The sequence below is a fragment of the Phoenix dactylifera genome, chromosome 1 (genome assembly GCF_051530095.1).
Source record: "Phoenix dactylifera cultivar Ajwa chromosome 1, Ajwa_hap1_PhDact_Kaust_v1.1, whole genome shotgun sequence".
In the NCBI taxonomy this organism is placed as follows: Eukaryota; Viridiplantae; Streptophyta; class Magnoliopsida; order Arecales; family Arecaceae; genus Phoenix; species Phoenix dactylifera.
The window spans coordinates 32,740,398-32,884,576 of NC_143190.1; the positions used below are offsets into that span (position 1 = coordinate 32,740,398).

A 144,179-nucleotide genomic window follows, 5' to 3' on the forward strand; every position below is an offset into this window, starting at 1 on the left:
ATGAATGGGTGTTACAAAAGAAAGTTCTTAACTTTCGCTTCATGCCTCCTCCACATAATGGCATATCTTTATGTGAAATAATTTATAGTTTGTTGATTGATTGGGGGATTGAAAAGAAATTGTATTGCATGACTTTAGATAATGCATCAGTAAATGATGTTTTTGTTGACATGCTAAAGATCCAACTTAATTTGAATAATGCACTTTACTCAGATGGTGATTTCTTTCATGTCCAATGTTGTGCTCATATTCTTAACTTAATTGTACAAGAGGGATTAAAGGAGATAGATGAACCCACCTCTAAAGTTCGTGAAAGTATTAAATATGTGAGAGGTTCACAAGTTCGGAAACAAAAATTTTTGGAATGCGTTAGACAAGTTTCTTTGGACAGTAAAAAAGGCTTAAGGCAAGATGTTCCTACAAGATGGAATTCAACTTTTTTGATGTTAGATAGTGCTCTCTTTTATCGTCGTGCCTTTCTTCATTTGAAATTAAGTGACTCTAATTACAAGCATTGTCCATCTGAAGAGGAGTGGGGTAAAGTTGAGAAGATTAGCAAGTTGTTGAGTGTATTCTATGATGCTACTTTAGTATTCTCCGGAGCTAAATATCCTACATCAAACTTATATTTTCCTCAAGTTTTCTTGATTGAGCTTACTTTAAGGCAAAAGATTCAGAGTGTAGATGCTTTCATACAAAGAATGACACGGCAGATGTATCAAAAATTTGAAAAGTATTGGTCGGATCATAGCTTAATCTTGGCCATGGCAGTTATTTTGGATCCTCGGTACAAATTTCAGTTTGTGGATTACTATTATAAGAAGTTGAATGGGTATGGTTCTACTGAGAGCATGTACATCCGTGATTGTATGTTTTCTCTCTTTAATCAGTATATGCTTGCTTCTTCTAAAACTCCAACTGCTAGCACATCAACTCAAGGAGGTGTAGAGACCGGTACTTCTTCTGAAACTTTCGAAGCATTTAGAAAAGCAGATGCTTTTAAGGTAATATAATTTTTTTTAATCTAAAATAAATGTATTGTACTTGTATATGGTATTGTTTCTTATAAATAACTCATTCCATTTTTTCAATAATGTAGGATTTTGATACATTTGAAATTTGATTTTGTGACTACTGCACAGAAATCTCAATTGGAATTATATTTGGATGAGCCTAGAGTTGATAGGATGTCCAATTTGGATATCCTTGATTTTTGGAAAACCAAACAGTCTCATTATCCTCAACTTTCTCTTATGGCACGTGATATTCTAACTATTCCAATATCTACGGTCGCCTCTGAATCTGCTTTTAGTATTGGTGGGCGAGTACTTGATAAGTATCGTAGTGCTCTTAAACCGGATATTGCTGAGGCCTTGATTTGTACTCGAGATTGGGTGTTTGAAAAGAAAGGTATATGTTTTATCAATTACATTTCTATTATTTTTTGAATGAATTTATTATTAATTATTGCAATATTTCAATGTAGATGTTGAGGAGGCCGAGTTAGATGAGATTGTAGAAGATGTCATAAACTCAAGTTCCTACAATGAAACTCAATCAACTCAATGCTCGGCCAATGTTGAATCCAATTCATAGTGAGATGAATCATGATCATGGATACTACTTTTTGGTTTTGGTTTAAATATGGATGTTGTTATAGTTTGGGACTTTTTTTAGTTTTGCTTTGACTATGGATACTCCTTTTTTGATTTTTTTGTTGTCATTGGACTTATGGAGTTATGGACCTTATGGCCAATGTGGTTTCCTTTGATATTTATAGCTATTTGGTAGTTTATTTTGCTAGATTCTATGCAATGCTGTTTTTATTTTTATTCAATAATAGTCTAACTCTTCTTGGGGTAAGTTTTCTGAATTCCTTGAAAGTAGAAGATCTGACCTGTACCAAACCAGAAGTGAAGAGATTGTAAGTTTTTCAGACATTGCAGTGTGGTGAGTTAGTAACTCTCTTGTATGATTGTATGCTCAGCATGTTGTGGAGGTAAAAAATGTTGATGCTTGTATGCATGAGTTTCAGAAATATATAGTACTTATCAAAACCAATTTTCTGGTAGATGCCTGCAGCAGCATTTGCCAAAGGCCTTCTTGATTTGGAGGGTCAGTTAACTCCAATTCTGGTTCGTTTTCAGTTTTTTTTGTATTTTTCATTGTAAATTATTGATAATAGTTTATTAGTTTTACTTTTATCTATCTTTTTCTGTCCTTTAGGATTCACTGGTTAGTAAAGACTCTTCTATGCTGGATGGACTAGAAGATGCTAGCACTGAGATGGATGAAGCAAAAGTTTGTTTTCTAATATAGATATGCTGATTAGTTGGACCAACATGTTTATCAAAGATGAAAAATCACTGATATTTGGACCATCATGTTTATCAAAGATGAAAAGTCACCTATTGATATTATCTTGCACGGTTGTTTTGCGCTGTTGCCCTGAGAGTATTGTCTTCACTGCCATCTAATGATATTAACCATTGAATTGTTGGCACGTGCAACTGCAAAAGTGCAAATCATCCAAACTCAGAATTGTGCTGGAATCTGAAAATTGACATAGTATCTCATTTCCTATTATCTCTTTTACTTTTTGGTGTTGGCCTAGTCTAATGAATTTGAATTCAGGGCCTGGTTGTTCTTGGCTTTGGAGAGGCAGAGGAACTTGGACCTTGCTTACTTTAACAGGGGACTTGCAAAAAGGTATGCAAAAAGGAACTTGGACCCTGCTTAATGAACAGGGGAGATGCAATTTGCAACAACAAAATATTATACTAATGCTTGATTATGTCTTCTGCAGGCAGAGAAAATAGGGCTTGACTATATGAATGTTGAGCACTAAAAAAATGAACAAAAATAGGAAGCTGGTCAAAAAGCTTGCTAAAACGTACCATGCTTTCCTAGCATCAGAAGCGATTATGTATATTGACATTTGTTCTATGTCAAGCAGATAGTATTTTCAGGCTATCCCATATGTAAATTTGGATGATTTGACTTGTATTCCTTGTCTTTGTAAAGATTAAATGCTTTTTGAATATTGCTGGTATTAGATGAATGAACAAATAACTTGTATTCCTTATGTTTAGCTTTTTGTAAAGATTGAATCCTTTTTTAATGTCGATGATGTTGGGACAAGATTTTTGTAATATTTTCTATATTTATCTTCTTTTTTTCTTGTGCTGCTTAAATGCTTAAATCTTAATGTATAAAACAGGTTGGGTCAGGTTGGGTCGGGCTAAGGCCTAAGGCTAAGAACCTAAGAGGTGACCTATTTATTAAACAGGTTAAACAGGTTTGGTTGGGCAGGTTAAACGGGTCGGGTTGGGTAGGTTAAACGGGTCGAGTTGGGCAGGTTAAATAGGTCTAAACAGGTTAAACGGGTCAGGTTAGGCAAATAGGTTAAACAGGTCGAGTCGGGTTGGGTAAACAGGTTACCTGTTTATTAAACAGGTTAAACGGGTCGGGTCGGGTTACCTGTTTAATAAACAGGTCGGGTTCAGATTAATGATTTTCTGACCCGACAACCATGTGACCCGACCCGTTTATGAGCCGACCCGACCTGATTGCCACCCCAACTTCACCCCCCCCGATTGCCACCCCAACTTCACCCCCCCCCCCCCCCCCCCCCCCCCGCATTTAGGAGTTATTAGGGCATAATCCGGAGGGCGATAGTGGAGGCAGTCTAGTTGCTCTTCAGTACGACATCGATAGCCGATGACTGGAAGGCAACCTATGTCACCCTCATTTCGAAGTGCTTGGACGCGGCGAAGCCTAGTCACTATAGGCCTAGCAGCCTTTGCACTACCTTTTACAAGGTAGTGGCAAAGATCATGGTGGGCAGGATGAAGATCTTGTTGCCCAAGCGAAGATCCGAAGGGCGATCGTGGAGAGTCGGAGCATTACTAACAACATCTTGATTGCCTGAGAGATAATATGCGAACTGCAGCGTGCCCCGAGGCAATGGAGCTACATAGTAGTGAAGCTGGATATGAAGAGGGCCTACAATAGAGTCCGCTAGTGCTTCCTCAGGTTTGCGTTGGAAAGCTTTAGTTTCCATGAGACCTAGATAGACTGGTACTTGGCTGTGTGTAGAGGCTCTCCTTTTCCATCCTCATCAACAGGTCCTCGTCGCATTTCTTCCGCTCTACCATTGGGTTTCACCAAGGTTGTCCCTTGTCCCCTTACTTGTTCATCATATGTGCTGATGTGTTATCTCGCACCCTACGAGTTGTTTGTCGGGAGCGAGAGTTAGGCACCTATGTGCCAACCCCTATTGTCCGACCAATCCCCTATCTTTTGTTTGCAGACGACTGCCTCCTTCTTGTTAGGGCGAGGACGAGGGATGCACTGGCCCTTAGAAGTGTCCTAGAGAACTACTGCGAGATATCATGGCAAAGGGTGAACCTTCACAAGTCTACCATTCATTTCAGTCTGAAGACAGAGTTGCAGGTGAAGCAGGAGATCAGGGGACTCATTGACATGAGGGAGCAGGAGGGGCCAAGGAGCTATTTAGGCGTCCCCATTATGGAGAGGAGACTGCAGGTGTTGGAGTGCCTTAGCATGGTGCAGTGCGTCCAGGAGCAGCTGGAGGGCTGGAGAGCGGCCTCATTATCTATGATGGGTAGGCTGATGCTGATAAGGTCAGTCCTGAGCTCCATACCAGTATATCTCATATCCAACATAGTTGTCCCGAAGACTATGTTGATGAGGATTGAGCGGCTTCTTCGAAACATCCTTTGGGCTCTTATGGCAGCGGACATGAGGTGCATCTGCTGGCATGGGAGACGGTTTGCCAGCCGACTCACGAGGGAGGGCTGAGTGTCCAGTCGCTTCTTATAAGGAGGGACGCTGATTGCTCGGCACGCAGGGGACTTGTACTTGAGCTGTAGTGCTTCTGGACTCAGGTGATGACTGCCCGCTATGGATCGGTGATTGCGAGTGGGGCAGCTCGGAGTGGCCAGAGGTGCTCCTTCTTCCGGCGGAAGATTTGCAAGTATGTGCCCACTGTCTTGGATAACATCAGGTGGAAGATAGGTGATGGGTGTAATGTGGATGTGGTGGAGGACCCTTAGGTGGACACTCTCTTGGTGAGGCTTTGGTCGACCAGGGTCAACGTTGAGGCCGTGGGCGGACTTCGAGTTTGTGATCTTCTACGCCCTAAGAGGGTTAGGTGGGACACTAGCCGGATCGGCTATCTATTTTGGGAGCACCTCATAGAGAGAGTATGGTCGTTGTCTGTTCTGGAGAGTGCTATCTCAGATGTGAGGGTTTGGCGTACATCTTGCAGCCCTAGAGTCAGAGTGAGAGATATCTATGGCCTCCTTCAGAGTGAGCAGCACCCGAGGCAGGAATGCGCTTGGGTCTGAAGATTCTGTCTTCACTCGAGGGTTGCTCTATTTCTCTGAAAGGTGGCTTAGGGACTGTTGCCAATGAGATTGGTGCTGAGTGGGTGGGGACTGGGCATCCACCTTAGTGCCCTGATTGCCAGGTGGATGAGACTATGGGCCATGCTCTGTTTCAGTGCGAGCAAGCTATGAGGGTCTCAAAGCTCATTGATATCCCGCCGGATGCTCGGTGCCATTCGGGCTCCTTCACTCAAGTGCGTAGATGGTGGGCCACTGCTCCTCAGATCCAGTATGTGCCCGTTGTGGCGACTTATACGGCTTACCATATTTGGCTGGCCAAAAATGTCTAGATTTTGTTGAGAGCAACTCTACACCCAGGTTCATCATTGAGTGGGCCCGAGCATCGGTAGCGGAGATCACCCATGCAAATCCAGCGGACGGGCCTTTGCTAGCGCATTTGGGGCTCTACATCTGCTCTTGTAGTGCCATGGCCAGTGTTCTTCACCAGGGAGCCTCCATCCCCAAGCTTCCTCAAGGTCAATTTCGACGGATGCGTACTAAACGATGACAGGAGGGGTGATGCAGGCTTCGTCATCAAAGATCCGAACTCTAGGATGGTTGTTGCTGGTGGATGCCAGATCTTTGACATCTTTGTGCTGAAGGCAGAGCTGAGAGCAGCTTGGGTTGATCTGTGTCAAGCCCGATGTATTCTGCAGGCCAGCGCAATTCTACTCGAGGGTGACTCGGCGACAATGATTGGCTAGATCTAGGGAACACCGACGATGTGGTTGGGTACCACCCCTTGCTCTGGGATATTCGAGTCATGGTTGGTGGAGACGTTGCTTTCTAGGTCAAGCATGTTTATGGAGAGACCAATGGAGTTGCGGATTGGATGGTCTCATATGTGGCTGACCACTTTGGAAGGCCCTATGTGTTAGCGAGGGGGAGTTGCCTAGAGTGCTCCATGACTTGTTATCTTTTGACTTTTTTAATATATTCACATTAGAAATGTATGAACTATCTGTTGTAGTAAAAAGAAAGAAAGAAAGAAAGAGAAATCGCACAGCCGTTTCAAATGAGCGCTCTTCTTAGTTTTTAGTTTTTCGTAAACCGCCCTCGCGAGGCCTCGTGCCCTCAAGAGTGCCCATTTGTCTTGAGCCCAAAAAGAAATGGGCATTCTAGAATAATTGTTGATTTATTATTAGTTAAATATTCTTGACCCATCCTTCAATTTGACAGAGAACACCTATATTAGATGATGCGTCATTCTTCTATTGGTGCAAAAATTTCGTTACATAATTTTTTAATTAAATAAATGTATACATTTACAAATAAAACTATAACTCTATTACATGGAAGTGTTTTGATAAATTCTTCCATATGAAGTTTTCTAGCCTCATATTTTGTCATGCATGACATAGATCCAATCCGTAGAGCATATGAACCGACCCCATATAAATATGATACACCTTGGTTGATGACCCAAAGATTGATTTAAAGATTGATTTTGATGATCACAAAACCTTGAAGTATAAATACTAATGTTTGTGTTGCAAGGAGAAAGATATTTATTTTGCAAGGAACATAGCAAGTTGGAAGAACACAAGAAGGCCTCCAAAGCTCTCAAGAAAAGTTGGAAGAAAGCTACAATTTATTGGCCCAAGTCTCAAGTTCAAAGGATTCAATTTAGAAGAGCAAGTTTTAAGAAAAATTCAAAGGAAAGGCACTCGAGTTGACTCCTATAGTTCCGAGTCGACTCCAAGGAGCAACAGACAGACGGACAGAAAGATTCATCTCAGAACCTGTCAACGAGTCGACTCCTGAAGAGCGCGAGTCGACTCCGATGTTCACCGAGTCGACTCCAGGGTAGTATGAGTCGACTCCTAGGAGTCACAGGCAGAAAAGTCAGAGAGCAGTTTTTGGGTCTGAGATTCGAGTCGACTCCAGTGGAACGCGAGTCGACTCCGATGGTTGGCAAGTCGACTCCAAAGAAAGTGAGAGTCGACTCTCAGAGGAACACAAGGAAAAAGACAGAAGACCAATTTACTGACTCTGAGATTCGAGTCGACTCCCGCAATACGCGAGTCGACTCCTAGACACCGCAATCCAAAGACAGAAGACGGTATTTTCGTCTCTGAGAGGCGAGTCGACTCCAAGACAGTTCGAGTCGACTCCAAGGCAGCGCGACCCCAAAAATGCAGAGGATCAGTTTTCGGGCTCTGAGAGCCGAGTCGACTCCAAGAGAATCCGAGTCGACTCGAGGAAGAAAATCAGAAAGTATGTCCTCTGGATTCATGGGATGAGCCGACTCCGAAGATGCCAAGTCAGCTCCAGATATTGGCGAGTCGACTCCGGGTTAAGTCGAGTCGACTCCCAGTCAAGGCATGCACTTTAATTCAAATTTAGAATAGTAGCCGAGTCGTCTCCAGTAAAGCACGAGCCGACTCCTGCAACAGGCGAGTCGACTTCTGATCGCGCGAGTCGACTCCGATCCCAACGGTAATATTGTCAGGAAGTGCAGACTGTGTCCAACGGCTCTATTTTTGTCTCTAACGGCTATATTCTTGTTTCCACGCCATCTAAAGCTATAAAAACAAGAAGAGAGCTAGGGGAGAACTTATGGAAGTGGGAGAGAACATTTAGGAAAAAGATTCCAAAGAGATTACACGGAAAATCTCCCATAAGCACAAAAGGGCCATTCAAAGGAAAATAGAGAGAAGAAGAGCATCCAAGTAAATCCCAAAGCTTCCTCTCCATCCGTGTGCTGCCTCGGTGATCTTCTATTTTGGGCAAAATCAGAAGAGGGTCAAGTAAAGAAGAAGCCGAGTTCCTCCATCTACAAATCTGTTTGAGGGCTTCTTCCCTTTACTTTACTTGTTTATATTTGCTATATTCGCTTATTTGAGAAGCTTGTACTTGATTTAAACTCTTGCTCTAAATATCTTGTAACTTGATTCAATCAAGAGATTGAATCAAGGGGTTAAGGTTTGTTGGTGAGCCAAAGGAAAAAACCAACGTTGTAAGGTTGTGGTTGGGGAGCCTTTGGGAAAACCAACTGGGTTGATTGTGAACCCAGAAAACAATCGTTGTAAGGTTGTGGTTGGTGAGCCTCTGGAAAAACCAACTGGGTTGGATTGTGAGCCCGTGAAAACAATCGGGTGGTTCTAGTCGGTGAGCCTGGGAAAACCGACCGAGTTCGTTGTGACCTCGTAAAACAACAAGTTGGGTTGTGAGCTTGTAAAACAACCGGCTGTAATCTGTAGGATTATAGTGAAATTCCCAAGAGGTCTTGGGGAGTGGATGTAGGTGCTGGGGTGCACCGAACCACTATATGTTTGTTGTGTTTGTGATGCTTTTTGTCATTGTCTATCTTGCTCACTTACTTACCTAGATAAATTGCATGCTTAACTCTTATCCGCGCATCCTTTAGTTGCAAGCATATTAAATTTACTTAATCAAGTCTCATTCGATAAATCAACCTATTGCTAAGTTTAAATTCCACTGTGCAACTATACAACTTAGCATAATTAATTGAAAAGTGTTAGAAGTAGCTTAAAAGTTTTATAAGACCCAATTCACCCCCCCCCCCTCTTGGGTTGTATCTACTGGGCAACAAGTGGTATCAGAGCAGGTGCTCAAATATTATTTGTAGTCTTAACCAACTAGAGCCAAAGATCATGACAACCCCACATAACGTATTACCTGCTAAGGGACTGTCCACAAACAGACCTCCACTGTTTGATGGATCTAACTATATTCAATGGAAAGCTAGAATAAAAATCTTTACTCAATCACAAAACTATGAGCTATGGAATGTCATAACAAATGGCCTACACACACCCACGAAATTAATTGAAAGTATGTTTGATAAAAATTTGGCTGAACTGAATGCTAAGGCTATGAACCTATTATATTGTGCATTAGATAGGAATGAGTTTAATTACATATCTTCTTGCATAACTGCTAAAGATATATGGAATATGCTTGAAGTTAAATATGAATGCCCTAACAAATCTGAAACATCATGTGTAGAAGAAGAGCAGTATCATATTGCAAATTCATGTTTCATGGCACATGAGGTACATGCTGAAACTGAAAGCAATTTTACATTTGATGAATTTCACGATGCCTTTTCTGATTTGTATTTAGAATATAAGAAACTTGTTTGTAAGAACAAGAACTTGAGGAAAGAAAATCAAGAACTAAATCAGAAAAACCAACTTCTCACTGAAAGCCATGATAAACTTAAGAAAAATAATGAATTGCTTTCAGAAGATAACAAAAGATTAACTAAAGAAGTTGACACATTAAAACCCGTTGTTGAAAGATTTACTTTGAGCTCTGAAAAGTTGAATCTAATGATAAATAATCAAAGAGCTGAATTTGATAATATTGGGTTGGGATGTCAACCTTGGTACACCCAAAAATCTTTCAAGAATATGTTTGTTAAAACAGTTTCTAATCATTTTAAAATAGATTCTTATAATGCTGATAAACAGGAACAAAGGTTATGCAAAATCTCTTCTGTTCCTAAATCTGTACATTACAAATTTGATAAACCTAAAAGGCAAAAATAGAAAACTGAAGGGTTATCTACCACTCATGTTAAATCCATGTTTGTTAAATTTAATAAGAAGATGCAGAAATACACTTCTTGTAGCCCTAAAATCTGCAAGCCGATGGACAAAATAGCTATTAAGAAAATATGGGTTCCAAAAGGAACAATAATAGCTAACCTGCACGGACCCAAAAGAGCTTGGGTTCCTAAGTTGAAAATCTAAATATTTTCTGCAGGTGTGTCTAGCACTCAAGGCTCCAACAAAAGATGTTAAATTGGACATTGGGTGCTCTAGACATATATTAAAGAATGAAACTTAAAATATACTTAAGAAAAGTGACTAAAATGGAAGAAATAATGAAATTAGTAATTCTTGCATCCTCTCATACTGAAATTGTTTTATTAGTTGATTAAAACACATCTTGCAAGTATTAATCATTCTTTTCTTGTGATATAAGTGATATTTCTGATATGAAAAGAAAATATATCCAAATCACTCCATCTTTCTAGATTATGCTTTACTTATAGATGGATAATTTGGTAAATCAATTCTCCTAAGAATAACTCTATGAATTCTCTATATGCTTGACTGAGAGTTTTTATCCATGGCATTATTGTTCATTGATCATAGATATGAAAATGTGTACTTGGTATATCTTTGAATATATGCATTATAAATACTATGATCAAAGAATTCTTTTTGGCATATAAAATTAACTTATGCTAGTATGGACCTAATCTCAAAAGATCTTGTCATTGGTTTACTTAGAATATCTTCTGCAAGGTCAAAGTTTACTATGCATGTTAACTAAGGAAACAAACAAGAATCAAGTTCTAAATCTAAAGATGTTGTTTCCATCACTAAGTTTTCACAAGCTTACATTGGATTTGTTTTTGGCAAGTAAAATTAAAATATTTTCTGCATTGGCACAAACTCACAAAAAGGGTTCAAATGAAAAAGGTTTGCAAAAGTATCATGGGATAGTCTTGAAAACCAATTTTTTATCAAGTTGTGCATAGAAAATAATATTGAATACAATTGTTTCAGCACCAAGGACACCATAAGTAAAATAGGATTAATAGATTTCTTGAAGAAATGAAAAAGACAATTGTGTATGTTAGTCATTTTTAAAAGCTATCATCACTGCTTGTCATACATATGATTTCTATTAAATCTATTTTTTTTTTGATGAAAACTCTTTTTGATCTTCTGAAAAATAGAAAATGAACTATTGCATATCTTTCATATTTATCAGTAGTATATGTTATACTTGATATGGTTTCTTGAAAGTAATGCCAAATCTGATAGAGATATGTCTATCCTTGGATATCATTCATCAAGCAATGCATATAGAATATTCAATGAAAAGATTTTAGTTGCAGAAATATCAATTCATTTTATTCTTTATGAGACTAATGATTTATTATCAAGATACTAAAATCAAATTATATATGTATATGGTTAATCTTTTACATATAACAATCTGAAAACATGTTAATAATTAGAACCAAATTGAGCTTTTCAGAAATGCACTTAATGAAGAAAAATTGATGACTACTAAAAGACTAAATCAAGAAAAGATGTAATAGATCTTGATTCTTGCATGATTAAAAGTAAAGATCACCACATCATTTGCTTGCCTCATGAGCTTTATATTCTGTCAAATGAATGTGTAGAATTCACTCCTATGTGGTTATTTCATTAAAAAGGAGATCTAAATAAAATAACCACCATATTTAAAGATTACACATTACATATATGATAAAGCAATATGTGATTTGGAACAAGCATCAAAAGCATGATAGCTTAAGTAACCTTTTTGATAGAAAGTAATCGTGATAAATCTATGCATCAAAAAGAAGAACTTGTGATGTCTTATTTGCTCAAAGTATACATAATTTTTGGTTCTACTAATGAAAAGTTATATGAAGATTTTACTTAGCTCATGTTAAGTGAGTTTGAAATATATATGATGAATGAATTAACATCTTCTCTCAAACTCCAAATTAAGACAAACAAGAAAGGGGATCTTCATTGACCAACATTAGTCCACAAGAAAACTCTGATAGAAGATTGGCATGAAGAAGGTATGTCTATGACCCCATCTTGTAGAATTTGTAAAGGATGAGCAAAGTAGATCTATTGTTTAAAGCTGTATTGAAGCATGATAGAATAATTATTTTATCATACAGCTAGTAGACCAGATTGTATGCTCATTATGTGACCTTGTGCAAGACTTCAATCTAACTTTAATTAATCATATTTTATTGATAACAAATACGTCATAATCTGAATTTTGATAGAAACAAACGTTTAAGATAAGTTGATTAAAACTTAGTTAACACATCTTATTGATAATTATCTTAAGCAAATAGAATCTAAACTAAATTGATTTGACCTTGATAAATCTGTCTATTGCCTCACATGCTTGTCCTTGAACTATCTTGGTTAATGAATTTATCTCTTTAGTTCAAGTGATATGTGCTTGCTTATATTTAGGCAATCTCTTGAGTAAAGTGACTCAACATGCAACTATTGTCATATCTCATATTGAGTCATCTAATTAAAAAATATATATATATGTTGGATGAATGCTTTGTATCTTAAAGAAACTAATGACCTTCCTTCAAGAAAGAAAAATGAGAAATTTCAACTTGAAGGATATCTTCATGTAAGATACACTAAGCATTCACATGCAAACAAGAGAGAGGATCTTTTTCAGCCAAAAGTTCACACATAAGAAATCTAGTTTGGCTTGAAGAACATATAATGAATAGGTAATTTTAGATACCTTTCTCACAAATTAATTGAGCAAAGTCAATAACTTAAATCCTATTATGGCATGATTAAATTCTTTAATTATTAATTTTTGATATCATGTCTATATGTGTATTGACTGACTTATACTTTTAGAAATTGTTTCATGGTTTGCCCAAACTAAAATATATCTTTGCCTATGTTATAACCATGAAATACACAAGTATATGCTTAAAATTTTGATGTAAAATAACTTGTGAGAAGTTATGAATCCTTGAGCACAGTGAAAATGTTGTTTGCATGATATACATCTATATGACACATAAGATTATTTCTTTATTCTGCTCTTTCATGTAAATTACTTGAGAATAACAAAAAGAGAGAGATAAAGAAAAGAAAATAGATATTATTCAAGAGAAGTAAAATCTAAGTAAAGGCAAATACTTCAATCTTGAGGAAAAGCAAAACAAGCATAATATATTTGGGACATTTGTGAGCATTCTTTTGGAAGGGATAAAATCCATAATTAATTACACTTAAACAGGGAGAGTTTAAAGTAAATAGTTTAACCTTTCTATATTGCTCATCATAGGGATGGTGCCAATGGGGAGGCTAGTGGTAGTACCCGGCACTATTTGACCCAACTATTCGGTGTAGGGCATATTAGGGACGGCACAAGAGGGAGGCTAGTGGTAGTACCCGTGCCCCTTTCCAACTCCACCGGATAGGGAGCAAGTAGAGTATAGAACATAGGAAAGTTAAAAATGAAAGACAAAGTAAATGAAAGTATATAAGAAGAATCAAGTCAAATTTTTAATCACTTGAAAACACACTTTAAGGATGAAATCAGTGCAAAATTATATTTAAATAGGGGGAGTTTATTTGAAAAGAATTGATTTTGATCCTTGATATGCTTGTTCTTATTATTTTAATGCATGACTTAACACATAATATATCTTGCATGTGGCATGATGTCTTGAATTATGGGTTCTCAATATTTTGTAATGCTTCATACTTGGACAATTTGATTGAATGTTTGAAATGCTACATAACATCTTTTGTTTGGTATTATTGAAAAGAAATTTTCAGATTTGTCGTTAACAATCATCGTTAAAACCTGAAAGTTGAATAAATTTGTAAAAAGGAGAAGAGAAGGATATCTCTATTTAGGCAAAATGAATTGAGTTGTTTTTATCCTTCATCTTGATTAACTTTGGTATATAATGTTCTAACTCATACCAAAACTCAACATAAATACAAATACTCTGAATATGCTCTTACATGTTTGAAATATGTGTTTTCAAACGTAATGATTTAAGATGAGCTACAATCTGGAAGATACATATCTCAAATTAGGTTTTTAAAAGCCTCAATTGAAAATCCTATGTAATTCAGAATCTGATTTTGTATAAAAGCTTGAACTCCATATGATTTCTAAATAAAATCTTAATAAAAGAAAAACAGAATTAATTTTGATGCCTTTGGTTGATTGCTCCGATACGCATCCGAAACATATCATTTCTTATCTTCAAAGTATACTAATATTGGCCTAAATGATGTGGCTTTCAATGATCTTGATTGCAAGTAAATATTTTTAAATATATGATTTTATTTTGATATTAAAAAAAAACTATTGGACTTCATGTATACATTGCTGAAAAACTGTGATTAAGAAATTGAGTTCTATAAATATATATATTTCAATGATCATCTATATGTTTTTCTCTCCTACATTATTAAAGACAGAATAGAGTGAATGATCTTAAAGCAAGAAATATTTCAGCTCACTCGAATGATTCTAAAAGAAAGAAAATGTAAATGCCTTTGAAAGAAACTGAGCTTCAAATGAATCATTTTCTGATTAATATTTCTATACATTTTTCTCTAAGATTAGGAGAAAGCATAACTTGTTTTTAAAGGATTAGAAAGAGTGATTACTATAAATTTTGAATAATTCTAGATCACTCTACATTCTTGATATCATAAAGTTTCAGGTTTATTCACGTTTAACATTAAAATCTGAAATTCAACAAAAGAAAAGAATGATTAAAGAAGTATGCATCTTTTGAGGGGGAGCTTTAGATATCTTATCCTAAAGTTACTTCAATTTGAAGCATACCTTGATTTTTATGGATTGATTTTGATGAACCTCCTTATAATGCAATACTTGTTTTAATTATAAGTTTATGCCTTGAGAAGAGTTCTATAAAGGTTGTCTTATCTCATACCTTGAGTCTTATGAAAATAAGCTGAAACTTATGGAAAACATATTTTTGAGATTGACAATTTTATTGAACATTATCTTCAAACTCTAAACTGTTAAATGGAATAATCAATTGAGGGGGAGAAAGAAAATTTCAGAAGGAGAGGTATTATGGAACTTAACCGCAAAAATCTTTATGATACATCTTGAGGATTGTTATTTGGTTAATATTTCTTATGCATACATCATGAACCAAATTGCAAGTCAAACAGTTGATCTTAAGAGCCTCTAACTTAATGAAAAAGGGGGAGAATAACGTGTTGAATTTTTTTTTTAGTATCTCTTAGAAAATCTATTTTGAAATTTACTAATGAGTCCAAATTGGCTTGCTCTTTAGAACTTAAATTGTGTGCCAATTCCTATTTTTATGTATCAAATTGTGCTTATTTTCTAAAGGAATAAAAGAAAGTCTTTAAGAGAGCTCTAAGATATATCAAAAATTGCATGAATCCATATTTTGGTATTTGTGCCCCAATGCTCTTATTATCATTAAAGAACTTTAAAGTCATTAAGAATTAATGATCCAACGTGATGATATGTTTTTCAAGTATATGAGTTTTGATCTTATACTCTGAAAATTAATTAAATTGCTCTCATGTTGATAAAATACTTAATATTTTGGGCAAAAGTTCTTAAATGAACAAGCTTTCATACTTATTATTGAAGAGAGGTTAGATTTCCATTCGTGTTTTCCTTGAATATCATTTGTGGGACTTCTTGAATTAACTTAAGAAAGATTCCACCTACACTTGATTAGAAAACTATCTGTGGTATCAAATTAGAAAACTTCTTGAAATCACATTCGATGTGTTCTGCTCTGAAATTATCTTAATTGTCTCTGATCTATGCTCATTAATCTGATTCTAATATTATTGCCTTGAGTTAGATGATTCATATCCTTGCAATAATTTGACATGCAAATCAGAGTACAATAAGAAAAAGAAATATTTGAGTATTCTTATCTTTGTGCTTAATGTTTCACTATCTTTTTGATGATTTCAAAAAGGGGAAGAAATATCTAAGTATATGCTCAATGATGCTTTCTGTTTTGAATTGAATACAAATTAGCTTAAATTGAAATATGTTGATTGTGTTAAGCTGATTAAATCTAAAGCATTATCATGAAGTATGTTCTTAAATATATATGTTTTTACTTCATGCAACTTAGCTATGCATTACTTCTAGAACACAATATATCTTATATTGCATATACTCCAAGTTTTGTCATCATCAAAAAGGGGGAGACTGATGACCCAAAGATTGATTTAAAGATTGATTTTGATGATCACAAAACCTTGAAGTATAAATACTAATGTTTGTGTTGCAAGGAGAAAGATATTTATTTTGCAAGGAACATAGCAAGTTGGAAGAACACAAGAAGGCCTCCAAAGCTCTCAAGAAAAGTTGGAAGAAAGCTACAATTTATTGGCCCAAGTCTCAAGTTCAAAGGATTCAATTTAGAAGAGCAAGTTTTAAGAAAAATTCAAAGGAAAGGCACTCGAGTTGACTCCTACAGTTCCGAGTCGACTCCAAGGAGCAACAGACAGACGGACAGAAAGATTCATCTCAGAACCTGTCAACGAGTCGACTCCTGAAGAGCGCGAGTCGACTCCGATGTTCACCGAGTCGACTCCAGGGTAGTATGAGTCGACTCCTAGGAGTCACAGGCAGAAAAGTCAGAGAGCAGTTTTTGGGTCTGAGATTCGAGTCGACTCCAGTGGAACGCGAGTCGACTCCGATGGTTGGCAAGTCGACTCCAAAGAAAGTGAGAGTCGACTCTCAGAGGAACACAAGGAAAAAGACAGAAGACCAATTTACTGATTCTGAGATTCGAGTCGACTCCCGCAATACGCGAGTCGACTCCTAGACACCGCAACCCAAAGACAGAAGACGGTATTTTCGTCTCTGAGAGGCGAGTCGACTCCAAGACAGTTCGAGTCGACTCCAAGGCAGCGCGACCCCAAAAATGCAGAGGATCAGTTTTCGGGCTCTGAGAGCCGAGTCGACTCCAAGAGAATCCGAGTCGACTCGAGGAAGAAAATCAGAAAGTATGTCCTCTGGATTCATGGGATGAGCCGACTCCGAAGATGCCAAGTCAGCTCCAGATGTTGGCGAGTCGACTCCGGGTTAAGTCGAGTCGACTCCCAGTCAAGGCATGCACTTTAATTCAAATTTAGAACAGTAGCCGAGTCGTCTCCAGTAAAGCACGAGCCGACTCCTGCAACAGGCGAGTCGACTCCTGATCGTGCGAGTCGACTCCGATCCCAACGGTAATATTGTGAGGAAGTGCAGACTGTGTCCAACGGCTCTATTTTTGTCTCTAACGGCTATATTCTTGTTTCCACGCCATCTAAAGCTATAAAAACAAGAAGAGAGCTAGGGGAGAACTTATGGAAGTGGGAGAGAACATTTAGGAAAAAGATTCCAAAGAGATTACACGGAAAATCTCCCATAAGCACAAAAGGGCCATTCAAAGGAAAATAGAGAGAAGAAGAGCATCCAAGTGAATCCCAAAGCTTCCTCTCCATCCGTGTGCTGCCTCGGTGATCTTCTACTTTGGGCAAAATCAGAAGAGGGTCAAGTAAAGAAGAAGCCGAGTTCCTCCATCTACAAATCTGTTTGAGGGCTTCTTCCCTTTACTTTACTTGTTTATATTTGCTATATTCGCTTATTTGAGAAGCTTGTACTTGATTTAAACTCTTGCTCTAAATATCTTGTAACTTGATTCAATCAAGGGATTGAATCAAGGGGTTAAGGTTTGTTGGTGAGCCAAAGGGAAAAACCAACGTTGTAAGGTTGTGGTTGGTGAGCCTTTGGGAAAACCAACTGGGTTGATTGTGAACCCGGAAAACAATCGTTGTAAGGTTGTGGTTGGTGAGCCTCTGGGAAAACCAACTGGGTTGGATTGTGAGCCCGTGAAAACAATCGGGTGGTTCTAGTCGGTGAGCCTGGGAAAACCGACCGAGTTCGTTGTGACCTCGTAAAACAACAAGTTGGGTTGTGAGCTTGTAAAACAACCGGCTGTAATCTGTAGGATTATAGTGAAATTCCCAAGAGGTCTTGGGGAGTGGATGTAGGTGCTGGGGTGCACCGAACCACTATATGTTTGTTGTGTTTGTGATGCTTTTTGTCATTGTCTATCTTGCTCACTTACTTACCTAGATAAATTGCATGCTTAACTCTTATCCGCGCATCCTTTAGTTGCAAGCATATTAAATTTACTTAATCAAGTCTCATTCGATAAATCAACCTATTGCTAAGTTTAAATTCCACTGTGCAACTATACAACTTAGCATAATTAATTGAAAAGTGTTAGAAGTAGCTTAAAAGTTTTATAAGACCCAATTCACCCCCCGCTCTTGGGTTGTATCTACTGGGCAACATTGGTCATCTTGCATGGGTCTCAATTTTACACAGCATGAAATCATGTAATGACCTTTAGGACTGCCTTTGCATGTTAGCTCAAATTATTCAAATTTTTCCTAAATTTCTTAGCAAAGATTATGATTGATGTTGACTTACTTTTGCCATGCCATATCAAATTTAATGTTTGGTTTAGTCAGCATCGTCAAATTTATAGATATAGACCTATCATCTCCTATGTTCATGTATGTAGCACTGTCGCATTTTTGGTAAAAATGACGCAGCGGGATAAGATAGGCGGCATTTATTCAAATGGATCCTCAAAAAAATTTAGATGTTATAAAAATATTGTTGGAATGGTGGCTAAAACAAAAGTTTAAATAACGTAGTAGGAGATTCAATCTCTTGGCACAAGAAACGTTTAACAAACTTTTTTGTGCCTCCCACTACTGTTTTAGCCGGTAGTAGCAATCTGCTGCGTCCAAAATGTTGGTGTTTTTTTTCATTTGGTTGTTGGATAGACAAGAAATGATGGGTGACAAAGACAACTTGTCGGTGACAAAAAAGATCATGAGAGGGTTTTGCATAGATTGGAGATTAGATTGTTAATTAATATATAGATGCAAAGAGTGTTAATTTGCAGTAAAAAAGTATAACATTGAGAACAAAAGGTATGGAAATGTAAGGGCCACAAGATGGTACATTCATTCATAATTTACAGGAGGAAGGAAAAAGGTCTGCAAGATGGTCAATGAAGGTAAAATTGGAGATCATCAAGTCTCTAACACAACCATTTAGGGGCCTTCCCAATAAAAGTTAGCTAGCTATCACTTGCTAGAAGAAATGGGTATACCAACACTTCATGGGTTTTTTTTTTATACCAATAAAATTTGTCTTAAGGACCTAACTTGTATAGAACAGGCATGGCCTGACCAAAACCAATTTACAATATTAAACCCAACCCAAGATATCACATCTAATCTAATTCTCGAATTCGATGCTAATCAAACTTACATTAGAACATTTTAAATTGATTGTATTAGTGTGCATCCAAATTTTAGACACAATGTTAATTAATTGGACGGAATCAGACTATTAGCTTTGGACTTAAAAATATTTTAAAAATATTTGCAACCACTCTCCCATATTATCATTTTGTCCTTTTTACAAGAAAATCCACCTCAATCTACAACTACGGAGTATTAAGAGAGATGTAAAGTAGAAAGTCTTATGTTGGTAGTCAAGGATCAAATAATAGTAATTTTATTGCAAAGGCAACAAGATAGCAAGTATTTATTATTTAAATGCATGTTGCACGCACAATATATTGTACTAAAGTGTGAGTTGCGTCCGTCTTTCAATTTATCTGCTTTATCTTTTTTTTTTTTTTAGGATAGTCAACAATAGCATTCAAAGAAAAGTCTATTCAAAGAAAAATATTTTATTTTCTTAGTTTGAATGTTGGTAAAATCATGTTCGACTATTTAATTGTCTCTTTTGTGACTATCTATAAACGATCTTATCTTTTTCTAAACTCTAGCCCATTGATTTGATTCTAGCATTAGTTTTCAAGTAAGAGTTCACTCCAACAAAAATATGCTAATGATATATCAATGTTAAAATCATATCATATTGATTATACTCAACAATCTCTTCCATTCTAATGTGCAATCTATCTTATCTCGTCAAATTTATTCAGATTGCCGATTCTGAATGTTCTTTTGCACATTCCTAATTAATAGTAATTGCATGTAACAAACAAAAAAATACAAGTTCTTACAACAATACTTGCAAACAAAGTGGTTTGGGGTGCCAATTTATGGGACATTCTTTAGATCTGCTAAAGTATTTCTCACAATATAGCATTCAAGTTTGCAAAATTCTTGGTGTATGACATCAATTAGAATGAGTTGCACTAATCCTCTTGCATCACGTAACGAAGGGAAGTCTTCCTATTGACAAATGGTTTGCTCTAAAACCTTGGACACAAGTATGATGAACGGCAAAAGTGCAATAACCAAGAACTTTGACAAAAGCAAATATATAGCCTTTTTTTAAGTAAAAAATGAATATAAAACTCACTTCTAGTTGGTGAGAGGAGAACATATTCCAACGCTATAAAGAATCATGTCTTTCGACACCAAATGACGTAAATTGAACTTTTTTATTCTCCTCACGATGTTTTATATTATTATTGTCAACTCATCTCTTTTCCAAGAGAATCTTGCCTCTCTCTGGTATCTTTTAGTACTTGACTTGCTTATGCCAGTCATCTACCAGGCAACGTAGTTGGTATAAAATTGCAAGCTTGGATGGGTACGGAGGAGACAATAAATAATCTAGACGTGTTCAAAGGAAAAATAAATGAGATAAAAAAAGTGGGGCACAAGAAAGAGGAGGGGCGGTGGATCGCAAGAGATTTAAATAGCTAAGATCTATGAGCTAATAATGCAATGGTAATACTATATTTTGTTAGTAAAATAATTTTTCATACAATAAAGTCCTAAAACAACAAGCAGGTAATACTATCTTATATTTGACCAAATACTAAACTCATATAAATTAAAATAAAATTATATTCTTCAATTTGGATGGTTAGATAGGATTTTTCATTTAGATTTTTAATGCTAGTAGTTGAAGCCGCACAATCAAGTTCAAATTTTTTACTTAAAATGAGTAAAAGAAATAGGAAATCATCCTGCCACAACCCAAGAATGGCATCAATCAACCTCCTTTTTGGCAGAGGGGATAAAAATATTTGTCATTCTTTCACTCCTGCAACTTTATTTAATTTCTTGTGCCTCAAAAAATGAGTTCAATATTTTAATGATATGTGTCCATCATGCCTACGCAGCTTAACACATTTGTCAAGCGATTTATAACATTACTTTAATTTTTAGACTACTTTTAATCATTTTAAGTCTATATATCAAGATAGACTCTCTCTCTCTCTCTCTCATGTATGACAAAATTAGCCAGTTAAGAATTAATATGTAGCAACCAGCTTTGATTTCCATGCACATTGCTAATCTAGATAAACTTTGCAAAGCAAGATGTATATGTGAGATATCTCTCTTTGTTTGGTGTCTAATACACCTGATTATAGATTAAGATTCACCGTAATAGAAGAACAATAATACCGCTCTGATACTAAAATTGATTTTTTTATAGATCGGATAGATCATATACTTTTAATATAAATATATTCAATAAAAATAGAAAATAAACTTTGCAAAGCAAGATGTATATGTGAGATATCTCTCTTTGTTTGGTGTCTAATACACCTGATTATAGATTAAGATTCACCGTAATAGAAGAACAATAATACCGCTCTGATACTAAAATTGATTTTTTTATAGATCGGATAGATCATATACTTTTAATATAAATATATTCAATAAAAATAGAAAATAAAAAATGATTTAAGGTGAGGCGACATGAGCTATAGTCTCTTGTCAGTGTGAGAATATCTGGTAATAACGAATGCTTATGGTTAACCTGCACTGACTCTGGATCTACCCAGAATTGGTTTCAAGGCAGACAACCGAAAACAACAATAAATAATATAAAGAATGGAGGAGGAGGGGATCCATGGAGCCCCTGCCCTCCGAAACCCCACTGAAGGGTGGGGGGTTTCGGACGATGGAAGCTGATTCGTCCACGTTTCAGCTTCCCATTTGAACAGGTGTGGTAGTCCTTCCCTCCCTCCCTCCCTCCCTCCCCTCTCTCTTAAGCAAGCTCGGGAGAGAGAGAGAGAGACAAATAAAGAAAAAGATTGCTTCTAAACTTATACAATCTAAACCCTCCACCCCGTTCTCTCTCTCTCTCTCTCTCTGAGTCCTGCCGCTATAAATAGTAAGTAGTCGGTGTCTGGGGTTATAAACTTGCTTTGGCGACATAAGTGAGAGGATTTTGGAGTTCCGAAATTTTCTAAGAGAAAGACAGAGAGAGAGAGAGAGAGAGAGAGAGGGAGGAGCGTGGGGTGAGTTCGAGGCGTCTTCTTTTCTCCTCCGATCTTTCTTTCTTTTTTCGTTAGAAAATTTGGTGTTCGTTTCTTAGGCGATCTAGTTTTCTTTTCTTTGCTTTTGTTTTGGCGGAATTCTGGATGGTTTTCTGTTGTCTTTGAAATTCTTAGGTTACGAGACATTGTGCTTTGTTTTCATGATGGATTGATGGATTTTGAGGACAATGGCCGGACTCGGGCGCTGGTTTTCTTTTCTTTACTCTCTACGGTGGAGTTGCTGCTTCTTGGATGGAAAACTTTATTTCGAGACTGATAGCTGGTTTCCGTCGGCGATCTGTGTTTCCATGGAGTGACTCTTTTTTGGTTTTTTGTTTGACTGGTTTGGTTCTTTAGCTGAATGGTTTGGAGTCTTTTTGTTCCTTCTGTTTTGGTTGAATTGGAGATATGTTTCTGATCCTTTTGATTTTCCTCTATAAGAGGCTCTGTTTCGAGGTTCTTTGTATGGGAGCGTTGGTCTTTGTGTCAGTTTTGCTTCAGTTCGAAGTTATTTTTGTGATGGATTCTTGATTCCTTTTGAAAGGGTTTCTTTAATGATTTTAGCTTTTAATGAGTTGTGGATGGGAGAAGTTGCGGAATCGTTTTATATATTAAAATAATCTTGGAGTTTCTTGGGGATTCTTTAGCTAACAGGTATGGAATCTTTAGGAACTCTCTGCGGTGAAATGATGGCTGTTTGGTCTTTTCCTGACATGCCTTCTTTATAATATATACTCTTTCAGGAATCTTAAGCTTTTGTGATACAATTGGTTTAGTTTTTGTCTTTAAATTTCCGCTCCCTGTCTCGCCATTTCCTGACATGGGGAATTCTCTACAGCTCATATGGTTTTGGAATTGCTCTGTTTAATTGGATAGTATCAATTTGATATGGCTTTTTTAACTGAAAGATTTTATGATAATGTTCTAAGATGCTTACCTTTTTTATTTTGTAATTGGTTTAGTGCAAAGTTGAAATAAAATGTGCGTGTTTTATGTGCTGAGAATAGAGTAATTTAGCTCGAGCTTTTCTTTTGTTATTTGTAACTTTCTATTGGAAACTTTAGTTGCTATTTCTACCATTGTATTCTTCTATGCTGGTTGTTGCAGTGTTTATGAAAGTTTAAGTTGGGTTGAACTTTGTTCATCATCTTCTTGCGATAAAAGCTACATTGGATCAGAATGCTTTTGGATTGTTCTGGCGTTCATCATTTGTCTGCATCTTTTCCTGTAAAAGATCATAGTGTTGGAATATGTTACCAGTCAGATTTCCTGTAAAAGATTTCATTTCTTTTCTTTTTTCGGTAATATAATCTTAGAACCTACGCTTCTCTTTGAGCCCTTTTACTTCTATCAATAATTTGTCTCAACTAATAGATATAATCCTCCTTTTAGTCTAGATTATTGCTTGTCTGAAAAGTGAAGAATGACTTTTCTAGAGTTCCTTTCTCGCTGATCTTGTTACATAACCTATATCAGCGACGGAGTTGGTCTTTTTGTTTCTTGTTGTCTGCTTCTAGGAGGATTTTGATCTTTGATAGTTTTGGGATTACAATTTGTGTCATTACCTTTGAAGTGGAAGTTGATCAAAGATGAGTCACAAGAAATTTTTGAAAAGGCCTTCTATAAACTCAAGATGGTTTACTTATCTGTTTATTATACTTGTTCTGAAAAATGCAGTTGATTTAACTGATTAACCGGCCTTCCTTTTTCCTCTGCAATTAAGCAGAAACTTGCATTCCTTTTTCGTGATGGGAAGGCCACAAGATGAAAAGCCTCAGATTTTGTTCATACGACATGCTGTAATTTGTTTATAAATAATACATTGAACTCATCATTTACAGTTGACTCATGAACCTGTTAAAGATGGCAGTCTCTTGCTATTTCTGCTCTTCTTACTATTCGTTAGTGTCTCAATATAACACATCGTAGATCTGTTTCTCTTATTTTTGGTTTATTTTGTCAAGATTTTTGGTTTACTTTGTCAAGATTTTTGGTTCCAACCCTTGACTGTAGATGATATGTTCGTGCATGGTCAATGCTTTGAGGTATAACCAATTTGAAGTTTCATTGGCCAAAAGATGTATCTCCTTTATACACGCCCATACTGAAGTTTGTATATGGAATGTCAGCTCCTAGAGAGTTTTGTAATCCACATTTTTTATTATTTTTTGATATCTAATTTATGTCATTCTGAAGGGGATGGATTTGCTTTAGTTTTCTGTTCTGTGTCATTTTAACTAAGACTTCACCTGTTCTCTTTGTACAGGACTCTTTCTGTTTGTGAAACAGCAATCTGAGAGAAAAATGGCTGCTTCTTCCAACCATCCTAAAATGAAACGTGAATTAAGAATAAGTGACAGTGTGGACGAACTTACCACTGATTTGGTGGAGTACATTGCTCAGTTATCTGAAAATTCAGTAAAGGAGAAGGGACGCTTCACTATTGCTCTGTCTGGAAGGTCCCTCATCGACTTAATAGGGTATAAACACTTTTTGCTCATAGACTTTTGTATATTGGCATCTGCTTTCAGTAATAATAAGGATTAATGGTGTATGGGTTGGGTGTAGGAAACTCTGTGAAGCTCCTTATATCAGGACTGTTGATTGGAGAAACTGGTATTTCTTCTGGGCTGACGAGCGTGGAGTGGCAAAGGATCATGTTGATAGCAATTACAAGCTAACAAAGGATGGGTTTCTTTCCAGGGTATATGATTAAGACCATCTTTCCTTTTGCTACAAGTTCTACTAATACTTAATGTCGGAGTCAAGTTATATGCTCTTAGGCAGAAATCTACTTCCAGTCATTGGGAGTAGAAGAAAATATAGCCTGCGATCATTGGATTGAGTTCACCATATGTTTGCATTTCTTCAAGTTTCTGGTTAAAACATTTCAACTGTAGATAATTCCCTCCGGCCATATGCTTTTAGTGTTTATCCATTTGCCATGGCAGATGTAGAGGATGTGCTCCTAGATGCTACAATCTGAGCATCAGTTTCAACACCTTGGATCTTGAAGTTTTTTTAGAAACTCTAAATGACTTATAAATGTACTTTGTACAAGAATTTTACTTACTGTTGCCTAGATATCTTGTAGCTTGCGCAAAGTGCTGAAAACCTCAGTTCAAGTGCTTTTTGAGTCTATATCTGTAGAATCATAAAGAAATGGGGTCCTAATTTTGTGTTAGGTTTGATGAGAACATCTGACATGTGTTTTCTTTTCTTTTGCCTTCTCAATAAGGATAGTTAGGGGAGTTTGGATTGTCATGGGTACACATTGGTGAATCTTGACGGAGAGACTGTGCTACTATTGATTTGGGACCGAACTAGTGCTGAATATGGGATTATCTTTAGGAAACAATAGGAGGATCTTTGAGGGAAGATAATGATTTACTGATTTAATTGAAAGAATCAGGGTGACTGTTACTGCATGGGCTGGCCGAGTATCATTTTGGTTCTCACCTGGTCTTCATTTTTACGTGCACTAAATTTTAAGTTTCTCAGTGCTTTAGTAATCATATTTACCTCCATTTTGTAACTAATTAAAATATGCTTTAGTTATATGAAGTCTGTAGTGTCAGTAATTTTGAACAGTTAAGTACATGACATGGCTTTTACTTCAGCTTCAGGAATGCTGAAATGTTGTTCATAGCTTAAATTTTGTAGATAAATTGATCATGATTTTTTTATGTGTGCAGTAACATGATAGAAATTATAAAGCTTAGATTATATGCATCTATAAAGTATCGATAGACGTATGCTGGTCTTTGTTTTTGGGGGACAATTTGTTCCAAACAATTATTATGATATTCTGCACTACTCCAGATATCTGACATAACCAAATGTAACATTTGCATTTGAATGTACCCTGTTTCTTTGTTTTTTCCTTTTCGAGTTAAAAATATTGCAACACTTGAAACACTTACACACTCTTTCTAGGTGCTTAATACACATCCATTCTAGCACCATGTTAATGTGAGGAACTGTTCTTTGCTCTTTTAATTTAACAATGCTGTTACGATATCATACATATCCAGATTTCTGTCCAGAAGCAGAATCAACAGAACCAGGACCACATTATCTCTAAAGGGATAAGAGCAAAGATAATGGTCATTGGAAATATGATGGTCGATAGCATTGCTGGCCAAACATAATGCATCAAGTTGCATGAGATAGGTGGTGACATTAGTGCTCACTTGTGTGCATGTCGCTGTGCATCTCATGCATCTTCATGTGTGATGTGAAGCTGGAATTGCATGACATAATCAAATGGTCTGATGAGAGTTGAACCTAGCTTGGTACCTTCACTAAATTCCCTCCACACTAATTTCTGTTGACTTCTAGCTTCAACACATGTTTGTGTGCTTCAGGGCCTGAATACTTCAAGTCTTGAGAAAAGATGGATTTTCAAAACTAAATACCTAAAAACCAACACTTTGATGGGTGCTCAGTGGTAGCTAGAATAAAATGTGTTAATGTATAATAATATATACATATATCCTGCAAGAAAACACATATGGGCTGCATTATTGTGCTTGCAAACTTTTTGCTGAATCCTACCAGATCTAAGTCCAAGCCATATATACCAGGCTTGAGGTCAACCTGTCTTTCAATTCCTTGACCCAGCTACCTAAGAGGTTGACAGAGGCAGATGGACCATGAGCTGGCCCAGCCCTGTGTGTCATTTTATGTATGTAACTATGATGTGTACGTAGTACAGATCATTTGCATATCTCTATCTCCTTCTTGTGGTTGCATTTTTTTTTTTTTTTTTATTGATACACATTGCTAGCAAATGCTGCTGATTGCTGAACTTGATAACAAGTTATACAAAATATAGAAGATGGAATATTAAATTTTGTCTATAATATCAACTGTATGTTTAAGACTCAACTATGAGAATGCTTTCCCATGAACTCTAAGCAGTAGGACTGCTCAAGAGCATGGACAAATAGATTTGGTGCATTCCCATCTCAGGCTACAGAGTAGCATTTCAAAGGTCAGAATTATCTCAATTCTCAATCCTTCAATCTTGGGAGTTTGGAATCACTGACTTGTTACACTTTCACGAAGAAGTAAACTATCCTTTATAGGCCAGTCATTCCTTGCTTTAATTTACTATCCAGCTTCGGAAGATTCCTTTCTGCAAATGTTTATAAGTTTCACATCGATGCCACCGGTGTTGAATATAGCAAAACAAGACATCTTCCTCTTCAATTTTGATCTCCAAAGCTTCTCTAAATCATTGTCAAGAAATATGCATTCGTACTCTGATCAGGCAACCTAGTTTTTGTGTACAGGAAAACCTTATTTTGGAAAACTGGGCTACAGTGTAACAGTAACCCTCTTTTCCACTCGCAAGAGGTTCTGTTTTCAAACGTTAAGACATTTAGCATTCAAACATTGGAAGGTTCCGTATAAGGGAATGGTAATCAATGTGGTTTGGTGGTGCTGCCTCCATTATTCTAACTAAAAACAAAGAGATATTTAAGTCCATTAATAGATTACGAGTAGCTTGCTGTGAGTTGTTTTAACAATTGATTTTATGCTAGTTATCAGAAAGTGGTTTGGTGTTTACACAACTTCTTTTACATTTGAATGTAACTTTAGCATATGCTTGAACTAACATGTATTGCAGGACAGTTGTCATAAATGGATTTTGGCAGCAAGGTGATATTTTGTCATTTTCGGTAGGGTAATATGTGGAGATATGAGATGATTGACATTAGATTCTCAGACTATTTACTCAGTGAAACTTTTGGTATTAAATTGTTGCTGCAGACTAGCAAAAAGGATACACACGCATACATATAATTTATTAGATACATTTATATTCATCCAGTGTGGAGGGGCGTTACGATGGACGTGATGAAAACTAATCCTGGTCCTTCTGAAGTCATTTAGTGCTACCATTACATACTGTTTGTTATCTTCCATCAGCAAAACTATGTTCTTGACCCCATTGGCCATCAAAAGCTATAGGAGGTCTGTCATAACCTCACATAAGAGCCTTTGAAGGCACTAGGCTTCTTATAGCAAAATAACATTTTGTAAGCCCTACGCTCCTGTGGCTTTTGTAAATCTGTAGTCATAAATGAATTATAGGATAAGAAGGTTAATGACTCTTGCCAGTTTTTGCATTTGGTCCAGTCTTCTCTATATTCTGCCATGTTAGAAGAGTCCTGGTTGGTGCACTAGGGGTGCAGTTTCTGTTATATAAAGAACTCATCACCATTTGCCTGACAAGTGTAAACATGACATCTGTGACCAATGTATACAACCAACTCTGCAAATTGCCATTATTGAAGCAAAATCTGTATTTTCGGAATTCTTTAATTTTCCTTATCATTCTGGTCTTTTATTTTATTCTCGACCTTTACATTTTTTCCCTAGATTTTCAAACTTGTTTTTGATATTACACAGCTTAATCCAAGTGAATGAGATCACATGAATGAGCTATGACACAAGAATCAGAAAGTCACATTATCACATACATATGTGGCTCTTTTTATCTATATTTGTAGATAAAAACAGAGACCAGTTGTGTGGTGGATTTTGGTTATGTGGATTTGCCTTGGCATAGTACTTCATTGTGGCCTTTTGTTTTATCTGTTTGTTTATTTCCTTTTCATTTTGCTTCTTTAGGGCTTAGGTGATGGGGACATCAGAGCCCTTCATCCAGATGATCCTGAGCCCCCGGATTGAGTCAGACCCGGATTGGATCCATTTGAGTCCGAGTCATTTTCTTTTATTGCATTATTTGTTTTTGTTTTAGTCAAGTCAATTTGGTCCGTTATTTTGTTATTAGACTGGTCAATTGGGTTTATGTAATTGGGTCAATCTGTAAGGTCTATATAAAGACCACCCCTCTCATGTATGGGGGATTGATGATTGAATGAAAAAACTCTAGCCTCCTTCTTGTTCTTCTTCTTCTTCCTCCTCCCCTTCTTTTCTTCCTGCGTCTCTATAACCTCTTCTTCCTTCTCCCTCCCTTGTTCTTCCTCCTTCTCCTCTTCCCTTGCAGTTGTGCTACATCATTAGGCCTTGTGGATCACCAGATTAAAGTTTGGTTTCAAACCGTGCTTTTAATTTATTGGTTGATGCTTCGGGTCTATTAGTTGTTGACTTGGATAGATGTGAAGATAGGTTCTTCAAAGTAACTACGATCAGTTATGAGGGCTATGATTTTCAGAAGGCCTTTGCTTGACCTGTGGCAGTGTATGTGCTAAAGTAACAGTTTGTCTTAAATTTTTTAGTTGTTTGTTGAATAGTATCTCTTTATTAATTTGAATTTTACCTTAAAATTCAAGTTTGATTTATGTTCATCATTGCGGCCCTTTTTATAAAACCTAAGATGCAGGTTCATTTCCAAATAGGAATCATATAGCAATTATGTCAAATTATAATTTCAGTATCGTTCTTGTTAATTTACTGAGAAATCCCTGCTATCTGACTTGGCTGGATCGATCTTATTCCATAATCGAGAATACCTGTTCTTGGTACAGGATATAGTCTCAGGTTTAATCAAGTGAAATGCCTTTGTCTAGTTCTACCACATGCAGAAAATCCAAGCATCTATACCTTTTATCTATTTTCTTTTATTTTATTTTGACAATTGTGTGATTTAAATGTCACAATAATGCAGCCATTGTTCTATGGATACTCCATAGCAGTTCAGACCACTGTCAACACCATTCTTAAATTGAGAAAGTAACGCATCTTAGATCTAGTTCAATGTTTCAGGGCTGTCTATTTTACTGAGCAGTTATCTTTATCACCAACAGCAGCTTCTGTATTGCTAATTTATCATGGTTTTCCTATCCTGAAACAAGCATCTGCATGCAAATGAACTTGTCAGGTGCCTGTGCCCAGCAAGCATATCACCTCCATCAACGACAGCATCTCGATTGGGGAGGCTGCATTGCGCTACGAATTTGACATTCGCCAGCTGGTAAAGGCTCATAAGATCGATGTTGATGTGGATGCTGACTGTCCCAAATTTGATCTCGTCCTCCTTGAGATGGGTGCAGATGGGCATGTGGCCTCACTGTTCCCTAACAAGGAGGCCCTTCAGGAGAAGACTAATTGGGTTGTTTACCTCATCGATTCCCCCGAGCACCCACCTGAGAGGATCACTCTTACACTTCCCGTGATCAACTCAGCATACAATGTGCTCATTGTAGCGACAGGTGAAGATAAGGCTGATGCGGTGCACCAGGCAGTTGCTGTCGGTGAGGATGGGGGTGATGGCTTCGATGTCACTTCATCACCTGCTCATATGGTTAATCCATCTGACGGCAAGTTGGTGTGGTTCTTGGATGCTACGGCTGCCTCAAAGCTTTGTCCTCGGGTATGATGGTCCAGACTCCAGAGAGTGTCTGACCAAATGCAGTTGCTGATCTTCTTTTGCAATGTTTTGAGTATCTCTATGTAAAACATACGGGATTTCACGGATGTTCTTTCACCGCCTGTCCCTTGACTCTTTTTCCTCTTCTGTGGTCGGTGGGGGAATTTTGATTTGTGTGGCCTGAAAGATAGGGCATTAATGTAGGAGAATACTAGCATGGGGCTTTTAAAGCCCTTCTTGGTTCTAAGAAACTGACAGGAATATGATGTAGAGAGAGAGAGAGAGAGCAGATTTTGTGGTAGAACTCTGAGTGACCAATTTCTTTCTAACATGCTGCTACCTAGAGGAGAGAATCTTGAGAGAGAACAAATTTTGGACTTTTGCTCATCTCTGCCCGGTTGTGAATTTTTGGGATACGTCATTGCCTGCATTTTTTGGTTTTTCCACTGTGGGATTGATGGTTGGTTTGGTTTGGAACAGATAAACTGCTGCAGTTCTTACTGGTTGCCTTCTGTTATGCAACAGATAAATCTTGATCTACATGGTGTTGCGCATTCGCATATTAATTGTATAGCACCTTAAGAACATGTACACATACTGAGAATAATGTTGCAGGATTAGATTTTCGTGTCAGAATCTTTCTTGCAAGGGCATCAATGAAGGGTCATGTATGGTTTATGTGAGCTCTGGATCAAGAGCTCGTGGCTTGCTGCAGAAATTGGAAGCATATGTTCTGGTCCTTGTATGGAATACATTTTAAAGAGCTGGCGTACATCACAGTATACATTTTATTGTTTCGGTCAGCATTTGCATCACGACATGAATTCCGAACACTTCTGGTACCTACATGCTGTTAGTGTAACTCCCTTGAGTTTCTGCCACCATTACCATCAACTCAGGAATTTCAGAATACCTGTGAAGCCTCTCATAAATGTCCATGATAAGCCGGACCCGGAGATGTTGACCCAGGGGGGAAAAGAAGCACAAAAAGGTGCCGACATGTTCGAATCAGGCAGCAGGTTCTTCCACCGTACGATATTCCCTCTCTGTAATGGACCTGACACTGAAATCCATCCCTTCTTTCGCAGGGAAACCACAAACTCGTGCATGCAACCACTGGTCGATGACACCACAATTTATTGCATACTTGATCATGTGCTCCAAGTACCCCTTGTCGGTAGCCAGATGTGGTTGAACCGTCAACATTCTTATGAGAGCTGAAACACCAAAAAAAAAAAAAAAAAAACAAAGTATTTCATCACCATTCAAGGTAAAATAATTACTACATGTAATATTTCTAATAAGATTCATGTTTCATGAACTTATGAAAGTTCCTTGACATTATAAATTGAACCCAAGAGGATCCTTCAGTTCTATCTATTGCTGCCTGTGGCAGACATGTTCTTTCTCCCATGCTCGTTAAATTTTACTTGAAAACAGAAATGCCTATGACACCTAGTAAGGTCATGTGACCGAAATTTCGTACCTGCAACGATGGCATCGCCTGATATTGACATGTCACCAGTAAATGGAGTAATAGGTGGGTCTTCCATTCCATGAACGCATCCATCATCCTTCTTTGTGTAATAGTGTATTTTAGACGTTCCATTTGTCACAAACAGGACCTTGAGATTTTCATGCCATAGCTGCATGACCACTTCGGGTTTGTGATGGATGAATTTTGATTTATCATTATCTTTGGTATCAAATTTCTCTGAAGGTTCGATGCCACATAGAAACTCAAGTTCCTGTTTGGTCACTTCAATGATGTTGGCGATATTCCATGCTTCCTGAATGAATGTCTTGGTTTCCTCACTGGACTTCCACAGTGGCAGTGGGAGGTTCAGATCAAAAAATATGACCCCTCCGAATTTCTTGGAAATCTTGATCGCTTGCATTGCTGTCGATCTCAGATTTTGATTGAGAAGGGATGAGGAATTAAAATAAAACATCTTTGCCTGCAAACAGGATCAGATTAGACAGGTGAAGGACCATGCTTTTTTACCTTGCAAGAACTTAAGAACAATAATTTGATAGTGAGACAGCTTACTAAACTTAATCTGTTGGTAGAAGTGAAAGTTTACTATGCTTGTCACTAGTTGCTGAAGTCCACTAACTTTATTCCCAAATATGACAATACAAACATACTAACTTTTGGAACATACACATCCTACTCAACCTCCTGCAAGTTAGTTCACTAAATGTTTGCCTCCTGTTCGCTTACCAGAATAGGCCTTTCCCCTCCAAGATAACCATTCAGCTGCATCATAGCTGCTACATAGAGTTTCAAAGCTTGGCTCCATCTCAGATTGATCTGAATAAACCCTACTATGAATACCAAAAATGTTCTGGCATAAGAAAAGAGAATGCTTTGGTTCCTTTTTTGTATCAGAACTTATATTATCAAGATAAGTTTAGTCTAGAAGATATCTTCACTAATTGGAGAGAAAAGAAAGAATCTTATATGATAAGATGTGACTGACCGGTGGTGCACTTAATTAAGTTCAGGAGCATTAATTGGTGGGCTTTGAAGAATAGGAGTTTCAAAAAGTTGCTTCCATGTTCACTTCAAGAAGTAACATAAGATTAATTCTTAATATTTCTAGCCTAGGGAATATGATAATAGATATCATAACCTATTTCTTTTTAAAAAAAAGAATTATAGGGACACCCCTTCAACTTAGGGCCTGTTCTAGATACATCCCCCCGACTTTAAACAGTTTCTAAAGTGTTCCAAACGGGTCTTGGCGTTCATCTCCATTAACAAAATGGTATCATGTGACTATCATATAGTAGCATAAGATTATATTATGACCAAAATGCCCCTCGTATTAGTTGTTTGTGGAGTGAAGTCTTGGAACAGATCTCAATGAACTCTTAGCATATGATTGGGAGTGCAAATAAGCCGAGCAGCTCGCAAGCTGCTCAAGCTTGACTTGGGTCCAAACCCGACTCAATTTGAATGCTACCAAGCTTAAGTAGCTCGAATAATTTTTCGAGTCGAGCTCGAGTAGCAAAATATTCAACTCAAAGGCTCGCAAACCTAATCGAGTATATAAAATTTTAATAATATTATATTTATTTATAACATATATTATTAATTGAATATTAAAAATATAATATTTTATTTTATTTTAATCATATTTTTTAAATATAACCAAATCTCAAATTCGAGCTCGAGTATGGCTCGGTTGATATTCAAGTCGAGTCCATCTCGAATATTACTTTCTTTGATTGAGCCGAGCTCGAGCTTGGATATTAAGACTCGATTGATCTGGAGTCACGTTTCAAGCCCAAGTATTTTGAATCGAGTCGATCTCGGGCCTCTAGCTACTCGATTTCACTCGGCTGGATTGCACCTTTATATATGAACCGTAGTTAAGGATCACTCGCCGTATAAATCTCAAAGCACTCCGACCCTCTTCATTCATCCACCTACACAAATCTCAAAGCACCCTTAGTATAGTAAAGAATCATCTAATGCACAAAATCTCAAAGAACACCAAACATCTTCATCTACCTACACAAATCTCAAACCACCATTAGTATATGGGCCTATAGTTAAGGATCACCGTTGCATAGATCTCAAAGCACTCCGAATACCTTCATTCATCCTTCTGCATAGATCTCAAAACACCCTTAGTATATGACCCATAGTTAAAAATCACCCACCGCGTAGATCTCAAAGCACATTGAACCTTTTTATTTGTCCACCTGCATATATCTCAAAGCACTCCGAACTCCATCCACAATCTAAGGAGGGTGAGGGGATTTTGGTCATATATAATGGCAAACTAATGTCGTCTGCTAGTTGGGGAGTCGGAGGATCAGTTTGAAACAATTTGAAAACTTGAAGGACCTATTTGGAACTTTTTACAGTTGAGAAGGTGTCTCTAGGTTAGACCCTAAGTTGAGGGGGTGTCCCTATAATTCCTCCCCCCTCCCCCCCCCCCCCCCACCCAAAAAAAAAAAAAAAAAAAAAAAAAAAAAAAAGATAACATAACCATTAAAATGGCTAACCTTAGGAAAAGACTTTATTTTTAATACTTAGCTTAGATGGCAATCCTATTAAATGATCACCTGCTAGCATGACAGAGGTAATCTCTATTCACTTGCCGTTAGCTATCCGGGATTTCCTTACTGTTTAAGCCTTAAAAAAAACAATGGAGCTGAGGGTGTCGACTGGCCAAGTTGGTAATGTCTCTTCTTCTATTACAAGAAGCCAGAGTTCAATTCCACCATCAATTTGGTATTTGGTCAAAAGGAACAAAATAAATAAAAAGGTGAAGTCAGCATCTGCTCTCTATCTCTATTATCTAATGTTTCCAAACATGAACATACTTGAAGAGTTGAGGTCCTATTTCACTGTAGGATGGGGATGAAGCATGATTCCAAGAAAGCCTCTTCAAAGGATGCTTTCTTTTAACAAAAAAAGAAAAACTTATCTAGATCAAATGCTGGTTTTTGCTCTTTACCATTGCACCACCTTTTTATATAACAAATATCAAGACACAAAGCCATCACCATCTAGGTAAGCTAAAACTCCCAGCTGCATGCTTTAACTATCCTATTATGCAGAAATTAAAGCTTAAACACTAGCCAACCTCTCCTACTACCAAGTTGGATTTCAAATAGGAGACAGGAGTCACTACATGACATCTATTGCTTTGGAAATCACTCCAGAATAGGACTCTAATACCTGCATTGAAATAAAACAAAAAACCCAACCAAAAAAAATGCTACTCACTATGAGAAAATCCATGTCCTCCAATTAAATGACATGATCTTTTGCTTTCCATGAGTCACAAACATGTGCTGCTGACACTAACAGTCTTCCATCTATTCGCTGATGCATGTAGGCATGATCATCATTACTACTCTAACCATGCCCCAAGAGCAGAACAAGGAACAGAATGCATGCTAAGATTGTCTTTTTGGGAAGGATTCACATAAAGCAAGATGTGGTTTCATGAAATAATTTTCTTTTAATCATGTTTTCATATGTTTAGCACATGTATGGACTCTTTCATTTTGTGCTTCTTATATTAAAGCTTTAGTTCCAATGCCAGTCTTTTAACAATCTAGGCAAGTTGAATTAAATACTAGAATCTTGTCTAGCAGCTTTTTTAACAATTGCAGATTTCTGTATGATCAAAAGCAGCTAAGGAGCTCTTTTTTTATGTCTTCCATTTTATACAAGCGAATTCTCTCTTTCTCCACAAATTTTTTGTCTCCTATCCGTCCCTGGCTTCAGCACAACTAGAGGCAACAGATATGTTGTTAGCTCTCCCAGAACAGAGCTAACCTTGTGATGCAATAAAACATTTCAGAAAAGAGGACGATGTAGAAGAAATAATCCTAACTACCCTAGTTTCGAATATTGAAGAATTCTTCCTAGCCCCTACGTGTTCTTAGAAGAGAGACCCAAGTTTCAAGTATTTCCTAGGTTGACAATTAATTTCGGGAATCTAACTGGACAATGGCTAGAATCCTATGAAAGTATAAAGCAACAAAAGATCCCAGAGGTTATAATGATATTAATTACAATCTTACAGGAAGTTTATAAGGACTAGAAAATGTAGAGAACTTCCATCTCCATGAAAAACTGCCATCACAAATCACTAAGCATGTTTATTAGTTAATCTCTTTGTAAAAATGCCAGCAAACTGTGTCAAGTACAATTAGAACAAAATACTCTCATTTGTTTCAGCCAAATTAATAATGATAGCTCCATCCCACTCATTTGTCAGCACCACATTTATTCTTCACCTCGATCCCTTTATTCTTAAAAGAAAGCTAGCAATGGGGATCTCATTCATAACAAAGCAAAAAAAAATAAATTTGTCTAATATATTTCTATATCTGGACTTTCATGTTTCTCCATTGCTAAACCTTCAGCCTGGCATTAATTTTTTTTCCAAGAATACTAAATCCTCAAAATAGGATATCTTGGTAAACTGCCAATTTCAAAGCTTAAACACGAGATCCACGTGCTTACTAGTAGTGCGGCATGTTCAATGGATGTAAGCTGGTATTTCACTGTTGAATCAACTGGCTATCATAATAGCAGTGATAAAGCAACAAGTTCATGCACCATAATAAATCCCGTCTCAAATCATACTACTCCATTCCAAAAGAAGGGATATTTCGTCCATGAACTAAACCTATCAGAACACTCTAAAATCTAGAAAAAGTAGGAAGAAATATAATGATATCATCAATTATTTCTAGCTTTTACACAACCAGAACCATAAAACTTAGACCAAACATTAGAATAAGTGAAATCGTTCATCACGCTTGCAGCAATACCTCCCGGATGATACTTCTATAATATCAGACAGAATCTTGGTTTCTATTTTGATGTCCGTGATCAACATTTTAGCAGTCTCACTAGATCTTCAAACCACTTTGGCCGCCAAGTCCTTATGCTGAAACCTGGCCTTCTAAACATCAAATGTCAGCTTCTATTTGGCTATGTGGTTTGACCATATAAACTTTGTAGACATGTTTCCCAAAATATCTCTGTTTAGCAGCATTATCCCTAGACAAGAGGAGTCTTGCATATTGCATCTGTGACTACCAAGGGATTCTCGTAGCGCTTGCAGAATAAGTCCTTTGTTACATATGCTTTGATCTTCATCATAGCTGGCCTCTTAATGGATGACATCTTCACTTACAAGATCTACCGCACACCAGATGGTGCTTGATGTCTCATTGAAATTCAAATTGTATTGTTGTAACGAAACCACCCAATTACAAGTCGGAGGTGTTACTCATCCCTCAATTTTTACAACCAGCTTCCAACAGATTCTAGCAACCAAACATTGCAACAGTTTCACCTAGGTTCAGGTTTTCTAATTGGAGTGGTCTGCTGTAGCTTTTGAACATTTTGGTGGATGCTCAAACTCTTAAGAGGCTGTTTGGTTGCCTCCATCTGGGCCTCAGATGATGCATCCTAATTGCAATCGGACAGGTGCAAGTATTTGGTTTCCTGTAATTGGGCCAGAGTCAAACAACTAAGATGCACATAAAGGCCCTTTTACTGCATCTAGAGATGTAGCCAAAAATGACCGCTTCCCCAGATGCAGGCTCTAGATAATAATATTATGATCTCCCATTCTCTCCAATAACCATAAGAAAATAATATTATCAGGATTAGATAATAAAAATTATTATAATATTAGCATCATTCTTATTATATTGGTTTTCATATGATGAATAATAATTAATTATTAAATCAAGATAATATGATGATAATATGAGTTGTAATTACATCATAATATCATTACATTATATAATAAATATACTTTGTTATAGAGTCATATAGTGTACTATATTAAATATATAATATTATAATACGATATTACAATGTATTATAATATAATATAGTATAATATTAATATATATTATTATATGTTATGTTATATTATATTATATTGTATCTGTTTGTATAATATTATATAATATTATACTATAATAATATTATACTGTAATAAGATTGTAATTATATTACAGTATAACATTATAACAATTATGTAATGTGATAATATGATAATGATATAATAGTATTAGGAGAGGTAATCTTACCATGTTAGTTGTAGGGCGATCATACTCTCTCAGAATTAAACTACCAAACACAGAAATTATAGATACAATTTTCAGATGCAACCAAACCAAACAGACACTTGCAAATATAAATGTAGCATTTCTAGTTGCGGCTGCATCTAGATATACAGGCAACCAAACAGCCCTTAATATAGGATGTGTGGAAGTCAATCATCACACCCGTATATCATTCCATCAATTTACACCATAAAATACTATATTTCATGTAGATGAATGATACTGATGCGGCACTTGTTGCTGTTTTGATGTTTGATAATAGTGCCAAATATTACTCTTCCATAGAAATCATTATCGTAAAATTAGAGATAGTTGTCTGGTTAGACCAATTACAGAAACTGATGTTCAATAGTAGATTTCACAGCTGAACAAAACTCACTATTACTAGCAATTCATGCAAAAATCTGCATGTAATTGAAGTTCATTGCAGAGATCTTAGGAAGAATTACAAGAATAACAGATATATCTCAAAATGCTATATATTGTTGATACTTTAAAAATTCAAGCTCACCCAGAAAGCAAATCATGGATCACAGCTTATTACAGTCAAAGTTAACATTTTGCAAGAAATTTAGAGAATGGACAGAGAAAATGGAACAGCAATAGCAAAGGTTCATGATAAATATTTTTGCAGTTCCACAAACAATCAATTTAAGATAACAAGCAGCATGGCAGCTGCTAATAACAAAAGTTTAATCGGAAAAACATCAAGCATGATCTGATTAGATGTCACATATTTAAGAGGAAGAAAATAACAACAACATGAATAAATGTCATTAACATAAAAACTGTGCATCTTTGATAAAGTGGTATTTACCTCTTTTAAAACATCAATGTTGATCTCAGAGCTTAAAAAACTGTCTTCAGCACAGGGTTCGACACAACTCACTCTTAATCTACCCTTTTTAGTAAACTTCATGCAAGATACTGCTGTTGGTTTTGAATTATCAAGCTTTACTGATCGAGTTTGTACTTTGCTTTCGTTTAGATAATAGAGCATGGTTTGACCATATTCATCATCCCCAAGTTTTCCCATGAATTCAACTCGACCACCTATCTTAGCAAGCGCAACTGCCACACCGGACGATGGACCTCCAGGTGCTCTAATAAATTTAGTTGGAGACCAGAATGTATCCTTCATTGCATCATGAATCTCGTGATCTATCAATCTATTAGCTGGCCTTCCAGAAGGTATGAATAAATGTTGGGCTGCTCCAAAGCAACAAACTAGCGGTGGCCAACTATAGGTAAAACTAATGTCCTCTCCCTCATCTTCGATTAATTGCAGCTCCTCATTTTCACTATCAAGAACATTTGTGCATATGGGCTCAAGATTATTAAGTTTTTCGCTCACACTCTGGTCCTTCATGGTGTCCACCTTTTTCCTAGTCCTTCTCTTTGTTGCTTTCTTCTCATTGCTATCTGCCTCTGGACTAGGCAATGGAGTAACTGCAAATCTCAAAATTAAGTATTATAATTTGTTAAAGATGTTCAAGGAAGAAGTACAAGCACCTAAATTTTTCTTCACTATTGATGTTATGGGGCAAGGATATGATTTGAAGAAACTAAAAATTACAACTAATGCCAAGCTAACTGCAAGGAAAAATTTGAGAAAATTCTAAAATGACACAGGATTTGCACCTTTCTTCCTGCCTTTTCTTGTAACCTTCCTGGACTTTTCAGCAGGTGCCTCTGGAGCACATTTTTCTTCTCTGTTGACACTACTAGCCATCACCTCAGGGCTCTCTTCTGAAGTCTCTTCACTCAGTTTCTTTCTACTACGTCTGGGAGTTCGTTGAGGATTCTTGGAAGCTTTGTCAGCACTTTCTCCACTCAATGCATCTTCTGCATCAACTTGTGAAGCACTTCTCTTGGTCACTGCTCTATTATACCCCTTCTGCAGTCTCAAATCATTAAGTTGAATCATACTTTGCCTAGAAAATCTTTGCTGTTGATTTGACTGCACCCTGTACAATTTAAGCAACCATAACAGATGCATCTGAGTCCAAAGATTTACACTGTCGAGTTTTGATGAAAGGAAAGTTATCCTGTTATAAGTTGTATTACATAGAGACATTTATATATCAAGAAGAAGAACAAGAAAACTTGGTGGAAATAAACTTTAGACTTCTTCAGATAACATATCTCATACCCACATAGTATTTTCATTCTTTAGCTATTAGGAGCTTTTGAATTGTCATGCCATATATGTATTGAATTTTGCTAACACTAACCAAGCAAATAACTGAGTGACATAAGAAGTTCTCGTGCTGACCTTGAAAGTTTTAGAATCCATGATACAAGATTCTAACATGGAATTCCAGAACCTAGCAAACCATTATTGCTTAACAAATGCAAAACGTTACTAGAAAAACCTTCTTGAGTGAGAGATGATGAAAGAAATGCCATATCCTTCTTATAAATGCAAATATATTGACACTGCCCAAGATTATCTAATTTTAGCATAAAAACTAATAGAAGTTTGTGCGCAAAAAAGCCTCATCCTTAATGTTTTGTATTAAACATCCAAGGAGGAGCTCAGTCGAAAATCTAGATTAGGATTTTTCTTTTTTTTTTTTTGTAGAACTGAAATCCGTAGAATGGAAATGCATAGCCCCTGCAGCAATAAAGTGCAAAGATTCCAATGCAAAATTACCCTCTATGGAGAACCTTCAAATATGTGCAACATTTTGCATCCTCAATCCTATACATTGGCAACTAAAACCTCCATAAAACAACATTGTTATGATGCCAGTTTTTAACCTAATTTTATCTTCAATAAAGCATACACTTAAACATGACAATTTTGGGAAAAGATATTTTCTGAATTGCTGAATTTAAAGTGAAATCAACCCGCTATTTATCTATTTCTGTTAACGCAATCTTTACACAAAAAATACACACAGAATGAAAAAGTTCCAATCTTTCATATGAAACATGCCAAAATTCCTATTCAAATTCCTCGTTTAGTATACACCTCAAAGAGATTCACACAAGAAGGTGATAATTATTCCAGACACTAAAAAAATATTTATCCCGTCTCCAAAGGAATATATATACAGCAAGCATCTCAAAACCAAAAGCTTAGAAAATAGAGAGGGCGAGAAAGGAAGAAGACCAAAGCACAGGGAGAGGGCAAGTGAAGAAGAGAGACGCCATTGTTCCAAAAGTTTCGCCTTTGGATCTCTAAAGGACCAAGCAGAACCTTCCCGGAGCCACAGTTAATGGGGTTCCTCTCGAGCTATTGCGGAGTTCAAACTCAATAATTTTTCTCCCAGCAAAGGCCTAGGCGGACAAAAAATCCATCAAAAAATCCATCAGAGAAATAGCTTTAAGTGGAATGACTAAAATACCCGTAGGCTGTTCTTCTAACTTCCGAGCTTTTCCGTTAAATACGGGAGGCTACAACGGTAAACTTAGCGCTCCTTTTCACCTCTAAAAGCTAGCCCCTAAACTTATCTCTCTTGCAGGGAAGATCTGGAGAACGCCGTGCTCTTTCTCCAACAAAAGGTACTTTTTTTTCGGTACTTATTTTATACTAATATCATCGATGCTTTCCCTACTCACTTCTGATTAGAGTTTTCTCTTCTCGCAATAAGTATTCCTTCCCTTTTTTTTCTTGACCTATACGGGTAGAACCAGGGGAAGCTGATCGGATTCATGGCTCTATTTACTGAGATTTTTTTAATCTACCTCTCTCTCTCTCTCTCTCTCTCTCTCTCTCTCTCTCTGAGTGAGGCTGGTAAATTATTTTTCTTTTTATTTTTGAGCAAGGGTGATAAGATTTTTTTACATTGCAAATTAACTGCTTTATTTATTTCTTAAAGTTTGCTTGATTGTATTTGATCGAAGTGTTTGCAGTTAATTCTGAATAATCTCATTCTACGTCCTTCTTTCGATGGTTGAGTAGTCAAAGACTGTTCCTTCAGTCAAATTAGATAAGAAAGTAAGGGGATGGACATCTGTAACAGACTGAGGGGAGGGTGTAACAATGCCGTCCTCTTTTTCCAGTTTGAGTAGCAAGTGGAAACGTTGGAGAAGCAAAAGTTAACATTATTTAATCATCATATTGTGATTAATAAGAAATTTATGAAAACACGCTGATTGCTATTTTCAGCATATACAACAAAATTGTGGTTTACGTCAATGCTTAATCCCAAGACAACGGAGCAAGTGTTTTCAGCATAGGTGTGCAATTTGGACTACACAATAAATGAGAACTATGCTTTTATCACCATAGTGAAGTTCATTTCATTGCCATCCGAGAAAGATCCTGGTTCTGCCCCTGTTTATATCTATTTCAGAATCGTTCCGTCTTGCAAGGCCACACCTGACTGAAAGAACCTCCATGAAAATAACCAAAAATAATCACAATTGCTTGAAGTTATTTCTTGGATGTTAGTTTTCCCAAAGAGTTACATGTCAGATTCCATTTTCTCTAGTTATTTCTCATATAACAAAGAAGTAAAATAGAAATTTGTGGTGTGATGATAGACTGCATTCCGTATTTGAGCAATTATTGTGTTAAGGGTTTGGACAGTCATGGTTGAGAGAGATTAGTTTTTACATAATATAAATACAAAAATTTCTATACAATAACTGTCTTCTTCAGATTTTTGTATTGTAGAATTATCTTCTTTCTCTTTAAATGTATAATCATGCTTCTTCAACTCATTAATTCTCATGCATGCAGTCCTTTGGGTGCTTCACTAGTCTGTTTGCCTGTTCTTTCTGCATCACCTATGCTTGCGGACTCAAAAGTTCGTATCGTTCAGTTTATTGTGAGAGCTGGGGCTAGTTGCTAGTTTTAGCATATAACTTCAAGTTTCAAAGCATTTAAACTTATTTCCTTTGCCAAAATGCAGAATTTTTGGAGCTGTAGAATCTAAGCATGAGATTAATACAGTTTGGAAGACTTGAAGGGCTCATGGAGTCCCTCATTTCTATTTCTCGATGCCAATAAATGCCCTTGCTTTGCAGTTCTTGTGGTTTTGCATGGAACTGGTGTCTTGATGTCATTAATAATGTTTCATGGCATGGGAATGTTTAAGCATTTGCTTGGGTTTAAAGGATTGTCCTTTAAAAATATTTCTACCGGTAAGTTTCTACCTTTTCTAGGTGTTCTCTTTGCATTTTGTTATGATACTGAAAACTCTTCTTGATCAATATATCTTTAGCTGTTGCAGGATTGAACCTGAAAACCTGTCGTTGCACCTCACTTTATACAACTACATGCCGTTCTTGTATCCATTCATCTGCAGATTGTTTGCTAGATGTTCATTCTCCAGAACAAGAAATAGCGATTGCTTTAGGCAGCAATGTAGGTGACAGAATACAAAATTTCAATGAAGCCCTATGTTTGATGAAGAAATCAGGCATAAACATCACTAGGCACAGCTGCTTATATGAGACAGAGCCTGCTTATGTCACAGATCAACCCCTTTTTCTAAATTCTGCGATTAGAGGTACTACCAAACTAGGACCCCATGAATTACTGAAAGTACTTAAGCAAATCGAGAAGGATCTGGGCCGTACTGAGGGAATAAGATATGGTCCAAGACCAATTGACCTAGACATTCTTTTTTACGGGAAGCTCAAGATCGAGTCTGAGGCTCTTACCGTGCCTCATGAGCGCATTTGGGAGAGGCCATTTGTAGTGGCTCCTCTTGTGGATTTGTTGGGATCATCAATTGATAGTGATACTGTAACAAGTTGGCATTCTTTTTCAAGAAAAAGTGGCGGCCTATTTGAATTATGGGAGAACCTTGGTGGTGAATCCTCAATTGGAAGGGATGGATTAAGAAGAGTTTTACCAATAGGAAGCGTCCTATGGGACTGGTCAAAGAGAACCCATGTCATGGGTGTACTCAATCTGACACCTGACAGTTTTAGTGATGGAGGGAAGTTTCAAGCAGTGGAAGCTGCAGTCTCTCAGGTCAAGTTGTTGATCTCGGAAGGGGCTGATATTATTGATATTGGTGCCCAATCCACTCGCCCATTTGCAAGTAGGCTGTCTGCTGATGAAGAACTTCAGAGGCTGATTCCTGTATTGGAAGCAATCGTACAAATTCCTGAGGTAAAAGGGAAGTTATTATCAGTGGATACCTTCAATGCAGATGTTGCGTCCGAGGCGGTGAAGAGAGGGGTTCATATTGTTAATGATGTCTCTGGAGGACAGCTTGACCCTAAAATCCTTACTGTAGTAGGAGAACTTGGTGTGCCTTATGTTGTGATGCACATGAGAGGAGATCCAACTACAATGCAAAGTAATGAAAATTTACAGTATGAAGATGTTTGCAAGCAAGTAGCTTCTGAGCTTTATGCAAGGATGAATGAAGCAGAATTGTCAGGGATCCCATTGTGGAGAATAATCATTGACCCCGGTGTTGGGTTTTCAAAGAAAACCGACCAGAACTTGGAACTTCTTATGGGCCTGCCGTCCATCCGAAGAGAGATAGGAAAAAAGAGCTTGGCTGCTTCATATGCACCAATCTTGGTTGGACCCTCCAGAAAAAGATTTCTCGGAGAGATATGTGATCGTACAAATCCTGTTGAGAGAGATCCTGCCACCATTGCTGCTGTCACAGCAGGGATTTTGGGTGGTGCTAATATCATTAGAGTGCACAATGTTCGCTATAGTTTGGATGCTGCGAAGGTCTGTGATGCGCTGCTTAAACAAAGAAAAACCAGTGGGATGCATGTTTAGAAAGAGAAATATTCAACCTAAATACCATATCGGATTGAGGATTCTAATGTAAGAGTAGCAATGAGCATACAGCGTATTGAGGTTGCAAATAATAGTTACCTTAACGGGACAATATGAGTTCGAAGTTCTAAGAACTCACCCAGGAGACCCTCTGATAAATTTGGTGTATGATAGTTTGATCAGGGTTATGCACTAATGATGAAAATGGATAGTTTCTCCTGTTGCTTGTCCTGTTGGGGGAGTCGGCACCCTGCACCTCGGATGGCTGACCGGAGTAAGTGATTGTCTAGTGCTCACAGTGGCAGCCTGCTTTGGTGGTTTTTGCTTAACATGGAGATAATTATTGTTGTTTGGAAGTATCATTTCTGGTCTTTTGATTCTATATTTCCTTTTTACTTAATTATTCCATTTTTACAAAGACAAGAATTGTTTTGCCTCATAACATTATTCTGGGACCTGCTTCCAATTCTTTAACTGGACTTTATTGCATCAATTGTTCTAATGGTCCTCATATTATTGTGTCTGCTTGGCTTTTTTTTTCCTTCCATTTAAACTTCCAGGGTTGGCTGAGCCTGTTTCTATATGTTGCATTGACAAGAGGGAGAGCCATTTCCCTTGGTGAACATAATTTGATACCTCTTCGCGAGCTAACTCTGAATTTTTTTAGGCAATTATTGCTATAATTTACTCTCTCTAATGGTAAAATAATGGCAAAATCAGAAACTTGTTTGATGATATTAACACTCAGTGACTTTACCAGACCAGTTGTCACCCACTAATATTGTGCACTCTAGTTCGGCAAATTGGTTTAGCAAATATTATTCCAAGTTCCGACCATTTTACCCAAGTTATATGTAGTCACACAAGCAAGGTCATCGAGGAAAATTCTAATTTATGGAATTGGGTCCACAACTCAGTATAACAATGAAACAGAGACCATTTGTATGCAAATCCCCACAAACAAAAGCAAAGAACAAAATTTAGGACACAATGATGTCTGAAGCTACTTCATCTCTGCTATTATAACGCTAGCGCCTGGGGGTTACAAATACCTCCTCCGTTTTTATCAATTTAGGAGCCATCCTTGTCCACTCCTGTGGACGAGGATAGTTACCACTCCAGCTTGTCCCACTCTCCTTTCTTTTTCCTTCTTATTTCCTCCCCTTGGTTTAGCTCCCATGCATAACAGATGCATTTATCATGGGAAACTGTTTCACAATAATAACTTGCAGTTGAGCTCACAGAATTGTTACTTCTCTATTCAGAGGCTATGGGTTTACATCTAGTTGAAGTGTTATAGAATTCCATGCATATTTTGTTGCTTATTAAGCCATTTTTATGGGGCTTATAAGTTGAGGAAATCCTTTTCCTAGCCAAAAGATAAATATCCCAGCTAAAAGTTTCACCAAATCATACATGAATCACCCTGAGTCAGCTTGATTCAAACCACTTCTTAATTTATCCAAGATTTTTCCAATTTAAAGCAATGCTACCAATCAGCATCCTTCGGACCCACCATGCATGTATATTTCCGATCGTTTGTCATGAGAATTATTCGGATCGCTTGGTGGTGATAAAACTATTTTCTTTCCATTATTTCTTTGAAGCGACACAAACGATCATCTTGTTGCTAAGGAATAAATAACCAACGCCAAATATTTTTCCTTCTTCTCTCTCTTATTCCTTCTATTCTTGTGCTGCATATTTTAATCCTTTTTCATCTCCAACTCTTAAAGTAGGTGATAAAACTATTTTCTTTCCATTATCTCTTTGAAACGACACAAACGATCATCTTGTTGCTAAGAAATAAATAATCAATGCCAAATACTTTCTTCTTCCCTTTCTTTTTCTTTCTATTATTGTGCTGCATATTTTATCCTTTTTCATCTCCAACTCTTAAAGTAAACCCCCCCCCCCCCCCCTCCCTCTTTTTTTTTTTGACTCGGTCACAAATATAATGCATGTTAATTTTAATTTTTATTATTTAATGTTTATAATGTCTACAACCATAATGGGGACACTTAGAAAGTCTCTTTAATCACCTCCCAAAAGTGGGACCTTTTCTTTTCCAAGCTGTCCTTCCATTCTCTCTCTCCCCCCTCCCCACCCACAGCTGGACTGGAGGTGGTTGTAACTTTGGAGACATCGAGAAATAACAGCCATCCACGTAACGTGTCGTGTGCATGGCACTGTACGTGTCCAGCTCTAGCTATGAACTCACTGAAGGGGTTTGTTAGACGCTTGTTCAAATGCCAGCTTAGTCCTAAGACAAAAACTAACACCCACTGACACGAGTAAAGAAGCAAAAGCTTGTCTCTTCTGTCCTTTCCATCCTAATGAGTTTATTAGCCTCCATCCTCCATTTCCGCAGAAGTGCAGATCTAGAGCCCTCTACACAAACTGCAATGGAAATGAGTCTTGCGTCTTCCTCCTTCGCCAATGCCAGACCAATCACAAAGCTTACACCTTCAGCCATTTTTCTTGTGTTCTTTGTTCTCTGCTCCACTCTAACCTCAACAGGTCAGCACCAATTTTTCATTTTTTAGTTTTTATTCTTTTCATATCCTTCACTGCTCTTCTCAAAGTATGATCTTTTGGATCCTGCAATGCAATCTTTGTGAAATGTGTCATTGTGGAAATGTAATGATGGAATTTTATTTATATGGTTGTTGATATAGGAGAAGATCGAGAATAGGAGTTTCTCTCCTCTTATTTATTGTGACATATCAATATGAATCAGTTTCGGCAATTTGTGCAATGCAAGGAGAAAAATCATATAATTCCTGTAAAATGTAGTATTATTGAACTGGAAATAAAAGAAAAATGAGGAAGGAATTCTATTATGTGTATGCTTATGCATGTGTGTGTGGTTATAACAAGCATAGGGTATAAGAGGGCATTTTACGCCCATTACCAGATTTAATGACCAGACTTATAAAATGAAGATCTAAACCGCCGGACATGATCCATAAGGTCTAAAATACCTATGTGCAAAAACTCATGCGCCTTGCCAAATATATAGTTCTAGTGATGCAGTACAATATGTTGATTTTGCAGTGATAAGATTCATAGGCTAAGGGTTTCATTCAAAAATATATGAACTTTTGTAAATATGTATGGTATGCCTTCTAAATCACATCCAATGGTTTAAGTTTCCAATATTTGGTCATCAACATTGGATTTTATGGTCGGCGTAAAATTTGCTTTATACATCTTAGGTGCATTTTAATAGCAAGTGCAGGCATGCACACACCGACACATATATAGGCATTTAATATTTTGACATATCAGTATTTGAAAATCAGTGCATTTGGTTGATCTGGTATCCAGATTCTCACCATCCAAGCATTTTCAGACAGATGCAATGTAATAATTTAAATTTTGAAGTATCACAGATGATAAAGAATTGCAATTCTTAAATTAATCGAGAGAGATCAGGTTATATATTCGTTAATAGTCAAAAGCATGATAGATAACAGCATTCTTTCTTCAACAAATATGTCTTCATACGAAAGGGTTTTCAGCGGAATGTTGTTTCAGCTAAAAATACTATTTTCTGACAAATAAATAGGAGATCCACTTCAAATTGCTGATCGCTGAATTTTTTTGCAAACTTGGATTTTGGGTTCCAAAGAGAGTCACGCTCAGTTGTTTTCAGAACTTTCATTTTTCAGATTGATGTGTAGGTTTCTTTAAACAAGTAGTTAATTTGCAACTTAAAATAACTAGTTTGCTTTTTGTTTCAAAGACTGTTTTATCTTTCCAGATTAGGAGATCTGTTTTACGATGCAGATCTAAAATTTAAAATCACAACAGGTTCCTATTTTAGTTATAAGAGCTCCATTATTTCAGAATGTTACAGCTGTTGTGAAACTTTCTTCCATTTAGTTTTCTTTTAAAAAAAGGATTCAGAGTTTGAACTTTGATATGTGAATCTTTGTTCATTTGTTATGTGGTTTATCCTTAATGTGCCTCCTCTTTTGCTTTTACAGAAGCTTATGATTCACTCGACCCAAACGGAAATATAACAATTAAATGGGATATTATGCAGTGGACTACTGATGGCTATGTTGTAAGTATACTGTAACCGGATGTCACTAAAAATCTTCTGAATGCCCAATATTTTCTCTATGACATAGCATTTATCTTTCATCTAGTATTGATCCAACACTGGTTACATACTTACATATGACGACACCAAGATTAAGAGAGCTGTTCTCCTATTTCTTTTTAAAATCCTTCTGAATCTGTGACATGCCAATTTAACAAAGTGATGTCATCAATCTATGCACAGGGGTAGTAGACATGCTGTTTTTACTTGTTACGGTGCCAATATCTAGGATACCAGCTAAAAATATTTACAAATAACATGTTTCCTCAGGCACTTGTTATGATATATAATTACCAACAATACCGTCATATCCAAGCACCGGGATGGACGTTGGGATGGGCTTGGGAAAAGAAGGAGGTCATCTGGTCAATGGTCGGGGCACAAGCTACCGAGCAGGGTGATTGCTCAAGGTTTAAAGAGAACATCCCACATTGTTGCAAAAAGGATCCCATAGTAGTTGATCTGCTTCCAGGAACTCCATATAACTTGCAGATAGCTAATTGCTGCAAAGGAGGAGTGATGAGTTCATTGGTTCAAGATCCAGGCAATGCTGCTAGTTCCTTCCAGCTCAGTGTAGGTTCAACAGGGACGAGCATCAAGACTGTACAAGCACCCAAAAACTTCACATTTAGAGCTCCAGGGCCTGGATATACATGTGGAAAAACTGAGGCTGTGGAACCCAGTAAATTTGTTTCAAAGGATGGAAGGAGAAAAACGCAAGCTCTGAGTAAGTTACAAACTTTAGTTTTCTTCAGTGCTCTACTAGATGGTTTATTAATGAGACTGTACACTGAACATTTCAAATTATGTCCTGGGGCATAGTCAATTTCAATAGTAGTAGAACAAGAACTGTAAACAGAAAAACGAACATGCGGTTCAGATGAGTTGACCTGGTCCTCTTTCAAGCTCTGGCTTGTTTTTGCTGTCACACGATTTCTAGTGTCAGTTCATAATATCCTTGTGCTAATATCCATCTCTGATTATCTTAATAGAACCCAATCAGAAAATGCATTACTATGGAATCAGCCAAAATGCTTATGAGTCTCGAACAAAAAAAACATTACCGCATTTATGCTGGTAACCGGTATGCCTACAAGATAATGGTATCTGTGTGTCTTCTTGATGACAGAGTCACAAGCTTGGTGATCATTAGCCTTTTTGTAAATTTGAAACTTTTTACTTATAAATGTTTCTTGGTTGTAACTACAAAACTGTATATTAGGTGTTATCAAATTTCATACAGCAAGCAGAGCTGATTAAGACCTCCTCATCATCAGTTCTATCAGTACTTTGGCAATTTGATTTATTCTAACACTGAAGTTGTGGATCGGCTCGGCAGCTTATGAAATTTAGACCTGTTAATAAAGCTAAAGTTTTTGTGACCATCTTAATGCAGTGACATGGAAAGCTACATGCACATATTCTCAGTTCCTCTCTCAGAAGACTCCGACATGCTGCGTCTCCCTTTCATCTTTCTACAATGATACTATAGTCAATTGCCCAGCATGCACTTGTGGTTGCCCAAATAATCTTACTCAACCAGGAAGCTGTGTGGAGTGAGTTCTACCTCTGGTACATGATTTCTATTCTCTTGCAAGCTATGCTCTAGTCTGTCTGATATGTGGTTCTGTACTCTTTGACAGGAGCAATTCACCTCACCTTGCTTCTGCTATCCATGGCCCTGGTAAAAGCAGCTTCACTCCTTTGGTCCAGTGCACTTCTCACATGTGCCCCATTAGAGTGCACTGGCATGTCAAACTTAACTATAGAGACTATTGGCGTGCGAAGGTCACGGTCACAAATTTCAATTATCGGATGAATTACACGCAATGGAACTTGGTTATGCAGCATCCCAATTTCAATAATCTCACTCAAATCTTCAGCTTCAATTACAAGGCACTGACCCCTTATGGAACCATAAGTAAGTTACTCTTGCACGATCCCCCTTGTGCAGTTGCTTATCTTGCTGATCTAATTGGAAAAGTCGGCACTAGACATGCAATAGGTTGTACACAAGCATCAGGATGTATCTTCTTTATCTATGATGGTTCTTTCTGTGAGCCTCAAATAACACAAAGTTTTTCTGATCTGGTCTTCAGATGATACGGCAATGATGTGGGGCATAAAGTTTTACAATGAGTTGCTCGTGGTAGCTGGTCCAATGGGAAATGTACAGTCAGAGCTTCTATTCCGGAAAGACCCATTAACCTTCACTTTTGGGAAGGGATGGGCCTTTCCACGTCGCGTATACTTCAATGGCGATAACTGTGTCATGCCACCTCCAGATGCATATCCATGGTTGCCGAATGCGAGTCCTCTATCAAAGAGTCCCTTAGTTGTCTCCAACATGATCTTCTGGGCTGTTCTGGCATGCTTTATAGTCTATGTCTAATTTAGTACATTCAGCCTATAGCGATGTTCTAAGTTATACTCACATGAATGTCTGAAAGCTCTTAAAAATAAGTTTTGCTGTCCTGGAGCATGGCATGTATATTCATGGGACACAGTCATGGAAACATGGAGCTTCACCAATGCAGGCCTCCAGTGTTTGGGGTTGTATGGCAAAGTAGATGTATATTGATGACTTCATTTCAGTACAAACTTACTGTAACCAGTTGTTGCAGTTGAGCCTAACTTCTTATAATTCAGTTTGCTTATGCAACTACCTTGGCTGTAGGAAACAGAAGGATGTTTATAGTAATCTTAGAAGATTTTGTAAGCAGAAAAATGAGTTAATTATGGCCGAAGAAGGAAAGCCGAGCATCAATAATTTGCTATTGTGAGATTATTGAATCTTATTTGCTGCAGTCAGTGGTTTGAGTCTTAGCTTGTTGTGATCTACTGTATTTCATATGGTCCTTTCGTTTGCAGGAATATGTGGGATGATGTTAATTTGCTGCTAATAGAAACAATACTACATAAAATAGATAGTAGTAGAGGATGCTTTAGTGAGAGTTGGAGTTATCTATTGATTGTTCCATCTAATAGCCTGTTTTCGACTAATATCTGATTACACATAACTCATATGACCAGCATGAAGAAAGCATTCTCTACATGCAAAACCGTGATTGAAATTATACTCCTAGGACTAATGTAATCATCCAAAGAAGAGATCATGAAGAATTCTTTGGTGGTTTCCTCTGATTTTCTGAAATATTTTACACTAAAGGGTAAAACATTTGATGGTCAACCTATTTTTTTTTGTTTTTTGGCTCTAGATTCTCCTGAGACTACATAAATACTTCCATTCTGACATAAGTAAGTCATTCCAACATACTTCCAGATATTAACTCCCACTTGATATGATTTTGCTAGTTGGTTCCAGCAGATTATATGCTGCAGATTCAAGAAACTATACATATGGAATCACTAACAACAAAGTGATGGATCGAGGAATGCTTCATTTTCTTGTTTATCAGGACCAAAGCTGCTGATGGAGCAATAAAATGTTTGCTTCTCTTAAAGCTTTCAAGGATTGGCTTGATGTGTTTGTTTATCTCTAATCTGCGCATTACTTGAAAGTATAGTTCACAATAATGGTAACCTTCACCGGTGCTCTGCTGATAAAGTGTCGGTATAAGTCGATGCATGGTACCAAAATTTGGTATAACCCTTGTACCAAGTATCAGATCACTGTTGGTACCGTACGATCTGCCCGGCACCAAGCAGTATGGCTCTGTATGGCATACCACCCAGAGTTGTGCACCATGAAGTTGCATGTTTTCTTGCAATTGTTTGATAGGAAGTGCATACCTAAGGGATAAAAAGGAAGAAATGTGCATTAAAGTGATGGTTGACCTACAGGTCTACTATTCTCCTGAAATAATCCTACTACTCTTGATTTCTGTTTGCCTAATCCGTCATCTTATGAAACACTGCATTTGTAATAGGAATGTCCGAAATGATAGGAGATTGCAATCTAGCTTGTGACAAGGCCAGCTAAATAACTGTCACATATGCCCCTCCAATGCTCCATTTGTATATTTTGTAGGAAATTTGGTCAGTTGAATTAATTGCAGCAGTTCAGTCATGATTTAGTGATGGATTACATTCCCCTCTCAATAGGAAAGTGAGGCTCTTTCCCATTAAGTGGTTGCTAGAGACACTTTTACTAGAGACACTTTTACTAGTCAATGTCAATTTGATCTGAAAGAGATGCATTTTTATTGTGGTCACAATAGTCTAATGATGATGTAGTTTGGAAAGACTTGCACCCAAGTAAACAAACCCCCATACAAAGATCATTCAACTGATTTTCCAACCTTCAGAGAAATGAAAAATATAGAGGGGCTACATTTGTCATACTTGTGTGTTCATACAATTTCAGAAGAGTTGGAGATTTGGAGTCGAACAAAAATATTTCTTCGAATCCCATAATAAGCATTCCTTCTGATCTGAAGCTAATAGAGGTGCCTAGGTATCAAAGTTTGCTACCAAACAAAGCAGCCAAGTCGTTCATAAAGCCATGGCATCGGCCTTCAACAGTAATTCTTCCAATCCGCAGGACCAAATCAGAGTATTATCTTTCGGACCATGTAATATATCATAATGAGCTTTCTTTGATTTTATTTTTCTCACCAATTTCTGAACACCACTAACAGTGTTACTGAACACAAGCAATGTCACACAAATACTTTTCTGGCAAAAAGTCGGCAGATTTACTTTTCCAGGTCAAAACAACTATCATCACAGAATTTACAATACGAGTAATGACAATGCATAGTAGCTGATGACAGAATCCTCTGGAGGAAAACACAACAGAACCTTAATTTTTTAATAGTCTAACATACAGACAGCACATAGAAGTCACCTTTAAACATGGTCTTCTCCGGTGTGAACTCTAGATTCTAGATGGTTCAAGCATTCTGTTGTTTCAAGGTCTCTGCTTCAGCTGCAGCCATAGGATCAGCCTTTATTTCTGTTTCTTCTTCCTTCTCTCCTTCTCGCTCTTCAGCCAACTTCTTCCTATGCAGCTCCTCTGCTGCTTTCATGGCAGCTTGCTGTTCTGCCTGCAGACGCTGCATTTCCTCCTCTTGTTGCTGCCTCTCAAACCATGTATCAGCATCCGCCCAAACTGAACAAGACAAAGATGTCAATTAGACTCACCTGGAATAGAAGAATTACTTCCTTTTGAGAAATCTAACATCATTTTGATCAAATGATTACATCCAAAGTTGCAGGGACAAAGCATGGCCACTAGAACCGAGACGGTGTTAGTGAGTTATGCTAGGTAAGTTTGTTACAGTTGGTAAATTGTTGATGGACACAAACATACCATTTTATGTAAAGTAGCAATATACCGTCGGGTCAAGCACAGAGTGCTGGTACAGCATATGGCATGTAGTATAGCTATCCTAGTTCAGAACACACATAACCAGCACTGCCTCAAGTATCATATTAATCCAAACACTGTATAAAAGCAGTTTATTTCCTGACTTTTTAATTTCAATCGCAACCCTAATCAAATTTCTCTCTCCAAAATCTATGCCATGCTAAACATTTATGAAAAAGGATTCTAACATTTCTAGGAAGGAGTTCAAGGGGAAATCTCTCTTCTTAGGTAAGAATTTGCATCATTCAATGCATAATAAGAATCACATTCTCCAAATCCAAATCCATAGTAACTTATTGGTCATAGAAACACTTATCTAAATTAAGAGCATAATAAACTAATATCTAAATCTTTAGTAGCAGCCACGTGCATTTGCAATGGCGTTAAAGCTAGTAGTATAAAATCTTTATAGTCATCTCATTGCAGTATTTCCAAAACATCATCTTTGCATGAAAAAACCAAGTGATGGCTTAAAAGGTACCACAGTATGAACTACAAGAAAAGGCAATCCAAAAAATTCAAATGCTAATTGGATGTACAGCTTGCGACAAATGACAGTCCCATAAAATCAGAAAATCAATATCAAAATTAAAGTTTAGCCATACACAGTTCTCACGCTTTCTTCTTGTTCTTTTGTTCATGCCAAATAACTGATACGAACATACAACAATCATACAATTCTTTCAAAAGACTAGAACATGGAGTCGAGCAATTGGCCTCAATTCACCAGGAAATCCTGACACCAGGAGCATTCTATCTCCTTGATCCTAGCCAAATTGGCTTTGCTACTCTCTCTGTCTCTAAAATTTCTTCTATGCTGTATTTATTTCTTTTTGGCTAAAAGTGATTGTTAACTTCTACAAAAACCAGCCTAACATTTGCCATAACCATTCTCCTATAGACAATACAATTTATAGGAACGACAAAGGTTTCAGCTCAATTCATATGCAAGAACTCTTGTAGACCGCCAATATAAACCTCGCCCACAATTTTGAATAAAAAAGGGGCAAAAGGGAAAGTAACAGCCAATTTAGGGTTTAGTGTCACATTGGTGAATTTAGTTTTCTGGCTTTTTTTTCCTTAAAAAACATATATATAAGAAAAACCGAATAAGCAATAGGGCATGGCAATCGGACAACTTATCAACTGAGTTGAATCCAAATAAGGAAATAAATCCAATTGTAACAGGAAAAAGAAAAAGGAGGTGGAGAAGGGCGAAAGGAGTAAGGAACGCACTGGGTTGCGCGGCCCAGCCCTGCTCGCCTCCCTTGATGCGCTCGGGGAAGGCGTAGTTGACGGTGAGGACGCGGCCGTAGAGTTCCGCGCCGTCCATGTTGTCCATGGCGGCGGCGGCGTCCTCGCGCTCGAGGAAGGTGACGAACCCGAAGGAGCGGTGCTTCTGGGTGGCCTGGTCCAGCGGGGTCTTGACGTCCTTTATGTCCCCGAACGGGATGAACGCCGAGTGCAGGATCGCCTCGTTCACCTCCTCCGCCAGCCCTCCTGTCGGTGTAGGGTTTTTTTTTTCCTTTTTAACGTTAATTTCGTTCAGAAACGGAACACCGCAAGAATAAAACCATCAATGTATTCTGTCACAGAGGCATAGCATCGAACGGCTTACCTACGTAGAGGGTGTTCTTCTGGACCTGGAGGTTCATGGCGTCGCTCTTCTTCCTCGTCTCGAGGCTTCGGCTTCCGCTTCCCTCCGAGGCCGACTTCGGTTATTCACATATGAAGCAGCGAGATACACGTGAGGTGCACGTGACGTAGAGTACGTTTGGGATGCTTCGAGTGGTATGCACGTGACTTGAAGACCGGAGGCATGGATCCCCAAAGTACCATGCACAGAAGGGGAAGGTGGTCAATCCAACGGTGGATCTAGCATCCATCTGTTGAACGTTTTGGCTGTTGAATGAATGATGCATCATACGTTCTCCCAATGTGCACGCGCATGCGCGTGCCGGTGTGCGGGAAATAGTGAGCCCCATTAGGGCTGAAAATAGGCTCGGCCAGCCTAAAGTCCATCAAATTAGACAGACCTCATATTAGGCCCGAAAGAGTTTAAATCGAATTTGGATTTAAATATAGAGCTTATTTATTTTTCAGACAGGACTCGGATATGTCAAACCCGAACAAACTCCCAAACAGAGTCTAAATTTAGATACGAATCAATTTATTTTTATACTTTATTATTTAAAAAATAAATAATAAATTAAAATATATTTAGCTGAGAATAATGTATCATGTATCATTTACTTATGTTATAGAAAAGAGTCTATTTTTTAACTAACTCAATTACTTATAAAGCAATATTATGAAATATTTAACTTCAATCTTGATCAGATGGACCTATTTTTGGCCCAAACAGATAATTCGGACCGCCCAATCAGGTTCGGGCCAAGCTCAAGCCTAGACTTGGGTCTGGATTATCCAAAAAAATTTAAGCCTAAGCTCGGCTCAAAGCCCACAAATAAATTGGGATGAGTTTGGGCAGGAGCATGGCCTGGCCCACTTCTTGCCCTAAGCCTTGTGCTTTCTTGAAAGCCAACCTATAATTAGAGATGTCCTTTGCTTACATGTACATAATGTACAAGAATTCTTTATGCAAGATATATTTTGTATTTTGCAATAGTAATTAATTTTTTTATTATGTACTTACAAGCATAGCTTATTACATATTTATTTTCTAAAAATTACTATTTAAATACATGCTCTTTGAATCATCTTGTTTTTGCATGGATAAAATTACTATTTACATGCATGCTCTTTGAATCACCTTATTTTTGCGGCGATAAAATTACTATTTACATGCATGCTCATTACATATTTATTTTCCAAAAATTACTATTTAAATAATTGCTTTTTGAATCACCTTGAGTTTGTTGCTGTCACCAAGATGGAGCCATTGGACTCGAGACTTTTTCCGGACAAAATCTTTTTGAAGAGATAAAATTACTATTTACATGCATGCTCTTCGGATCATCTTGTGGTACTACTAAACAACTGTCGGGGTTTGCATGCAAAATTTTTTTAAAAAAAATATTGAAAGTGGCTATGATATATGGCAGATGTTTGATTCAAACTTAGTAGATAAATTGGGTGGGATTAGGAAACCATCCTTCTTAAAAATAAGAAAAAGAATCGGAGGGAGAGAGAGAGAGAGAGAGGAAAGGAGGGAGGGAGGAAGGAGAGAGAGCATAATACGTTGGAGTTTTAATTTTTGGAAAGATTTAAATTTTCAAAATAAATACTCTTCTTATCCACTATTTATCAGTTGTTTCAAAGACTTTAAAACTCTTTCAATTTTTTTTTAGTTATATATCAAATATGTAAAAATAAGCCTTCTTGCTAAAATAAAAATCCCATTTTATAAAGCTCAAATTGGGCTTTGAGGGAGTGCTCAACTCAGCTCGTGTCGTGCTCATGGCCCTCTGCTTCCACAGAAGTGCAAGAGGGACTTCAATCCACTTACTATTTTAATTTATTTTATTATTTTAAAGCAAAATAATAATTTCTAGCTATATTCTACCAACATAATACAATAGGAGTTATCCAAGGGCTCAAGAGAAGTAGTCATGCTGAAAATAAATCTCCAGTTCTAGTCCATTATAGATGAGTGCAATTTCTGTTATCAGAGAAGTTAAAAGCCCTTTCTCCTTTTGCTAATACTACAAAACTTTTTTTAATCAAATAAATTATAAATTTTGCAGAATATGAAATTTTTGAAAAATAATATTTTCATGGAGATACAGGTAGCTGTGGGGTCACAGGACAAGTGGCTCGATATGAAATTAGAAAACAACAGGCATTATTGAGTACTAGCTGTAAAGATATATATTCATTGTATCTCTCAGAGGTTCAACGAATAATCTTGCACTCATCAATTGCATCCATATTAGTTCTCAGTTTCTATCTTTATTACAAACTGCACCCATGAATCATATTTTTCACTCTCAAGATAATGACAGAAATATACACAGCAATATCGTCAATACACTAACACCTAATCTCCTCCAGATATAAAAATATCTATAATATTTAGAAATAACAATTTATGCTGAACCATTTAATTTATTTTATTTTATTATAAATCAAACTATATTATCTATTTTAATAAATATATTTTTGACTCGTCCAATAAACAGGTGAGATTTATGCTAATAAATTTTTGATTTACCGTATATCCAATTCAGCATCTTATTCTCATGATATTGCATTGACTCAGCAATAAAATCCAGGTACGATACTATCAGTCCGCGTAGGCATGGGACCCACACGTGTGTAGGATGTCTCGAGAGCCAAGCCTATCGCCACACGCGATAACTTATTCTATTATAAGTTAAATTCGTTCATGCGCTGAGAGAGATAACAAATCGCTATTTATGTGGCTCCATGGGAGCAGGAGAAGCAAACTTTAGTTACATTCCAAATGGATAATTTCCTGGTTCTTCTAAGTACGACCGAGCTAAGGAAAGGAAGGGTAACATCGAATCTAACTAAAATTAAATGGCGTGAAACTGGTGGCGGAGCACCTGGTTTTGACCACCCTACGATTCAAACGTCAACACCAGCCCACAGTTCCACCACTGCACCTTGGCCTTTACAACCTTCTCAACCTCGACTCTCTTCTTCTATATATACGTTCACATGCAGGCTCCTACGTGCATCCACAAGAGGGCAATTCTCAAGAAAGATTGGGTGCAGGCACGCTTCTTTTCTTTCATAAAAATTCAGGCGTCCAGCTTACGTCCTTGGAAGAGTTCTGAGTCTTCTCATCTCCAAATGGGTCGTTGGGTGAGACCAGAGGTTAGTTTTCTTAGTTTCTCGGCTCTTCCAGTCTTCTTCCATTTTGTTGCAGATGAGAAGGAGATCATGTCCATGTATTTTTATGGAGTTTTATGATCATTTGAGATGGTAGTGTGATCTTTGTGCATGACCTCTTATGATTAGGTGTACCCGCTGATGGCAGCGATGGCCTTTGTGACGGGCATGTGCGCGTTCCAGCTGACGAGGAACATGATCTTGAATCCTGATGTCAGGTGAGATATGATCTCTCTTCTTCTGCTGTGGATTTTTACAGGATGAGAGTTCCTTTCTGTATCAATTAATTCAGGGATCGTTTCTTGGTGTGTTTTTGGGTGTATGTTTATGTGTTTAGTTTTAGTTTTATTCGTAAGTGAACTCAGACAAAGGATTTCTTGGTTCTTTAAGGAAGGACATGAAATTTTTAATTGAAAAAGTAGGAAAATCGTCTCTTATCAATTATTAGGCTTTTCGGTCTAATTGACAAGTAAAAGCTTGACCTTGATAAGTGTTAGCATAGTTGGCTGGTACCTTGTTCTTAAGAACTTGGCCCAGTTCAAATCGTGAGTATTGCTCAAGAAAAAAATTTGTCGAAAATCTTAAAATTAAGATGATGGATGATTGATGCTGAAATGAATTGAGGTACATTTGTCAAAGTAATTTTTGACGGAATCCAAAATATCTAGATATTTTGGCCAATACGATGGCTAGAAGTGCCAACCAATCATTATCGACATCAATTTAAATTCAATTTAATTGGCAAGTAAAAGCTTGACCTCGATAAGTGTTAGTATAGCTGGTTGGCATCTCGTTCCTAAGAGCTTGCACTTCAAAAGGCCCAGTTCAAATCCTGAGTATTACTCAGGAAAAAAAAAAACTTTCAACTTGTAGAAAATCTTAAAATCAAGATGGTGGATAATTGATGCCAAAATGAATTGAGATTCATTAGGCAAAAATTTTTTTGACAAAAACCAAAATATCTAGATATTTTGGCCAATATGACAGCTAGAAGTACCAACCAATCATTATCTACATCAATTTAAATTCGATCTAGTTGACAAGTAAAAGCTTGACCTCGATAAGTGTTAGCATAGTTGGTTGACATCTTGTTTCTAAGGCCCGGTTCAAACCGTGAGTATTACTCGGAAAAAAAAAAACCTTCAACTTGTCAAAAATCTTAAAATCAAGATGGTGGATGATTGATGTCGAAATGAATTGAGATACCTTAGGCAAATTTTTTTTTGACAAAAACCAAAATATCTAGATATTTTGGCCAATATGACAGCTAAAAGTATCAACCAATCATTATCTACATCAATTTAAATTCGATCTAATTGACAAGTAAAAGCTTGACTATGATAAGCGCTAGCATAGTTGGTTGGCATCTTGTTCCTAGGAACTTGACCTTCAAAAGGCCCAGTTCAAATAGTGAGTATTGCTCAAAAAAAAAAAAAAAAACTTTCAACTTGCCGAAAATCTTAAAATCAAAATGGTGGATGATTGATGCTGAAATGAATTGAGGATATTAGGCAAAGAAATTTTTGACAGAAACCAAAATATCTAGATATCTTGGCCAATATGACGGCTAGAAGTATCAAGCAATCATTATCTACATTAATTTAAATTTCTAGTTATGAAAATCCTATAATTAGATGACGAAATTAGATAAAAAAAATTCAGATGGTATATTCGGGATGGACATAATTATATTTTTGTATACTATGTTTGTGAGATGAAAAACCGAGTTAGAAACTCAACTAGATTTTTGTTGCATCAGTATTGCTTGTCGAAATTGAAAAATCGGCAGGTTGGATGCAAGAAAATAGATGATTAGCTATGGGTTTGGAGGAAGCTTTTAGGAGAAGAGTTGAAACACTTTCAAAAATAAAATAAGTAAATAATAAAATTGTGCTTGCATTGCGGCAAATAGACATGAAAAAAACTGTGACTAGCTTTACAGAAAAGGGATCAAACTTACCCCAGCTAGTTAACATCTTATTCATATAAAGTGGTCTGGGTTTGAACTAAGCGCGAACCTAGCAGTGGCATACATTAATTTAAATTTCTAGTTATTGAATACCCATAATTAGATTGCAGAATAAGATCAAAGAAAATTCAGCCAATATAGTTAAATCATATCAGGTGACATTTAGGATGGACACAATTTAGTGCTATTTTTTTTAATATCATGTTGGTGGTATGAAAACCATGTTAGGAACTCGATTAGATTTTTGTTGCATCAACTATTGCCTGTCAAAATAATGAAAAATTAGTAGGTTGGCTGGTTGGATGCAAGAGAAATAGGGAATTGTCCTTTGGATTGGAGGAAGGCTCTAGGAGTGGAGTTGAAACACTTTTTGACAATAAAATAAATAAGAAAATTGTGCTAATATTGTGAACATGGAAAAAAAATTGTGACTAGTTTTATAAAAAAGCACTTAGAGAACTTTTGGCATGTTTATCCATGTTGTACAAGTGGTCCTAGGTTTAAACTAGACATGAACGCTGCAGTGACATAAGTTACTGCAAAATTTCTGGGTATCAAAAACCCATAATTAGATTGGAAAACAAGACCAAAGAAAATTGTAAATATCAAGTGATACTTTGGATGGACAAAATTTAATGCTGATATTTTACATATCATGTTGGCGAATTGAAAACCGCATTAGGAAGTTGATTAGATTTTTGCTGTATCACTATTGCTTGTCAAAACAAGGAAAATTTGGCTGATAGATGTGAGAAAATGAATGGCTCTAGCTACAAGATTGGAGGGTTCTAGGAGAAGAGTTGAAACACCTTTCAAATATAAAATAAACAGATAAAAAATGTGCTAATATAGATAGAAAAAAATGTTACTAGCTTTATAGAAAAGCGCCGACCAAACTTAGATTAGCTAGCTAACATCTTTATCCTCACGAGAGTTGTAGGGTTTGCAGGCAGTGGCTTCTCCTCCATATTTCTTAGAAGTTGTGTCTACTTCGGACTTAAATAGAATAGAGATCTTTTATCCTATTTGTTCCACTTTAACCTACTAAATGCTAGAAAAATAATAAAACTATTTCAAAAATAAAACATTGTTAAAAATTAAAAGAGCTACCTTTTCGCCTAACTCAGAATAAAATATTCTATCATGTAACATTAGATCCAAAATCTTTATTGAATTGCTTATCCAGCGAGTGTTCTCAACATTATTGCCTTAAAGAGGACTCAAACATCCACACTCTTATGATATTCACCCATCATAAGGCTGCAGACCTTTTATCCTCTCCAGTTCATAACTAATGTGATGACCATCATTGAATGAGCCCTACATGTTACATGAAACAATGTGTCTCTTGGTTACTAGACGGCAATTGTGCCTATCATGGAAAGAAGACACCAATCCAAGTAAATAGACGAAGGAATTTGAGTATCCATGTACAAGAACATGATCAAAGATATATTGCTCCCTCTAACATACTCTTGGAATTGCTAGTCTTGTACACAGAGTCCCATGGATATAATGGCAGAGCATCCAAACATCTACCAAGTTTGATTTATATAAAGCAAATCACTGTGTTAGATCGACAACGTAGAATATAAATTGTAGTGGGTGGCCAAAAACCAGAACTCGCTCATGATCATATGTAAGAGGAGTATTTGATATATGGCTGTGATCCCATCTAATGCTTAATAGAAATAGAATAAGGGGAGCAAGGATCTCTGAAGTACTGCAAGAGTCATGATGGATTTATGATGAAGGCCTGAAGTTCCAACCTTGATATATAGATGTGCCCCTCCATGCCAAAATATCTATTTATAAGGTTAGACAACACTAATTCAAACAGAGAAAAACTGTAAGTCTTAGCAACACGTCTTACAGCCAAAAACAAAGGCAGATGGCACACCTGTTAAACGTATCATCGCATCTGCTCAAAAATTTAAGATTGATTATATTCCTAAAATCATTGAGGTATGTCCTTGGTCACAACTAAATATATAGCAATTTTTTCATTCCCTTTTTTTACCCAACAGTAATGTCCAATGACATCTTAAAGGCCTGCTTCTCCAAATCAAATCTCAGAGCCCAGGGGGTCTCTATGAAATTGAAAGCTCATCAACTCAAATCAGAGCATAGCATTTCAGAAAAAGTTAATGTGATGTTTCACATGCTAAGTAGATAGTGCATTCGATAATTATGTAGACAATCCTGTGTATGAAAGAGTACAACTTAACAAGAATGACCTTCCCCTTGCAGAATCAACAAGGCCCGTCGCGCCTCTGCAATCCTTGACAATGCAGAAGAGGGTGAAAAGTACAGCCAGCACAGCTTCCGCAAGTTCCTCTACCGGCAGCGTTCTGCGGTCATGCCTGCTCTTGACGGCTTATCCACCGACAGTGACAAATAGAGTAATACACCAATGCAATGTCTGTTACTTATCACTGCAAATAGTACTCTTTTTATCAAGAATGATGCATAAACTTTGAAGACAGAATTTCACTCAATTCAAAGTTGTATTGAACCCATTTTAAAATAAAGGAATGGTGTGTATGAAATCAGGAGTCGCATAAGATAAGGTGGTAATTTTTTTGACCATATCACTTCTTGCGTGAATACAAAATGGCAGCAACCACTGAGATCCCAGCAATGGCTGCTGGGACAGCCCAATACTGCAATGCCCTGCTTGAAAACTTGGTAACGAGGTTGGAAGGTTGGTCCTTCCTAAAGATTTCGAGCTCTGGGATTGCAGGTGTTGGATCTAATTCCCCAATGCAATAATCTTGCATGAGCTCTCTAGCACTTTTGCTGTGGCCTGCCTCTTCAAACTCTTCAGTTGAGTCCCTCCCTTCAAAAAAGTTGAAGAGCATAAGATTTGGCGATAAGGCATTAATTTAATTTGAAGTTGTATGCCATTCCTACCAACAGCAATAATGGGGAGACTCAGATATAATTTCATCTAAATTTACATTAAAGAGGACTTGATGTTCAGAAGAGATCAGAATACCAGCTGCTGATAGGAGAACATCATCTCCTCCAGGGTGCTCGTCCAAATAGTTTGTCACGTCATATACCTGTCATAAACCACAAAGATATAAATGCAAAGCTTGGATAAAGAACTGCCTTTGTGAATCTCATCATAGAGGTTGTGGAAAAGAAAAAGGTAGGTTTTTTATCCACCTCTCATCCTAGACACTTGAATTTTTTTTTCTTTCAATGTGATGTTCTTTTTTTGCAATGAAGGTACAGATAAATTATACATGTCCATGCAATCTATGAACTGGAAAAAAAAAATTTCTCGTCTTCCAAAGTGATAAATTTTATTGATCAAAGAGGAGAACCAAGAGTTACAAAATATTGCAACGAGGTGACAAATGTTGATTTCTCTTTACATACATCATCTACTCTGCAATTGACTTCCTGGAAAATAGTTAAATAAACATCATTATGGTCTGTCCTTTGCTGATGAATCTAGTGGTCATTTCTATTGCCAAAACAAATTTAACCAGAATGCTTTCTACACAAATATGGTTTCTAGTAACTTGAAGGCAGCAGTGGACACAATCAAGTCAAACAAATAGATGGACGAGAAGCATCTGAAAATTCTCACAGATACAAGCCAGTTAAAAGATTTGAGAATTGAGATAGTGGTCAGTTGCCAATGAGGAAGCAGATTTCCACATGGATAGGATACTATACCAGGAATGGAATAATAAAAGCATAGACTTCCCTATGCAATTATCGAAACAAATCCAAGAAGCTCCTTCATGGTTGAGGTTGAATCATTCTTTGGCTCGAGATTCTTCAGAATTGGTAATAACTACATATTTCTAGCCAACTTATTGCGTGCCCATCTCCATCTTAAGGAATCTGACATACTCGCAATTGATGAACAACCAAATTTGAGGCTGTTGTTAATTAGCTTATGATCAAATTGGATGGTTATAATTCTATCTATGCTCCACAAATTGGCCACCATCAAAAGATAAGGAATCAAATCCTCAAACACACGTCCAGTAGATAATGACATATTTAAAGTTCCACATGCTGAAGGTTAAAAGCCTGTTTAGATGTATAGGCAAAAAATACAACAGAATCGAAAGATGAACTAAATGATGTTGCGAAATAAACTTCCAGGAAAATCTTCCCTGGTATATTCTGGTATTGTTGTTTGGTTGACTATATATAGTTATTCTGGGAAACTTACCAATTAATGTCACCTTCCAAGCACATGTGCACATCAATGATCATCACTCTCTCCCTTCTTTACCCTTCTTTGACAATGCGAAACTCCATGATACTGATCATGACACTGATCTTGTCCATCACTGCCAATAGGAAATGGTCTGTTACATCACCATGGAGGAGTTGAGGTGGACATGGCCATTGAAGAGGTGATGGAAAGCAGTCACTAGGAGGGGATGATGTGGAAGATGGGTTGCACATAATAGAGGTGATGAAGGGAGACCGGTGACATGATTGGTTTAGGTGTCAAGGAAGCCTAGGAGTTACCAGAAATGTCATACTGGTGGAACCCATGTGCTGAATGAAGAAGGGGGGCGGGGTGTTTCCCAGCTCGGTGGATGTGTTGTCCACGATTAATGGTGGGGCAGGTGGTGAGCATTTTGGAGCAAAATTTTAGAAGTAGGGGAGGTGCAGAACATTCTTTTTGTTTAGTGTGGGGGGTGGGTTGGGGGAAGGAGGTGTTCAAATCTTACACAAGAAACATAAAAAATAACAGAAGGAATGAGGTCTTTCTCATGGTTCATTTTTCCATCCAAAATACCTTCCAAACATCATACTACAGAAAGAAAACTTTTGATGGTTAGGATTCCTCTAGAATGCATAACTTCTATAAAACGAAATGGGGTTTACATGGATCCTGATAGCCCTAATGGGAGAAAAGCAGGTTATCCTTTATAATGACAGCATTCCTATGTTTCATATCAGTTTCAGGTCAATAATTTGCCTCATTTCCAGTTCTCTTTAATCTGTTTTCTCTTCTTCATCCTAGAAAATTTCAAAAGTTTCCAAAACAATCCCTCTAATTTTGACAATGAGATGAATTAGTCTCAGTGAATTTATCATAGATATGAATGTGCATGCAAATACCAGTGTACATTGTTGAAGTGTGTTACCAGATTTATAAGCTGCAATAGTCAAGCTGAACCCCTTCTAATCAGTTTATAAAACAATCCAATCATGGCATTAAAATGATTCCAGATATTTCACATAAAATCTGCTTCTCTCTTAGGATTTAATCTTCTGTTTATCCAAAAACACCAAAATATAGATACTCCCAATTCCCAAACTCAAAATCATTTTGCATCCTGATCACTCATTCATTTGCCACTTTGCTCAGCCTTTTATCCAAAGTTCCCCTTTTCTCCATTTACATACACTGTTTCCAAACTTGTCCCAAGGCTGGCAAATATTGGCAATCATTCTAAATAAAACACATCAACATTGCAACATTGCTAGGGGCATAATTGATCTAAAATTCAAAGAGTTGTTATGAGAGCAACCACAATCCAAACACTGGATAAAGCATGCTCAGAGTCCCAAAGTCTCCCCTTGATGGTCTATTTAGTCTCTCAAGTGTTGAAAGGTAGGAAGTGTCCTGGTAGTTCTTCATAAATGGCAAAATTTATAGGTATTTGAATGTGATTGTTTTGTATTTGTTTCGTGGGGGGGTTGGCCTCAACTTCAGCTTTTTGCTTTGACGAATGGGGCATAAGATATGCAAGCCATGGCTTGAATATAAGGCTGTCAATAAGGATATAATGACCAGTATTTTCAACCTCCCCTCCTAACTGAACGAGTACGGATTTCCAAATGTGGTGCCATCAAAAAAATTTATCTGCCAGGAGAAAAGGGACAGAGCCAGGATTCAGCCTCATGGGAGGCCAAGTTACTTTATAAGGGCATGACAATATTGTTATAATAATCTTTTAGAAAGATCAAATCTTTCACTTTATTATATTTTTTCTTCTTTATGATTTGAAATTTAATAACATGAAAAATCTTTACTTGTCTTTATGTCACCTCCTACAAATATCTCATTTGCTCAAGCCCAATATGCTCATAGCTACAATTTAGGGAAAACGAGAAGAGGACAGTGGGCTCATACCTATCACTCCGATGAGAAAGGGGGACAGGAAGAAGAGTTGGAAGAGAAAGAAGAGAGACTTCCAAACCTGTCCCTAGAAAAGCTTATTGTTGGAGATATGCGGAAAGTCTGTTTTGAGATAACCTGATAGCTATCTTAAAATGATTTATTTTTATTAAACAAGTGATATACACAAGAACGTATTAAAGAGAAGTTCTATAATTATTTCCATTTTTGGCAAATTATTACTACTTATCTCAATAAAACAAAGTAAACAAACAGCTCTGTTTCTTGATGTTTCAGGATTTAAAATTTAAAAAGATTCCTAATAGAGTCCTTATTTTTACACCTGCATTAGTAATTGGATTATTATGGCAAAGATATTTTTCTTTGATAGTGGGGTCTATGCATGAAGAAATGAGAGGAGGAACAATCAAAATTAGAGGTGGAGGGGCAGGGGGGTGTGGCAGGTAAAGAGGACATGAGGACCCACTCAATGGAAGAATAAAGATTTATAAAGAAACTTTCAGAATTTGGGGCGGGAGGCCACCCCTTGCAATAAGGTAGCTCCGCATTTGTTTGGATAACTACTCATCTGACATTGGAACGTTGTGTCTAGGATCTCTCAAAACTTGCATCAACTTCTAGTAGCTTTGCTTGCTCACAGCTATTGAAGGCCAAAATGCAAGGTAAAAAAGAACTATATGATCGTCTATCAAAAGGCCAAAGACTGCAGCAGAGCATGCTCTGCACAATTTTTCAAGGATGTTACCTTATTCAAGCTGTCTCTATCCTTTAAATAGTATATGCAAGCTCTGAAACAGTCATTACGCACTTTGTTATCCACCTGACTTGGGAAAAAATAAATAAGAAAGAAAACTTCCAAAACCTCTTCATGTTTGTACCATAAATTGAACAATAACTTCAAACAATTCTAGCTATTGTGCTTTTGAAGCACATCAGAGTTGTTCACTATTGGAGTCACTGCTGTCTCTGAGGAGAGGGAAAAATCCATGCTAACAGCGTTCACTAAAACAACTTATTGATAGACTTCTCTATATTAAAGCAATATAAATAGTCTCTATGGAGCAAGCTTTAGACAGATCACTCCATATCAAAACAGAATGAAGAAATAAAAGAGCGGTGTGTAACTCATAATGAGACCAGGTTTCTCTTCCTTTCGTAACTAAGATAGTTTGAGTGTTGATAAAATCAGTTATATCAAAAAAAAATTACCATATATGACGTGAAATTTATCAGAGTCCTAATTAACCAGCCTTCTCAAAGCAGCATTCTCTCTGTCAATCCCCAATTTGAAATAGTTTAGTAGGTTAGTGGATGCAGTTCGAAAGGTTAAATTGTTTATATTTGCTACACATCCAAAAATCTTGCTCATCAATCTATTCAGCATAAACAAATCATTGATATACTTGAATTGGTATAACCCTTCCCGCGCAACTATGTGCATGCATATCATGCAACCACCACTCCTTCCCCAAGATGGAAAAGATTAGATTAATAGATGTAACTACAACATTAAACTGTAAATCCTTGCTATTTTTCCTAGAGTCTTGCTCATCTATCTCTAATCCATAACCATGGATGACCTCCATCCAAAAACTATCATTTTAGCTGCTTAAACCTAAAGCCACTTTGCAAGAATTTAATTATTCCTTTAGCCCCAAGAGTGAACTTGGTCTCCTTCCCTCTTAGGTAAGAATGCCAAGCTAGTCGGAACATGTTTCCCTATTGCCTTACCACACTACTCACTCTGGCTGATGATATATTGAATTTGTCATAAGACATGCTAACTAGCAGGCCTTGTTAGGATTTCCTGCAGTAATTTGAAATAAAGTTAATCTAAACAAGCATTTTAATGTTGAAGTTTTGAACCGATAAAGTAATTGACATCAGTCAAGTTTACCATAGTGTGTCTTACAAAGCCAATCAAAAAAACATGCAGGTTTTACCAAAACATTATCTTGGATACAATGCATTACAAATATCTGATTGTGATAACTTAGGTATTTGACAAGGCATTTTTTTGAGAAATACAGTGGGTTCCCCAGAAACTCAACCTTTTTTTGAGAGGGGTGCTGACGAACTGAACTCCAGATGGTTGGCAATATTCAACAAAGCATTTAAATGATTAAAAAAACAAGAAGCATTACAACCAGAAGGCTTACAAAGCCAATCAAAAAAACTTGCAGGTTCTACCAAAACATTATCTTGGATACAATGCACTACCAATATCTGATTGAGATAACTTAGGTATTCAACAAAGCATTTTTTTTGAGAAATACAGTGGATTCCCAGAAACTCCCCCTTTTTTAGAGAGGGGTGCTGACAAACTGCACTCCAGCAGGTTGGCAATATTCAACAAAGCATTTAAATGATTAAAAAAACAAGAAGCATTACAACCAGAAGGGTTAAATCAATGGATGCCCCTTTTTTAGGTTCTTAACTGCATTAACAAGTTAAATATGACAGTTGTACAATGAAAGAAATAAGATAATTTTTACCATCTGGATTTTCCTTGAGATAAATATACACTTCAGTAAAATGAACAAGGAACAGAGACATTCAAATACGCCAAGCATCTCTCTGCATTTTATTTTTGCAATCATATCAACCACAGACTCGACCAGCGAACATATAACAAAACTCAAATTCTGACAATTTGCTTTCACCATTTCATACAAAATCTCTCTGTCCAGGCAAACTGCTAAACGATTACCTCCATTCTCTCAGATATGACCTGAACAATGACGGGAGCCTGAATATGCGACCACAATGTACATTATAACACAATACAATCTGATGTTTTTACTATAACATACATCCACGGACCCGTCAGATGTCATTAACCTGCAAATTAGCTGTTATCCTAACCATCAATTGATCATTAGAAAATTAAAAACTTGTAAGCTTCGGTTTCCACATTCAACGATCTAAGATTTCTCACTACCCTAAAATTTTAGCTCAAATATCGCCAATCTTAGCCAATCTAGCCATTTGCTAAAATATCTCCAGTCTTAGCCAAACAACACCAAATACTGGTTTACTGGTTTATTGAATGACATGGTGCATCTCAAACTTTCTAACAACAATTAAAATAAGCAAATCCACACTACTCTCACCTCGTGCTTGATTTCACAAAGAAACAAGGGAAAGGATAAAGGAAAAGATAATCTCAATATAATATGAATTCTCACAAGAAGGAAAAAAAAAAACTCGCAATCCGATCATGGTTAAAATTTAACGTCAGCTCATCAAGAACAAAGCAAACAAATATATATAATATAACAAAGGAAAGGACGAGAGAGATGAATAGCAAACTGACAACAATAAGAGTTCATGGCCTTCCCCTGACTGGATTAAAAAGCATCAACTGATAAAGAGAAACCCAACACAGTTGCCCATCAAGAAAAGGTAACATACGAATATCAAAAAGATCCAAAGAGCTCCCTTTTCCAATCAATAACAAGCAGAAAAGGCCGCACCCAGGTTCATCGAAAAAAGAACAAAAAAACATAATTTTCATCCAAAAAAGAACGGACGACAGAGAAAGAGGGTACCTTGCCGTCGATGACGACCCAGCAGTCATCCTGGGTGTTGTGCTGGGAGGCTTCTTCCATGGAGTAAAGCTTCGTGATGGTCGGCATCGCTTCGATTTTTTCTCTCTTTCGGAACCGGTGAGAAGTTCTCCTCTCCAACAACCCGAGCGACAAGCGGCGAGATGACAAGTAGCTTTTCCCTTCTGGTCTCGGCCTCGGAGGGAGAAAAGACCGGTGAAACCACCAGAACTATAAAGATTTTGGAGGAGCCGCCTAGGGCTGCGACGTTAAAATCGTGGCCTTCCATAACATTTGGGTTTTCGGCACGCGAGCGCGCTGACGACTCATTTGGTTGGTTGGCGAAAAAAAAAATATTTGGGAGAGGTCTTCCTTTGCTGCCCGCGCAGATCTTGTAGGCAGAATTTGATTCTGTCACTTTATTTCTCTTAATACTGCTGCTGATTGTATTCACGCTCATTTGACATAAACTATTATTGTACCAAAAAAATTTAAAATGTTTTTTTAAAAAAATAAAAATATAATATTTAAAAAAATAATTTTGATATATTTAGTTGATTATAGAAAAAAATATTTTAGACTTATATTTGATTGAGTATCTATTTTTCTTTAAAATTTGTATAAAATATTTGCTATATTTATAATAAAAAAATATAATTTTAATGGCTTAAGAATATTTTTTAGAATAAAGAATCCCAATTTATAATATATCCCTCATTAGTTTTTTTTTATAAAATAAACTCTAAAAAAAACAAGAATCATTTTTTTTATTTTCTCCCTAACCAAACTTTTTTTTCTTCTTTTTTTCATGAACAAAACAAATTCTAAAAAATTTGGCCATTTTCAGTCTGCACGAATATTAAAGCATGCTTTCTAGAAATTGGAAATCATATCTTTGTGGGGCAACGCCCATATCCAACTCGATCCAAAAGATTGGGGTTTGATATTTTTTTTTAATAGAAACCCAATCCATCTAGGAGTAAGGTCAAGTCCTATTGGAGCATGGGGCGGATTCAAACATGCTAAAACTCATTATATTACTTGATCCTTTGTCTTGTTTGTGCCGGGTATCATGTGGGTTCTATTATAAAAAAAAACTAAGATCTCTTTATAATTATATCATAAAAATAATTTATTAATGATATATTGAAAGTATCATTTATATATATATATATATATATATATATATATATATATATATATATATATATATATATATATATATATATATATATATATATATATATATATATATATATATATATATATATATACATACACATTTGTAAGTTCTTGAGCAATGCAATATTCCAATTTTTTTAAAAACTATTTTTTGGAAAAATACACTATAAATAGAATAACAAGATTTTATGTTATATATCATATAAACCATAAGGTCTTGATCAAGTTTAGACTTGGTCTGGCTCCTAAAACTTGGCCCCGATGGTCTGATGAATTACCATCCTCCCCCTCTATTATTTTTCTCACCTTCGCTTGCCCAAGTAGAGATTACACATAGGATATGGTATAAACTCAGGAAAATATTAAACCGTGTCATAAGAGATTCTGCGAGCCAACCGTGAAGCAGACGCATCAACCACCAATCATTCGTTTGCCATATAACTTTTTTTTTCATGAATACTATTCTAAATATCTAATTTTACATAAATATTCTTCCAAATTAATATTTGTATCTATATTCTTCTAAAACACTTGTTTTGTTTTTTTATTTTTTTATTTTTATTTTTGCATATATACCAACGCCATCTAACGCCGTTAAAAAATTAACGCTTTCAAATTAAAATAACTAAAATATTTTTACTGAGTAGATGTGGAAAAAGAAATATTTATAAGAGAGCGATGGAAGACAAAAAAATAATTTCAAAATTTTATTTTATTTTTAATTAAAATAAATATAGTTTTTAATAACAGAACCATTGTATTAAGAATATTTGTGTAGCATTTTATGAGAATAAAAAATAAATATAAATTTTAAAAAGATATTTATGTAAATTTAAATTTTCAGAAGATATTTATGAAAAAAAAAACTTAAAAAAAAAAAAAAGTCTTTTGTGCTGCTCCTTTCTTTCTCCCCATTTCTGCACGTAGCTGCTACGTTTAGAATATCTAACCGCTACTCCCCAAGATCATGCTAGACAGCATTTGTTCGTCTCCTCTTCCTTATTCCCGACGAGGAGGAAGTCGCTTCTCTGACATGGGTCCCAGCCTCTGGAAAAATTCCAACATTAACGTTGAAAGCCTTCTTCGTACCTTTTACTCTGGTCCACATTTGTGGACCATAAGACCCGGTCCATTTCAAGCTCTGGATCAGGATCGATGTGCCTGTTCCTTGGTGTACAAGGCTAGGAATTCAGTAGAAAAACTTTGATTTCATCCTCTTCTTTCGACTTCATTGTGTTGCCAACTTTTCACCATTCATGGTAGAATAATATTTGTTGGATGCAAAAAGAAAGAAAAGATACACCATATATGGTACCCCCGGCACATCACAATAGTACCTGGCTTTGGCTTCTCAGCCAGCATTTGGTGTTAAGATTTGTTTCCTCCTTTCACATTATCTAATCTCAACCTTCCTTCTCTATGCAAGGGTACTAAAGAGTCCCTGCCGCTTTGGCTACATATTTCCTGCAGCATCCTGGAGTTTCTCCCACTTTCTCAAATGGACCTTCTCAAGAGCATGCTTGTACTCATCTTGGTGGCTTTTATTGGCTGCTTCAATGGAGAATCTAAGGTTAGAATTCCTTTGCATTTCAGTTGTAATACACTAATACCAGCTTGCACTGGATTTTAAGAAGGAATTTTGCTACAATATTTTTATTGTTCTTGAGGAAAAATTCTATTATATATGCAGCTTCTTGATGAGTGCTCTTCAGACAGTGATTGTGAAGCCGGATTGTATTGCTTCTCCTGCTCCCAAGGGTTCTCGGGTTCGAGGTGTGTTAGGTCAGCAATCACAGACCAATTCAAGTTATTGGTACTCTTTTTCCCCACTCATGTAGTTTAATTCTGCTTATCTCTTCCTTGTTTCTTGTCTCAAACAAAGTAGACTATCTTCCTCCTTTGATTGCCTGTCGCAAAGTGAATGAGGAATTGGATGTGCAGCGATCTTGATAAGTATGTCAGAATGAGTATTAGAAGAGGATATCATACTCTAGGTGTTTGAAGTTGTCCTTTCAAACTTGGTTTCCTTTCTATGCAACTAAATGGATACAGTTATGAGTTTTCTCAAGTTTTTTTTGCTTAAAAATGTTTTTTTAAATATCTTAACCAAATATTGCTGCATCATTGGAGAATTTTACCTCAGGTACATGTGATATTTCTCCTACTATCTTTCATTAGTATTGTTACTGCAAATTTAGGTTCTAATATGAAGAAGGATTGGACTCGATTCGACTTATCAACTTAGGGCAAACAAGCAAATGGGATTTGATTCTCTATCTCGGTATGCATGGCTAACAATCAAGCAAGCAACTTATTCAAAACCAACTGTATCATATCTTGATTTTTCTACTTCCTTGCTACTTTTTCCTAACAAAGGTTCCGCAGATTTCTTTTCCCATTACAAATACAATTGATGCCATGGACTTTCTTTAGGAATTACCTAATATGCAACCAAATCACGGTTGCGAGCAGCATGGGGTTGTCCTCGTAGCAAGTCATTAGATTGCATTGTTGCCTTGTTGCTTTGCATCTTAAATTTGTGATTTGATGTTATATCTGAAAATTACTTTTGATGATTTCTCAACATGTCTGTCTCCCCCCCCCCCTCTCTCTCTCTCACGCACATCCTTATGCGCATGTACATAGAGAGAACTGCCACCAACCCTTTGGTTGAATGTATGGAACCTTGTTCAGAATGTTCTTTGTTCATTTCTGTCAGTTTTTAAGGCATCTGCAATTCAATCTGATTCCCTTTTGAATCTCAGTGTAAAATAGGTCATCCATACTTTCTAATATCATGTCAACTTCTCTAAGTATGCTTTATTCATATTAAATTCCTTTGACAGTTCTATTCAACTCTTTCATCTTTAGGTCATCTTGTTTTCTCTGCAGTGCCTACTCTGGAAAAAAAAAAAATCCTTTATGTACTAGAAAATTTCTTCTGTAATTCCTTATCAACCCCTTTTTTTCAACATTTTCCCAGACAACCATATAAGAATAATCTAAATCTGCCTGCTTTCTTGGACTAGAAGGCCTCCGATGTGGAAGCCTTTTCTGTTTCATGGGAGGAGAAGTATTTCCCCAAAAAAGAACTAATCTGGTAGGAAAGAAAGAATCACTTCTGTCGGAATGTTCGCATCAATCTCCAGTTCTCCACTGCAAACTAATTTTGCATGCTTAATACCAGTAAATATGAGAGGTAAAACTCAAGGTTCGCCGTACCGGTACCGAACCCCGTACCGGTGCCGCACTAGTATAGGCGTACCGAGTGTCGGTACGGTACCGTACGCTCGGTACCGACCGTACCGACATTGGTGTACCGATACCGGTACCCATCGGTACGGGTACGGTACGCTCGGTACCGACCGGTACAGCGAACCTTGGGTAAAAGTTTAGTAAGGTCTGCTGTTCCCTAATGAAAGTACCACACTTTTCTCACCATTGATTATTGGCAGTAGAATCTGCCAATATAATTTTTGTTTGCTAAAAGATAACCATTGGCTTTCCATTCTCTAGGACCTGTAACTGTGTTGATGACAAAAGGTAAGACCTTAACTTGGCAAGAAATTATCTCTTAAACCAACACAAGTAATTTCCCATGAACCCCGTTGCATGACTTTGTCATGCCAATTTGGTAGCCACATCTCAATCTCTCTCTCTTTTATTGGGTCCATTAGATAATTAGAGAGCATATAATTCCATGATGTATCAGTATGCTACTCCCTTGCTACTTCTCATCTCAAAGAGCTTCTTTGGTATTTTAGCTAGACTCTTTTTTATGCTCACTTCCATGCATTTTATTAGACAAAAGTCTGAAGCAGATACTCATTTCGTTTCTCTGGAAGAAAGACTCTGTTTCCAAGAAACTTGTTTGCACATGTTCATATATTTAATATTATGTTATGCATGAATATTTTATAGAAAAACTTTGTGATTAGTCATACCACAATATGCTCAGTCATAGTACTGTATCCTCCCATCGGATGATGAAATACCCTTTCATCTCATGATCATTCATATCAAATCTCCAAATTGCAATCCTACATGCTAAAAGAAGGACTTTCTTTGTTATTTTTTTCTACCTTAGAGAATTTGCTCGATATTTTTATAGTGTTCCCACATGCTGATAATTATGTTCTTTCTGTTTCTTTGCCACAGAATAACTCATTGCCTTTCAATAAGTATGCATATCTCACTACGCACAACTCTTATGCAATTGATGGGGAACCATCACATACTGGAGTTCCGCGAAATGCTTTCACGAACCAAGAGGACACTCTTACCCAGCAGTTAAATGTAGATCCTTCTCTAATTTGCAATTATTTTTTGTTGAAGTTTGTTTTCAAAAGAAAAACATCATTCTCTTGTTTAAATTCTTTGATGTCTAGAATGGTGTCCGAGCCTTGATGTTGGATACTTATGACTTTAAAGATGATGTGTGGTTGTGCCACTCAAGTGGAGGGAAATGCTTCAACATAACAGCATTCGTGAGTATAGTCATGCAGTTCTCTATCATAAGCATTCCACTTATCTTAATTTTTTATTTTTTATTTTTCAATATATTCAACTCTGTTTCTAGATTGTAAGTCTTGTTTGTCATCTTTAGTAGCTGGCTTGCTAATAAATTAGGCTGCCATCATATGCTTATGTTGTCAGAAGAAATTTTCAGTATGATTCGCTGTTCTGTTTCCATCAAAGTCTTGCCTTGCTAAACGTCTTTTTTTCTTAATTTATCATTGCATTATTCCTTGTTCTAATACCTCCTTTATTAGCTATTAAGTGTTCATTATTTTAATTTTATAATATTGGGTGTGACATTGCAAAATTTTTCTTACTTGGATACTTAAGTAATAAAGAGCATAGCTACTTTTTTTGGTCAGCCAACTAAAGCAATCTATTATTTTAGGAACCAGCCATTGATACTATGAAAGAGATTGAAGCGTTCCTATCTACAAATCCTTCTGAGATTGTTACATTGATCTTAGAAGATTATGTTCAGGCAGCAAACGGATTAACAAAGGTCTTCAATGAATCAGGTTTGTTAGAGTACTGGTTTCCAGTCTCAAACATGCCCCAGAACGGTGAGGACTGGCCCCTTGTACATGACATGGTTTCTAACAATCACCGCCTGATCGTCTTCACATCTATCGAATCCAAACAAGATACAGAAGGGATTGCCTATCAATGGAACTACATGGTTGAAAACCAGTGTAAGCAAAAAAAATCCTCCTCTTCTTCAATGCATGTTCTCTTGTGTCAGTAGTGCCATATAATGCACATTTTGTCATGTACATAGTTCTTCAATGTTAATGGAATAGGACTTGCAGTCGAAAGGTCAATACACTTAATCAAAAATATTTTCTTGGTGAGTTAGGGAGATCTGCTACTAGGATTTATCATATTATAATGGTACAAATGCCCCAACTCTCAGTCGGCAGAAATCCGAAGGCTGTTATTGGTGTTTCAAATGAATTACAAGCAATGGCATGTGCCTTCTTTCATCTACTATTCATTTGAAAAATTCTATTACATGATTGTCCTTCAACTCTGTTAAATTTCTTGTACACTGTTGTTGGTTGTTACATAGATGGCGATGATGGAATGAAGGCTGGGACATGCTTTAACCGGGCCGAGTCTTCAACTCTCAGTGATGCAAGCAAATATCTAGTTCTAGTGAACTATTTTCGAACAATACCAGAAAAATCAAGAACATGTGTAGATAATTCAGCAGACCTCATTAACATGCTCCACACATGTTATGGTGCTGCTGGTAATCGATGGGCAAATTTTGTGGCTGTCAATTACTACAAGGTATGTGCAAACACATTGCTCTCTGCTTTTAGTTGGTTCTAGGTTTGTCATACTTTTAACTTAGCTAGGTAACAAGTGTTATAGATTGCTGTAAGGGAACTTATATAGATACACGTACCGACAAGAAAACTGCAAGGGTTGTATGGAAAATATTCGTTCGATCAGATAGGATCTTGAGGATGATAGTGTTATTTTGATGATTAACAAGCAATAATCAAGAGTATGTTACAAGTTAATTCGATACTTCATTTATAAGTCTGTTACTCTCATTATATTCGTATAATAAGATAAAGATGCATTTCATTGTTTATATGGATGAATCTAACCTTGAGTTGCAGCAAAGTGTGGATTGAGTCGACCCCAAGGTTGATTGGGTCGACCCCGGCACATAAAGAAAGCATCTGGCACACTTCTGCAAAAATGACACGGATGAACAGTAGTTGGGTCGACCCAAGGAAAGCATGAGTCGACCCAAACCTCAAGCCTCAAGAAAACAGTTCTCTGGAAACACTGAGAGGGTCGACCCAAGAGGAAGTTGAGTCGACCCAAGCTTGAGTCGACCCAAACACTGAGAGGGTCGACCCAAAGGCAGTGACAGAATACATTGACAGAATAGGTTCTCTGGAAACCCTGAGAGGGTCGACCCAAGTGAAAGTTGAGTCGACCCAACTGAACCTTGAGTCGACCCAAAGAAATGTTGAGTCGACCCAAGTGAAGGAAGGCTGAATTACAAGTTTCTGTGGTTCTGAGAGGGTCGACGCAAGGAAAGGTTGAGTCGACCCAAGTGAAAGTTGGGTCGACCCAAGAAAAGGTTGAGTCGACCCAAGCACGGGCAGAAGCATAACGGCTAGTTCTGCAAAAGTACTTTTTGTCCTTCCAACAGTGAGTAACGGCTAGTTTTTGGATTGTGAGCCCGGAAAACAATCCAACTGTAATCCGCGGGATTATAGTGAATTTCCAAGGGGTCGCTTGGGGAGTGGACGTAGGTGCTTAGGAGAGCACCGAACCACTATACTTCTTGTTGTTTGTATTGTGATTTGTTTAATTCCACTAACTCATCAATTAACATAAGTAAGATAGTTAAAATTAAGAGAAACCAATTCACCCCCCCTCTTGGCTTGTCACCTTGGGCAACAAGTGGTATCAGAGCAAGGTGCTCCAATAGTACTTATTGATCTCACAATCAAGAGTTAAAGATCATGACAACCCAAGTGGGATGTTCTATGAGTGAGGGGCAATCCACAAATAGACCTCCTCTATTTAATGGCACAAATTACACATACTGGAAAGCTAGGATGAGGATATTCATTCAAGCTTTAGACTATGAATTGTGGTATATCATTACTAGAGGACCTCACACACCCACAATTAGTATAGAGGGCACTATCATACCCAAACCAGAAATGGATTGGAATGAAAGTGATAGAAGATTAGCACAATTAAATGCAAAAGCAATTAATGTACTTTACTGTTCATTAGATGTAAGTGAATTCAATAGAATATCTACATGCATCTCTGCAAAAGAAATTTGGGACAAACTTGAGGTCACACATGAAGGGACTAATCAAGTTGAGGAGTCAAGTTCGGAAGAGGAAGATCATTAAGAGATGGCCCAAATATGTCATATGGCCAATGACGATGAGGTAGATTCTGAACTTGAATGTGATTTTACTGTTGATGAATTACATGATGCATTTTTAGAACTCATGGAAGAACATAAAAAACTAATCAATAAAAATAAAGTTCTAAAAGAAGAAAATCAATCTCTTATCAAAGATAAGTTAAAACTATCTCATAACTATGAAACATTAAGTAGGAAACTCACAAATGAAACCAAGAATCTAATTGCTGAAAATGTCAAGTTCAAAGAAGATGCTGAAAAATATAAATCCTTAGTAGATAAGTTTACACTTAGTTCTACCAAATTAAATATGATTCTTGATAGTCAAAAAGCTGTATATAATAAGGCTGGATTAGGATATAAAACAAATAGAAAACAAAAATACTTAAAGAACATTTTTGTAAAAGCTAAAAATGAAAATATTACTTGTCATTGCTGCAATAAATTAGGACATAAAGCATATGAATGTAACTATAGAAAGTCCAGTCAAAACAAATTGAGTAATAATCATAAGCTTAAATTCAAGAAAGTTTGGGTTCCAAAAGAAACATCAAGTACTAACCCTAAAGGACCCAACATAGTTTGGGTACCTAAAGCTCTTTCTTGATCTTTATTACAGGGGTGTCTTGCAGCTAATAAATTGGAAAAACGATGGTATCTAGATAGCGGCTGTTCAAGACACATGACCGGTGACGTAGATCAATTTGTCACCTTGGAATCTAAGAAGGGTGGAGTAGTAACCTATGGAGACAATGAAAAAGGGTATATCATTGGAAAGGGTAAAATTTTCATTACTCCATCTACTTTCATAGAAAATGTCTTATTAGTTAAGGGTTTGAAACATAACCTACTTAGCATAAGTCAATTTTGTGATAAAGGGTTTAAAGTCACATTTGAAGCATCAATATGCATAATCATAAATCCTAAAGATAATAACATTGTACTAGTAGGACAAAGGCAAAGAAATATTTACATGGTAGATCTTCATGATTTAGGCAAGAAAAATGGATTATGTTTAATTACTAATGAAGAAAAGAAAAATGAAACAAGTTGGCTTTGGCATCGTAGACTAGGACATGCTAGTATGGAATTAATATCAAAACTAGTCAAGAAGGAATTAATAAAAGATGTGCCAAAATTGATTTTTGAAAAGGACAAAATCTGTGGACCATGCTCATTAGGAAAACAAACTAAATCATCTTTCAAATCAAAGAATATAGTATCAATAACTAGGCCTTTTGAACTCATACACATGGATTTATTTGGACCTACTAGAACTGCGAGTCTAGGAGGGAAGAAGTATGGACTAGTTATTGTAGATGACTTTTCAAGATATACATGGGTTTCATTTTTGGCACATAAGAATGAAGCATTTTCAGAATTCTTGAAACACTATAATTACATCATAAATGAAAAGAAGCTCACCTTAGTAGCAATTCGAAGTGATCATGGAACTGAATTTGAAAATCAACACTTTAAAGAATTTTGTAATAAAAACGGTATCTCACATCAATTTTCAGCACCTAGAACGCCTCAACAAAATGGAGTTGTTGAAAGGAAAAACAGAACATTGGCAGAAATGGCACGCACGATGTTGTGCGAGTCAAATCTTCCAAAGTACTTTTGGGCTGAAGCTATAAGCACTGTGAGAATGATAGTGTTATTTTGATGATTAACAAGCATTTAACAAGAGTATGTTATAAGTTAAATCGATACTTCATTTATAAGTTCATTACTCTCAGTATATTTGTATAAATTGATATAGATACATTTCATTGTTTATTTGAATGAATCTAACCTTGAGAATGCAGCAAAGTGTGGATTGAGTCGACCCAAAGGTTGATTGGGTCGACCCCGGCACATCAAGAAGTCATTTGGCACACTTCTGCAAAATTGGCACAGATGAACAGTGAGTTGGGTCGACCCAAGAAAAGCATGAGTCGACCCAAACATGAAGAACCCCAAAACAAGACAGAAAAATGGTTCTCTGGATTTACTGAGAGGGTCGACCCAAGAAGAAGTTGAGTCGACCCAAGTAAACCTTGAGTCGACCCAAAGAAAGGTTGAGTCGACCCAAGTGAAGAAAGGCTGAAATTCAAGATTCTGAATTTTCTGAAAGTTGGGTCGACCCAAGAAAAGTTTGAGCTGACCCAAGGTTGAGTCGACCCAAGAAAAGTTTGAGCTGACCCAAGGTTGAGTCGACCCAAAGAAAGGTTGGGTCGACCCAAGGAAAGGAAGGCTGAATTTCAAGTTTCTGTGTTTTCTGAGAGGGTCGACCCAAGGAAAGGTTGAGTCGACCCAAGGCAAAGTTGGGTCGACCCAAGGACAGGTTGAGCCGACCCAAACACGGGCTGAACATAACGGCTAGTTGTGCAGAAATGCTTTTTGGACTCCCAACGGCTATAAACGGCTAGTTTCTTTAATCCAACGGTCAGAAAGGACTATTTGGAGGTTGGAGAAGTATTTAAGAGGGAGTATTCATCAGAAGAAGTAAGCCTTGGGGGAAAATACATCAAGTGCATTCAAGAGAGAACCCTAGCAAGGCAAGCCTCATCCAAGTGCTTCATTCAAGAATCAAAAGAAAGGGGTTGAGCAGTTTCAAAGAGGCATCAAGAGCTCCATCCTCCCTTGAAGAAGTGAAGCATCCTTGACAAAGAAGAGAGAAGCCACTTCAAAGCGATAAATATTTTCTAACTCTTCTTTGTAGTTTATATTGTTTTATATGCTCATTTAGGAGTTTGAATCTTTCTTTTTGTTTGTCAAAACTACTTGTTGTAAGGTTTGTTGGTAAGCCCGTAAAACTAACATTGTAGGTTGTTGGTAAGCCCGTAAAACCAACGTAGGTTGTTGGTAAGCCCGTAAAACCAACGTAGGTTGTTGGTAACCCCGTAAAACCAACGTAGGTTGTTGGTAAGCCCGTAAAACCAACGTAGGTTGTTGGAAACCCCGTAAAACCAACATAGGTTCTTGGTAAGCCCGTAAAACCAATTGTGAAGGTTTGTTGGTGAGCCCGTAAAACCAACATAGGTTCTTGGTGATCCCGGAAAACCAAATTGTAAAGGTTTTGGATTGTGAGCCCGGAAAACAATCCTACTGTAATCCGAGGGGTTATAGTAAAATTCCCAAGGGGACGCTTGGGGAGTGGACGTAGGTGCCTTGGGGTGCACCGAACCACTATATATCGCTGTGTTTGTGTTGTGCTTGTTCTTATGCTTATTCTTGCATTATCTTTCATCTTTACTCTAGTTTAATTCATTCAAGTAATTTATGAAAGCATTCACCGCACTTAATTACGAAAGTTTTTAAAAGCACTAAAATTTAGAAAAACCCAATTCACCCCCCCCTCTTGGATTGTCACCTTGGGCAACAAGTGGTATCAGAGCAAGGTGCTCTAATAGTACCCATTGATCTCACAATCAAGAGTTAAAGATCATGACAACCCAAGTGGGATGTTCTATACGAGAGGGACAATTAATTGATAGACCACCTCTATTTAATGGCACAAACTACACTTATTGGAAAGCTAGAATGAGGATATTCATTCAAGCTTCAAACTATGAATTATGGTACATCATTACCAGAGGCCCTCACTCACTCTCTCACACTATTAATGAAAAAGACTTAGCACAATTGAATGCTAATGCTATGAACATACTATATTGTGCTATCCATGAAACTGAATTTAATAAAATCTCTGCATGCTTATCTGCTAAGGAAATCTGGGATACTTTAGAAAATATCTATGACAATATTCAGATTAGCTCACATGTGCTTCAATTACATACTAACAGTGAGCCTGCAGAAAACGATGTTGAATCTCCCAATCCGGAAGAAAGAACAACAAATGAAGAATTCGGTGATGAAAACAAGGATCCATACCCAAACACCGAAAAATTCAAAAGCTTCCTAAAGACAAAGAAGAAGAGGAAGCAAGAAGAAAGGAAGAAAGAGATAAAAAGCAAGAAAGCCTTGACCAAGGAAGAGTCAAGCAAGAAAATGAAAGTGAGGAGCAACAATAATGATACTAGCTCCAAAGAACTACAAGAGGTAACTAACTTATGCTTTATGGCACAAGAAGATAAGGTAAAATCTGAATCTGATTTCACACCTAATGAATTTCAGGAAGAATTCTCTTATGATGAACTATTAAATGCTTTTCATGATTTGTATGGTGAATGTAGAAAATTAGCTACGAAAAATAAAAATCTTAAAAAGATAAATCTGGAAATGTCAGAAGAAAGAAATTCTTCCGCTAAAATGAGAGACAAATTAAACTCTGAGAATGAACGCTTAAGATTAAATTCGGAAGAATTGATTCAGAAAAATCAGAATTTAATTAAAGAAAATCAAAACTTAAGTGAAGAAGTTAACCAATTGAAATCTTTTATTAACAAATTCACTGTAAGTTTAGAAAGATTAAAAACGATGTTTGAAAGCCAACATGCTGTTTTTGATAAATCAAGACTTGGTTGGATTCCTTTGCTCAATAATAAACCCCTAAAGAAAAAGGTTATCAATTCGCCAAGCAAACCATCAAATAAGATAACTTATTTCAAACATAAAAAGATTGGGCATAAAAACTTTACCTATGGTTCTAATACAAGCAAATCAAATGATAAAATTATTACAATTAAACAGATTTGGATTCCAAAAGGAACCATATGCACTAACTCCCAAAGACCCAAGCAAGCTTGGGTACCTAAAATGAAAAACTGAGATTATCTTGCAAATGTGTCAAAGCAGCCCTTGAAACTCATGTGAAACTCTTAATTGGGTGCCATGGCACGTGACTTATAAATAAATTTTATTTCATCATTTGTGAATGTAATTTAAATTGTCATTTTATGTCTTGATATGCTTAACTTTATAAATTCAGTTAGGCTATTGAATATTTATTAAATGCCTTGTATGTATGACAAATCTTATCTACACGATCTTAGCATGAAATTTTCTAGTGCTTGCATGATGATAAGAAAACAATGAATGAATATGTATAACTTTCTCCTTCAAGTTTTCAAAATCTAAATTTTCTCTCTAGTATAAATGATAGATGCTGATTTCATGCCTTCATGTTAAAACTTCATTGAGCATAATCTTTGTATCCATGATTAATATCTTTCTCTAAAATTATCTCAAATTCTACTGATTAATTGTAACATGTCATGCTTAACTTGATCATAAAAATCTTTTAAAGCATGAATATTAATTCTTTTAAACTATCACTCATAAGTCAAAATAAAATCCTAATTGCTCTAAAAGAAGATTGCTCAACTCCCTGAAACATGATTATTAGTGTTGAAAACTAAATCATAATCAAAATTTTTGATAGAAACAACTGTTTAAGATAATTTGATTAAAACTCAACTTGTATATCTTATTGATAATTATCTTAAGCAAATAGAATCTAAGCTAAATTAATTCTGAAAATAAAAATTTTTTTTTGACCTTGATGAATCCTTCTATTGCCTCACATGCTTGTCCTTGAACCATTTTACTTAATGAAGTTATCTCTTTAGTTCAAGTGACTTGTGCTTGCTTATATTTAGACAATCTCTTGAGTAAAGTGACTTAATATTCAATTATTGTCATATCTTATGTTGAGTCATCTAGCTAAGAAATATATTGTATGAATGTTTTGTATCTTGAAGAAACTAATGACTTTCCTTCAAGAAAGAAAAAGATTTCATTAATGATACAGGATTTATGAGCAAGAAATTTCAACTTGAAGGACACCTCGATGAAAGATACAATAAACATTCCCTTGCAAACAAAAAAAAAAGGAGATTTTCTTCAGCCAAGGGTGTAAAGAATCTAAAAGGTATTTGGCTTGAAGAATGCTAAATGCATTGGTAATCTAAACCCTTCTCTTGTGAGTTAGTTGAGCAAAATTAATAGTCTAAAATTATATGGTAGCATGATTAAATATTTAATTGCTAATCTTCTTGATATCATGCTTCATTCTCATGCTAATGATAATTGTTTCATGGTATGATTAAATTGAAGTTCACTTTTGCCTGTATAATGCATAACCATGAAATACACAAGTTTATGCCTCAAGTTTCTAATTCAAAATAACTTGTGATAAGCTATGAATCATTGGGCATAATGAAAATGCTGTTTGCATGATATATATTTATATGCAGCATATTAGATTAATTCTTTATTCTGCTCTTTCATGTAACTACTTGAAAATAACAAAAAGAGAGAGAGATAAAGAAAAAGAAAATGAACATTGCTCAGAAGAAGTAAAAGCTAAGTAAATACTCCAATCTTAAGTAAAAGCAGCGCAAGCATAATATATTCAGCATATTTGTGAGACTTGTGTGAACATTCTTTTGGAAGGGATAAAATCCGTAATTAATTATATTTAACTAGGGAGAGTTTGGAGTGAATATCTTGTTGCTAAAGAGAACAGTTTAACATTTCTACATTGCTCATTATAGGGATGGTGCCAATGGGAAGGCTAGTGGTAGTACCCGGCACTATTTGACCCAACTATTCGGTGTAGGGCATATTAGGGACGGCACAAGAGGGAGGCTAGTGGTAGTACCTCGTGCCCCTTCCAACTCCACCGGATAGGGAGCAAATAGAATATAGAGCATAGAAAAGTAAAACCGAAAAATAAATGAAGATAATCAAAATGTTCATTGAATGGTTAAAGAAAGAAATTAAAAATTTGGGGAATGAATGATAAATAAATGAAAATATATAAGAAGGTTGTGAAAAATCAAATGAAGTTTCAATCACTTGAAAACACACCTTAAGGATAAAATCAGTGCTAAATTGTATTTAAATAAAAAAAAAATTTTATTTGAAAAGAATTGATTTTGATCCATGACATGCTTGTTATGTTTTGCATACTTTGAATTATATATTTTCAATATTCAGTTTGAAATGCTTCATGCTTGAATAATTTGATTGAAACATGTTTCTACCAATAGCAAATTTATTTTTCTTTATAACACTCATAATTTGGAATAGGCTTTAACTTTGTATACAAGTTTTTGCTTCACCTTTGACTTCGAAATAACTTGTGCCTCAAAGCCTAATGAAAATTGTTTTACTTGTATTCTATACTCATCAATGATATGTTGGATTTCTCTTGTACTCTCTTGATCAAAAATAAAATTTCTTATTAAATCGGTTCCAATGCTTGAATGTTTGAAAAATTACATAAAGAATTTTTCTAAAAATATTTTTGAAAGAAATTTTAGATTTGTCGTTCATGATCAACTTTGAAATCTGAAAGTTGAATATATTTATAAAAAGAAGAAGAAAAGGATAATCTGAATTTGCAAATTAGGCAGAATGAATTGATTATAATTTATCTTTCAACTTGCCTAACATTAGTACATAATGTCCTCCAATTTGTACCAAAATTCAATATGAATTACAAAGATTCTGGATGTGCTCTAATGTTTTTGAAATATGTGTTTTCAATCTTAATGATTTAAGATGAGCTACAATGTGAAGATACATATCTCAAATTACAACTTTGAAAGCCTCCTTGAGAATCTTTATGAAATTCAGAATCTGATTTTGTATAAAAGCTTAAACTCAATATGAATTTCTAGATAAAACTACAGCTTAAGAAAAATAGAATAATTCTGATGCCTTGATTGCTTGCCCCGATACGCATCTGAAACATATCATTTCTTATCTTCAAAGTGTACCAATATTGGTCTGAATGATGTGTCTTTCGATGATCTTGATTGCAAACAAATATTTTTAATATATGATTTTATTTTAATATTGAAAAGATTTATTGTGCTTCATATATTCATTGCTGAAAAACTATGACTAAGAAATTAATACTTTGAATATACACTCCTGCATAATTAAATGCTTCCATAAAAAAAAAAAAACTATTTTTAAGAAAAGAGTGAATGATCTTAAGTCTAGAAATATTTCAGCTCACTCAAATGATTCTTAAAAGAAAGAAAATGTAAATACTTTTGAAAGAATTTGAGCTTCAAATGAATCATTTTCTGATTAATATTTCAGTACATTTTCTCAAAGATTAAGAGGAAGCATAACTTGTTCTTAAAAGATTAAAAAGAGTGATTGCTATAAATTTTGAATAATTCTAGATCACTCTACATTCTTGATATCATAAAGTTTCAGTTTTATTCACGTTTATCATTAAAATCTGAAATTCAACAAAAGATAAGAATAATTAAAGAAGAATGCATCTTTTAAGGGGGAGCTTTAGATATTCAGTATCTTATCCTAAAGTTACTTTAATTTGATGCATACCTTGAATTTTATGGATTAATTAATTAAGAGGGAGAAAGAAAATTTCAGAGGGAGAGATCATATAGAACTTAATCATGTAAATTCACAACTAGAGATAAGAGAAAGAATACTAAATGTAAAGTGGTATTAAACTTTGTGCTTCATTGAATATCTTTTGAAAGTTGGATTTTTATCTGTACTTAATTTGTAAACCACTTGTTTTGAAAACTAAGTGAAAAGGATTCCAGTTGTCTTAGCATTGAAAATTTACTTTGGAATCCACTAATGATCTCTTATTGGCTTGCACTTTAGTGTTTCAATCCTGAGCCAATCCATTTTAATTGATTTTGATGCTATGATCTTTAAAGAAGTAAAAGAAAGTCTTTAAGAGAGCTTTAAAAGAACATTCAAAGCCCTGAATTTTATGTATCCTACACTGCATAAATTCATGTTTTGGTATCTATGCCCCAATACTTTTATATCATGAAAGAACCTTGAAGTCATTAAGAATTAACGATTCAACATAATTTTATATTTTTCGAGCATATAAGTTTTGATCTTTATCTGCTCTTATACTATACTCTGAAAATTAATTTGATTGCTCTCATTTTGCTATATACTTAATATATTAAAAAAAAAGTTGGATTTTCATCCGTGCCTTTCTTTGAATATTATTCTTGAAACTTCTTGAAATAACTTGAAAAAGATTCCATCTACACTTGATTTGAAAAATATCTTTGGAATCTACAGTTAGAGATCTCTTTTGGCTCACATCTTAAATGTCTCATTTCTAAAGCCAAACACATAGAAATAAGATATCATTTTATTAGGGATCATGTGCAAAATGGAAACATATGTATTGAACATATATGCACTGAAAAACAATTAGCCGACATATTTATAAAACCCTTGAGTAAAGATAGATTCTCCACGCTAAGGAGAGAATTAGGTATATGTGATCCTTTTTATTGAAGAAATATAAAAGGGAGCAAGTAGTTTCATGATACATTCCTCCAATTTCTAAAAATCCATGAAACATGAGTCAAACTTGTTATCTATAGATTCCTTACTCATGTATCATTGTTCCAGAAAGAATTTATAAGGATTGGAAGCAAGGAAAATTTTTAGAAACAAAAAGGAAGAGAAAAGAAAAATTCTGCACTTGGGTCAACCCAACCCAGAATAGGGTCGACCCAACGTTGAGTCGACCCAAGAAGTTTCTTGAGTCGACCCAACGTCGGGATCCCACTGTTAAAAGGGGGACCCGTGAGCTATCTAGGGCACTGTTTACCCTTTGTCCTCTTCCGAAAACCCTATTTCCCACTCTCAAATCTTCTCCAATCATCTCCAAATAGTAGAATACTTCAAGATCTTGGAGAAATGGGACCCAAGAGAGCCGTAGTCAAGCTATCCGGGAGAGTCTCACGATCTTTCTTTAAAGCCTAGGATATGTATCTAGTTCTCATATTTATTTTGTGTTTATCATGTATCTTAAACTTTGATTAAGGAACATTGTGCTTTTGTTTTTGGCATGAATGTACTAAAATGTTCCTATTTTGATCAATGAAGTTTGAAGTTTGTTATTTTTTTTGCATCTTTTTCCATGTATCTTTTTGATGATAACAAAAAGGGGGCGAAGTAAGGAAAGAGTATTAGGGGAGAAGTAAAGATATCTTTAGGGGAGAAGTAAAGATATCTTTAGAGTAAATAAATTAGAGTAAATAAAGTAACAAAAAGGGAAGAAGTAAAGAAAGGAGAAGTAAAGAAAGAGAAATAAGGGGAGAAGTAAAGAAAGAGTAATAGGGGGAGAAGTAAAGGGAGAAGTAAAGATATCTTTAGAGTAAATAGAATAACAAAAAGGGGGAGAAGTAAAGAAAGAGTAATAAGAGGAGAAGTAAAGAAAGAAAGAGAAATAATTTGTAAAACAAATTGAAAATCATATAGGAAAGCATATACATCCAAGGGGGAGCAATTTGCAACAATGAAAATGATCAACTCAAAAATTTATATCAAATTTCAGAATTTGGCACATATAATTTCAGAATTTGGCACGCACCTTTCACACCTCGATACATAATCTGAAACTCATGTTTTATCTCAAATTTTTGGAGTTTCATCTTTAATGAATTATAAATGAAAGGGGGAGTAACTCAAAAAGTCAAATTGGCAACATTTAAATGATATAGGGGGAGACTTCACTCTTATATATGAAAAGCTGAAATTCAGCAAGTTAAGCCCTTTTCAAAAACTGATTTTAAGATAAGTATCAATAGGCTCATACTCTTTATTTTGTAATCATCAAAAAGGGGGAGATTGAGAATGATAGTGTTATTTTGATGATTAACAAGCATTTAACAAGAGTATGTTATAAGTTAAATCGATACTTCATTTATAAGTTCATTACTCTCAGTATATTTGTATAAATTGATATAGATACATTTCATTGTTTATTTGAATGAATCTAACCTTGAGAATGCAGCAAAGTGTGGATTGAGTCGACCCAAAGGTTGATTGGGTCGACCCCGGCACATCAAGAAGTCATTTGGCACACTTCTGCAAAATTGGCACAGATGAACAGTGAGTTGGGTCGACCCAAGAAAAGCATGAGTCGACCCAAATATGAAGAACCCCAAAACAAGACAGAAAAATGGTTCTCTGGATTTACTGAGAGGGTCGACCCAAGAAGAAGTTGAGTCGACCCAAGTAAACCTTGAGTCGACCCAAAGAAAGGTTGAGTCGACCCAAGTGAAGAAAGGCTGAAATTCAAGATTCTGAATTTTCTGAAAGTTGGGTCGACCCAAGAAAAGTTTGAGCTGACCCAAGGTTGAGTCGACCCAAGAAAAGTTTGAGCTGACCCAAGGTTGAGTCGACCCAAAGAAAGGTTGGGTCGACCCAAGGAAAGGAAGGCTGAATTTCAAGTTTCTGTGTTTTCTGAGAGGGTCGACCCAAGGAAAGGTTGAGTCGACCCAAGGCAAAGTTGGGTCGACCCAAGGACAGGTTGAGCCGACCCAAACACGGGCTGAACATAACGGCTAGTTGTGCAGAAATGCTTTTTGGACTCCCAACGGCTATAAACGGCTAGTTTCTTTAATCCAACGGTCAGAAAGGACTATTTGGAGGTTGGAGAAGTATTTAAGAGGGAGTATTCATCAGAAGAAGTAAGCCTTGGGGGAAAATACATCAAGTGCATTCAAGAGAGAACCCTAGCAAGGCAAGCCTCATCCAAGTGCTTCATTCAAGAATCAAAAGAAAGGGGTTGAGCAGTTTCAAAGAGGCATCAAGAGCTCCATCCTCCCTTGAAGAAGTGAAGCATCCTTGACAAAGAAGAGAGAAGCCACTTCAAAGCGATAAATATTTTCTAACTCTTCTTTGTAGTTTATATTGTTTTATATGCTCATTTAGGAGTTTGAATCTTTCTTTTTGTTTGTCAAAACTACTTGTTGTAAGGTTTGTTGGTAAGCCCGTAAAACCAACATTGTAGGTTGTTGGTAAGCCCGTAAAACCAACGTAGGTTGTTGGTAAGCCCGTAAAACCAACGTAGGTTGTTGGTAACCCCGTAAAACCAACGTAGGTTGTTGGTAAGCCCGTAAAACCAACGTAGGTTGTTGGAAACCCCGTAAAACCAACATAGGTTCTTGGTAAGCCCGTAAAACCAATTGTGAAGGTTTGTTGGTGAGCCCGTAAAACCAACATAGGTTCTTGGTGATCCCGGAAAACCAAATTGTAAAGGTTTTGGATTGTGAGCCCGGAAAACAATCCTACTGTAATCCGAGGGGTTATAGTAAAATTCCCAAGGGGACGCTTGGGGAGTGGACGTAGGTGCCTTGGGGTGCACCGAACCACTATATATCGCTGTGTTTGTGTTGTGCTTGTTCTTATGCTTATTCTTGCATTATCTTTCATCTTTACTCTAGTTTAATTCATTCAAGTAATTTATGAAAGCATTCACCGCACTTAATTACGAAAGTTTTTAAAAGCACTAAAATTTAGAAAAACCCAATTCACCCCCCCTCTTGGATTGTCACCTTGGGCAACACACTGCTTGCCATATTCTAAATTGGGTTTTAATACGACCTATAACCAAGAAAACTCCTTATGAACTTTGGAAGAATAAGAAACCAACCGCTAAATATCTTAGAGTATTTGGATGTAGATGTTTCATTTTAAACAATGGCAAGGAGTATCTAAGTAAATTTGATGCCAAGTCAGATGAAGGTATCTTCTTAGGATACTCCACATCTAGCAGGGCATACAGAGTATTCAATAAAAGAACTCTTGTAGTCGAAGAGTCAGTTAATATCATATTTGATGAGTCTGATAGTGAGTCTGCTAGGAAAGAAAATATTCTTGATGATGATACAGGAATTATTAACTTTGAAAAGGTGAATATTGATGATGTGCCAATTCAAGATAAGGGAGATGATTGCGTGCCACCACAATCTCAAAACTTGCCAAAGGAATGGAGGTATGCATATGGACACCCTAAAGACTTAATCATTGGTGATCCATCTCAAGGGATAAGAACTCGATCCTCTCTTAAAAATTTAAATGATTATCTTGCTTTTGTTTCACAGTTAGAACCTAAGACTTATGAAGAAGCTGAAAAAGATACCAATTGGATAAATGCCATGCAAGAAGAATTAAATCAATTCAAAAGAAGTAATGTATGGACATTAACTGAAAGACCAAAGCATAACTCTGTAATTGGAACAAAATGGATCTTTAGAAATAAATTAGATGAAAATGGGTTAGTTATAAGAAATAAAGCTAGACTTGTAGCTAAGGGATACAATCAAGAAGAAGGGATAGATTTTGATGAAACATTTGCTCCTGTAGCTAGATTAGAGGCTATTAGATTACTTCTAGCTTTTGCATGTTTCATGGATTTCAAATTGTATCAAATGGATGTAAAAAGTGCATTCTTAAACGGTTTTATAGAGGAAGAAGTATATGTAGAGCAACCTCCTGGTTTTGAGAATCATGAATTGCCAAATCATGTGTTTAGACTACATAAGGCATTATATGGATTGAAGCAAGCACCTAGGACTTGGTATGATCGATTAAGCAAATTTCTACTAAATAATGACTTTAGTAAAGGAAATGTAGATAAAACACTGTTTCCAAAAGAAAGGACGAAAATCTATTAGTGGTACAAATATATGTAGATGACATAATCTTTGGTGCCACAAATGATACTCTTTGCAAAGAATTTGCTGATTTAATGCACGGAGAATTCAAAATGAGTTTGATGGGAGAACTAAAGTTCTTTCTAGGATTATAAATCAAACAAACTAAAGAAGGTATCTTCATTCATCAAACTAAGTATACAAAGAAAATACTAAAGAAGTTTGGGAATGAAAATCATAAGGGAGTAGGCACTCCAATGAATCCTACTAGTAAGCTAGACAAAGATGAGAAAGAAAAGAGTATTGATATTAAGCTTTATAGAGGACTAATTGGATCCTTGCTCTACCTTACTGCTAGTAGACCAGACATCGTGTTTAGTGTAGGAATATGTGCTAGATACCAATCAGATCCTAAGGAGTCACATTTAAGTGCTGTTAAAAGAATCCTTAGATATTTAAGAGGAACTACGAACATAGAATTATGGTACTCAAGAGACTCCTGTCTAGATTTGCTTGCATACTCAGATGCTGATTTTGCTGGATGCAAATTAGATAGGAAGACCACTAGTGGAACATGTCAATTTTTAGGAAACAACTTAGTATCATGGTTTAGCAAAAAGCAGAATTCAGTGGCACTGTCGACAGCTGAAGCTGAATATATAGCTGCTGGCAGTTGTTGTGCTCAAGTACTATGGCTTAAGCAACAACTAGAGGACTATGGAGTTAAGCTAGATAACATTCCTATTAAGTGTGATAATACTAGTGCCATCAACCTCACTAAAAATCCAGTTCAGCATTCTAAAGCCAAACACATAGAAATAAGATATCATTTTATTAGGGATCATGTGCAGAATGGAAACATATGTATTGAGCATATATGCACTGAAAAACAATTAGCTGACATATTCACAAAACCCTTGAGTGAAGATAGATTCTGCACGCTAAGGAGGGAATTAGGCATATGTGATCCTTTTTATTGAAGAGATATAAAAGGGAGCAAGCAGTCTCATGATACATTCCTCCCATTTCTAAAAACCCATGAAATATGAGTCAAACTTGTCATCTATAAATTCCTTACTCATGTATCATTGTCCCAGAAAGAATTTGTAAGGATTGGAAGCAAGAAAAATTTTTAGAAGCGAAAAGGAAGAGAAAGGAAAAATTTCTGAACTTGGGTCGACCCAACCCAAAATAGGGTCGACCCAACGTTGAGTCGACCCTAGAAAATTCTTGAGTCGACCCAACGTCGGGACCCCACTGTTAAAAGGGGGACCAGTGAGCTATCTAGGGCACTGTTTACACTTTGTCCTCTTCCGAAAACCCTATTTTCCACTCTCCAATCTCCTCCAATCATCTCCAAACAGTAGATTACTTCACAATCTTGGAGAAATGGGACCCAAGAGGGTGATGTTCGTGCTGGAGCAGGGATTCAGGGTGATGCACCAGAGGGTGATGCACCAGATATTGGAGACCCTATCCCTGAGGATGAGGAGCATATGGATCATCCTACTGCACCTTTAGAGGCTGGACCATCGTCATCTGTTCCTACCGGAGACACAGATGAGTTCTGGAGTAGGATGACTGAGCTTATGTCAGCTCAGGCGAGGACTATCACTGATGGGCTGACGAGCAGACTAGATATCATGTCTGCTGAGATCAGTGATCTGAGAGAGCAGATAGGAGCTCTACGGCGAGAGAGAGAAACTCATGGACCATCTGTGCCACAGGCAGCTGAGTCAGAGATTTCGGCACAGAGTCATCCAGCTCGCCGTGCTCCACGCCAGACTCAGTCTCATCAGGCTCGACCTCCCCTCGCCACTTATACTAGGAGGATGAGGACTAGATCACAGCCATTAGATACTCCCTAGGCTGATATTAGTATTTCTGTTTAGAGCCTAGGATATGTATCTAGTTCTCATATGTATTTTGTGTTGATCATGTATTTTAAACTTTGATTGAGGAACATTGTATTTGTTTTTGTTTTTGGCATTAATTGTACTAAAATGTTCCTATTTTGATCAATGAAGTTTAAATGTTTGTTAATTATTGTGTATATTCCCATGCACCTATTTGATGATAACAAAAAGGGGAAGAAGTAAGGAAAGACAAGTTGAAAATTATAAGTTGTGTAAGAAAGAGAAATAAGTTGTCAAACAAGTTGAAAATTATAATAGGAAAGCATATACATTTAAGGGGGAGCAATTTGTAACAATGAAAATGATCAAATCTAAAATTTCTATTGAATTTCAGAATTTGGCACATAGAATTTCAAAATTTGGCACATACCTTTCACACACATAATCTGAAACTCATGCTTTATCTCAAATTTTTGAAGTTTCGTCTTTAATGAAATATAAATGAAAGGGGGAGCAATTCAAAAAGTCAAATTGGAAGCATTTGGATAAAATAGGGGGAGACTTCACTCTCATATTTGAAAAGCTGAAATTCAGCAACTTGAGCCCTTTTAAAACTGATTTTAAGATAAGTATTAATAGGCTCATACTCTATATTTTGTAATCATCAAAAAGGGGGAGATTGAGGATGATAGTATTATTTTGATGATTAACAAGCAATAATCAAGAGTATGTTACAAGTTAATTCGATACTTCATTTATAAGTCTGTTACTCTCATTATATTCGTATAATAAGATAAAGATGCATTTCATTGTTTATATGGATGAGTCTAACCTTGAGTTGCAGCAAAGTGTGGATTGAGTCGACCCCAAGGTTGATTGGGTCGACCCCGGCACATAAAGAAAGCATCTGGCACACTTCTGCAAAAATGGCGCGGATGAACAGTAGTTGGGTCGACCCAAGGAAAGCATGAGTCGACCCAAACCTCAAGCCTCAAGAAAATAGTTCTCTGGAAACACTGAGAGGGTCGACCCAAGAGGAAGTTGAGTCGACCCAAGCTTGAGTCGACCCAAACACTGAGAGGGTCGACCCAAAGGCAGTGACAGAATACATTGACAGAATAGGTTCTTTGGAAACCCTGAAAGGGTCGACCCAAGTGAAAGTTGAGTCGACCCAACTGAATCTTGAGTCGACCCAAAGAAATGTTAGTCGACCCAAGTGAAGGAAGGCTGAATTACAAGTTTCTGTGGTTCTGAGAGGGTCGACCCAAGGAAAGGTTGAGTCGACCCAAGTGAAAGTTGGGTCGACCCAAGAAAAGGTTGAGTCGACCCAAGCACGGGCAGAAGCATAACGGCTAGTTCTGCAAAAGTACTTTTTGTCCTTCCAACAGTGAGTAACGGCTAGTTTTTGAATTCTAACCATTGGGGCTTGTCTAAAACCAACATAGGTTTTTGGTGAACCCGGAAAACCAAAGTGTAAAGGTTTTTGGATTGTGAGCCCGGAAAACAATCCAACTGTAATCCGCGGGATTATAGTGAATTCCCAAGGGTCGCTTGGGGAGTGGACGTAGGTGCTTAGGAGAGCACCGAACCACTATACTTCTTGTTGTTTGTATTGTGATTTGTTTAATTCCACTAACTCATCAATTAACATAAGTAAGATAGTTAAAATTAAGAGAAACCAATTCACCCCCCCCCCCCCCCCTCTTGGCTTGTCACCTTGGGCAACAGATCTTTTGACTGTTTCCATACCAGGGCAGAATATGGCATGCACTGAAGCTGTGTAATCATACATGTCATCTGACCTTGCTTGGGTCATTTGAGACATGTCTAGTAAACAATGCTCCTTTAGTTGGAGTATTGGATGGAGTCTGTATTCTAATGTTTGTCGCTAACTAGTGATGTTTTCAGTGACTCTATATACCATGAGAGAACAAGGAAATTCTAAGGTCTCAGCTTATTTTGACTGCAGAGGAGTGAGGGAGGGGGAGCATTTCAGGCGACAGACATGCTTAACGGGAGGCTGTTGTGTGGTTGTGATGATGTCCATGCCTGCACTGTAAGATCTTCATTTGTGCCTCTGCCCTTTATGTTCTTAAAACATTTCAAACTTATAACTGTTGAAAGGAGTATAATATGGATCCAATGGACTTAAACTTATTGGTGCAAATCCAGTTCAAACTAGTTGCAGCAGGTGATTGCCCAATCTATCACCATAGCTAAACACGATAATCATATGAATGGAACTCCATATTTAGGACACATGTAAGATCTACTATGAAGGAGATTGCATGATGCCTAACATAATCCAGATGGATTCCATTTTCTTGCCCAAATGTCATTAAGATGTGCCAGTAGCTTAATACTGTTCCAGTAATCCCATAGATAAATCAAATAATAAAAAGGCATGAATTTTGAGGCACTTTTATGTCCAATGCTAAGTGGTGTCTTATGAAATTTACCTTACTTTGAAGCATACCTGCTAACACAAACTGTTGATTAGAAGTGTATTCTCCAAGCACACATCTGCACTGTTCAAGGGTCTCAGTCGCAACCTTTAAGTGGTGCATATATACTTACTGCACTACTTTAGCATGCAGTGACATAAAGTTCATTGATCATAAATAAAGTTACCTTCTCGACCTTTTTATTAGATATGGTGGAACGGTTTTTGAATTAGTCATATCAAAATATGGTCTATTGCAACTCAGAGGCATGCTACTGTTGATGGAATCAGGCAACTCTGCAGTGGTTATATAACATGTGGATTCTGAATTTGTGTTTTAGGAATGCAATAGTTATTCAAGACAAAAATCCCCCAAAAGTTTAGTAGTTTGTTATTCAAGACAATATAAGGCCTTGTATTGATCTGAATGTTGGATATTTGAGGGGCCCATAAGCATTGCTTGAGTTTAAGCAGAAACTGGATTGAATTGGGAGGTGATCAAACTAGGAGGGATTAATTTAGTAATGACCAAATTACACAAGGATCTAAGTTGTTGCAAATGATAATACCGGAGAGTTTGCTTCAGCTGATACGGACATGTAAAGCATAGAAAGGGGACAGACCTTATGTAGGGGATTACTCAAAATATAGTTTATGATTCATTATAAATTAGAAAGAGCCTAGGCAAGACATGGATAGAAAGACTGAGATATGATCTAATGATGGTTCCAATTTGGGAAAACCTAACCTTAAATAGCACCCAGATTCCTCTTCATAAATAAGACTCTGGTAGATGTAGAAATGCTTGCATTAAACTGCAATTCCAGTTAGTTAATTTTAGGAAAAGGCAGCATAACAGCAATGCAAATAAGGAGATTGTGATGCAATGACATTTATTTTCAAGTAAGTTGCAATAAATTTGGAGAAAGGAATAAAAAATTTCTTAACATATTTTTTCTCTGTCTGTGCAGCCTGGGTCTACTTCTGGGGCATGCACTCCTCCATAACAGTGATGGTGGAACAACTCCTTGGAATATAAGGCATTTGTGGTTGCAAGAACCCCATGAGTGGCAAATTAGCACAGCATCTAACGATAATGCCTTCAAGCTGTGTCTATCTCTTTAATTATCTACAAATCCCTTAAAGCATTGTTCTGAAAAGTTGTGGCAGCAGGAGGATATCATGGGGAGACTGAAATATGTAACAGATTGGTGATAATTAGATATAGTGAAACTTTCTGCCTGATGAACATGTGTGAGCTGGATGGCTTCTTTTGTTGCTTGACAGCAAACAATTGCTTCTTTTCATTGGTTTGTCTGATCCTGAAAATAAACTGGTCTAAACTCTGACCAGAGTCTGGATTACATTACATTAGACAACAGTTTTGCTAAGTCTCTCTGTTTCTTTGAAAGAGATACATTTATTTGATGCTCATTTTCTTTAGGATTTATGTGAGAAAGCATTAATGTCATCTTTCCAGCGTTCTTTTGTAAATGCTTCCTTAACTTTCTCAGGCATGTTTTTCAAAAAAAGAAAAACTTTCTCAGGCCTGGTGACATTATCTCAGTACTCAACAAGTCTCTCCATTAAAATTACCGACTTCCTTGTCTCGCAATGTCATTCGATGAATAATAATCCCAGTGTTTAAGAAATTTCTGTTTCGCTGTTCTTCAGTATGGTATGTTCTAAATAGCAAGAAAGGAACTTATCAAGGAAAATGAAGAAAACAAGCAAGTGACAACTCAAGTCTAGCTACCGCAATAAACATTGCCAGATTTTTTGTATGCAGCAAGGAGTGGGGTAATAGTGGTGGAGGTGGAGGCAAGAATTGCATGGAGGATAAGTTTGTCTTGGCGAACCCAGTGGGTGTTCGCGGCTTTGGAAGCAGCGGAGTTCATTTTATTAATGGCAGGACATTTTTTGTTACCAGTGACAAAGTCAATGAGATCATAACCAATGAGTAATACTTCAAATTGAGCCCTCCACTGAGGGAAGGTAGAAGGGGTGAGTTTTTCATTGATGGTGGTTGCGGCATTGGTGGTGATAATTGGGTGTTGACCCCCTAATGGATTTTGATGAATACAAAACACTAGAGTATAATTCCATTTATCTTAACAATTTACTTGAGGATTTCATGTGTTTAATTAAGAATATTGTTAAGAAATGTCTAGGCAAGTTCCCATAATTTTATGAATTTATTGAAGAATTTTTGAGCTGAAGAAAACAGATCAGGGACAGCCGAGACGTCTCCGGGTTGTCTCAGAGACGTCTCTGGCACAAACAGGAAGAACTGGCACGACTGGAGACGTTCCCGGCACCTGCCGAGTCGTCCCCGCGATAGCGGAGTCGACTCTCTCAGTAGCGGAGTCGACTCTCTCAGAGGCGGCAGAAAGGCCGATTTCAAGTGATATGCGCGAGTCGTCTCCACAGTAAGCGGAGTCGTCCCCGCAAGTAAAAAGTAAACCTCCCGAGTCGTCCCCGAGGTAGCAGAGTCGGCTCTCTCAGGTTTTTCCAGAGGATGTCTTTTTCGGTGTTAAGGCAGCGGAGACGTCCCCTGAAAGAGCGGAGTCGACTCTCTCAGAGAATTCCAGAAGACATGTTTTTCGGAGATATAACAGCGGAGTCGACCCCGAAGCAGCGGAGTCGTCCCCATGCAAAAAGCGCAAACAAGCCGAGACGTCCCCATAAAGCGCCGAGTCGACCCCAAACAACGTCAAAAGTAAAATCTTACAGCCGAGACGTCTCGCGTTGAAGCGGAGACGTCTCCGGAGCGCCTGGGACGCGACTGACACCTTTTTGCAGGATGTTTTGAATTTCAAATCTCTTTAACTTTATCTCTAACGGCTATATTTGCTTTTTGGGCTATAAAAGGGACCTCTTAAGTGCTTCTCAACAACTTCTCACCAACCCAACACAAGATCATTCAAGAGAGAAGCAAGAGAGAGAGGTTCAAGGGAGTTAGTGCATTCAAGTGAAGAAATCAAGTGCCTTCAAGCTTTCCAACTGATTTCAAGCTCAACTACTCTCTTCCGCTCGGGATTCAAAGCTCACACTCAAGCCAACGCGATCCACATCGGAAGAACCATCATCTCCCACGCTTCCAACAGCTAAAAGGGTTCTTCCGGGTTCTATTGCTTATCATTGTTATATTTGCTTATTTAGAGCTTTTAAATCCTTGTAAAACTTTTTCAATATTGTGCTTGTTCCAGTCAAGGGACTTGGAACAAGGGAAAGGCGTCCCAAGCCTAGGTTAAATTGGGGGTTATAGGGTTCGTTGTTAGCCCGGTGTAAAACAACGAGTTGGGTAGTGCACTCGCAAAACTACCGGACTGTAATCTTGGATTATAGTGGAAATTCCCAAGGTGCTTTGGGGAGTGGATGTAGGAGCAGTGGAAGCTCCGAACCACCATAAAACCTCGTGTTTGCGATTGACTGTTCTCATCCCTCCATCTTTACTTTAGTTCATACATCTGCGTGTTTTATTTTTTAAATAGTCAAAAAGTTTTAAAACACCCAATTCACCCCCCTCTTGGGTGACCATCTCTGGGCAACAAGTGGTATCAGAGCAGGTGCTCTGTGTATTTCTTGAAAGACCTAACCGTCTTAGCCAAAGATCTAGATGGCAACACCCTTTAACAATGTTCCTGCTGAGGGGCAGGCAACCAATAGACCTCCACTCTTCAATGGGACAAATTATATCTATTGGAAGACTAGAATGAGGATCTTTATTCAAGCACAAGATTATGCCTTGTGGAGGGTTATAGTCAAGGGACCACAAGAACCATCACACATGGTGAATGGCATTCAAGTTCCCAAACCTGAGGAGGATTGGGATGAGAATGATAATAGGATGGTTCAACTCAATTCTAGAGCCATGAACTCACTATTTTGTGCTCTAGATGTAAATGAGTTTAATAGAGTCTCCACATGTAGTTCTGCTAAGAAAATATGGGATAGGCTTGAAGTTGCCCACGAGGGTACAAATCAAGTCAAAGAGTCTAAAGTGAACATTCTTGTTCACAAATATGAGTTGTTTAAGATGGAACCCAATGAAACCATCACATGCATGTTTACACGCTTCACCGATATAATTAATGGTCTAAAGAGTTTGGGTAAATCTTATACTAATCCGGAACTTGTGAGTAAAATTCTCAGGTCTTTACCGAAAGCATGGGAAGCAAAGGTCACGGCAATCGTAGAAGCCAAAGACCTCAACACCTTGGGACTAGAACAACTATTGGGCTCATTGATGACGCATGAGCTCACAATGAAGCAACATGAAGAAGAGTTGCCAAAGAAGAAGACAATCGCACTCAAGGCTACCTCGAGTGTGTGTGAAGAAGAAAGTAGTGAGAGTGAAGAGGAAAGCGAAGATGAGGATTTGGGTTTAATAGTAAGGAAGTTTAAGAAATTTATGAGAAGAAAGAAACCCTTCCCAAGAAAGAAATTTGGAGGGAGAAATGATTGGGAAAAAGAAAAGGAAAAAGAAAGAGACCCAATCATATGCTATGATTGCAAGAGACCGGGACACATTCGTTCCGAATGCCCTCAACAAAAGAAGTACTTTGGGAAGAAGAAGAAGAAGGCATTAAAGGCAACTTGGAACGATAGTGACACATCCTCCTCCGAGGAAGAGAAGGAAGAGACCGCCAATTTGTGCTTCATGGCGTTCGAAGACGACGAGGTATGTCAAAACTCAACTATAAACTTTACTTTAGAAGAATTGTATGAAGCTTTTCAAGAACTTATGAGTGATTGTAGTATGTTAGGAGCAAAGAATAAAGAATTAAAAGCCTCCAATCTAAAACTAAAGGAAGATATTAAAAATCTATTGATTGAGAAAGAGAGCGTTGAAAATGTTAACACCATTGATCTAGAAAATAAAAATTCAAAACTTAGCATTGAAAATGAAACGGCAAAAACACTAATTAAAGAATTGAATCTAAAAGTTAAATCTCTACTCAATAATAATACCTTACTTGCACAAAATGTTGAATCCCTTAAAAAGGACAAGGAAGAACTAGTTAAAGAAAATTTGAATCTTAAGAATGAGGTACATAAGTACAAACCAATTGTTGAAAAATTTACACAAAGCTCTGAAAAATTAAATCTTATTCTTTCAAATCAAAGAGCTGTTTTTAATAAAGCCGGATTAGGATATAAAACTAACAAGTAACAAAAGTATCTAAAGAATTTCTTTGTGAAAGCAAAAGATGTCAAAACTGAAAAACCTACATGCTTTCATTGTAAAAAAGATGGACATAAAGCCTACTCTTGTATTCAAAGAAAGATCCAAACTAACAAGAGTACATTTGTAAAAGCTAAAAACATAACTAAAGTATGGGTGCCTAAGGGAACCAACTACACTAACCACGAAGGACTCAAGAAGACTTGGGTACCTAAGAGCCTCACATAATCATTTTGCAGGTATGCCTTGCAGCCGGGAATAAAAAGAGAATGTGGTATCTTGATAGTGGTTGCTCAAGGCATATGACGGGTGACAAGAGTCTCTTCGTCACCTTGAAATCAAAAGAAGGAGGAGTAGTCACATTTGGAGACAATGCTAAAGGTCAAATAATTGGTGTTGGTAAAATCTCCATATCACCCTCCTCTTTTATTGACAATGTATTGTTAGTTAATGGACTAAAACATAATTTATTAAGTATAAGTCAATTTTGTGACAAGGGCTTTAAAGTGTCATTTGAATCATCACTATGCATAATTAGTAGTCCAATTGACAATGAGATCATACTCACAGGACATAGGCATGGAAATGTTTACATGGTAGATCTTGATGATCTCACCATGAAGGATGGCCAATGTCTTGTAGCCATGGATCCCAAAGTCAATGAGACTAGTTGGTTATGGCATCGTAGGTTAGGACATGCTAGCATGGATTTAATTTCTAAATTGATTACAAAAGATCTAGTCAAAGGACTACCAAAGATAGATTTTGAAAAGAACAAAATTTGTGCTGCATGTCAATTAGAGAAACAAACGAGAAGCTCTTTCAAGCCTAAAAACATAGTCTCAACAACAAAACCCTTAGAACTAATTCACATGGATTTATTTGGACCCACTAGAACTGCTAGTCTAGGGGGTAAGAAATTTGGTCTTGTAATTGTTGATGATTTTTCAAGTTTTACATGGGTTTCATTTCTTGCACATAAAGATGAGTCCTTTCCCGCTTTTATCAAGTTTCATAATAGAATTTCGAATGAACTCAATCTTAAACTAAAAGCAATTAGGAGTGATCATGGTACCGAGTTTGAAAATCAGCACTTTGAAAAGTTTTGTGACGAAAATGGTATCAATCACAATTTCTCGGCCCCTAGGACACCCCAACAAAATGGGGTGGTAGAAAGGAAGAATCGCACACTAGCAGATATGGCTCGTACCATGTTGTGCGAATCGGATCTACCAAAATACTTTTGGGCTGAAGCAATAAATACTGCATGTCACATTTTAAACCGTGCATTAGTTAGATCTATTTTAAAGAAAACACCCTATGAGTTAATGAAAAATAAGAAGCCCAATATAAGCTACTTTCATGTGTTCGGTTGTGGTGTTTTATTTTAAACAATGGAAAGGACAATCTAAGTAAATTTAGTGCCAAATCAGATGAGGGGATCTTCTTAGGTTATTCCTCATCTAGTAGAGCATACAGGGTCTTCAACAAGAGAACTCTCGTTGTTGAAGAATCCATACATGTTGTCTTTGATGAAGCTAATGGAGATTCTTCTAGAAAAGAAGAAGATAATGATGCAGGTATACTTGAAGACAGAATGAAGGAGTTCTCCATACAAGACAAACAACTTGAGGATGAAGTCAAGGAAGATACAATTCAGCAAGATGAAGAAGATCAACCCCAAGCAACAAATCAAGATCTTCCGAGGGAATGGAGGTATGCACATGGTCATCCAAGGGATCTAATCCTTGGTGATCCCTCGCAAGGGGTAAGAACAAGATCCTCTCTAAGAAATACTAGTAATTATCTTGCTTTCGTTTCACAAATAGAGCCTAAATCACTAGAAGAAGCCGAAAAAGATGATAATTGGATGAATGCCATGCAAGAGGAATTAAATCAATTTGAAAGAAATCAAGTTTGGACTTTAATGAAAAGACCCCCTAATGTTTCAAGTATAGGCACCAAATGGGTATATAGAAATAAACTAGATGAAGATGGAGTAGTAATAAGAAACAAAGCTAGGCTAGTGGCCAAAGGCTATAATCAGGAGGAAAGAATAGATTTTGATGAAACTTTTGCTCCTGTTGCTAGGTTAGAGGCTATTAGACTACTTTTGGCATATGCATGCTTCATGGACTTTAAACTCTATCAAATGGATGTAAAAAGTGCATTTCTAAATGGTTATATAATGGAGGAAGTTTATGTAGGACAACCTCCAGGCTTTGAAAACCACTTACATCCAGATTACGTTTATAAATTGCATAAAGCATTGTATGAGCTTAAGCAAGCTCCTAGGGCATGGTATGAAAGATTAAGTAATTTCCTAATTGAAAATAAATTTAAGAGAGGAAATGTAGACAAAACCCTCTTCATTAAAAGAAAAGGAAATGACTTATTGCTTGTGCAAATTTATGTGGATGATATAATTTTTGGTGCTACTAATGATAGTCTTTGTCAAGAGTTTGCCAAGCTTATGCAGGAAGAATTTGAAATGAGCATGATGGGTGAGCTCAACTTCTTCCTTGGGCTACAAATAAAACAATCAAAGGAAGGCATCTTCATCAGTCAGTCCAAATATATCAAGGAAATGTTGGAAAAATTCAAGATGAAGGATGCAAAGGAAATTAGCACACCCATGGGCTCAAGCTGCAAGCTTGACAAAGATGAAAAAGGTAAAAGTATAGACTGCAAATTATACAGAGGTATGATAGGCTCTTTACTTTACCTTACTGCTAGTAGGCCAGATATATTATTCAGTGTTTGCATGTGTGCTAGATACCAAGCATGTCCTAAGGAATCACATTTGCAAGCTGTTAAAAGAATTTTCAGATATCTAGTAGGGACACCTAATGTAGGCTTATGGTATTCTAAACAATCTGACATAAATTTAATTGCTTACTCCGATGCTGATTTTGCCGGTGCAAACTCGACAGAAAAAGCACAAGTGGCACATGTCAATTCTTGGGTGCTAATTTGGTTTCTTGGTTTAGCAAGAAACAAAATTCAGTTGCCTTGTCCACAGCTGAGGCTGAGTACATTGCAGCTGGAAGCTGTTGTGCCCAAGTTCTTTGGATTAAGCAACAACTTGAAGACTTTGGTATCAAAATGGACAATATACCAATTAGATGTGATAACACAAGCGCAATTAATTTAACGAAAAATCCTGTCCAACACTCAAAATCAAAACATATAGAGATTAGGCATCACTTTATTAGGGATCATGTGCTGAAAAATGATGTGATGATTGAATATGTATGTACTGAAAATCAATTGGCCGATATCTTTACAAAACCCCTTTGTAAAGATAGGTTCAACTTCTTAAGGAATGCCTTGAGCTTGTATGATCCTAGCAAATAAATTCAACTTGTATTGCAATACTTTGCTACTCAAGCTAGTAATCCACCTCAAGGTCAACATAAGTGAAAGCATGAATCCATCTAAGCTAAATGACGAACTGTTTGACTTTCCGGAGGATGGTTACCCTCCCTTGGACTCTTCGTGGAGATATTTTCAGAGCCTATTTCATAGGTATTCGAAATTTGGTCAAACATTCCTCATTTCAATATTAATGATTCAAAAATCATTATCAAACTTTTATAGGATGTATTATTAAGGGGGAGGATCACAAACAAACTCACTCTGTATTCACAAAAAGAAATCATGTTGATTAAATTGATTAAATGAAACAAATTGGAAAAAGATAAAAATCAGTCTGAAATTTTTCAGTGCCAGAGACGTCTCTGGCAAATCGCAGAGACGTCCCCCCGGCGAGACGTCTCGCATTAGTCGCGGAGACGTCTCGGGGACCGAACGAGGTTTTTTTAAAATAAGTCGAAACAGCTCGAGCCGACCCGAGCTATACCTTTCATCCCCGACAAAAACAAAAACCCTAGCCTCCATTTTCTCTCCAACACAAACCCTAGCCTCTTTCTCCTCATTTTCCTAGGATTTCCATTCAATGGCACCTAAAAGAGCTAGGAGGACTGGTGGAAGGCATCCTAGGGCAGCGACCGACGGTGAGGAACGGAGGGAAGAGCCTTCCGCGCCGTCTCCTCCGGTTGCTCTGCCAACCATGACCATTTCCTGTGCGAATCGCACAGTAACCACTGGGAGATACATAGATTTCCATTTTCTAGATAGTGAGGGGTTCTCTATTGGAGAGAGACTCCGTGCCCAAGGGTGGAAATATCTTTGTACACTCAATACTTCAACCTACCCCGGCCTAGTTAGAGAACTATTTAGCAATATGGCCTTAGGAGACTTAGGGTACACTGCATATGTTCGGGGGACGTTGGTAGAAATTAATGAAGATGTCCTATCTAGCGTCTTGCAAATCCCTAAGGACGGTGAGGCTCCGACCTCACATCCCCAAAGGGAAATAGCCCTAAACTTGCTTTTAGGACGAGAGGACTGCGGCCCTCTCGATGTGGTTAACTCCCAAGACCTAAATGCCGAGATGAGACTCCTTTTGAGTATTGTCAACCGAGTCTTATTCCCTAAAACCGGCCGCTTCGATTTTGTTTCGGAGCGAGACCTAGTTATCATGCACCATATCCTACTAGGGATTCCCCTAAACCTCCCTAGACTTATGTTGAACTACATTGCTACATGTCATAGGTATTCTAGGTTTAGCATACCTTATGGGATGATCCTTACCCTACTCTTCAAACATTTCAAAGTACCCATTCCAGAAAATGAGCCTGCAAAACCCTTGAGAAACACCGACTATTATAATGAGAGCACAATGCGTAGAATGGAGTTTCACAAGGTAGATGGGTCATGGGTCAAGGTACCAAAGAGAAAAGCTCAAACCCTAGAGCCTGAGATCCCACTTCAAGAGCCTGACCACCACTCTCCTCCACATAGCCACATAGACTTTCCTGATGTACCCTCCAGCTTAGCTGGACCTTCCACATCCATGCCACCACCTCCTCCAGTCAGTGGGCCCTACTCCCTATCAGAAGACCAGATGCGCACTTTAGCATCTGTAATTTGCCAGCAGATGAGGGAGGAGATGAGATCGATGATCTCTACTGAGTTGGCCCCCATCAGAGCCTCACATGAAGGGATTCTACAAGAGCTGAAGGAAATTAGAGCTCAGATAGAAGCTACAGTGCAAGAACTAGTTAGTGTGAATGCCACCCAAACCTTCAGATCAATTGAGCTACAAGACAGCTTGAGGACCATTTCAAATAGCCTTCAAGAATTGACAAGCCCTGGAGGCAATGTGGGCACTTTGGTTGCCCAACTTAGAGGAAGAATTGATAGGGCAAGCATTGAATTTGAAGCACTAGTGGCAGCCTTTCATCAGTCACAGGGAGATCAATTCAGAACACTGCTAGATTCCATCAATGCTTTTATAGATGCAGCTGCCAGAGTTTATGAGCAACGTCGCCGATGAGGGACACCTTGTAGACAACTAGGGTTCTTCTTTTTGTAAACCCTAGGCTCATTTTGAAACACTTTTTGTATTAGAAATCAATACTTGTAATGATTTCCTCTTTTAACTTTGTAATGACTTCAAAGGTTTACAATGATACATGAATGACATACAATTTCTTTTGAAACCTTGTGTACATTGTTGCTAACTCTGTGTATGTGATTCTGTGATTGTGTATGTGATTCTGTGATGTGCCATAAAAATCTCATAACATACCTTAAATGTTCAAATTTGACATAATTTATCAATGCATATAAAACCGGGGGAGAAAAGAGGAGTCTGAAATGAATTCCAAAACAAAGGGGGAGTAAAATAAATGCAGAATTCATTAATAGAAATAACTTGAATATCCTTGAGTGGTTCATGGTAATATGCTGAATTTTACTAGAACTTGAGTTTTAAGTACCTAAGGATAATTTGTCCCCTTCATTGTTGATGACAAAAAGGGGGAGTAGAACCAATATGGATATTGGATATATTGGAATGCAAAATTTATGGTGGAATGCAAAATTGAAGAATTAGAAGAGATAAAATTGAAGAATATTGGCTTTAAGATAATTGCCCTTCTGGAAAAGAAAGGGGGAGTCAAAAAGAACTTAGCTTTCAATTATCTTGAACATCAATATTTCATTTTAACTTAATTCAAATTCAGTTGATATGCTAAAATTGCTTAAGAGCTATTAAGATCAATCTTATGCATAAGGATAGAAATGAAAGTTGACTATTTTGAATTATGCACACTGTATCTAGCTCTAATCAAAACATTATACTTGTACATCTGATCAAATACTGTGTATATGTTTAAATTTCGAATTTTGCATATACTCAGTGTTTTGTCATCATCAAAAAGGGGAAGATTGTTGATCCCCTAATGGATTTTGATGAATACAAAACACTAGAGTATAATTCCATTTATCTTAACAATTTACTTGAGGATTTCATGTGTTTAATTAAGAATATTGTTAAGAAATGTCTAGGCAAGTTTCCATAATTTTATGAATTTATTGAAAAATTTTTGAGCTGAAGAAAACAGATCAGGGACAGCCGAGACGTCTCCGGGTTGTCTCAGAGACGTCTCTGGCACAAACAGGAAGAACTGGCACGACTGGAGACGTCCCCGGCACCTGCCGAGTCGTCCCCGCGATAGCGGAGTCGACTCTCTTGTTCGTCCTTTCCTGTCCACCTAAAAATATGCTAGACAGATCGTTGTTAGAACCGACGAACAAAGTTTAAATTTAATTTACTCTTACCTGTTTTACTCGAAGAATAGTGGTCGTAAGAGGTCGATCCACAGGGAGGCGATTGGAGTTGCATAAAAATTAGAATGTTCACTCGGATTTGAAATCGATTTTTGAATGACAAAAGTAAAACATTATTGTGAGGGATGTTGATAGATTCTCTAGTCTACCGGAGAATGATTTTTAATTAAAATTAACTAGAAGACATGTACTTAGATTCAAAAAGCATTTATATATTTAATGGAAAAGAAAAGTTTTTGCATAAATTAAATTGAAACTAAGAAGATTGAAGTGAACCCAAATTGCATAGAGGAAGATTTAATGTATTGCATAAAAAAAAAAAGAAAGATTACAGAATTTGGAGAACGGAAATTAAAAATAATAGAAATTAAAAACTTTAGCATAAATAGATCTCTCTATTAAACTAAAACTAAAAACCCCAAGACAACATGCTCTCAAAATAAAACTCTTACTAAAAACATTGCTCTCAATCAAAATAAAAATAAATAAATAAGAACAACATGATACCCAAAACAGAACGATTAAACACCAATTAAAAATATAACCTTTAAAAGAAAAACAACTAAAAAAAAAAAACAAAAGAAATGTAATGCTCTGTTTTCAAATATGAAAACAGAGCACTACTGCCGATCCTTTCTTCTTCCTCTCGCTCGACTTCTCCTCCCTCCTCTGTTCTTTGGCCTTCACCTGCACACCGAGCTCTCTCGCCCTCCTCCTCTTCTTATAGCCGCGGACGGAGCCTGATGCGGAAGGTGGGTGGCAGACGCGGTGAGGACGCGGTTGGATCGGGATAGGATCTGGACGCCGTGCGGGATCGCCGGATGAACGCGGACGGGCGCTTGAATCACGGAGGGGGGCGCGGACGGTGTGGCTGGCTTCACGGGCTGAGGCGTTGAAGATGGGAGGAAGCATTCACGGCTTGGATCCTGGCTGGAGCTGGGAGGAATTGCGGAGGAGCCGATCACGGGATGGTGATCCGTGGCTGGGGCGCTGCGGATCATTTGGAGGCTGCCGCGGGATGCTGTGGCTTGGACGCGGCTGCTCGCTGGCACGGTGGCTGGCACGACGCGGATGGAAGGTGGGGACGCGCAAGAGGCGGACGGGCGAGGGATTCCCTCTTCTCCCCTCTTCTTCGCACTGGGTGACCTGGAGGATGCCGTGGAAGATGGATACGGGGGAGACGCGGTGAGGACGCGGTGAAGGCTGCAGTGGCGGGATCGCTGGCATGCGGTGGTGTTCTTTCCTTCTTTGGGTGTCGGCTTGGGAGCGGGATCGACGGGGACGCGGGCTGGTGAATTCCTTCTCCCCTTCTTTCGCACGGGATCACGGATGAGAGGCGCGCTTGGATCGGGAGCAAGGGAAGGGCGGTGATGCGGCTTGGATTTTCCTTTCCCTCGTAAGATGGGAGCTGGGAGTCCAATAAAAAAAATAGTATGATATGAAATTTGGCTTGTAGATGGGTCATCTATCCTGGCTGGAGGTCAAGTGCAATTCTTTCAAGTCATGGGTCACCCAGCACCTTATAGTTGCGACATAGCCAATTTAGATTTGCCCAAAATTATTTTTTAAAAACACAAAAGAAATGGACCTGATTCGGACCCGAACCCGACTCGGATCCGAACCCGACTCGGGCCCGATTTGAAGTCAAATTTGTACTCAATGTGCATTTTATCCTTAATTTATACTAATCTGTGTTAAACCCAAATATAATATTAATCCAGTAAATTTATCATTATCGGTTAACAATAACACTAATTTTAGTAACATGTAGGTCGCACTTTTGTGCTCTCATCACAACCCCCAACTAGCTTATTGCTAGTCTCTAGCAATTCAGTGCGAAAATGATAAAATGAGAGTACAAAAGTGTAATTTATTATTAAAAAAATAGTAAGATAAATACTCATTTTCGTAGAGCATTACGATTGCACTTAGCACGTGCAACAAGCCTTTAAACCCCTAGGTTACCCTAGTGGACGAGTGTTGTCTCGTGAGGGTTTGCAGTGAAGTTACCCACAAACTTCAATCCCAAAATAAAATTTATTTTATGAAATGAAAGTCTAATTTCAAGTACATAACTGATAGGAATTTCAAAAGCACATAAGGTTTTAATTACTAAGTAGCCCAAATTCTAGGTTAGTATGCAATTTAAGTTGAAGTCATTAAGTTTTCCGTTAGGGAGTTGTAAAACTTATTTATACTTGAGTGCTCAGTGAAGTTTGGACCATGCACAAGCTAAGGTTTTGGATCTCCAAAATATCGCCAATATTAGTAGTTTCCAAGAATTGGTCGGACAAGACCTATTTGCTGATTCAAAATCATCTTTTCTGCAGGATTTCGAGAGCTGTGGATGTTTACTTTAATACCTCATGGGCTTTATATGTAATATTCCAGTTTACTCGAATTTTTACAACGACGGCTTTCACACTATTGTCTTTTTTAAGGTCAATATACATTTTTTTGTTTTTCATTTTTTTTTTCTTCTCTCTTTTTTTTCTTTTTTTTTTCTTTTTTTTTTGAAAGAGAAATGATAATGTATATATTGTGCACTTTTACTCCTGTGATGATTCCTCCATGTAGCGAGCAATTAGTCGACAATTCTCACACCAGTTGGCATGAGGTGTCGGGCATCAAGACTCCCCTACGGACCTATGCTCGGGTTCCTCATCACAAGCCCGCTGACCTTTGACAATAGGTAGCCCTTTTCGATGTACCTGACTAAATCCACCATTTTTTTTTTTGGATCAGAAAAAGATGGTTCATCAGGATTCGAGGTTGCTACCATATTCTCAACACAATGTCGAACCTATACCTTAGAAAATGCAGGCCAGATGTGTTGTGAAATTCAAAGCACTAATTAGCTTACAACTCACTAAAAGGAACTTAATAAAAAGAGCTCACTTTGCACTACTTCCAACTAATCATTGGGCTCTTAGATTTTATATACCTTGTGTGTTGTATATTTTTTTTTATTTTAACTAAAAACTTTTTTTTATTTTTATAAAATTCCAAATGCTTAAAAATACCCCCAAACCTACATCTAACATTGTCCTCAATGTTAAAGAAAATTTAAAGCAGTAAGAGGACAGAGGAGAGGTTACCTGATATGGGTGGGTAAATTGAAAATTGGGGCAAAATCCCCCAAACCTGCATGTTAGTAATTTTTTTTTTTTATAAAAGATATTTGTATGTTGGGTTGCCTCCCAAGAGCGCTAAGTTTTATGTCTTCAGCCAGACAAAATGTAAATCTCCTTTTTTTTTCAACCATTATCTAAGAATGGTTTTGGAAGAGTCCGATGTAGAACAGTCGGCTGATGACGATCTATGCTCCTAAGGAGAACAGAACTAAGAGGCGCATGCTTGACCCCTTCCTCGGAATGGGCAAGGTAAGCTTCTAAAGGGTCCTTATTATAAGTTTGTAAGAAAGTCTCCTGAACCAGACTTTCAATCATGTCAACTTCATTGATTTCTTTGTCGTCTGGTGGTTGTTTACTTATGTTGAAGACATTAAGCTCGACTTTCATGTTGCCAAAAGATAACTTCAGCATCCCATTTCGACAGTTGATCACAGCATTTGCTGTGGCTAAGAAAGGTCTACCTAAAATTATAGGTGTGTGACTGTCTGGATGTATTGCAGGTTCAGTCTCAAGGATAACGAAGTCCACAGGATAGTAAAACTCATTTACTTTCACTATTACATCCTCTACAATCCCCTTGGGGTACTTCACTGTCCTATCTGCTAAGGAAAGGGTAATATTTGTAGGCTTTAATTCCCCCAAACCTAATTTTTGGTACACATAGTAGGGAAGTAGGTTTACACTGGCTCCTAAATCTAATAGAGCTCTTTGGATGATCGTCTCTCCTATTTTTATTTCAATAGTTGGGCAACCAGGATCTTTGAATTTCAGGGCAATCTGTTGTTGAATGAGAGATGAGGCTTGTGCAGCCATCACAGCTTGCCTAGGAATACTGGTTTTTCTTTTGACCGTGGTGAGGTCTTTCAAGAATTTTGTATAGGAGGGAATTTGTCTTATGGCATCGAGAAAAGGTATATTTATTTGAACAGTTTTAAAGACTTCCATGATTTCATCAAAGTTAGATTGTTTCTTGGAGTCCCGAAGTCTACTGGGAAAGGGAACCTTGGGTTTGTATGTTTTTATGGGTTCTTCCCTTTTTTCCGGTTTGTCCTGTTCTTGACCCCTCTTCTGAATAGGGTTCTTATCGGATTCAGTTTTATTTTCCTTTTCGTGTTCAGGAAGTTGGACTTTATTGTCCACTTGCTTGCCAGACCTTAAAGTGGTAATTACCTGGACTTCATAGGTCGGATTTCCATTAGAATTGATTTGATGCTGACCTATCTGACCTTGATTTTGTTGTCTACTAGGGTTAGGCACTGGTTGACTAGGTAGTTCACCTTTCTTCCTATCCCCTAGAGAGTTAGCTATTTGGCTCAGACTAACCTCAAGTTTTGCAATTGCTTGCGCATGAAATTGGTTAGTCTGGGCTTGGGCTGTATTGGTCTGTTGTTGTTGCTTGATAAAATCTTGTTGTTGTTTCATCATATTAGCCATCATGGTTTCTAATTGTGAAGGTTGCTGTGGGATAGGGGCATTATAAGGAGGTACAGATGGAACCAAAGGTTGGTTCATTTGTGGTGGACCTATCCTGGGGAAGTTGTTCTGAAAACCTGGTGGACCACCTTGATGCTGAATAGGTTCATTTTGCTTATATGAGAAATTTGGGTGGAACCTATTATCAGGGTGGTAAACTGGGCTGAACGAGTTGGGAGTGGGCTTCTTAAAGGCACTATATGAATTTAGAGCATTTGCTTGCTCAGCCTTAATGTTGGGTAAACTAGGACAATACTCCACTAGATGCTCATAACTATTACACAAGATACATAAACTATGTGACTCGTGATCCACTTTCATGATGGGATTTAACTCTTTATATGAACTCGAGCTAGTGGAAACAGTGAAAGCATCAAACTTTTTGCTTAAGTTGTTCATTCCAGTCACCAGATTGGACATGACATTTTTGAGTTCTGGGTCTGCTTTCATTTCATAATTACCTGGTTTTCTAGACCCGAACTCATCTCTATTTATTTCCTCACCATAGCTACTCCAATTTTGGGCGTTCTCGGCTAAGTCAACAAGAAATTCATAGGCTTGATCCGGGGTTTGGTCCATGAACCTACCTTTGTGCATGGACTCGATCATGTTTCTATGTGCCGGAGGTAGTCCTTTATAAAAGAAATGTACTAGATCAGCCTTGTCAAGCCCATGGTGCGGGCACTTGACCAAAAGATCATGGAATCTTTTCCAAAGTTGAGAAAATTCCTCCTCAGATTTTCCTCTAAAAGTTCTGATTGCATCCTTAATTTTTTCAGTTTTTACCATGGGATAGAACTTAGCCATGAACTTCCTAGATAGTTGTTCCCATGATGTGATGGAATTTGAAGCTAGGGAATACAGCCATGCAGCAACACGATCCTCTAAAGTCATGGGAAATAACCTTAATTTAATACCCTCTTCATCTAAATTTTGATTTCTAAACGTTTGACAGATTGTCAAAAATTTGTTTAGATGAATGTAGGGTTGTTCACTCTCGAACCCATGAAACTTGGGTAACATGTTTATTGTTGCAGCCCGAATCTCGAATTGGGCTGCATTATTAATTGGTAATACTATGCAAGTAGGGGGACTAGCGGATGCGGGTGCAAACAATTCATTCAGGGTTCTAATATGTTCACCCATTGTAGAGATCGACGGTTGGTTTACAGTTCGCAGGTTATGATGAAAAGTTCTGTCAATCTCAGGATCAAATGGGGTTAATTTATCCCTTAATGATCTTCTACCATGCATACATTATCAATAACTTAATTAGACTCGACTCCTAAACGAAATCCTAAAAGAAGAGAAGGGCTAGACACAGATGACCATAACCAACACCACACAACAATTTGACCCTATTAGTCTTAGAACTAAGTGAGGTTTAGTAGCTTCTTAAATCTAGTTGCACAGAGATGTATCAGGTTAAAAAGTTCCTGAAATTCTCTCCTAGATTAGACAGCTCCTAATCTCCCTTTCAGATTAAGCTTGAGCTTACCAGTTAAGCAATCCAGTAATCAGTGACCAGGAAAGTCCCGGGGTGTGTGGTGGTGCCAGAAGGGATACACCGATACCACAATACCCGTAACAGTTCTCACTGTTGTAAAACTTTCCTAGACATCACCAATTACTAAATTCTCACTGGAGTGGCTTTCAGCCGCTTCTTTCCAAGAGCCTAATTGAGCTCGAAAACCCTAAGGCCAACGTCTAATTTGATTTTAATTTAATTTGGCTTAGGATAAGTATGCAAGGTGGTGATTTTTGGGCTAAGGACAGGTAATGACTTTCCGACCTTATCTTTTTAATGGGTTTTGCCCTTAATTACTTTATGCAAATGCTTAATACTAAATGCAGCAAATAATCAATATTTTTTTTTAAAGTTTATGCAATGTCATTAGGTTGTATTGATTAAATGAGCAAGCAATTTTTTTTTTTTACTTTTAATTTTTTTTTAAATTTTTTTTTTTTTTAGCAATAACTTGAATGTAAACTAAACACAATCCTTATGCGTCAGTCAATCTCCGAATGCCCGTTGAATAAGCTCTGGAGATTACTCCGTGAGGAGCCCCAATAAAGGTATGATAACCTCAGGGAATTGCACCTTATCAATTACTAGCAAAAATAATATAGATTTTTTTTTGATTTTTTTTTTTGATTTTTTTTTTATTTTATTTTTTAAAATTTAAATTTCAAATTTCGAATTTCAGAATTCAAATTTTGAATTTAAATTTTTGAATTTTTTGAATTTAAAAAAAAAAATTTCCAATTTTTTTTCTTTTTTTTTTGAATTTCAAATTTCAGAATTTAATAACTACAAAATTATTAACTGAAAATAATAAAAATAAAAACTTACTATCGGAGTGCGTTCACTCCGGGCATCCAAAATTCAATTTGATCTTCGTGATCGTTCTTGCTTCTCGATTTGCCTCCCCGGCAACGGCGCCAAAATTCTGTTCGTCCTTTCCTGTCTACCTAAAAATATGCTAGACAGATCGTTGTTAGAACCGACGAACAAAGTTTAAATTTAATTTACTCTTACCTGTTTTACTCGAAGAATAGTGGTCGTAAGAGGTCGATCCACAGGGAGGCGATTGGAGTTGCATAAAAATTAGAATGTTCACTCGGATTTGAAATCGATTTTTGAATGACAAAAGTAAAACATTATTGTGAGGGATGTTGATAGATTCTCTAGTCTACCGGAGAATGATTTTTAATTAAAATTAACTAGAAGACATGTACTTAGATTCAAAAAGCATTTATATATTTAATGGAAAAGAAAAGTTTTTGCATAAATTAAATTGGATGAAACTAAGAAGATTGAAGTGAACCCAAATTGCATAGAGGAAGATTTAATGTATTGCATAAAAAAAAAGAAGAAAGATTACAGAATTTGGAGAACGGAAATTAAAAATAATAGAAATTAAAAACTTTAGCATAAATGGATCTCTCTATTAAACTAAAACTAAAAATCCCAAGACAACATGCTCTCAAAATAAAACTCTTACTAAAAACATTGCTCTCAATCAAAATAAAAATAAATAAATAAGAACAACATGATACCCAAAACAGAACGATTAAACACCAATTAAAAATATAACCTTTAAAAGAAAAACAACTAAAAAAACAAAAAAACAAAAGAAATGTAATGCTCTGTTTTCAAATATGAAAACAGAGCACTACTGCCGATCCTTTCTTCTTCCTCTCGCTCGACTTCTCCTCCCTCCTCTGTTCTTTGGCCTTCACCCGCACACCGAGCTCTCTCGCCCTCCTCCTCTTCTTATAGCCGCGGACGGAGCCTGATGCGGAAGGTGGGTGGCAGACGCGGTGAGGACGCGGTTGGATCGGGATAGGATCTGGACGCCGTGCGGGATCGCCGGATGAACGCGGACGGGCGCTTGAATCACGGAGGGGGGCGCGGACGGTGTGGCTGGCTTCACGGGCTGAGGCGTTGAAGACGGGAGGAAGCATTCACGGCTTGGATCCTGGCTGGAGCTGGGAGGAATTGCGGAGGAGCCGATCACGGGATGGTGATCCGTGGCTGGGGCGCTGCGGATCATTTGGAGGCTGCCGCGGGATGCTGTGGCTTGGACGCGGCTGCTCGCTGGCACGGTGGCTGGCACGACGCGGATGGAAGGTGGGGACGCGCAAGAGGCGGACGGGCGAGGGATTCCCTCTTCTCCCCTCTTCTTCGCACTGGGTGACCTGGAGGATGCCGTGGAAGATGGATACGGGGGAGACGCGGTGAGGACGCGGTGAAGGCTGCAGTGGCGGGATCGCTGGCATGCGGTGGTGTTCTTTCCTTCTTTGGGTGTCGGCTTGGGAGCGGGATCGACGGGGACGCGGGCTGGTGAATTCCTTCTCCCCTTCTTTCGCACGGGATCACGGATGAGAGGCGCGCTTGGATCGGGAGCAAGGGAAGGGCGGTGATGCGGCTTGGATTTTCCTTTCCCTCGTAAGATGGGAGCTGGGAGTCCAATAAAAAAAATAGTATGATATGAAATTTGGCTTGTAGATGGGTCATCTATCCTGGCTGGAGGTCAAGTGCAATTCTTTCAAGTCATGGGTCACCCAGCACCTTATAATTGCGACATAGCCAATTTAGATTTGCCCAAAATTATTTTTTAAAAACACAAAAGAAATGGACCTGATTCGGACCCGAACCCGACTCGGATCCGAACCCGACTCGGGCCCGATTTGAAGTCAAATTTGTACTCAATGTGCATTTTATCCTTAATTTATACTAATCTGTGTTAAACCCAAATATAATATTAATCCAGTAAATTTATCATTATCGGTTAACAATAACACTAATTTTAGTAACATGTAGGTCGCACTTTTGTGCTCTCATCATCTCTCAGTAGCGGAGTCGACTCTCTCAGAGGCGGCAGAAAGGCCGATTTCAAGTGATATGCGCGAGTCGTCTCCACAGTAAGCGGAGTCGTCCCCGCAAGTAAAAAGTAAACCTTCCGAGTCGTCCCCGAGGTAGCGGAGTCGGCTCTCTCAGGGTTTTCCAGAGGATGTCTTTTTTGGTGTTAAGGCAGCGGAGACGTCCCCTGAAAGAGCGGAGTCGACTCTCTCAGAGAATTCCAGAAGACATGTTTTTTGGAGATATAACAACGGAGTCGACCCCGAAGCAGCGGAGTCGTCCCCATGCAAAAAGCGCAAACAAGCCGAGACGTCCCCATAAAGCGCTGAGTCGACCCCAAACAACGTCAAAAGTAAAATCTTACAGCCGAGACGTCTCGCGTTGAAGCGGAGACGTCTTCGGAGCGCCTGGGACGCGACTGACACCTTTTTGCAGGATGTTTTGAATTTCAAATCTCTTTAACTTTATCTCTAACGGCTATATTTGCTTTTTGGGCTATAAAAGGGACCTCTTAAGTGCTTCTCAACAACTTCTCACCAACCCAACACAAGATCATTCAAGAGAGAAGCAAGAGAGAGAGGTTCAAGGGAGTTAGTGCATTCAAGTGAAGAAATCAAGTGCCTTCAAGCTTCCCAACTGATTTCAAGCTCAACTACTCTCTTCCGCTCGGGATTCAAAGCTCACACTCAAGCCAACGCGATCCACATCGGAAGAACCATCATCTCCCACGCTTCCAACAGCTAAAAGGGTTCTTCCGGGTTCTATTGCTTATCATTGTTATATTTGCTTATTTAGAGCTTTTAAATCCTTGTAAAACTTTTTCAATATTGTGCTTGTTCCAGTCAAGGAACTTGGAACAAGGGAAAGGCGTCCCAAGCCTAGGTTAAATTGGGGGTTATAGGGTTCGTTGTTAGCCCGGTGTAAAACAACGAGTTGGGTAGTGCACTCGCAAAACTACCGGACTGTAATCTTGGATTATAGTGGAAATTCCCAAAGGTGCTTTGGGGAGTGGATGTAGGAGCAGTGGAAGCTCCGAACCACTATAAAACCTCGTGTTTGCGATTGACTGTTCTCATCCCTCCATCTTTACTTTAGTTCATACATCTGCGTGTTTTATTTTTTAAATAGTCAAAAAGTTTTAAAACACCCAATTCACCCCCCTCTTGGGTGACCATCTCTGGGCAACATTGGGGAATCAGTGGTAGATGTAGGAATGCCAGCCATGTCGCAGGAAGCAAAAAAGGATAGACACTCATTAGAGGTTTGTGGCTCTGATACCATGTAGAGAATGCACACTGCTATGGTTTTGAATTTTGAACTCACAAAATGATTTATATTCATACTCTGTATATTTATACAATCATAAAAGCATAATTTTAGGCGTACAAAATATGTAACTGAAAAGAAAATTTACAACACAATAAATGGTAATATTTACAAAAATAAAAAATTGATCCTGAGGATGATAGTGTTATTTTGATGATTAACAAGCAATAATCAAGAGTATGTTACAAGTTAATTCGATACTTCATTTATAAGTCTGTTACTCTCAGTATATTTGTATAATAAGATAAAGATGCATTTCATTGTTTATTTGGATGAATCTAATCTTGAGTTGCAGCAAAGTGTGGATTGAGTCGACCCCAAGGATGATTGGGTCGACCCCGGCACATCAAGAAATCATCTGGCACACTTCTGCAAAAATGGCACGGATGAACAGTTGTTAGGTCGACCCAAGAAAAGCATGAGTCGACCCAAACCTCAAGCCTCTCAAGCCTCAAGAAAACAGTTCTCTGGAAACACTGAGAGGGTCGACCCAAGAGGAAGTTGAGTCGACCCAAGCTTGAGTCGACCCAAACACTGAGAGGGTCGACCCAAAGGCAATGACAGAATACATGACAGAAAAGGTTCTCTGGAAACCCTGAGAGGGTCGACCCAAGTGAAAGTTGAGTCGACCCAACTGAACCTTGAGTCGACCCAAAGAAATGTTGAGTCGACCCAAGTGAAGAAAGGCTGAATTGCAAGTTTTTGTGGATTTGAGAGGGTCGACCCAAGGAAAGGTTGAGTCGACCCAAGTGAAAGTTGGGTCGACCCAAGGACAGGTTGAGCCGACCCAAGCACGGGCAGAAGCATAACGGCTAGTTGTGCAGAAGTGCTTTTTGGACTCCCAACGGCTATAAACGACTAGTTTCTTCAATCCAACGGTCAGGAAGGACTATTTGGAGGTTGGAGAAGTATTTAAGAGGGAGTATTCATCAGAGGAAGCAAGCTTTGGAAAATACATCAAGTGCATTCAAGAGAGAACCCTAGCAAGGCAAGCTTCATTCAAAGAGCCAAAAGGAAGTGGTTGAGCAGATTCCAAGAGACATTAAGAGATCCACCAACCCTTGAAGAGTGAAGCAATCGTGACAAAGAAGAGAAGAGCCTTATTAAAGGGATAACTATATTCTAAACTCTTCGTTGTAGCTCATAATTATTTTATTTGCTCATTTAGGAGCTTTAGTTCCTTGTTCTTTATTCTTGTTGTAAGGTTTGTTGGTAAGCCCGTAAAACCAATATTGTTAGGTTGTTGGTAAGCCCGTAAAACCAACGTAGGTTGTTGGTAAGCCCGTAAAACCAACGTAGGTTGTTGGTAAGCCCGTAAAACCAACGTAGGTTGTTGGTGAATCCGTAAAACCAATTGTGAAGGTTCGTTGGTGAGCCCGTAAAACCAACATAGGTTTTTGGTGATCCCGGAAAACCAAAGTGTAAAGGTTTTTGGATTGTGAGCCCGAAAAACAATCCAACTGTAATCCGCGGGATTATAGTGAATTCCCAAGGGGTCGCTTGGGGAGTGGACGTAGGTGCTTAGGAGAGCACCGAACCACTATATTTCTTGGGTATTTGTATTGTGTATTGTCTTACTTTACTACAATTACTTACTCATCAATTAACTCGATTAAGGAATCAAAAAGTTAGAAAAACCAATTCACCCCCCCCCCCCCTCTTGGCTTGTCACCTTGGGCAACAAGTGGTATCAGGGCAGGTGCTCTATAATTCCTTGCCTTTTTGATTTTGACCTAACCGTCAAAGAGCCAAAGATCATGATAACTCAAATAGATAGTTTTCTAGGAGAGGGACAGTTAATTGATCGACCTTCACTATTTAATGGCATAAACTACACACATTGGAAAGCACGCATGCGCATTTTCATTCAAGCACATGACTATGATTTATGGAGTATCATAGTCAACGGGCTACACACAAACTCTAATCATGATAAGAAAATGGCTCAGCAAAATGCAAAAGCCATGAATATTCTATATTGTGCATTAGATAATAGTGAACTTAATAGCATATTTTTTTGCATAACTGCTAAGAAAATCTGGAATATGCTTGAAGGTAAATATGAATGCACTAACATTTTTAGTGAATCTGAAACTAGCTCTGACGAAGAAGAGCAGCAAACTGAAATTAAAAATTCTTACTTTATGGCACATGAAGATAAGGTATGTATTGGAACACAAAGTGATTTCTCATTCCAAGATAAAGTACATGCTGAAACTCAATCTGATTTTATATTTGATGAACTTCATGATGCTTTTTCTGATCTATACTTAGAATATAAGAAGCTTAGTTTAAAAAATAAAAAGCTAAATCAGAAAAATCTATCTCTTGCTGAAAGCTATGATATAATTCAGAAAAATAATAAATTGCTTTCAGAAGACAATGAAAGGTCAACTAAAGAAGTTAACAAATTTAAGCCTATAGTTGAAAAATTTACTATTAGCTCTGAAAAGCTGAACTTAATGATAATTAATCAAAGAGCTGAATTTGAAAAGGATGGATTAGGATATCAATCTTGGTACACAAAAATCCCTTAATGACATGTGTGTTAAATCCTCCACTATCTATCCTAAAACAGATTCTAATTTATCTGATGAACCTAATAGGCAAAAACAGAAAATTGTAAGTTTATCTACTACTCATGTTAAATCTATGTTTGTTAAATTTAACAAGATGATGCAGAAATTCACTCCTTGTAATCCTAAAATCTGCAAGCCTATGGACAAAATAGCTATTAAGAAAATATGGGTTCCAAAAGGAACAATAATAGCTAACCTACAAGGACCCAAAAGAGCTTGGGTTCCTAAGTTGAAAATCTGAATATTTTCTGTAAGTGTGTCTAGCACTCAAGGCTCCAACAAAAGATGTTAATTTAGACATTGGGTGCTCTAGACATATATTAAAAAATGAAACTTAAAATATATTTAAGAAAAGTAATTAAAATGAAAAGAATAATGAAATTAGTAATCCTTACATCTCATCATTCTCTTTGCCTTAGTATCTGATTAAAATATGAATGCATGTATTAATCAATTTTGTGATATAGGTAATATTTTTAAAAAATATAATCAAATCACTTCATTTTATAGTATGCTTTACTTACTGTTGGATAAGTTGCTAAATGATTAATCAATTTATTAAGAATAACTCTATGAATTCTCTATATGCTTGATTGAGAGTTTTTATCCATGGCATTATCTTCTATTAATTATAAACATAAGAATGTCTACTTGGTATATTTTTAAATATATGCATTAAGAATACCAAGATTAAAGAGACTAGTTCTGGCATATAAAATTAACTCATACTAGTATGGACTTAATCTCAAAAGACCTTGTCATTGGTTCACTTAGATTATTTTTTGCAAGGTCAAAGTTTGCTATGTATGTCATCTAGAAAAACAAACTAGAATCATTTCTAAATCTGAAAATATTGTTTTCACCTTTTAGCCTTTGAAAATTCTTCATAAGAACTTATTTGGATCTCTAGGATTATGAACCTAGGAGATAAGCTTTTTTGATATTGTAATTATGGATAATTTCTCGAAGCTAACATTGGTTTGGTTCTTGGCACTTAAATTAAAATATTTTCTGCATTAGCACAAACTTACAAAAGGTTTCAAATGAAAAAAAAAAAAAGATTTGCAAACTGTGAAAGTATCATGGCACATTTTTGAAAACCAATTTGCCAATAAAGTTTGCACAGAAAATGGTATTGAATACAATTGTTTTTGCACCAAGAACACTATTGCATATAGGGGTTATAAAAATATAAAAATAGAACCTTTGTTGTGTAAGGACAATGCTTTGTGATAGCAGTTGATTAATACTATCATCACAGCTTGTCATATTATAAGGTTTCTATTAAATCTATTTTTAAAGAAAACCTCATGTGAACTCATGAAAAACTGAAAATCAAATGGTGCATACCTTCATATTTTTCAGTTATACATATTATGTTCTCAAGAATGAAATATATGCCAAATCTGATAAAACAAGTGTTTCTTTGGATATTACTCTTTAAGCAATGCATATAGAATATTCAATGAAAAGATACTAGTTGTAGAAATATCAATTTATATTATTCTTATTAAAACTAGATCTTTTATTGAGAATATAGTTTATCATTTTGATTCTATGTAACAATCTGAATTTTGATAGAAACAATTGTTTAGGATAATTTGATTAAAACTTAGCTAGCATGTCTCATTGATAATTATCTTAAGCAAATAGAATCTAAGCTAAATTGATTCTGAAAACAAAAAAATTGATTTGATCTTGATGAATCTTCCTATTGCCTCACATGCTTGTCCTTGAACCATTTTGGTTCATGAAACTATCTCTTTAGTTCAAGTGATATGTGCTTATTTATATTTAGGCAATCTCTTGAGTAAAGTGGCTCAATATTCAATTATTGTCATATCTTATGTTGAGTCATCTAGTTAAGAAATATGTTGTATGAATGTTTTGTATCTTGAAGAAACTAATGATTTTCCTTCAAGAAAGAAAATAATTTTGTTAATAATGCAGGATCCTTGAGCAAGAAAATGAGAGATGTCAACTTGAAGGACACCTTCATGTAAGATACAATAAACATTTACATGCAAACAAAAAAGGGGACATTTTTCAGCCAAAAGTTTACACATAAGAAATCTAGTAGGTATTTGACTTGAAGAATGCAGAATGAATCGATAATTTTAAATACCTCTCTCATAAATTAGCCAAGCAAAGTCAATAACTTAAATCTTATTGTGGCATGATTAAAGTATTTAATTATTAATTTCTTGATATCATGTCTATATATGTATTGATTGACTTATGCTTTTAGAAATTGTTTCATGATCTGTCCAAACTAAAATATATCTTTGCCTATGTCATAACCATGAAATACACAAGTTTATGCTTAAAATTTTGACTTAAAATAACTTGTGAGAAGCTATGAATGCTTGAGCATAATTAGATTATTTTTCTTATTCTACTCTTTTATATAAATTACTTGAAATAATAAAAAGAAATAGAGATAAAGAAAAAAAATGAACATTATTTAAGAAAAGTATAAGCTAAGTAAAAGCAAATACTCCAATTTTAAGGAAAGACAAAACAAAGATAATATATTCGGCATATTTGTGAGACTTGTATGAGCATTCTCTTGGAAAAGATAAAATCAGTGCTAAATTGTATTTAAATAGGGGGAACTTTATATTGAAAAGAATTGATTTTAATCCTTGACATGTTTGCTCTTAATGTTTTAATATATGATGTTATGACTTAATGCATATTATGTTTTGCATGTGACATGATGTTTTGAATTATGTGTTTTCAATATTCAAATAACAAAGATCTTTTCTAAATATAATTTGTAATGCTTCATGCTTAGATAATTTGATTGAAATATGTTGTTATCAACAACAAAATCATTTTGTTTTAGTAAATATATTCTGAAAAATAAAAGAAAATAATAATCTAAATTTGCAAATTAGGCAGAATGAATTATTTCTGAGTTATCCTTTATCTTGCCTAACATTGGTACATAATAAATTGCTCCAATTTGTACCAAAATTCAATATTAACTACAAAGATTCTGAATGTGCTCTGATGTGCTTGAAATATGTATTTTCAATCTTAATAACTTAAGATGAGCTACAATGTAGAAGATACATATCTCAAATTATAAATTTTGAAAGCCTCCTTGAAAACTCTTATGAAATTCAGAATATGACCTAGTGAAAAAGTTTAAACTCCATATAAAATACTTATATCTTTACATTTTTGTAATTTTCATTATATGCTTCAAAGATTGCATCATGCTGGAGAATAATTTACTATGATTCTTAGATAAAAACTACAGCTTAAGAAAAATAGAATTAATTTTGATACCTTGGTTGTTTGCTCCGATACGCATCTGAAACATATCATTTTTATCTTATAAGTGTACTGAAATTGGTTTAAATGATGTATTTTTCAATGATCTTGATTGCAAACAAATGGTTCTAAACATATGATGTTATTTTGATATTAAAAAGATTTATAGTGCTTCATATATACATTGCTGAAAAACTATGACTAAGAAATTACTATTTTGAATATACACTCCTGCATAATTAAATGCTTCTATCATTAAAAATAAAAGCTATTTTTAAGAAGAGAGTTAATGATCCTAAAGCTTAAAATATTTCAACTCACTTCAATAATTCTTATAGGAAAGAAAATGTAATTACTTTTGAAAGAAATTTGAGCTTCAAAAGAATTATTTTCTGATTAATATTTCCATACATATTCAAAAAAAAAATAAGAGAAAATATAATTTATTCTTGAAAGATTAAAAAGAGTGATTGTTATAAATTTTGAAAAATTCTGGATCACTCTACATTCTTGATATTATAGAAGAAAAGAAAGTTTGAAAGAAAATGCATCTTTTGAGGGGGAGCTTTAAATACTCAATCTCTTTATTGAAAATTATCTTCAAACTCTAAACTCTCAAATGGAATGATTAATTAAGGAGGAGAAAGAGAATTTCAGAGGGAGAGATCATATAGAAATTAATCGTGTAAATTCACATCTAAAGATGAGAGAAAGAATACTAAATGTAAAGTGGTATTAAACTTTGTGCTTCATTGAATATCTTTTGAAAGTTGGATTTCCATCTATATTCATCGGTAAATCATTTATTTTTGAAAATTAATTGAAAAGGATTCCATCTGTCTTAGTATCAAAAATTTATCTTGGAATCTACTTATGAGTTCTTATTGGGTTGCACTTTAGTGTTTCAATCCTGAACCAATTCATTTTAATTGATTTTGATGCTATGATCTTTAAAGGAGTAAAATAAAGTCTTTAAAAGAGCTCTAAAAGAACTTTCGAAGTTTTGAATTTTATGTATCCTACATTGCATAAATTCATGTTTTGGTATCTATGCCTCAATACTTTTATATCATGAAAGAACTTTGAAGTCATTAAAAATTAAGGATTCAACATAATCTTATGTTTTTCGAGTATATAAGTTTTGATCTTTATCTGCTTTTATACTATACTCTGAAAATTAATTAGATTGCTCTCATTTTGCTATATACTTAATATATTTAAAAAAAAAAATTGGATTTTCATTCGTGCCTTCTTTGAATATTATTCTTGATACTCCTTGAAATAACTTGAAAAAGATTCCATCTACACTTGATTTGAAAACTATCTTTGGAATCTATAATTAAAGATCTCTTCTGGCTCACATCTTAAATGTCTCATTTTTAAAGCCAAACTTTTCATCCTTAATTTTGATGTGATCCAATCATAATTTTAAAACTATCTCAATTGGCTCTGATCTATACTCATTATCTTGCCCTAACAGTATTGCCTTGAGTCACATAATTCATATTCGTGCAATAATTTGGCATGCAATGAATAAAATATTGTCTTGTGCTTAATATTTCATTATTTTGCAATCTTTGATGTTGTCAAATATATATATATATATATATATATATATATATATATATATATATATATATATATATATATATCTGAGTATATGCTCATAATGAAGCATGTTCATTATGACTAGTGTCTTTTAGATTTTGTATTTGTTTTGACCAGTATCTACTCTTTGTTATTGTCTGCATTTCTTCTCTAGAATATTATACCTTTGGCAAAGATGATGAAATACATTTTTTCTTTACTCATGATCTTTGTGTCATTACAATACTATCCATTGCTATTCATTCTTTTTGATGATGACAAAAAGGGGGAGAAAGTATAAGGGAGAAACTAGAAGCAAATTCTATAAGAAAAACAGTATAAGGGAGAAAATATAACAGGGGAGAAAATATAAAAGGTATATATTATATACTTAAGGGGGAGACATGTGAAAAAAAAGAAAATCTAAATTCTGGCACATAATCATAGAGATTTTTCTTGCCTCGATACATGACTTGAAACTCTTGCTTTAACACAAACTTTTGAAAATTTTGTCTTAATGAAATACAGGAGTAAGGGGGAGCAAAGCTAAAACTCATTTGGCATCCATTTGGATAGGAGAGGGGGAGCTCTTGGTTCATTTATACAAACTCTAAATAAGACTACTTTGAAACTCTTGAATCAAAAGTACTTTATAAATGTTAAATCTAACTTTTCATATGAATGCCAATTTGCTTACACTCAATGTTTTGTAATCATCAAAAAGGGGGAGCAATTTGTAACAATGAAAATGATCAAATCTAAAATTTCTATTGAATTTCAGAATTTGGCACATACCTTTCACACCTCGATACATAATCTGAAACTCATGCTTTATCTCAAATTTTTGAAGTTTCATCTTTAATGAAATATAAATGAAAGAGGGAGCAATTCAAAAAGTCAAATTGAAAATATTTGGATGAAATAGGGGGAGACTTCACTCTCATATTTAAAAAGCTGAAATTCAGCAACTTGAGCCCTTTTAAAACTGAATTTAAGATAAGTATCAATAGGCTAATATTCCATATTTTGTAATCATCAAAAAGGGGGAGATTGAGGATGATAGTGTTATTTTGATGATTAACAAGCAATAATCAAGAGTATGTTACAAGTTAATTCGATACTTCATTTATAAGTCTGTTACTCTCAGTATATTTGTATAATAAGATAAAGATGCATTTCATTGTTTATTTGGATGAATCTAACCTTGAGTTGCAGCAAAGTGTGGATTGAGTCGACCCCAAGGATGATTGGGTCGACCCCGGCACATCAAGAAAGCATCTGGCACACTTCTGCAAAAATGACACGGATGAACAGTTGTTGGGTCGACCCAAGGAAAGCATGAGTCGACCCAAACCTCAAGCCTCTCAAGCCTCAAGAAAACAGTTCTCTGGAAACACTGAGAGGGTCGACCCAAGAGGAAGTTGAGTCGACCCAAGCTTGAGTCGACCCAAACACTGAGAGGGTCGACCCAAAGGCAATGACAGAATACATGACAGAAAAGGTTCTCTATAAACCCTGAGAGGGTCGACCCAAGTGAAAGTTGAGTTGACCCAACTGAACCTTGAGTCGACCCAAAGAAATGTTGAGTCGACCCAAGTGAAGGAAGGCTGAATTGCCAGTTTCTGTGGATTTGAGAGGGTCGACCCAAGGAAAGGTTGAGTCGACCCAAGTGAAAGTTGGGTCGACCCAAGGACAGGTTGAGCCGACCCAAGCACGGGCAGAAGCATAACGGCTAGTTGTGCAGAAGTGCTTTTTGGACTCCCAACGGCTATAAACGGCTAGTTTCTTCAATCCAACGGTCAGGAAGGACTATTTAGAGGTTGGAGAAGTATTTAAGAGGGAGTATTCATCAGAGGAAGCAAGCTTTGGAAAATACATCAAGTGCATTCAAGAGAGAACCCTAGCAAGGCAAGCTTCATTCAATTGCTTCATTCAAAGAGCTAAAAGGAAGTGGTTGAGCAGATTCCAAGAGACATTAAGAGCTCCACGAATCCTTGAAGAGTGAAGCAATCGTGACAAAGAAGAGAAGAGCCTTATTAAAGGGATAACTATATTCCAAACTCTTCTTTGTAGCTCATAATTGTTTTATTTGCTCATTTAGGAGCTTTAGTTCCTTGTTCTTTATTCTTGTTGTAAGGTTTGTTGGTAAGCCCGTAAAACCAACATTGTTAGGTTGTTGGTAAGCCCGTAAAACCAACGTAGGTTGTTGGTAAGCCCGTAAAACCAACGTAGGTTGTTGGTAAGCCCGTAAAACCAACGTAGGTTATTGGTGAACCCGTAAAACCAATTGTGAAGGTTCGTTGGTGAGCCCGTAAAACCAACATAGGTTTTTGGTGATCCCGGAAAACCAAAGTGTAAAGGTTTTTGGATTGTGAGCCCAAAAAACAATCCAACTGTAATCCGCGGGATTATAGTGAATTCCCAAGGGGTCGCTTGGGGAGTGGATGTAGGTGCTTAGGAGAGCACCGAACCACTATATTTCTTGTGTGTTTGTATTGTGTATTGTCTTACTTTACTACAATTACTTACTCATCAATTAACTCGATTAAGAAATCGAAAAGTTAGAAAAACCAATTCACCCCCCCTCTTGGCTTGTCACCTTGGGCAACAGATCCTAAAATCATGGGAGGCACAAAAATCTGGCAGTGTTTATTGCGGTAGCTGGACTTGAGTTGTCACTTGCTTGACCGATCTTAGAATCATGGGAGGCACAAAAAATCTGGCAGTGTTTATTGCGGTAGCTGGACTTGAGTTGTCACTTGCTTGTTTTCTTCATTTTCCTTGATAAAACTTTGCGATATATTTTGATTGAAGCCTGATTTTCATCTTTTTTTCCCCTGATTTTGTTGTCATAAAAGGCCTTTTTTATTCTAATTAATGGACTTTTTTCTTCAGTTCTTTCCATCCTAACTCCAATTATAGTTTTTGACTACTTTAATTAGAACTATACAAGTTATAGCTGCACATAATAAAGAAGAAGAACAAGAACAGACTACACAAAGGCCATAAAGATTAATGACTAACAGTAATTCAAATGAGAATTCTACTGAAAATAAATTAATGGAATAAAAATGTGAATTTGAGCATTAGAATAATAAGCAAACTTAGAAGAAGCCTTGCCTCTACCACTAGTTAAAATAAAAATGCTAGTAGATATATAATGTGCTAGTCTTGGTATTTGTGAAACAACAAAGCCACATGATTGATGAAAGGTGTGATACACAATGATACAGTTCTTGTTTCCTTACATCTAATCCTTGGCTAGCCTTATATAATCAATTTGTTGTATTATGTAGTATCAGTAGGGCTAGACTCAAATTCAAAATGCTTGACCAGAATCAATGCTGATCCATCAAAAGTTTAGCTTGAAACAACGTTGTTGAGTTTGATAAAGTGCAGCTTTTAACTACTAATTATCCATTACTAACAAAAAAAGCTTTGTATCATAAGTAAATATTGAATGTTTTAATTCTATATAACCATTTGGCTTGAGAATGCAATTCATAAAGATCAAAATTCGTTATGTATCTCATGTTGTTAGCCATCTATAACAATTTAAGACTTCATCAAAAAAGATTAGCCCAGAGTTTTCTTTTTGTTATTGGATTCCTTGATATTTTTTAAGTATTTAAGATCCTCCTCACATTGACCCTCATTCCTGGTAGCATGCTAGATGTTCCCTCAAGAACCTGTATGGATTTGGGGTGATACTTGTTCCATTGTGGCCAACATCTTGGTGGCTAGCTTGGGTAGGGTGTGCAATAAATAAACTGACCAAACAGCAAATTTGAACTAAATCGACCATTTTGGTTCGGTCTGAATCAGTTTTTCTATATTCGGTTTGGTCTCAATTCAAAAACTAAAAAACTCAATTTGGTTTTAGATTGGACTTTTAAAATATCAATCCAAACCAAAAAACCAACATATATATGTACACACATATATATAGGGCTCATGCATGTATAAGCCCACACAAAATTACAATAGTATTATGAAAATTGACAGTATATGGTTGGAGTCAATCTAACCTAAACCAAAAATGGCATCTTCTAAATTTGATAAACTGAACCAAAGCCAAACCTAATTTCTTACTTTGATTTCATTCAATTTTTGTAAATAGTTAGTTTGGTTACGATTTCAGTGTTAAGAAACTAATTTAAGTCAATTTGGTTTCAATTCTACTCCTAAACTGAACCAACCCAACCCGTTTACAATCCTAAGCTTGGATAGTTGCATTTTGGAGTCTGGTATTACCCTCCACTTAGATTTTGGGATCTTAGTGCTCCCTAGTTGGAACCCCTAAGGGGTTCCCATGGTTTGGACTTGATTAGGTGGGAAAATGCTGTACAACCTTGGCAAGAACAATGTTCGGAAAAATATATGAATCATGCTTCTTTAAATTCAATGGGGGGCATAGCTACTGACATCAATGCAATCAATTATATCTCTTCTAGATTTCTCCTTTTGTTCTAGGATGCTTCCTATTTGTGGAGCACTTACTGCAGCATGGTTTGAAAATTGAGCAAATGATCCCAATTTTTGTGGACTCAAATGCAATATTAGCTTTGGAATACAAGATAATGTGACGGTAACGTTTGGAATAGAGGCATGATCTTCTTCTTTTCCTCGACAAATACTCTTTTCTTGATCCATTTCTTGATCTTATGTGGTCCTTGTGCTTTGTGAGGCAGGCTTTATCTATTAGAGACGTGTCCAATTAGGTAATGGACTTGTGGGTGGAATTTTTGCAACCTTAGTTAGCATAGGTGAAAAGGGAGTGTACATTGGCTCGGTCTTTTTTTTGTTTTTTTTTTTTTGAATGAAAAGGAGGCAGGAGATGCCACCTAAATTTATTAAGAGGAGGAGACAAACTATTTACATGATATCAGATTGCAATTTCAAGCTATTTCAAGCAATATAATATATATATATATATATATATATATTGTTGAATCGGATAATTCATACAATTCTAATATGGATGTATCTAAAAGAATCAAAATACAGCATATCCCGAAGGGAACTAAGCAGCTCAATCTCTCCAACCTAAAGGGTGTCTCCTGAATGATTGGCCATGTATGAGATTACAAGCAATAGTTCGGCAATACAACAACAGCAGTGCAGAGGCAGGCCCAAAATTGCATACACAGAGATTGATCACTTGAACCACTCTTCCTCTACTGTCAAAGGTCAGCTTACATTCCAACCAATGGTTCCCTGGCTATGGCAGAGTATGATCAGCATCTTGATATTTCTCAGTTTGTCAGCAACAGCTCAACGAACAAGTGCTAGGCTCCAAGTCCTCTCTTTTCAGCATACCCCTTAGAGATTCCCAAGGCCTAATTGCATGGACCAAAGATTTCAGGTCATTCCAGATTTGATCCCAAAAGCAGAATGAATGTAGGTTTGTTCGTGTAACAACCCAGGACCTCATCCAAAATGGCTAGCCGAAAGGTATTGTTTGGGTTCCTTGATCCTGTATAAGTACCCAAGATCTACCCAGCGCATAACCGATGTGGGACTAAATACACGCCCGCACGGATCCTCACATACTCCCCCCGTTCAAGCCCTGACGTCCTCGTCAGACTAAGGGTTCAAATCTATTCAAATCTAATCATAAACACCACGATTAGTCCGTGGTCAACCCCAATGGATCCGTGCTGCAGTGTCCCCTAGTCCACATAAGTTATGGGCCGGATCCGCTCTAATACTATATGTAACAACCCAGGACCTCATCCTAAATGACTAGCCGGAAGCTATTATTTGGGTTCCTTGATCATGTATAAGTGCCCAAGATCTACCCAGCGAATAACCGATGTGGAACTAAATACATGCCCGCACGGATTCTCACAGTTCGTAAGACAGAAAAAACAGAGCTCTCTTTGTCGAGAAAGTTCTTCTATTTCTTTCTTTCCACACGTTCCAGCACAACGCTGTCATCCGCTGATTCCAAGCTCGATGAACTGTTTTGTGATTTTTTTTCTCCTCCATGAGGTCCACAAATTCTGAAGATTAGTAGGCCCTCCTTTTAATTTGAGATAAGTCTTCAAAGTGGTCCAAATACTTCTCACAAAAACGAACACTTGAAGAAGAGATGCAAAATAGTCTCCAATTTTCCTCCACAAAGAGAGCAGCTTGCGTTCTCCTTTCTCGGCTAATACTTCTCCTGTCTGCAGCCTATACTTCTTCATTATTTTTTTTTTATGAAGACGGGTAGAAAAGAGAAGTTTATATAAACTATTTATAAAGAATTTGTAAGAAAAAAAATACAAAAGAGCAATAAATTTTTTTTACAAAAACTAGTGGTCTGTAAGTAGATCTGTTAAACTATTCAACAAGCTGAATAATTTCATAAGTGATTTGAAGAATCTCTGTGTCTTCAATGTACAACTATATAAGCTCTGTATCCTAATATAAGTCGGCATTATTTTTTTCAAAAAGATAGATTAACATCTCTCAATGTGCGGCGCTAATGTTGCGAGGTTATCCTCAAATTCAGAATGAGGATCAGGCAGCCTATTCTTTAAAGGAATACTTCAAACTTTTGCAGGCACAGCTGCTTGCCAAATAGTTTTATAAAAAGGGCACACAGGGCTGCCTCTGTCAATGAATTTATAAAACTTGAAGGACCCATTCTGTGTAAGCTTCCACACTGAACTCGTGAAGGCCTCACTAGAGAGAGAAGATTCATCGGTTTATCAAATTGAACCATCCGCGCAATTATATCTCAATCTGTTGCTCATCTCGGAGATCAACTAGAAAATCTGTTCGCTGCCTCAGCATAGCCAATGGGAGTCTTGACCTGTATTTTGTTTGGTATCGAGCACATTGTACGAATATTAAAATTTGGGTCCATCTCATGGGAAAAGTTAGGTAGAGAGGATAATTTAATTGAAAACGTTTAACAATGTTCCAAACTTTTAAGTTTGTCAATATAGGACAAGGATGGTATTGGTGCCAATAAGTCAAGAATATGTGCTGGAAAGTCCAAAAGAAATAGGAGTGAAAGACTATGGGGGCTTGCATGGAAGCTTCAAAAAGTGATTCAAGGAAGTTTTCCAATTCATGCAGTTAATCCTATGAGGATGGAATACCATATGTTCTTTATATCTATGTTTTATTTCTCATTTGGCATTTATCTGTGGTCCAACAGATCAAAATAATAATTATTTCTAAGAGACTTAGTTTTCTATATCATATCAGTAGTAGTGTTTGGCTAGCGCAGATTGAGCTGTAATGAAATAGCGTCTTTTTCTTTTTTTTCAATGAGTAATACCATATAGGCATTGTTAGCTGTAATGAAATATATAATCCAGTAACATGCTTCCATGGATTAAGCTACAGAACTAATTGCATGATTCAGCAAACATAAAAGAAGTCAGACTAAATGACTGAAAACTTTCAGCCTGTAGTTACCAAAGAAAAGAACATTTGCTGATGAAAAGAAGAGAGAGATCTTGAAAGAACTGCACTGGGACCAAGGTCAAAGTTTGAATTCAGTAGTGCTTCATAGAGCTTGGTGCTTTATTATTCTATTTCACATGCAAAGAGCTAGGCTGTTTCAAGGATGTCTCATGTGATCTAGGATGAATCAGTCTTAAATTAACTTTCTACTAAATTTGGATTCTTTAGTACTTACTAACATGCACATATCAAGGATTTCTGTGTGAATATATGAAAGGAGAGAAATTGTTTATCATACTTGCCCTAATTATAGGGCATGTGATCAGCTACCTTGTTATTGTTAATTTAGAGGCATGAGAGGAAGTGATTTCTTATCTCAATCACGATTGCGATGCTTGGGCTACTACCATGGTTTATTTGTAGGCCATTGTTGGAGCAGCGAGGCACAAACTTTTTAGAAGAAAGATACCCTTAGCAGTGCTTGGATTAAGAGCTATACGTGACAACTGAACTTGGAGTTGAGGAAGATATAGTAATCTGAGGCTTGTTTCGGTGCAAACTAGTCTTGAACTGCAGTCTCAGATCAATGAAGTTTAGTTAGTGAGACCAACCCTCCTTGTTTTCGTTTATCTTGAAATCAGAATCACATCAAGTTAAATAATACTCGGGTTACACTGAAGGAGAGGTTTCGTGAAACTAAAATAAATAGATACAGTCAAATAGGCTCATTTCACAAACTTTCATCCAGAGCGCTGCTAATAAAGTGAATGATTCGTCATAATAATTCTTTAGATATTTGAGTTGAGAACAGTAACAAGTGTGTAATTTTTTTGAAAAATATAAATAAAAATCATCCATGAATTTAGGAGTCAGATATCGCGTGGAAACTTGAGCGAGCCTGAGAGTTGATCTCCAAGGATTTAATTTTATGCCTGATTGCATCCTTTCTATTAGAATCATTGTAGGACGTTGTGCCAAACTTAGTCGGTCTTATCAAATTTTACCTTGATTGATTTGTGATTAATTGTGCCAAACTTAATCGGCCTTACCAAACTTCAGCCTATAAATACAATTCTTTTCTCTCATTCTCCTCTTTCAACTTGGTACTCTTTCCTCTTAAGGTCCTCACTGGGGCGAGCTAATTATTGGCGCAATAAGAGATCCCACAGTGGCACAGTGGTGAAGGGGAACAAAATGGAGTAAGAAGAGAAGGTAGAGCAGGGATAACAATACGGGCAAGGACAGGCTCTGGCATCACTCAAATGCCGTTGGGACCTAAACACATGGACGTGCTCTAGTGTTTGTGCGAGTGGAGCCAGAAGGGTACAGGATCTTCTGGGAACATGCTGGCCGGAAGCATTGCAAACCTTGTTCCAACTTTTATGAGCTCCATATATACTTTTTACAGTGGCTCTGTTCACAACTATGCAAAGGATTAGTTGTCTGTTCTTGAGAAGAACGGTTTTGAAGAAGGTTACACTCGTTTATCATGGATTTGGATAGTTCTAGCTTTCTTGTCTTAATGGTCTCAACTCTTGTGGGGCTCCCGTTTTCATTTTTTGTGTAACTAAATGACTGAGCTCCATTTCACACATACACACCCATTAAGAAAAAAAAACAGAGCTCCATTAGTTTGCTTATGCTCTCAATGACATATTTTTTCTTTATTTGTGCATCAAGTTTCTATCTTTACAAGTATTACTAAACCCAGCCAACCATAAGCTCATGTCAGTCGAGTTTTTTTATGCTCATGGCCGTTGCAAATGTTGCACCTGGACTTCAATGTGGCTCTTTGACTTTTGTATCTCAAAGATGCTTGGTTTTGTGTACGTGAAGTTTTTGGGTTTTCAATGTTTTTTCTTATGATAAGGGGTACAACAGTTTGGTCTTCTGAGATCAGCAAACCAGAGCTCTTCATGTTCAAAAGAGATTGGTATAGCAGGAAAATGTTGATCTGAAAATCTTTGTGAAATTACTTAAAACTTACAGGCATTAAATTTTCCTATTTGTTGGTCCAGATGAGGTTCTTTTCTCCACTGTTTTTTCTTACGAGTATCAACATTCCCTGTCTTGATTATCAGACACTTGGTTTGGAGCTATTTAGCTTCTTTTTTTCATATTTGTTTCTCTCCTTCCTTAACAATGTAACTCATCTCTTTTCCTCATCTCTTTTGTAAATACGATTAATCTTCAATAAAAACTGGGTGGCTTCTTTTGCCTCCCTTTATATCAAAAAAATATTGTTTTTTCTTTTCCTCCAAACTTTTTTCTTGTTTAAAGACGATAGCTTAGATGACAATGCTAATAAGGTAGTTTTGCATGTTACTAGAACTAGGATCTCGTTACATCTCCTCTCTTTTTTTCGCATTGAAGAAAAGATTACCTCTATTACTCCCTTCAATGCAGAAAGCTATTATTATTTAGATATGATTAAAAGATGTTCTCGATCTTTGATCCTTGATCCATATTGCTAATGAAACAACTCTTGTTGGTTAAGATTAAACATCAAGCTTCACCGCTGCTATTGATGAATTTTTCCTTTAACATATTCTAAATTCAACAATTTTGATCATCTATAATTTTGCACCTTTTAAATTGCGTATAGTGTGTCGAGCTCCGACTATTGGTAGATCATTATTCTTTATAGCTGGAGAAGTAGAATTTATCAATCCCTTCTAAAGAAAACATATCCCTAGTTTTTTTTTTTGCAAAGGATCTAATTATGGTAGAACAAATAAACATCACACATCTTAGAACCAGTGGATCTCCAATCGTCAAAGTCCATCCTCAATGTGGGAGGGATACCATACAAGACGAGTCTGCACGGAATGCGCATCTCGTACGTCCGGATCATGCATCCCTGAAGGGCGGGCTGATTGCACCGAAGCGCCACGCACGGCTGCTGCAAGGGCCGGCCAGAGGCGACGACCGAGCACTGCGCTAGTGGCAGAAGCGTGCCGGCGAGTAAGGACGAACGGTGCGCAATGAGACCTCGGCGTGCATGAACACGACAAAATCAACTTACAGGCTACAGTATATGCCACTGGTCGGTTGCACTAAATCCATCTCCTATAAATTAAAATCTCATCCTAAGTGCCCATTTCAAAGAATAGTTTTTTTTTTTTTCAGAAGAGTTAAAAAAAAAAAAAGGAGAACACAAACTCGTTTGGTTTGTCAAAGAGAGAAAAAAAACATGGACAATAAAAAAATAAAAAATATATGATATTTAGCTAATATTTTAAAAAAATAAAAGGCAAGTTTTTTCATAAAAATAAAACTTTCATGTTTTATAAAAAATATATATAGAACAATAAAATGTAATTTTTTTTAAAAAATAAAAAAGTAGCTTTCAAATGAAAATATTTTTTTATATTTTATGAAAAAATTATATTTTACTCGCTAAAAATTGAAATTTTTTCAAAAATAATTTTATGCTTTTAAATAGAATAAAAATAAAATATTTTTACTAAAAATATAATAAATATTTTAAATAATTTTTTTAAAAAATAAATACTCAATCAAATATAAATTATTTTAATATATATATATATATATATATATATATATGATCTACTAAATATAAAAAATATTTTTTATGTATTATATATATATATACATTAATTAGATCGGAAGTGATTGAGCAGATTTTATAGAAGATATCGAAAAAGATAGATCTCTCGCTTCTAAAGAATATCAGAAGGCTAATGAGAGAGTGTGACGTCTTTTAGGCTGTACATATCTATAAAAAGACGATCAAAATTATATATTGGGTTGTCTCGTTTATCATCTACTATTTTGGAGATTTTTTTTAAATCTACTTTTTATCTATTCCGCCATCTCTGAATTGCATTCTTTTCCTCGACTCTAACAGCAGTGTTAATGCGGAGCTAGTGTGAAAAGCCGATGAAAAAAAAAAAAAAACTCGGTCGGCGTGAGGAAAAATTGTTTTTCGGGACCCAAAGGGGCCTTTTGGGGACTCGAAATATTAATTTATCTTCTCAAAAAATTCATCTGCCTGCGAGTCAAAACCAAGTTGGCCCCACCCATGTGATCAGTGTACGGTGGATGAATTGATGAGGTTTCCAACCAACAAGGGACAAACTATTGGAATTTGGGCTTCTGGGAAACCCCTCCCCTTTTGGTTCCCTACGCTGGCCCCAGCCGGCCTACCCTTCGCTCCTTTATGGGGTTGGGAACCCGAGGCTGAACACCCGCACGTGTGACCGTGGGAGCCTCACGTGTACCCGTCACCTAGCTCCGTCCCCCTCCTTTTTTCTTTTTTTTCTTTTTTCCTTGGCCTGCGTGCCATAAGATTTCACCGGTCAATGCTGCATCAAAGTATGGCGAGAAGAGCTCGCCGAAGCCACTGTTTCTTCCATGGATGGCATGCGGATGCCCGGCCCCACCCGCGGAATGATGGTGAGATATCCCGTCGGCATTCACAACACCACAAAACTAGATGAGATGAGATGAAGGATTCTTTGGATGCTGGCTTAGTGCCGGCCAATGGAAGGTGAGAGCGAGCCCATCATTTGTCCATTTGCCTCGGCCGACCCCCATCGATTGGCTCCGTGAGGTAGCAGGGAAAGGGAGCCGGACTTGTCAGCTAGCTTTCCGGTTACTCTCAGGATGCGTTTGTTTCAACTCAAATACGTTAAAAAAAATATCTACATACATCTAACACCTGGTTCATCAAACAAGGGGAAGCATGGATGATGGCTTGGTAGTTTTTGATGGTGCATTTCCTATTGTTTCTCTTAAAGAGAAAAAATAAGAAAAAACTCATCAGTTTCGAGGATCGAGATGAAGGTTGCTTTATTTTTCTACCTACGTAGGAAAAAATAAAAAAACTCGCACTTTTTAGCAGCGCGTCAAATGTTTTACCCAACTCGGCTGTGAAAAGATGCATGCATGATGTGCTCGGCCATAGCATGTTTCAGAGATACCAAACCATCAAAACTTTTCCTCTTTTTTTTTTCTCCAAGTTCTCGTCCTTTTGTTTCAGTGCATGGAAAAGAAAGCTCCTTCTGTTTTTCTTTTGATTCATCCACTGCCTACTCGGAAACAGACACGCATTCTCTCTCTTCTGCAGCTTATTAAAATGCATTAGATATGGAAAAGGAGAGGAACCCACATGGCCAAGGGAAGGACGAAGAAGACGACGAGAGGGAGGCCCTCGTGCAAATGAGCTGTGACTGATTGATCGGCCCACCTTCCCTTATTGAAGCAAAGGGCAAGCATGTGATGCGGGTGGACATTCCTCCCTCGTGTACATGGACATCCTACCACCCTTTGTCTCTTTATAAACAGTCCTTTTCTCCCCCGTACCACCGCGGTACAGTGTATGGATCAGCCTTTCTCTTGTGCCCCCTTCTCGCACCCGTGTGCCTCTAGGACCTGACAATTCCTATCCTGCCATGCCCATCCCATGCCATCGGCATGGATCCAAAGTCAGATAGACCCTCGATCCTCCTTAATCTATGTGATTGGAACGCAAATGGGATCGAAAGCTCAGGTGCTGTGCCACTTGTCATGATTGGAAGTAGGACAAGTGATGCATTGTAGATCTTTATTTGCTGTTGGTTATATATGTACAATCATGTCTGTGGAAATTAATCATCTTCTCTTGTGCAAGCCTCCTATCAAATGAAAAAAATCTTTTTGAGACAAATATCAAGGGAGAAGTTGATAGTTCTGCGGTAGTTCAATTCAAAATTTCAATTGATGCAAATCGGTAAGTTAAGGAGATTTTTTTGCGGAGTGGGAGGTGAGTGGGGCGTCCGCGGCGGCGACGCCGAGACTCGGCTCCCAAGCACTCTGTCTGGCGGGTGGTGGTAGAGCGTCGGCCCGACAAGATCCGAAGGAGGAGAGGAGCGAGTGGTGAGCGGGGCGTCCGTGGCGGCAACGCCAAGGGTTGGCACCCAAACACTCAAGTTTGAGTGCGGTGGTAGAGCATTGGCACGATGAGAACCGGCGGAGGCGATCCCTCACGGCGAAAGGAGATAGAGCCAAGCTGGTGCTTTGGATCTCGTGTAATAGAGTGGCTTTTGATCGAAGGCTTTTGATCGAACACCTGGCAGACAGCTGGGATGGAGGAACGCAATGATAGTGGCACTACAGGAAAAGTAAGATTTTCGGACTCTTTTTTCCCGACGCTAGGGGAAAGCGTCGGGAAATGTTGATTCCGCGCAAAATTGTGCCGACGCTTCTAAAAAGCGTCGGTATAGCTTTGCAATCGACGACGCTTTTTAAGCGTTGTGGAAAATTGGGATCTACGACGACGCTTATAAGCGTCGTCGGAGGCCAAAACCATCTCTATATCTCAAAACCCCTCTCGATGCCCTAGCTCTTATATCATCTCCTCTTCTCTTCCCTTTGGCGCCGACATCCCTCCCCCTTCTCTTGGATCTGAGCCACTCTCCTCTCCTCCTCCCTCCGGTGCCAACATCGCCACCAACCTCGCTTCCGAAGAAGAAGAAGAAGAGTAGATCCACCTCCTTCCCCTTCTCTTCCCTTCGGCGCCGACATATCCAATCCCCCCCTCCTCCGAAGCCCAGGTGAGCATATTTGTTTTCAGGTCCTTTCAGTACACCCACATGTAGCCCAAGCGTCCTCCTCTGTTTCCAAAGGAAACACAACTAATTGGTCTGCCAAGATGGTGAAGGTGAGTTCGTTCTCCCTTGAAGGAAACACAACCATGCTCGAGAGATTTTGTATCTGTTTCTGTTCAGTTTTCTACTTTGTTTATCTAGTTATATTTCCGAAGAGTAGATCCGCCGCCTCCCCCTTCTTTGTTTTTGTTGCAGGGGTGACAGGAGCAAGCGGATATGCAGGGAGACTGGAGTGCCGGCGTCACGCCACCGGGGACAGGCGGTGGCCGAAAAGGGGCGGGCCATGGCTCCAGGTGTTCAGATCCCCTCCCCTCTCCTTGTTTATTTATTTTTCTGTCTATTTTGAGAAACTTGACTCCAGGTAAAGGAGGAAAAGGAGGAGATCTGGGGCGTACTGGAGGAAAGAAAACCCGAAGCCCTCTTTCGGGTGTTTGGGTCTCTCGCCCCTCCGTGCGTAGGCCAGGGGAGGCGAAGATGAAGAAGAGGAGGAGGAGTCCTCATTTTCGTCTTATTTTTGGGTGATTTCTTGGTTTCGATCGATCATAGGCCATGATGAGAGAATCCAGTACTCCCCTTCTGGAGTTCGCTCGTCTCCCCACCATTCCCCAAGTCCACCCAGTGAGGAAAATATTTTTTTTTAAAAAATGTTGGCTAATGCCAACGCTTATAAGCGCCGGCTTTGATGCTTTTAACGACGCTTTTAAGCGTCGCTAAAATGTGTCGCTAAAAACTAACCTATTACGACGCTTTCCGAAAGCATCGGAAAAAACTTTTCCCACTCAAGTATCGCCGACGCTTTTGCGACGCTTCGATTTGCGTCGCCGGAACTTTAGCCGACGCTACTAAGCGTCGGTAAAGGTACCAAAAAGCGTCGGAAAAGATGAATTTTGCTGTAGTGTGGGAAGTTGGGATCGGAGGCCAATGTGGTGCGACGCCTAGGGGTGGCAACCAGGGGCAGGACGGGGCCCTCTTCGGGGACGACAGGGATGGTGCAGTCGGGTCGACGGTGGTGCAAGGAGCCCTGAAGTGGTTGAGATGGACAACCCACTAAATCTCGGTGGAGGAGTTGGTGCGTTGCAAAGCCACTTCCCTCAAGTTCTCCAACTGCCGGTCAAGAGGGTGGAGAAGGCCCGGAACACCAGGGCATCGTCTGCAATGATTGTCCGAAGCCTGGGGTGAAGCATTCCGGCGAAATGGGTGGCTCGGGACTTCTGGGCATGGGGGAAACTTGATTATGACGTCGAGTTTTTCTCAATGGCCGAGGATCTCACAACACTTTGGTTCAAGAGTGGGGATGACCGGATGGTGGCGCTGGCCGAGGGGCCATGTATGGTGGCCGGACAATTGCTGGCCATAAAGGATTGGAGGCCGGACTTTGTTCCGAGCCTAAGCTTGGTGAACCAGACAGTCCTGTGGATGAGGATGTCGGGCCTGCCGCTCGAGTCCTAGGAGAAAGACTTCCTTCTTGATATCGCGGCGGAGGCGAGACGGCCGCTGGAGTTGGACGGCATCTTAGACCAGCTCCAGCGAGTAGGCTACACGGGTGAAGGTGGAGCTTGATACCTCCAAGTCCCTTCGGTCGGGCACTTTCATCCAGGGGGCAACTAGGAGAATATGGCAAGGCTTCATCTACGAAGACCTGCTGGCAGCCCTCTATTCCTCGTGTACCAGGATCAGGCACGAGGAGGCTAAGTGCCAGCATGCGAGACCGGGGTGGAGTCCGGCGTTGGCGGGATGGAGCCCCCCCCCCCCCACCCCGTGACGGCGGAGGCTCCGGAGGCCCCTACAGGGACGCCCACAATAGGAGGCACGGCGAGGGCCAGTCGGCTGGTCTTTGGTTTGTGGATGGCTGCGAGGCGCATCCGCCAGCCGAGGGCGGTCGATGGCAAGGGAGACACGAGGAAGAAGAAGACCGAGTCGCCACTTGAGTCGACTCGGTGAGTGGCCACACCAGAACCAAAGCCGAGTTTGCCGCGAAACGGGTCGATTGTGGCCGAGTTGTTACCGGATACTGAGGGCTTGCAGAAGCCCAAGAAGGTGGCAAGAAACATCTCACCAAAGAAGAAGGCCATGGATGGGAACTCGGCACCGATGATGGAAACTCAGGTACGCTCCCTGCTAACTCGGTTCGGGCTGGGGCGAAAGCGAGTGGGCCTCGCCAGGTGTTGGGCATGTAGTGGGCCAGCCTACAGAGTCCCAGGGCCCGAGCCGAGCCCAGGTGTACGGGGAAGGCCCGAGCGCGGCACAAGGATCAGATGGGCTTGGCTTATTGAAGCGGACCAGGATCCCATCTAAGAAGAAGCCCATCCCTGCTGGGCCTGCGGGCCCCAGCTCGAGAGGACTCAAGCTTGCCCACCCCGTGTTGGGCTAGGGCACTGTGTGCTAGACCAAGGACCAGCACAGGTTTCAGAGCCAAAGACTCTTGCCGGCGATACACGCGGGTCAGTTGAGGGCTGTCCGGGTCGGAGCAATAGGAGGCACAACCTACCGGCAACGTGGCCTCGGTGCCCCCCCCCCCCCCCACACGGCTTGCGCGGGCAACCTCTTCCGTGGAGCTGGCGCTGGAGACTACCTTTGCCAAAGTGGCGGCGGGGGAATGCAGTAGCCATAAAGTTCCTAGGGTGGAGCTGGGTGTTGGAGGAATGAGAGATGCCCATTGCCAACAAAGGGAAGGCCCCCAACTCACTCGCAGGTGGGGAGATAGGCTCGGAGACAGCAGAGAGCGAGGTCCTGACAGCATGGGCCGTAGTGGTTCTTCTCACCGGCAGATGGCTCAGCAACTAAAGGAGTTGCTGCAGAGGGCTAGGTCGGAGACTGCAGTTGCACGAGCAAGACCCAGTGGGGGAACCGGGCCGGAGGGTGTGGACCGGCCGATTGCTACCCACCTTGCATGATGAAGGTGCTATTGTGGAATTGTCAAAGAGCCGGTAAGCCCACTTTCAAGCCAGCTTTTTGGAGACTAGTTTATATGCACAACCTAGATATGTATGTCCTGGTTGAGACTCGTCTGTCAGGAGCTAGCTTGTAGCAAGCAAGGCATGCTATCCCCAATTTCTTGGGCTATGCAGTGGAGCCACGGGGATTGTCAGGAGGAATCCTAGTGCTCTGGCAGCTACACGGATGTAACGTAGACATATTCCACATGTGCAAGCAACAGGTGATCATGGTGGTATCAGAGGGGAACAAGCCCCTATGGGTCCTCCTGGCAGCTTATGCAAGCACGGACTACAGAGAGAGAAGAGTCCTGTGGGAAGAGGCCATTAGTCTCCTCAAGCTGGGGTATCCGATGATGGGTGGGTGGCTTCAATTATATTGATGTCCCGGAAGAAAAGCCGAGGGGGGGAGCCCTTCACTAACAAGATTGAAATCTGGGTGTTCCAGAATT

The 144,179-nt window shown here is 37.4% G+C and overlaps 8 protein-coding genes across 21 annotated transcripts; 5 read left to right on the plus strand and 3 right to left on the minus strand.

Annotated features, from left to right (window-relative positions):
• The first annotated feature begins 21,876 nt into the window (after positions 1–21,876).
• On the plus strand, positions 21,877–31,024 carry LOC103697284 (putative 6-phosphogluconolactonase 2). Of its 3 annotated transcripts, none has more exons than XM_039126122.3 (4): positions 21,877–21,978; positions 24,560–24,773; positions 24,862–24,997; positions 30,149–31,024. In XM_039126122.3, exons 2-4 carry the CDS (start codon positions 24,598–24,600, stop codon positions 30,644–30,646), a joined length of 810 nt encoding a protein of 269 aa, XP_038982050.2. In that variant the 5' UTR covers positions 21,877–21,978; positions 24,560–24,597; the 3' UTR covers positions 30,647–31,024. The 3 variants fall into 3 exon arrangements, with proteins under 3 accessions (XP_038982050.2, XP_008777339.3, XP_017696120.3); XM_008779117.6 differs by lacking the exon at positions 21,877–21,978 and adding an exon at positions 22,047–22,275; XM_017840631.5 differs by lacking the exon at positions 21,877–21,978 and adding an exon at positions 22,201–22,947.
• A 282-nt stretch (positions 31,025–31,306) lies between these two features.
• On the minus strand, positions 31,307–41,626 carry FLN2 (fructokinase-like protein). Its single transcript, XM_008779118.5, has 5 exons — positions 41,379–41,626; positions 39,902–40,227; positions 39,078–39,709; positions 32,124–32,595; positions 31,307–31,854 (listed from the first exon to the last, which is right to left on the minus strand). Exons 1-5 carry the CDS (start codon positions 41,417–41,419, stop codon positions 31,646–31,648), a joined length of 1,680 nt encoding a protein of 559 aa, XP_008777340.3. The 5' UTR covers positions 41,420–41,626; the 3' UTR covers positions 31,307–31,645.
• Positions 41,627–41,678: 52 nt separating this feature from the next.
• Positions 41,679–45,459, plus strand: LOC103697287 (folate synthesis bifunctional protein, mitochondrial). Of its 4 annotated transcripts, none has more exons than XM_088722232.2 (4): positions 41,732–41,770; positions 42,954–43,020; positions 43,126–43,357; positions 43,438–45,459. In XM_088722232.2, exons 3-4 carry the CDS (start codon positions 43,273–43,275, stop codon positions 44,964–44,966), a joined length of 1,614 nt encoding a protein of 537 aa, XP_088578358.1. In that variant the 5' UTR covers positions 41,732–41,770; positions 42,954–43,020; positions 43,126–43,272; the 3' UTR covers positions 44,967–45,459. The 4 variants fall into 4 exon arrangements, with proteins under 4 accessions (XP_008777341.3, XP_008777343.3, XP_088578358.1 ...); XM_088722238.2 differs by having other exon boundaries at positions 43,447–45,459; XM_008779119.5 differs by lacking the exon at positions 42,954–43,020 and having other exon boundaries at positions 41,679–41,770.
• Positions 45,460–47,212: 1,753 nt separating this feature from the next.
• Positions 47,213–51,721, plus strand: LOC103697290 (COBRA-like protein 1). Its single transcript, XM_008779124.6, has 6 exons — positions 47,213–47,486; positions 48,959–49,038; positions 49,348–49,804; positions 50,474–50,633; positions 50,721–50,998; positions 51,177–51,721. Exons 1-6 carry the CDS (start codon positions 47,303–47,305, stop codon positions 51,467–51,469), a joined length of 1,452 nt encoding a protein of 483 aa, XP_008777346.4. The 5' UTR covers positions 47,213–47,302; the 3' UTR covers positions 51,470–51,721.
• A 1,990-nt stretch (positions 51,722–53,711) lies between these two features.
• LOC103697288 (uncharacterized) lies at positions 53,712–56,181 on the minus strand. The gene is made up of 3 exons (XM_008779122.6): positions 56,028–56,181; positions 55,646–55,909; positions 53,712–54,151 (listed from the first exon to the last, which is right to left on the minus strand). Exons 1-3 carry the CDS (start codon positions 56,062–56,064, stop codon positions 53,934–53,936), a joined length of 519 nt encoding a protein of 172 aa, XP_008777344.3. The 5' UTR covers positions 56,065–56,181; the 3' UTR covers positions 53,712–53,933.
• Positions 56,182–59,052: 2,871 nt separating this feature from the next.
• Positions 59,053–63,790, plus strand: LOC103722254 (uncharacterized). The gene is made up of 3 exons (XM_008812730.5): positions 59,053–59,212; positions 59,357–59,445; positions 63,447–63,790. Exons 1-3 carry the CDS (start codon positions 59,054–59,056, stop codon positions 63,595–63,597), a joined length of 399 nt encoding a protein of 132 aa, XP_008810952.2. The 5' UTR covers position 59,053; the 3' UTR covers positions 63,598–63,790.
• On the minus strand, positions 63,306–71,261 carry LOC103722253 (cytochrome b5). The gene is made up of 3 exons (XM_008812729.6): positions 70,875–71,261; positions 64,195–64,261; positions 63,306–64,035 (listed from the first exon to the last, which is right to left on the minus strand). Exons 1-3 carry the CDS (start codon positions 70,959–70,961, stop codon positions 63,788–63,790), a joined length of 402 nt encoding a protein of 133 aa, XP_008810951.1. The 5' UTR covers positions 70,962–71,261; the 3' UTR covers positions 63,306–63,787.
• A 1,947-nt stretch (positions 71,262–73,208) lies between these two features.
• LOC103722255 (PI-PLC X domain-containing protein At5g67130-like) lies at positions 73,209–98,616 on the plus strand. 9 transcript variants are annotated; one of them, XR_015987319.2, is made up of 11 exons: positions 73,209–73,364; positions 73,480–73,623; positions 73,744–73,866; positions 76,212–76,349; positions 76,442–76,540; positions 76,960–77,263; positions 77,428–77,537; positions 77,641–77,864; positions 83,277–85,303; positions 96,672–96,758; positions 98,117–98,616. XR_015987319.2 is itself a non-coding variant. In XM_039126119.3 (9 exons), exons 1-9 carry the CDS (start codon positions 73,332–73,334, stop codon positions 98,150–98,152), a joined length of 1,188 nt encoding a protein of 395 aa, XP_038982047.2. In that variant the 5' UTR covers positions 73,209–73,331; the 3' UTR covers positions 98,153–98,616. The 9 variants fall into 9 exon arrangements, 3 of the variants coding, with proteins under 3 accessions (XP_038982047.2, XP_088578404.1, XP_088578410.1); XR_015987320.2 differs by having other exon boundaries at positions 83,288–85,303; XR_015987321.2 differs by lacking the exon at positions 96,672–96,758 and having other exon boundaries at positions 83,288–85,303.
• The last annotated feature ends 45,563 nt before the right edge of the window (positions 98,617–144,179 follow it).

Coding starts and splice junctions, on each gene's coding strand:
- LOC103697284 (XM_039126122.3), top strand. CDS start 24,598: ATGGCTGCTTCTTCCAACCATCCTAAAATGAAACGTGAATTAAGAATA. Junction 24,774..24,861: donor TCCCTCATCGACTTAATAGG/GTATAAACACTT, acceptor GGTTGGGTGTAG/GAAACTCTGTGAAGCTCCTT. Junction 24,998..30,148: donor AGGATGGGTTTCTTTCCAGG/GTATATGATTAA, acceptor TGAACTTGTCAG/GTGCCTGTGCCCAGCAAGCA.
- FLN2 (XM_008779118.5), bottom strand. CDS start 41,419: ATGGCGTCTCTCTTCTTCACTTGCCCTCTCCCTGTGCTTTG. Junction 32,596..39,077: donor ACATTGATGTTTTAAAAGAG/GTAAATACCACT, acceptor TCCTGTTTGCAG/GCAAAGATGTTTTATTTTAA. Junction 31,855..32,123: donor AGGCGATGCCATCGTTGCAG/GTACGAAATTTC, acceptor TTGGTGTTTCAG/CTCTCATAAGAATGTTGACG.
- LOC103697287 (XM_008779119.5), top strand. CDS start 43,273: ATGTCATTAATAATGTTTCATGGCATGGGAATGTTTAAGCATTTGCTT. Junction 43,358..43,437: donor CTTTAAAAATATTTCTACCG/GTAAGTTTCTAC, acceptor ATATATCTTTAG/CTGTTGCAGGATTGAACCTG.
- LOC103697290 (XM_008779124.6), top strand. CDS start 47,303: ATGAGTTTATTAGCCTCCATCCTCCATTTCCGCAGAAGTGCAGATCTA. Junction 49,039..49,347: donor GGACTACTGATGGCTATGTT/GTAAGTATACTG, acceptor ATGTTTCCTCAG/GCACTTGTTATGATATATAA. Junction 49,805..50,473: donor GAGAAAAACGCAAGCTCTGA/GTAAGTTACAAA, acceptor ATCTTAATGCAG/TGACATGGAAAGCTACATGC.
- LOC103697288 (XM_008779122.6), bottom strand. CDS start 56,064: ATGAACCTCCAGGTCCAGAAGAACACCCTCTACGTAG. Junction 55,910..56,027: donor GAAGAACACCCTCTACGTAG/GTAAGCCGTTCG, acceptor CTACACCGACAG/GAGGGCTGGCGGAGGAGGTG. Junction 54,152..55,645: donor GGGCTGGGCCGCGCAACCCA/GTGCGTTCCTTA, acceptor TGTCTTGTTCAG/TTTGGGCGGATGCTGATACA.
- LOC103722254 (XM_008812730.5), top strand. CDS start 59,054: ATGCAGGCTCCTACGTGCATCCACAAGAGGGCAATTCTCAAGAAAGAT. Junction 59,213..59,356: donor GTCGTTGGGTGAGACCAGAG/GTTAGTTTTCTT, acceptor TCTTATGATTAG/GTGTACCCGCTGATGGCAGC. Junction 59,446..63,446: donor ATCTTGAATCCTGATGTCAG/GTGAGATATGAT, acceptor TTCCCCTTGCAG/AATCAACAAGGCCCGTCGCG.
- LOC103722253 (XM_008812729.6), bottom strand. CDS start 70,961: ATGCCGACCATCACGAAGCTTTACTCCATGGAAGAAGCCTCCCAGCAC. Junction 64,262..70,874: donor GGGTCGTCATCGACGGCAAG/GTACCCTCTTTC, acceptor GGTTTATGACAG/GTATATGACGTGACAAACTA. Junction 64,036..64,194: donor TGTTCTCCTATCAGCAGCTG/GTATTCTGATCT, acceptor ACTTTTTTGAAG/GGAGGGACTCAACTGAAGAG.
- LOC103722255 (XM_039126119.3), top strand. CDS start 73,332: ATGCAAAAAGAAAGAAAAGATACACCATATATG. Junction 73,867..76,211: donor CAGACCAATTCAAGTTATTG/GTACTCTTTTTC, acceptor TCTTTGCCACAG/AATAACTCATTGCCTTTCAA. Junction 96,759..98,116: donor ATGATGTCCATGCCTGCACT/GTAAGATCTTCA, acceptor CTGTCTGTGCAG/CCTGGGTCTACTTCTGGGGC.